Source organism: Jatropha curcas, chromosome 6 (assembly GCF_041381405.1).
Source record: "Jatropha curcas cultivar XTBG-Jc1 chromosome 6, XTBG_Jcur_1.0, whole genome shotgun sequence".
Lineage (NCBI taxonomy): Eukaryota > Viridiplantae > Streptophyta > Magnoliopsida > Malpighiales > Euphorbiaceae > Jatropha > Jatropha curcas.
In genome coordinates, this window is record NC_143156.1 from 3,982,589 (window position 1) to 4,104,484 (window position 121,896).

Consider the following 121,896-nt stretch of genomic DNA (forward strand, 5'->3'; position numbering starts at 1 on the left):
GGAGGAGCAAAAATAGGCAGCAACTTTGAAATAAACAAATAATGGTAAACAATTCTCTTTTATTCCTAGGAGTTATCGCGACCTCTTATTAACAGTTACTCCTTTCATATCCTTAAATTTGTATATAGATTTGAGTTATTATTGTCCAAAAATTAGGATTTATTATTGCCTATAACTTGGAATTTTATTCTCACATTTAGTTTTGAGTTATTGTTGCCCTATTATGGTAATTTTGTCTAGAGTCTTTTGTTATTTGGATAGTTATGCAGAAAAAAAAATATATCTCTTCTATAATAGAAAGAAGAAATTTGAAAATAATCGGATCAGACTTGTAGAAAGAAAATAGAGTCGAACAGTTGACCCTGAATAGCTAACAAGTGGAGCAAACAATCATCTATGGCATAAATATTATGCTCTGTCAATTCGATCAGATACTTCAAATTAAGATTGTGTTTTTTAATTCTTTGTATTAGACTTCTTATATAAAAATATAGAAATATATTAATCTGTATCATATATCTGTATACAGTTCTCACTTAATAAAATTTCTAATTTTATTTCTTCTCAAACAAAAAAAATGAGTACAAATAATGGTAAACACCCGCAACTTAAGAAATACTTATCCCGTCCCATAATTTTATTCAATTTTCATTTTTAATCCATCTCAAATTATTGTCTAGTTTTATTTTTTTAAAAGCGAATAATATTTGAAGTTTATTATTTTGATTTTGTTTAATATGACTATTTATAAATAAATATAATAATTAAACTACTACATTATTATTAAATTAAATCTTGATGTAAATCATGTCAAAAAAAAAAATTTTGATGTAAATAAAATTAACACATCAACCTTATTTTTTAAGAAAAATCTATTTAATCCAATACTTCAATACAATTTGATTAATTTTCAAGAATAATTTAATATAGATCATTTAATTTTAATATTGACAGAAGAATATATTAACAAGAAACAAAGTAAAAGAAAGGTGATATTCATGACTCTCGAGTCTTGACCGTTCTGTCAATGGAATTGGCATGAAATACACGACAATCAATTATGTAAAGGAATTAGGCAATGGACCTACTTTCTTTGCCCTTGCACTGTAATTAGCTGTGAAATAGAGAAGAAGAGAAGAAGAAAAAAAGAGGTACTAAAGAGATTAAAGTAGTTACAACAATATGGGACCTCTACGCAGCACTACAAAGGAAAGTCTAGGAAGGAATTTTTATTGGCCCTGAATTGAATAAGTAGGGGTGTTCACGGTTTGAGTTCCAAAAAATCTCGAACCGAATCGAATGCTGATAGTTTTGGTTACGGTTTAAAATTAATCGGTTTCGGTTTTCGATTTCGGTTCTTTAACGATTTCAAAATCGATGATTTCGGCCGGTTCTCCGATTAATTTTTCTACAAATCAAATAATTATAAAATCAAAAATTAGGAAACATTTTTTTATTGAAAATTCAAAATTCAAAATTTAAATATTTGTGAAATAATTTTTAAAAAAACTTAAAGAAAAATAAAAAGGCTTAATTTATTTTTTTTTTTAAAAAGGCTTGAACTTAATTTATTTTTTTTAAATAAAAGGGGTATTTATAGTAAATCCAAAAAATCAAATTTTCACAAATACTCTTAAAACTAGCCGTGTTATGATTGTTAGGAGGGTTAATTTGAAAATTTCACAAAAATATTTGAAAAAAAACAAGTTATTAGATCCAGATAGAAAACCGCCGGTACCATTCGGTTTCGGCCAGTTCAGGATTCCTCAAAAATTGGTACCAAAATCGGACTACAGATCCTTGGTTCCGGTTCTAATTTCAAAAACCATGAAATGGCCGGCCTTGTGAATAAGTAGAAATCCGGTCTTTCATTTAATACATAAAATTTTAACTTTTATGATATTATATTTATATTTCTTGACAATTCAGATTTTGGTTTAGTTGTCTCGGATTATAGGGCTATTCTAAGTTCTAGGGGGTGATATTAAGCTCATGTGGATACGTGTAGGCAAGCAAATGTGGGAGACCACTTATTGGCTAGAATTTCCATTCATAGCGGTGGCTTTCAAGTTTATGATAGTATCCGAACGTTTTGTTTGATTATAATTCTTCTGATTATAATTCTTCGAGGTAATACAAGCCTAATATTTTTCATGCCTCAAAAAAATTAAAAATATAAAAATATAATTTGTGTGTTTGATATGAAAAAATGAAGAATTTCCTTTTTGAAAAAGAAAAAAAATTAATTTGATTGTATGATTTGAATATAACTAAATCGGATTCTAAAAAAATGTAAACCATCTAAAGCTTTACCCAAAGCTTATTCTAAGAATAAAAGCAAATTGAATATTTATTTTTTGAATTTATTCCAAACATGAGACTTTTATTTACAAATGCATTTTATTTTAAAATTATTTATAAACAAATGCATCTAAAGCTTTACCACAAAGCTTATTCTAAGAATAAAAGCAAAATGAATATTTATTTTTTGAATTTATTCCAAACGTGAGACATTTATTTACAAATGCATTTTATTTAAAATTATTTATAAACGAATTTCACATTTGAGTTCATTTATACCAAATAGAGCGTAAGCTCCTTCAAAATTTTATCCATGTGAAAATTAGATCAAATATATAAACTCACCTCAATAATCTTTAGGGAAATCTCATAAACACTATACATATATATATATATCTTATGCAACTTCAATTGGTGTGGGTTTTTGTTCGACAAGTTAATGTTCCTCTTTTTTCTTTATTTTTTTAATAAGAAATAAAAATAAATTTTAAAAATTTGATGATTATAAAATTGATAAATAAGGTTTAAATAGGTTAGCTACATCTTCATTATGTTGCATTCGATCACAAATTTGAAAGTTCTAGCCAATGGGCATTTTTTTTTTCCAAAACTTCATAACAATTGAAATAAAAAACCAAAAATCATAATAAATTTATCAAAATTTTTCTTAAAAAATGCATTTTAATTAAGTACCGTGAATTTTTTCTATAGTCAAAAAAATAATTATTTGCTAATTTACTATATTAATTAATTCATATAAAAATATTTGAAAAATTATACTTTGATTATAAAATACAAAAATACATATTGATACATAAATTATCATATTTTGATTTAAGTTAAATCAATTTTGAAATTGAAATTTCAAGGTGTTACCATGTAAGTATATATATATTTAATTTAATGAAATAGTATTTATTATAATTGTTTCTTATGAGTTAATTACTATTTTAATATTTTATGATTTAAACATCTCTTATAATTCCATAACTATATATACCTTTGCTTCACATAATTCCAAATCTATAACAATGCCAATTGGAATGAATATAACCATAATATGTGTAATAAAATCAAAAAATTAATAAGTATAATCAAATTAAATATAATAATTAATTTAATTTAATATAATATAATAATTTAAATAAGTGCAAATTATTTGCAACAGTAGTTCTATTAAACACTAATATACTTAATTGAATTAGTTAGCATTTTTTTTTTCATGTTTTCAGTTTGATTAGTTAGAAAGTTTTTGTGATTATAATTAGATTAAATAAAAAAATAAATTTTTTCGATTAAAAAATATTCGAAATTTTCATGTATTATAATAAATATATTATAATATTATATGAATTGAAGAGAAATTATTAATTTGTCAAAAAAATAATAAATAAAGCATATATGAATAATATAGTTGAAATTAAGATATTTATATACCTAATACTTCTCTAATTTAATTAAACAAAAATCCATAACATAAATAATTTTAAAATTTTTTTTAATTAAATTCGTACTTCCATTTTATTTGTAGTTTAATAGTTAATACATATTATTTTTTTATAAGTATAAATCATAGTTAAGAATAGACAAGTTCTTTGAGGTACAAACTATATAATTCTTTAAAGTATAAATCATGATATTATCTAAAGTACATTTAATTTTTAATGTTACAACTTTTTCTTTTGTAATATCCTTGTTTATAAGTCAATTGAAACACTAATTGAGCATTTAGTCAGTAATCAATTCTTTAATAAATGGTTAGTGGAACTAAAAGTGATATGCATTGGAACTAATTAAAGGATCAACACATAACTTAAATTTGAAATTTAATTATAAAAATTCTTCCCACATGATAAAGGATAATTACGTCTTTACATTATAACATTTAATCAATTGAAAACTAAAAATAAATAAATATAAATAGTAAGATTCAAATATAATATGAACTCTTAACGCCATTAATTACTCTTAAATACTATTTAGGGTGATGTTGATATCATTATCTTCTTTAATATATTAATAGAAAAATAAAAATCATATTTAAGTAATTTCAAAAACATCAATATTTTATCGGGATACAACTTATCCGCCAATTATTATTGTAAAAAAAAAAAAAATAAATTCTTAAATCTATTATAAACTATATGATTTTTTGTGGGAGATTTTGCAGCAGGTATTGTTAGTCTTAGTCATCATTAACAAAATTCTTATTAATTTTATTTTTATAATAAAAAAGTTCTTAATCTGAAATAAATAAAAAAAAAAAAGAAAACAATGGAAGAAATAAAAATTTGGAACTTCATAGATAAAGCATGATAAGTTTATTATTAACTTCATAATGGTTTATTCTTTTAATACGCATATTCATTCCCAAACTTTGCAATTTTAATCAAAATTTATGGTCACCTATTTAGGGATTACCACAGTTCGGGTTCAAACCGAAATAGAACCGATCAAAACCGGCACTAATCGTGGTCAATGATTATGGTTCAAAAACCATAACTGAAATCGTGAACTTAAATTTCGATTCTGATTCTTCATTTTTTAAAATAAAAACCGGCGGTTTTGCTTTAAAATCGGCCCCCAATTTGAAATTGTGAAAAACATGTTATTAAAAAAAACTCCCAACTTATTTTTTTTGTATTATTATAGTTTTTTAAAGTAATTTTTAAGAATTTTATTAAATTGATTTAGTTTTTTTCAACGGTAATATTTATTATTATTCATTCAAGCTATAAATCTTTAAAAAATATTTTAAAAAGTTTAAAATATATTATTTAATTTCGAAATCAAAAAAATCGAAACCGGCAGTTCTAAAACCATCTTAGAAACCATCTAAAAGCGGTTCGATTATGATTTCACCTTTTTTATAATTAGAACCGACAATTTTAAAACTGAAACTGGCGGTTCTGGAACCATAGTCATGCCTATACCTATTATTTACTTAAATTTGCTTATTTTTACACTAATAATAGCTTTTAAGATCATTGGCTTTTATTTACAAAATATGATTTTATTTTTATTTGGCATAATTTTTAGAAACAGTAATTTTTAAAATTTTAACCTATTCAATAGATATTTAATTAATTTAATTTTACAAATTAAAGTACTCAATAAAATGATTTTGCAAGTTGAAAATTTTAATGATGTAATTATAAGTTATGAAGTGTTTGATTAGTCGGTTTAAGGTACTACAAGATTAAGATAATAAAGTTAAGAGATGAATTTATGTATTCAACTATATAAATATATAGCATTATTAAATTGTAAGTAGGGGTGAACATTCGATTAACCAAACTAAATAGTTTGGTTTCAGTCTATCCGAATATATTTTTATGGTAACTGAATCCGAAAATCGATTTGGTTTAGTTTGGATTAGGTTATTTCAAATCAAATTAACTATTTTAGGCTTGAAAATAAATTTGATTAATTATATATGGTAATCGAACCAAAACGGAAACCAAATGATTTTATGTTTCAAACCGATCAATAATCGAATTCTAAAATAATTATTTTGATTCTTGATTATAAATCGAGAACTACTCAGCCCTAATAGTAAAAACGTTTGATTGAGCTAATTCATACCACGAATAGCTTATTCATATTTAATAACCGATATGTATTTGTACTTATATTATATTTATACTTATTAACCTCATAAAAATATTTCTAAAATATTTAATAGTAAAATGAATTTTTTTTCAGATTCATTTTTTTCGTCATCATTTTGGTTATAGTTATGTGAAAAATAATAATTCTTTACTAAATATGATTTTAAAAATTTAATTAATCACTATGTATTTATATAATGCATTGAAATAAAAAATAATATATTTGCCATAAAAAATTATATATATATTCAAAATATCTAAAATCAATTATGACTTTCATGATCATTTTTACTTTTTAACAATACTTGCTATCAAAATTTTATCAGCCATCAATATTAATTAACTAATTGCTATCTGCCAACCGCTATCAGCTATCAACTGATATAAATAATCAAATTAAAAAGATTTAAATAGCAAATATTGCATGAACTTAAGCTGAATTTTCTTGTTATGTACTATAAAAAGATACGTATATTTTAAAATTTCTTAATTTCTATTTAATCAAATATTAGTAAAAAAAAAATTGATAAAATGAATATGCAATCAAAAATAGATTAGCTAGCTTCATTTTCCAAACAAAATGTTCATCTATGTAAAATTATTAATAACTAATCTCCGGTTTAAGACCTAAAATAAGAAATCTGTCTCGTTATATTTTTTTATATTCATTATCAACTGATATGAACAATTAAATAAGACAAATTTAAATAGTAAATATTGCATTGACCTAAGTTGAATTTTCTTATTATGTACCATAAAAAGTTACGAATATTTTAAAGTTTCTTAATTTATATTTAATTAATTATTAGTCAAAATAAACAGATAAAATGAATATGCAATCGAAAACGGGCTAGCTATCTTCATTTTCCAAACCAAATCTTCATATATGCAAAAATTAATTACTAATCTCCAGTTTAAAATGCAAAATAGTAATTTTATCTCATTATGTGTTTTATTTTTATATTCATTATGAACAGATATGAAAAATTAAATCAAACATATTTAACTGGCAAATATTACATTGACCTAAGCTAGATTTTCTTCTTATGTACCATATAAAAAGACACGTATGTTCTAAAGTTATTTACTTTCTATTTAATCAATTATTAATCAAAATAAACTAATAAAATGAATAAGCAATCAAAAATCGGCAAGTTAGTTTCACTTTCCAAATTAAATCTTCATATATGTAAAACTATTAATTACTAAATTAAACCAATCGTATTTAACTGGTAAATATTGCATTGACCTAAGCTGGATTTTCTTCTTATGTACAATATAAAAAGATAGATACATATTTTTTAAAGTTTTTACTTTCTATTTAATCAATTATTAATCAAAATAAACTAATAAAATGAATAAGCAATCGAAAATCCGCAAGTTAGTTTCACTTTCCAAATCAAATCTTCATATGTGTAAAATTATTAATTACTAATATGCAATTTAAGACCTAAAATAGTAATTTTGTCTTATTATTTGTTTTATTTTCATATTCAATATCAACTTATATGAACAAATAAACCAAACTGATTTAAATGGTAAATATTGCATTGACCTAAATTGGATTTTCTTCTTATGTACCCTAAAAAAATACGTATATTTTAAAGTTTTTTACTTCTATTTAATCAATTATTAATCAAAATAAACTGATAAATGAATAAGCAATCGAAAATGGGCAAGTTAGCTTCAATTTCCAAACCAAATCTTCATATATGTAAAATTATTAATTACTAATATCCAGTTTAAGACTTAAAATAGTAATTCGGTCTTATTATTTGTTTTATTTTTATATTCCATATCAACTAATATGAACAATTAAACCAAATAGATTTAAATGGTAAATATTGCATTGACTTAAGCTGGATTTTCTTATGTACCATAAAAAAATACATATGTATTAAAGTTTTTTTCTTTCTATTTAATTAATTATTAATTAAAATAAACTGATAAAATGAATAAGCAATCAAAAATGGGCAAGTTAGCTTCAGTTCCAAACCAAATCTTCATATATATATATATATATATATATATATATATTAATTACTAATCCAGTTTAAGACCTAAAATAGTGATTCTGTCTCGTTATTTGTTTTATTTTATATTCATTATCAATGGACATAAATAATTAAACCAAACAGATTTAAATGGTAAATATTGCATTGATCTAAGCTGGATTTTCTTCTCATGTACCATAAATGAATACGATTTGTTTTAAAATTTTTTTACTTTCTATTTAATTAATTATTAATAAAAATAAACTGATAAAATGAATAAGCAATCGAAATGGGCAAGTTAAGTTCAAGTTCCAAATCAAATCTTCATATATGTAAAATTATTTATTACTAATATCCAGTTAATGACCTAAAATAATAATTCTGTCTCGTTATTTATTTTATTTTTATATTCATTATTAACTGATATGAACAATTAAACCAAACAAATTTAAATGGTAAACTTTGCATTGACCTAAGTTGAATTTTCTTCTTATGTACCATAAAAAAAATACGTATGTTTTAAAGTTTTTAACTATCCATTTAATCAATTTTTAATCAAAATAAAATGAAAAAATGAATAAGCAATCGAAAATGGGGCAAGGTAGCTTCAATTTCCAAATCAAATCTTTATATATGTAAAATTATTAATTACTAATCTCCAGTTTAAGACTTAAAATAGTAATTCTATCTTGTTATTTATTTTATATTTATATTCATTATCAACTGATATGAACAATTAAACTAAACAAATTTAAATTGTAAATATTGCATTGGCCTAAGCTGAATTTTCTTCTTTTGTACCATAAAAGAATACGTATGTTTTAAAGTTTTTTACTTATGTTTAATCATTTATTAATAAAAATAAACTGATAAAATGAATAAGCAATCGAAAAATGGGCAAGTTAGTTTCAATTTCCAAACCAAATCTTCATATATGTAAAATTATTAATTACTAATATCAAATTTAAAACCGAAAATAGTAATTTTTTCACATTATTTATTTTATTTTTATATTCATTATCAGCTGATATGAACAATTAAACCAAATAAATTTAAATGGCAATATGCATTGACCTAAACTGGATTTTCTTCTTTATTTACCATAAAAAAAGATGCGTACATTTTAAAGTTTTTTACTTTCTATTTAATCAATTATTAATAAAAATAAACTGATAAAATGAATAAACAATTGAAAATGGGCAAGTTAGCTTTAGTTTCCAAACCAAATCTTCATATATGTAAAATTATTAATTACTAATTTCCCGCTTAATATCTAAAATAGTAATTCTGTCTCGTTTATTGTATTATTTCTATATTCATTATCAACGGATATGAGCAATTAAAACAAATAGATTTAAATGATAAATATCGCATTGACCTAAGCTGGATTTTTTTGTTATGTACCATAAAAAAATACATATTTTTAAAAGTTTTTTACTTTCTATTTAATCAATTATTAGTCAATAAACTGAATAAAATGTTGCAATCGAAATTGGGCTATCTTGGCGTTGAAAACTATATCTTCATATATGTAAAATTATTAATTACTAATCTCTAATTTAAGACCTAAAATAGTAATTTTGTCTCATTATTTTTTATTTTTAAATAAAAAATATATTGATTTAGTTGGAAATTACTAATTTATAATATCTATCTATAATTTATAACATTTATAAATGTGGGATTGAAAAGAGAATAATATTTGCTGAAATTATTGTTGAGATATCCAAAATTATCCTTAATTATGAATAATTAAAAAATTTTAATAAAAATAATAAAGAGTTTTGAATTTTTATTTTCTATAATATTCACAGTTTGATTGAATGTATTTTTAAAAATTAATTTTTAAGTGGATATATAAAGATAATTAAGACTTTGAAAATTTTTAAAATTTTTCTTTTAAAATTTGTTTTTGAATAATTGTATATATACGTTTTTTATTTTTATTGGATATATTCTTTTAAAAACTTAAAATTTTTCAAAAATATATAAAATGAAGCATTTGAAATTTCAAAAATTTTTATTTTTTTAATTTATTCTTTTATTTATTATATATATAGATATATAATTACTATTAATTATTATTTTTATTAGTTATTTCTTGGATTTGTTTATATTCAACTGTATTAATTTATTTTGTTACTTCGCAATGTATTCATCATTTTTTAAACTTCCTTTATTATACGGTATTAAACAGAATACATATAAAATATATTTAAATAATGACATAATTAAGTTGCAATAACATTAATTTATATAATTTAATAACATAATAACTAAATAAAAAAAATGCAAGTATGAGCATCTAAAGGATTGCTTTAGAAAATACAATTAAATCATTATATGTAGATTAAAAAAAATTAAGAGTATACTATTAAATAATAATATAATATTTTTTTTGAGAGAGAAAGAATAAGATAATAACACAACTTCAAAAACTATTAAAGAGAAAGTTTTGACAAACATATATATATATATATATATATATATGAAATGAGAAATTTTGTATGGATGCACAAGTAATTACCTTTCATTAGAATTAAAATATTTAAATGTTGGTCTTTATATCTAAAATATATAATAACTTGCTGCCTATAAAATCGGTAATTTTTTATTTATATATTATTTAATTATACTTGTTATTGTAATAAAAAATTTATTTTTCCAATTTAAAAATATCAATGCGAGAAGTTCGACAATAATAAAAATATCTTTTCATAAATAATTAAAATAAAAATTTATTAAATTTAAAAGTTATTAGGTTAATATTACCTTTTAAAATGAAATAAAAAAATATATTTGATCATAATATATTGTGCTGTTGATCATAATATAGTTGTTCTAGAAAAAAAACCACTAAATACAAATTCCATAATTTAATTTTTATACACTCTTATATTTTTAGTTATAATATATCCATAACTCAACTTTTTTACTAGAATTACTTTAAAATTTATATAAATTCTAATTATTTAATTTGAGCTTTATTTATGATCTATGAAAAACAACTCAAAACATAATTTTTTGAATTTATCTATTGTAAACTTGACTCTATATAAAAATAAGTTTATCATCTATTAGATTTCAAAACAATAATATAATTAATGTACAAATCATAATACTTGCATTATCCAAATATAAATTTAAAATATAATAATTGATAATCGAATTTATAAACACTCATCCTAATTTTAATTCAAATTTAATATTTGAGCTCTTTTAAAATTTTATTATAAAATTCATAAAATTATAATGAATTGCTTTAAAAATATAACTTCAAAACTTAGTTTCATACCAAAATTAATTATAAATTATATAACCAAACCTATAATTAAGATCATTTAAATTTTTATAAAGAAAATATATTAAGATATTATTTATTGTGCTTAAAATAATTTAAAGCATCCTATTCTCATGCAATCTATAGAAATACCTCATATTAATTTAGTGATATGCAAAAAATTTATTTGAATTTGTTTAGCTATGAATGGTATCAAGAATTTGTTTGAATTTTATAAATAATTTTTGGGTTTACTATGAATGATATGTTAAAGACTTCTTTTCTTAGTATTGGTAATTAATTTTTATTTTACTATTTATACAAAAAATCTTACTCCCTCCGGTTCATTTTATCTGTTCATTTGGAAATTTGAGAGTATTAATTATTTTTTTAAAATTTTATCTAAATTTATTAGGTGGTTTGTGCAAAATTAAATGGGGAGCTTTTAATTTTAAGAATGACAATTCAGATATTCTACTATATATAATTAGAAAATCAATATGTTTCAATTATTTTCTTAATCCTTGTGAAAAAGATCAAATGTTACTATAAAGCGGAATGAAAGAAGTAATATTTTTAATCTAATTTTCAATATTTTAAACAAACAATAGAAAATAAGTTATGAAAAATACTTTTCGAAAATAAGTTATTTTTTGGAAATAAATGGAGCTTTAGATTTTTTTCTTTGCGGTATTTTAGGAGCATTAGCATTTGAAAAAAAAAACTTAGCCGTCTCCCTCACTCTCTCTTTTTTCGTGTTCTTTTAGATTTCATTTTTTGAACCACCGGTGACCAAAGTTCTTTTAGATTTTATTTTCTGAACCACCGGCGGTGGTTTCTTTTCGTTCCTATCTATCGTGTTTCCTTATTTTATTTAGTTTTCTTTTTAATAATTCTCAACTATATGAGCGTTAGGAAGAAAACTTGGATTTAGTTTCTCCGATATGTAATAGTTGATGGATCTTGAGTATTTTTGGTACCCTCTTGTTGGGTTATTTATTTTTCTCCTTCCATGGGGTGTTCTTTGTTATCGAGGAGTTTTCATGTCAATCTTTTATTTCTCTGACAGTTTAAAACATAAGATGGATTGTTAGTTGCTTGTGGTTGGAGACTTGAGATCTTTAAGTCCAGGTAACTTTATTTTACCAATAGAGTACGGTAACGCGATCTGTTCTTCCATTAAAATTTGGTATATTAAATTCTTATGGGAGTGTCATTTATAATAAATTTTCGAAAAACAATGTTTGGGACAATATTATAAAAAGTTTCTTTTATCGTTCTATTTTAAAATGAATAAGTTTTTATTTGAAAAATTAATCTTTTCTGCCAAAATCAAGATCATCTCCAAACATGCTTCTTATAGTAAATTTGCTATACAAAGACATAATATGCTTCTTATAGTAAACTTATAGAAATTTATTAACATACCTTATTCTTTGATTTATAATTGTCTAAGTACAATTGATTTTTCTAAATTTGATTAGATGTTTATTTGTTATTTTCATAAAAAAGTTAATATCTTAAGTTAGTACATTAATTTTTTTATATTTAATTGCAATATTTTTCTATTGTGAAAAATTTAATATTTTTCAATGAAGTTACAAATTAAAAAGGTCGAAGATGAGATTAAAATTTGGGTATAAATTAGACAGAAGTGTCAATTATTATAATTCGTAATAATTTTATCTTTATTTTTTTAATTGAGTTGAATAGGTGATAAGCTCGTAGAAGTATTCTCTTAATTCCACATTACAAAAATATTATTTTTTTTAATAACCATTTTAAATATTACCGGCAATGGCTACTAAAATTTTATGAAAAAACTAATATATTTAATAGCTCTTAACTATTAGCCGATTAAAATTTGAAAAGCTCCAAAATTTTTAAAATTTAGCTGATTAAATTAACAATATACTAAAAATTTCACCAAACATTTCAATTATAATTATTGAGTGTAAATTAATTATTAGTTGCATGAGTAATTTTAATCCCAATACTCACCGTTTCTCTTGAAATCATTAGGGTTTATTTGGCAAGATATAAGGAAATATTAATTATCTCATAAAGAATTATTTTTTAATTAATTACAATTATTTTTTTCTAAAATAGAAATTGTTTGATCATTCCTTTAATTATTTAGAGAATTGTCAAAAGAGTAATTTAATTATTTTAGCTAAAAAAATTCAAAAAAAAAAAAAAAAAAGATAAGAAAAGAAAAGTAGTTGAAATGAAATGGAAAACCTAACTCAAAAAGAGGACGCAGTACCTAGCTACATCTTACCGCATAGGATAAAAACTCCTCCGTTAGTCAGTATATATTTGATTACCCGCACAAAACTTAGCGGAGAAGTGCAAAGCATCGCCATTATTAGCCAATTGACACTGTGACAGTGACACAAACAGAGAAAATCGAGGCGAATTTCTAGAAACAGAGCGATCAGTCTCTCTTACAACACAACACAACACAGATATCGATCATCGCATGGTTTTATGGCTTTTCCTTTCTGCTGCTTCTTCTTCTTCTTCTAGAGTTCCCAATTTCTCTGTTTCACTTCACTTTATGCCATGATTCCTTACTCTCAGAATAACCACCCTTTCACGCGCCACCGCCAATTCCGCCCTCCACCTCACTCTCCACACCTTTTCCACCTCCGTCCCCACTACGACCACCAACATAACCACCAGCAAAACCAAAAACGAAACCGTCTATTTGGTGTTAAGCTTTTACCCAACCGCCCCTGCCAACAACAAGAACAACGACAACATAACAATGGTGGCCGTACACTTTCAATTGAGACTTTAGTTGCAGAATGTAATCCTAAGCCTTGCAGGTTTAACACCAGTTCATCTGGTAAGCCAATTGCCAGCCTTTTTTTTCAACAGCAGGCTGACGCTTTGGATGCCTATGTTTCCTTTTGGGAGCGACGGCTTGCGGGGGACCACTTTTTTAATCCGGAAGTCGATTTTAAAGTCGGCGAAGATGTGCGTGAGAGACTGAAAAGGGTGTTCAAGTTTTATGCGGAGAAGAAGGTTTTAGAAGGTGAGACAGTGAAGAAATTGGAGGGGAAAGTAAATGAATTGTCCGTTGCAATTGATGAGTTTTCAGGCTTGCTTAGAAAGCCAAAGAGTCTTCGTACTTATGTTGAGATTGAAGCAAGGAAGCAGCATTTGCATGATGAGAGGGATGGGATTGTGAATAGAATTGAGGAGTTTAAGGGTGCAGTGAAGTGTATTTTGGATTATCTCGACGGTAAGGAGGTTGAGGAGTTGGCGGTTTTGGGGTTTAAAAATTGGAAGGGTTTTAATTGGAATAAAATTCATTTTTTCTTATTGAGAGAATGTAGGCGGCTTGAAAATGGGCTGCCCATATATGGTTTTAGAAGGGAGATTTTGCAGCAAATGCATTTGCAGCAGGTATTATTGGCCTTAATTAACTGTGTTAGGTTTAGATTAATTTTCAAGACATGTTATTGCACATTGTGTTTGATTTTGGATTTTTAAATTTACTTTGTGAATATGCTTCTGTTCGTTTAGTGGTCGAATATGATTGTGGTGGTCTGTAGTTTCCACCAGCCTCATGCTGCTGCTTATTTCGTAATTGAAAATATTGGGATAGTTTATTCTGTTTTGCTGGCAAATATATTTATTAGTATCCAATTTTTTTACTGGAATTTTATTATGGGCCATTGGTTTTTGTATCTCCGGGAAAGAATGAGATACCGAGCATTGGTAATTGAAATAATCCAGTAGCCTAACAATGAAAAGTTACAAAATTTTGGAATTTAGAGCTTTCTATCTGTAGTTTCCTTGGTTGGTATACTTCTGTTGGAACTGCATTTCAATTTACCAGTCTATATTTAGAATCTTTTTAGAAATATTTTTTAATCTACCTATATGGTTGTCTATTTTGTTTGACAAAAATGTATCATCCTACCACTAATAAATTCTAGTTATAACTTCAGCTTCCCACTCAACATATAAGAATACTTTTGCTTGTCAATAGGATTTTTGTCATTTTTTCCTTTTCTCACAGGTAATGATCTTGGTTGGAGAGACAGGTTCAGGGAAGAGTACGCAGTTGGTACAGTTTCTTGCTGATTCAGGGGTCGCTGCCAGTGGTTCAATTTTATGTACTCAGCCTCGCAAACTTGCTGCAATTTCCTTGGCAAAAAGGGTTTGTGAAGAGAGTATTGGATGTTATGACGATAATTCAATCATCTGTTATCCAACATATTCATCCACTCAGTATTTTAATTCCAAGGTAATATATATGACAGATCACTGTCTATTGCAGCACCTTATGGAAGATAAGACTTTGTCTGGAGTTTCATGCATCATTGTAGATGAGGCTCATGAAAGAAGCTTGAATACTGATCTTTTGTTGGCCTTGGTTAAAGAATTGCTTATTGGAAGGCCTGACCTGAGGCTTATTATAATGTCTGCAACAGTTGATTCTGGGAAATTATCAGAATACTTCTTTGGTTGTGGAATATTTCATGTATTAGGCAGAAGTTTTCCTGTTGAAATCAAATATGTTCCTGGTTCCTCTGGAGGATCTTCTGGTCCCAATAATATTTCTCCATATGTTTCTGATGTCATCAGGATGGCCGTCGAGATCCATCGGGTAGAGAAAGAGGGGGCAATTCTTGCATTTTTGACTTCTCAGCTGGAGGTAGAATGGGCTTGTGAAAAGTTTCAGTCTCCCTCGGCCATCACATTGGCATTACATGGAAAGCTTTCCCATGAAGAGCAATGTCGTGTTTTCCAGAATTATCCTGGGAAGAGAAAAGTTATTTTTGCTACAAATTTGGCAGAAACATCCTTGACCATTCCAGGGGTCAAGTATGTGGTTGATTCTGGAAAGGTTAAAGAAAGCAGGTTTGAACCTACCTCTGGTATGAATCTCCTAAGAGTTTCCAAGATTAGCCAGAGTTCTGCTAATCAACGAGCTGGTCGTGCTGGTCGAACAGAACCTGGCAAGTGTTACCGGCTTTACTCAGAATTTGATTATCAGGAAATGGCTGTTCATCAGGAACCTGAAATTTGTAAAGTTCATCTTGGCATTGCAGTTTTGAGAATTCTTGCTTTGGGTATTAAGAATGTGCTAGAATTTGATTTTATTGATGCTCCCAGTTCTAAGGCAGTTGACTTGGCCCTCAAGAACCTTGTGCAGTTAGGTGCTGTTGCCTGCAGAAATGATGCTTTTGAATTAACTTTATATGGGCATAACTTGGTTAAGTTGGGTATTGAACCCCGACTCGGGAAGATTATTCTTGAAAGCTGCCATTATGGTTTGCGAAAAGAGGGAGTTGTGCTTGCTGCTGTTATGGCAAATGCAAGTAGCATATTTTGTAGAATTGGTACTAATGATGACAAACAGAAATCTGATTGCTTTAAGGTGCAATTCTGCCACTGTGATGGAGATCTCTTCACGTTGCTTACTGTCTACAAGGAATGGGAGAGTGTACCTCCAGATAATAGAAATAAATGGTGTTGGAACAATAGCATCAATGCCAAAACCATGCGCAGATGCAAAGAGACAGTGCTGGAGTTGGAGAACTGTTTGGAAAATGAACTTAACATCATCATTCCAACTTACTGGATATGGAGTCCTGATGTTTTCACAGAACATGATAAAAATATGAAGAAGATCATACTTTCCTCACTAGCTGATAACATAGCCATGTACTCTGGATATGATCGTCTTGGTTATGTGGTTGTTTCAAGTGGAGAATACATTCAACTGCATCCTTCAAGTTCATTACAGGTGTATAGTCAAAAGCCGGACTGGGTTGTCTTTGCTGAACTCTTATCTATCTCCAGTCAATATCTGGTCTGTGCTACTGCTGTTGACTTTGATAGCTTGTCTGCCTTTAGTCCTCCTCTATTTGACCTCTCAAAGGTACAGAGTAGAAAAGTGCAGTTGAAGTTGATCAAAGGATTTGGAAGTGCTGTTTTAAAAAGGTTCTGTGGGAAGACAAATAATAGCTTGCTTTCTCTTATTTCTCGTATACGAACAGATTTCATGGATGAGCGGATAAGTGTTGATATCAATGTGGATGATAATGAGATTCTTTTATACGCATCTGCACATGACATGGAAAAGGTTTATGGCCTTGTTAATGATGCATTAAAATATGAAGTAAAATGGATAAGTGATGAATGCCTTGAGAAATGCTTGTACCATGGGGGGCGGGCTGGTGTGTCTCCTCCAGTTGCGCTTTTTGGGGCTGGTGCAGAAATTAGGCATCTGGAATTGGAAAGTAGATATTTGAGTGTAGATGTATTCCTTTCGAATGCAAATGGGCTAGATGATAAAGATTTATTAAAATTCTTTGAGAAATCTGTGCATGGGGTATGTAGTTTTCACAGATATGCTGGCAGTGGACAGGTTGGTGATGAAATGGAGAAGTGGGGTAGGGTGACATTTCTTACTCCTGAAGCAGCTAGAAAAGCTTTAGAGTTCAATGACTTTGAGTTATCTGGCTCTTTACTTAAGTTGTCCCCTGCTAGGTCATCTGTTGGAGGTAGTAATAAACTGTCATCATTTGCTGCTTTAAAAGCCAAAGTCACTTGGCCAAGAAGGAACAGCAGAGGGCATGCGGTTGTTCGATGTGAAAGGAATGATGCTAAGTTTGTTGTTCAGGATTGCTTTAATCTGTTGATTGGAGGCAGGTTAGTTTTTTGTGAGCTCAGCACAAAGGACATAAACTGTGTTATCATTAGAGGATTGGATAGAGATACTTCTGAACAAGAAATTCTTGAAGTTCTGCAAATGTCCACAAAAAGGAGAATTTTGGATGTATTTCTGATACGAGGAGATGCTGTAGATAATCCTCCTCTTAGTGCTTGTGAGGAAGCACTTCTCAAGGAAATTGCTCCATTTATGCCTAACCAGGGCCCTTTGAGCAATTACTGTCATGTTCAGGTCTTCCCACCTCAGCCAAAGGATACTTACATGAAGGCTTACATCACCTTTGATGGAAGATTACATTTGGAGGCAGCAAAAGCTTTGCAACATATCCAAGGGAAGGTACTTGCTGGTTGTTTTTCATGGCAGAAATTGCGGTGCCAGCAGGTTTTCCATAGCTCTGTATCATGTCCTGCTTCTGTTTATGCATTCATTGAGAGGCAGCTTAACTCTTTACTCAAAAGGTTTAAGAATCGACCTGGTAATTCCTTTCTCATTGTGCATTTTCAAGTTACATTATCTCTAAATACATCATGTTATTTTTTTTTTTTTCTATTCATGCAAGTTGCAGGCTGACATTAATTCTGCCATGATTTTCTATTTTTTTAGTTTATGATTTGTCTAGACTGAATAAGGTGTTCTTTTTTTTTTTTTTTTTTGAGACTATCTGTCAGTACATTGTTTAACTGGTGCATACTAGCCTTGATGAGGAAGTTGAAAGCATAATAGAACTAGGCAAGTTTTAGGGCAATATGAGCAACTGTGTGACTGTTCTTTGGATGATGTTATGCACCTTGGCTCTACTCCTAGTCCTACAAAGCTGGGTCATTGTGCATTGTCTGACCATTGTTTTAAGATAATTTTTGTTTAACCTGCTTGGTTTTTGTTGAAATGTGTCAGTGGCACCAATTAGCTTCTGCACCATGTTATGGAGGAAAGTTTTGTTTATGCCTGTTTATGATTCAACTAGGACTTAGGCAAGTTAGCATTCTCCCTTCTGTTCTAAGCTTTATTGCTCTCTTTAAGTTTGGCACCATCATTGGTTGGGTGATAATTTAATGGTTGTAGTTGCTATTCATATTTTATTGTTTGGCCTTGAGGTTTAGCAGTATTGAAGTAATTGTAGTACTTAATGCTGCATCCTGAATTACTTAATAATTGGCTTGCCTTAGTGAAAGCAGGCTTTAGAAGGTGTTGGATTCAACTGCCTTCGGTCCCTTGGGACACATTTCTCTAGCCTACTTGTTGATAATATTAGTTTGATCATGATAGAGAAACTGATTAATTCAGATTCCTGTTGGAATACATGCAAGCAACCCAATTTCTACTGCCTGAAGAACTGTAGATGCACAGAAACATCCAGCCATGGTTTTTTTCTGTGTGTTTGTTTCCTTGTGTAAAATGCTGTCTCCTTGTGTAAAATTATATTTAAAATGCCATTTTGCTGTGTTGGTTTCTGCATTTCCGCATTTCTCTTTCCTTGTTACATAGCTTGGAACTATTGGGCATATAATTGAAAAGGCATACCTTAGAACCTATAATTTTGACCGTGGATGCTCTGGAAGATTTTACTTTGCAATGAAAGGTTTAAACGTCATTTTGAGCTCTCAAAATGACTGATTATATGCCTCAAGTGTCCTTCATACTTAACGTCATTAATGGTGTGGAGGCCTTTTGCATCAGTTTCATTACAGAAATTGCATAATTAAATTTGTTTTGGACTTTAGGTTGTGTCCTTCATACTGCATTTACGTATTGTTAGGTCTCAAGTTCAGCTCCTTAATCCTACTGCATTTGCATATTGTTAGTTTAACTACAAGAGTGCGGATCGCAGTCGCAATTTCGATATGTGGCAGACCGAAGTAGGAAGGATAAGAACGTACATCAGTGTAGATTAGGCATACGAGTATGAAAGATTGATGGATGGTGAATGTATTACGCTTGTGGGTGCTTTGGATTTAAGGTTAGGGATTTGGAAAAGTGAGGAACTGGAGTGAGGTGTTTAATGGTTTTGGATTGGATGATCTGCACATGTTTTCTTTTGTTAGCTGGTGGATATATGTATGCAATCTCTATTTGTGTTTCACTTCCCTTTGTGTACACCCAGTGTAGGAAGGTGCTTCAGCTCCTAAAGCACCTCTGCTAGAGTGCGCATTTGAAGGAAGAAAATGTGGTGTGGATTAATGTTGCTTGTATCTTTTTTTAGATTTTAGCACAACTTAGATTTGATTTAAGAATGACATTTTTTTAATTTATTTTTGTTATCTAATAAATAGCCTTAGATTAGTACTAGAATGATTGAGTGCTGACAAACTTTGGTTTCCAGGTGTTTGTTGCAGTTTAGAGAGGAATGAAAATGGTTCCTATAGAGTGAAGATATCTGCTAATGCAACAAAGACGGTGGCAGAGTTGAGGAGGCCACTGGAGCAGCTAATGAATGGAAAGACAGTAACTCATGGCAGCCTTACCCCATCAGTTTTGCAGCTTCTCTTCTCTAGAGAAGGCAAATTTCTCATGAAATCGTTGCAGCAAGAAATGGGAACTTATATTCTCTTTGATAGGCACAACCTCAGTGTTCGGATATTTGGTCCAGAGAACCGACTTGCTCTTGCGGAACAGAAATTGGTAAAATCCCTTTTAGCCCTCAATGATAACAAGCAAATAGATATCCGTCTTCGAGGTAGAGCTATGCCTCATGACCTTATGAAAAAGGTGGTTGAGAAGTTTGGTCCTGATTTGTGTGGGCTTAAAGCACAGTTCCCTGATACTGCATTTATGCTTAACACAAGGCACCATGTCATCTCTTTTTTTGGCAAAGAGGATCTGAGGCTGAGAGTGGAAGCTACAATTAACGATTTTGCTCGATCCCTTAGTGTTGGTGGAGCTTCCAAGCAGCCAGTTGATGGGCCTACTTCCTGCCCTATTTGCTTGTGCGAAATTGAGGACTGTTACCAGCTTGAGGGTTGTGGGCATAAATTCTGTCGGACATGCTTGGTTGATCAGTTAGAGTCAGCAATGAGAGGACATGATGGTTTCCCAATACGCTGTGCCCAAGAAGGTTGTAGGTTGCACATTTTGCTCACTGATTTGAAGTCTCTTCTGCCATGTGAAAAGTTAGAGGACCTCTTCAAGGCTTCTTTGGGGGCATTTGTTGCTTCTAGCGGTGGCACTTACAGGTTTTGCCCTTCTCCGGACTGTCCATCAGTTTATCGAGTATCAACCACAGGGATGGTTGGCGCTCCTTTTGCGTGTGGAGCATGCTATGCAGAGACATGTACAAAGTGTCACTTGGAGTATCACCCATACGTGTCATGTGAAAGATACAAAGAATTCAAGGAGGATCCTGATCTGTCCTTGGTAGATTGGCGCAAGGGAAAGGAGCATGTCAAGAGCTGTCCGGAATGTGGATCCATAATTGAGAAGGTTGATGGCTGCAACCACATTGAGTGCAGATGTGGCAAGCATATTTGCTGGGTCTGTTCAGAATCTTTTAACAGCAGTGATGATTGCTACGGGCACTTGAGGTCGATACATCTTGCTATCATATGACCAAGCTAACTATAAAATGGTAACTTTCTTGTACATATCCTGTGCATACATAATATATATATATATATTATACAATTAGCGTATGTCATCTAGGAGGTTCTGTATATTAGTAATCCTTCCATTTGGTGTTATTAGGGTCATCTTGCCTCCTGCTGGACAATTACCCATTTGATTTTGAAACAATAGAATCGTTGTTTGCTTTAGTTAAGAGCTCTTCGATTTAATGTTTGAGAATCAAAATCTACCAAGTGAAGCATATTAATTCTGGTCCACTTTCTTCTGTTTTCTTGATGGAGATCACTGAACTATTAACAGCTGGAATTTCCAGCCAGTTTAGGTTCGGTGGCTGGATCATTCGGTGCTAAATATGCTCTCTTTTTCTTCCTGTTCATTTTAACTTAACGTTATCTGATAATACTCGTTGCAGACCAGTTGCTTGATAATTGTGCAGATCGTTTCATGCATAAACAAAAATTGACAGATTCATATTACTTGGCAGAGGAAAAAAAGAAAAAAAAGAAAAAAAGCTATTCATTTTATTTCTTACTACATGTACATGGACTCGTAAAATTTCACTAATTTTTTGGGATAAGCTTTTCAATTACAGGTTCAACCACTGTTTCCAAGTCTTCAAAGTCATGCTTCAACTTATCAACCTACATAATGCATAAAGAAGACAGCCAGAAAGAAACTTAATTATTAAATCAGTGTTAGAAGTCAAATGATGCTTCATTAGTTTATGGTAGTGTTTTTGTGATAAAGGGATGAGAAGGAATCCTAATCTACCTTACGAATGAAATCTTTTGTTAGCTCAGCATCATGAGCTGTTGCTTTTGAAACCTTCTCTATCACCAAAGCAGTTTTCTTTAGTTTCCCATTTTCAGGGAATTTTTCTGCCATGTCAGCGGATATGTTCTCTGCCACTGTTGCCACCTTTTCCACTACTGTTGCTACACTTTCAACTTCTTCTGCAACAATTTCTGCCTCTCCTGTTCTTATCCAAAACATTTTAGGTTGATGTCCACATAATAAAAAAAATGTGTCTTAATATATGTTAAAACACATAAATGTGTGTGGGTAATTCCACATTAATTAACTATAAAGAAGCAATATAAAAGGCTTATATTGAAGAATTAAATCCAACCAAAACGGTTTAGGTTATTTTGTGTTAAAAGTGAACTTAACTAACTATAATCTCAATTACTTGTTTCTAATTACAATATGATATTAGAATTTTGTATGAGAATTCAGTGAAAATTTAAGATGGAACACCTTCCTAATTATGAAGAATTTATTTCGTGTCAGATATTTTTACCCCTCAAATATTATGAATTATGTTTTTTTTTTTCCCTAAATAAGTTCCATATTTAACAAATATTGACATAAAAGTCCACATTTACCTTCTATCCTCTTTAATTTCTCCCATTTTGGCTTCAAAAGTGGTAGGAAGAAAGATAATACAGAGCCTAAAACCCATTTCATCCTGCAAGCATAGTAATTTGCTGTGAGTAATAATAACTTTTTATTGCTAAAATTCATTTGAAAACTTCAAATCTTGAATTTAAATTTATTCCCAAATTCAGAGATAGGCTATTATTATTATTATTATTATTATTATTTTTGGTTACAAGAGATACAATATTATTAAATTTAAGCTTACAAGTAAAAAAAAAAAAAAAAATAAAAAGTGTATATGATTTAATACCAACTACCGATGTTAATCCTTGGAGGATTCGGGGGTGATACCGGTGGTCTAACCATGTCAATGTCATCCTTCAACTTCGACCTAAACAAGAAGAAGAAAATATCAAAAAAACAAAAATTCCTTTAAAGCTAAAGAAATCAACTTTTAGATTTATGAAGTTGTAAGTTTAGACCTGAAGTCTAATTAAATAAAACGAGAAGGGAATATATGTATAATTACATATTGGTATCAAGGTTTTTCCACGTTCCTCCACTGGCATTGATCATTTGCAACCCTTGATGCATCGAATACCCATCTCCAATCTTTTTAGCTACAATAGAATTGGAATGATGTCCAAGACAGACATTGTAGCTGGAGAAAGCTCTGTACTTATAAATTAGTTGAAGAAAATTTCTTAAACTGCAAGAACCCCAAGAACTACCTCTACCAGACATTTTTAATTGAATAATATATAAATCTTCAACTTATGAAAGAATCCTTGTGGATATATACCTAAGTTGGCGCTAATGGAAGATGAAACTTGAGGAAATATGACAATATATTGCGTTGTGAAAGACCTAATTGCAAGCCAAATGGCTAAAAGTGCAAAAGGGAAGTAGAAAACGAATACGCCAAGTGACTGATAGCATGTGGTTTTTGCTTATTTTGTTACTTGAAGCCATGGCTTACACCTGCAAAAACTGAAAGAAAACAAGAAAATGATTAGGCTAAGTACGTGCCTTTCATGTTCCTTGCAAGTCATGTCTTCTTTCTCTTTCAAGTTTCAAGCTTCAAGACTTCTAAGGAAATTTAATTATTATTTTTTCATTTGTTAATTAGGATGATTAGTAATTACAATCTCGTAATTTTGGAGACACTCTGAGTACCATTAATCATAATTCCTAAAAAATAAGTAAAATTTTTAGAATTTTTTATTGAAAGTTTAAATTGATAAACAAAATTACAAAAACCAGTATAATTGAAAACAACCAAACTCGTATATAAACTTCAATAATAAATGATGATTAATTTTTTATAATTATGAAATAAATTAGTTATATAATTTTTTATTTTTAAATAACTGATCAATAAAATTAATTTTGGAGATTATTTAAAATTTTTTTGGAAAACTCATGGAACGGAGGGGTTCAAGGCCACCTTTGATCGTCATTAATTCAACGTCCTATATATATATATATATATATATATATATATATAGGAATTAGAAAATTCAGTCTTATAAATTTTTATATTACTTTATTATTATTGGATATAATATTTATTTCCACAACAATTTGGCATTAGGAATCAAATATTGGAAAAGGAGGCATGAAAATAACATGGTGGAATAAATCATATAGAAATAAAAGATATGATTCACCTCAACCCAATTCATAAGAAATGTTTAAAAAATAAAATAAAAAAAGTAAAAAAAAAAAAAAACACAATATCATAATACGAATCATTTGACCAATTAAAAAAAATGCAATTCAAGTTCACTTGAACTCCACTTGCAACTTATTCACAACTAAGTTCTAACTTTTGTTTTTTAAATTAAACAAGCATTGAATGTTTCTCAAGTCAACTTTTTTTCTTTTTTTTGTTTGGTTCTAATTGATTAAGCAAATCCCATTGATAATCACTATCACCAACAAATTTGATAATGGGTTAGAGCAATTTCTCAAACTAGCAAGATTCATGAAATCTTCTGTTTAGAAAAAGAGAGGTTAATCTTCCAAATAAAAATTGGTACATTTTTAAGTAAAACGATAAAAGAAATTTTTTGCAGTATTATCTTGAATATTGTTTTTTAAAAAACTTGTTACAACGTTTAATATATCAAACTTTAATGAAGAAACATAACGCACTATCAGACTCTATTTGTAAAAGAAATTTACTTGAATTTGAAAATCTGAAGTCTTCAACCACAAGCAACCATCAATGATCTTGTATTTCAAACCGCAAGAGAAATAAAAAATCCATATAAAAACTTTTCAATAACGAGGAACTACCCTATTGAAAAAGAGAAATTAACAACCCTACTAAAAGAGTATCAAAAACACTCTAGATCTTTCAATTATTATAGATTTGATAGATTAAATTCAAATTTTATTTCAAACAATCTTAGTTTGGAAATTATTAAAAAGAAAACTAAATAAAATAAAGAAAAACAATAAACGATCCCATAGATATGATGAATTTGCTCCATCCTTACTTAGATATGGTTCTATATATTCTAATATTTTCTAATAACATTGATTGATCTAATAATTCAGTATGTCCAATCAGAAATTTACCCATATTCGATATGATACGAATAAGTTAAATAAGAAAGAACGAATAAACTAATATAAATATCGTATTTTTGAAAAGAAATCTACTAAAATTGATTTGGGGTACAAAATTTTTTGTGCAAATATAATTAATTTTTTATTGTAGTAGAATTTTCTCTCATCCCTTGCCCGTAAGTACAAATTTTATAGTTCATAATTTAGATATTACGATTGTGGATGCATCAATTTGAATACATATATGTTTGGTATTTCAATTAGAGATATTCTTGAGTCAAATTAATGAATACCAATTCATAATAGGAATGGGAGAGACATAGATAGTGGGGATAGGAATCACCCAATATTCTATTAGGTATTTTGACTTCTAGGTGAGCTAATGGAAGGCCTTTGAGTTAGCTGGCACTATCTTCTACTATAGCCATACAAAGAGGATAAGATTCCCCACCTCCAAACTCACTTTCTCTCATCCAATAACATTCTATACCTCAAGCAAATGAAATATTTAGATTCTCCATTGCTATATTGAAAATAGATGTGCAAATTGATTTTTATCTTGAAGCTTACAAAAGAAAAAAAAAAAGACTTTTTTTTCTTTTTAATTTAAATATGAAAATAAATCATATTAGCATCTTATAGCTGAAAACATAAGTTTGTAATGTAAGATATTTTGAGTTTATAATGTTGTAATTAAAGTTCGATTTTTATTAATTAGATTATTATACTTTTTTTTTATTAAGAATAAAAAGTCTAAAATAAAAATAAAAGATATGCATTTTTTTTTTTTTTTTGTTATGACTTTCAGTAATGTCATAGATATCACTATCAACCACAATTACTACGAAGCTTCGCAGAAAGGGCCAATTTCCATTTTCACATATATAAATATCTATCTGTAATTTACACAATTAACTAATTTCTTAATAATGCAATTTACAAAATTGTGTGACTTAATTTCTCTAATCTCATCTCGGAAGTTTGTCAGTACTTGATCTGTCTTTATCCATCGCTACCTGTACGACTAACTACTTATCTTCGTTAGTATTGAGATTACTCGTAACTGGGATGACAATTTTTCCGTTGAATATTCGTATGAACCTGATTTTAATTGGATAGGTAAATTCAATCTATTTAAAGACAAGATGGACACAAATAGGGTGTCAAAATGGATTTGTGAGATGGTAACACGATTTGTGTAATACAAAAATTTAAACCGATCATGATTGAGTCTAAATGAGTTTGTGTCATAAACGAGTGATCCGTATGTCATACGAGTTTAAATATGTCGTACCACGGGTTGACTCGCTTGATCCGTCTAACCCGTATATATAGACATACACAGTAGGTTATACGAGTTATATATGTTGTATTTGTTGGATTTTTTAATTCGTATACAATCCATTTAATTAAACCAGTTTAACATATTTATGATCTTTTAATTAAATATGTTATGCATGTCGTGTTCATGTTCACTTGTTTAATTTTCATATCGTATTTGTATTTAAATATTTGACATGATTATTATATGAATCATGTTCATATTGATCCTAATCATATTGTGTATTAGACAGATTATGTGCAATTGGACATGCCCACTCATTTTAACACGTCTATGTGTAAAATTTTAAAATAAAACCCGATCCGCCTCCAATTCATCCCATTAATTTTTTACTTAAATTAAGCTCAAATTTTTTATTTTTCTTTAATTGTTTGAATAACATCTAATCCATCGCAATATAGAGCGAACAGTAAGACATATATATATTTAATCTCATAGCGCAAAATAAATTACAAAACCTACCATCAGAGCATCGTCAATGCTAAAGTGGATTGTGTGTGATTTGTAATATAAAATAGAAGATGTGAATGGTCATATAGTTGAAGGTATATTTATAGATGTTGAATGTTTAAAATCTTTCTCCAATGTACTAATTTTGAATCATCTTCTATCATTTTTTTTTTCTTTTGTTTTTTAGGCCCACAATTCAATATGCAACTAATCATTAAAGAGTAATAAATCTTCACATTATCTGATAGACTTATAGGAATAAGTGCAGTAAACAATGTCTATTTATTTTTTTGACATCTTGTAACATCCCTTCCCGGTCCACCCGTAAACCCGAATAAACCGAGCCGAGACGCTACAAACTGGTTGACTGAATGAACTGACATGCTGAAATCATAATGTATAATGAATCTAATATCATGCTGAGATTGCTTATAGTAATAATGTACTGAATATTTACAAGACATGATACTAGTTACAAAATGGATTGGGCCCAACTGTGTGCCCTGTACATGCCATAAAAGAATAACAAAATGAGTTTCTACCCTGAAGACCGAGTCTTCTACAGATGAACGGCAGCAGTTGTAAACGGACCCTCTACGGACAGTCTCAAAACCTGCGAGTTAAACAGGTAACTCGCTGAGCAAATAAAGCTCAGTGGATATCTCAACATAAAACAACAATAAGCACACATATAAGCAAAAAGCATTATGTAAGCACATATAATCACACATAACATGCGGCTTTCATTTTACCTTAATGATCTTTCTTACTGTTTATTTTACTGTATGATTCATGCAATAGCAAGTTAAAATATCTGTATGGCTCCATAAGGTTATAGTGAAACCGAAGTGATAAGATAAACTGTATGAATACTGTATGCTTGGCTGCTATGGCCTGTATAATCATATCCACTCAACGGCCTGTAGCCGGAGTTCCAAACTGTATGGGGCGCAGATCTGCTATTCTATGTCGCGACATAGCCTTATCTACATGGTTTCTACCCAACCTCAATGGAGCTTCATATTAGCATATCAACAATGTAACACAATAGCACATAAATGGTTTTACAACTTCATAGTTCATCATATTGATTTGAGGTCACATCATATAAATACTTACATGTTGTTTTAATCCATGTTCTTATGTTGTATTTTTGTTTTACAATGATTGGATGCATGCATGATGAGCAAAGGAAGTTAATTGCATAGGAAATGAAGACAAAAAGAATGTCAAAGCATCAGTCGCGAGCGCGACATGCCAAGTCGCGAGCGCGAGAATGTCAAATGAGAGTCAGAGAGTTTCTGGCTCAAAGTCGCGACCGCGCAACCTTAGTCGCGAGCGCGAGACCAAGTCGCGAGCGCGTCTTCAACCCTCGCGAGCGCGAGATGTACCATTTGAGAGTCAGAGAGGTTTCTGGCTCAAGTCGCGACCGCGCAACACAAGTCGCGAGCGCGAGATGAAGTCGCGAGCGTGCTTGTGGAGTTCGCGAGCGCGAAATGCGCAAACTGAGAGTCAGAGAGCTTCTGGCCAAAGTCGCGACCGCGCATGTGGAATTCGCGAGCGCGACACGCTGCCCAGCCTGCGCGGCGCGCGCGACGTGATTCCAGACTGTACAGTCTGTATTCTTTTGGCCATAACTCTCAATATACAACTCCAAATTGAATGATTCAAAAGCCCACGTAAAGATAACACATAGAGGAACAAATAACTCTTCTATGACACTTCCTAATTCCCTCATTAAATAGGGTCAAAATCAAGATGAAGTCCTCCCCTGTTTTCAACATAAACTCAATACCTCCCCTGTTTTCTCACCACTACCATTCTCCAACATAAAGCAATATATTGTCTCAATAGCAACACACCACACAAATTCTCATGCAAAGACAATAATAAAAATCAAGAGATATCAAACCTTTACTCCAAAAACGCGTGAGCTCTGTTCTAGCTTCTCTTCTCTACACTCTTTGAACTTCCTTCACTTATAATAAAAATTCTTATCACTTATCTACGATATAACTCAATTAGAGGTTGAATAGCATAAAGCTTCAAGAAATTCTACTTACTTGGAGAACTAGAGGTTGCCTTAATGCTTAACTACCATGAAAATGGATGGAGAAGGGAAAGAGATGAAGAGAAAGATGAAGGAGATAAAGAGGAAGATGAAGATGAAGAAAACGTTGAAGATGAAGGTGAAGAAAATGAAGAACGCAAGGTCAAATGGAAGGCTCGTATACTTCCCAACCATCTCTTTAATTGTATGATGCAATTACCAAATAAGACCTACATTTCTACATGTTACCTTTTAATACCTCAACTTAATATTCTAGGGCAAGTAAATCCACTTATAAACCCATTCTACCCCAACCGGGTTTGGTTCAACTCGACTCAACTCAACTCTATGCAAAGACTCGACTATGCAAAGACTCGACTCGGTAGGATGTCACAATTCTCCCCTCCTAAATAAAAACTTCGTCCCGAAGTTTACCTGTTGTGAACAATTGCGGATACTGTTGTCGCATGATGTCTTCAGATTCCCAAGTTGCTTCTTCTGTCTTATGATTCCTCCAAAGAACTTTTACCAATGCTATTCTCTTGTTCCGTAATTCTTTAATTTCTCTGGCTAGGATCTGAACAGGTTCTTCTTCATAAGTGAGATCCGGCTGAATGTCAATCTCTTCTGCTGATAACACATGTGATGGGTCTGATCTGTATCTCCTTAACATGGATACATGAAAAACATTATGGATTCGATCTAAGGTTGAAGGTAACGCTAGGCGATAGGCTAATGGTCCGACACGGTCAACAATCTCGTATGGACCAATGAACCTAGGGCTAAGCTTACCCTTTCGTCCAAACCTTAGGATCTTCTTCCATGGTGAAACTTTCAGAAAGACTTTATCACCGACCGAGTACTCAATATCCTTTCTCTTTAAATCAGCATAGGACTTTTGTCGATCACTTGCTTCTTTCAGCCGTTTCTTGATAATGTCCACTTTCTCTTCTGTTTCTCTAACCAAATCTGGGCCCAAAATCTTCTTCTCACTAAGTTCTGTCCAACACACAGGTGTCCTGCATTGTCTACCATACAATGCTTCATATGGTGCCATTTTAATGCTCGATTGATAGCTGTTGTTGTAGGCAAATTCCATGAGAGGTACATATCTGTCCCAACTGCCTTCAAATTCTATGACACATGCTCTCATCATGTCTTCCAGGATCTGTATGACTCTCTCTGATTGGCCATCTGTTTGAGGATGAAATGCAGTGCTGAAATGCAATTTCGTTCCTAATGCTTCCTGCAGTTTACCCCAAAACTTCGATGTAAACCTTGGATCACGATCAGATATAATGGATGATGGAACTCCATGTAGTCGAACTATTTCTCTAACATAAATTTCTGCTAACTTGTCTAGAGAATAGTCCATCCTAACTGGTAAAAAGTGTGCAGATTTAGTTAATATGTCCACAATCACCCATACTGCATCATGCTTCCGCTGCGTCTGAGGTAATCCAGTAACAAAATCCATCGTGATCTGATCCCATTTCCATGTTGGCACTGTTATTGGATGAAGTAACCCAGATGGCAGTTGCTGTTCTGCTTTTACTTGTTGACATGTTAAACATCTTGTTACAACATGTACAATATCGTTCTTCATGCCCGGCCACCAATAGCCTTTCTTCAAATCTTGATACATCTTGGTACTACCGGGATGCATTGTATATGGACTGTTATGAGCTTCATGCAGAATCCTTTGTCTAAGCTCTCCTGTCTGCGGTACAACAACTCTGTCTTCATAGAATAAGACTCCACTGTTATCCAATCTGAATTTCCCACCATGATCTTCCTGTACTTGTTTCACCCATAGTGCTGTTTGTGCATCTTTCTTCTGTGCTTCTGCAGCTTCCTGAACCCAAGATGGCTGTATTTGCATCTGTGCTAGAATTACTCCCTGCTGTTGCAACTCCATGCGAATTCTCATTGCTTTCAAAGCAAACAATGATTTCCGGCTAAGGGCATCAGCTACCACATTAGCTTTGCCCGGATGGTAATTAATGACATAATCATAATTAGCCAGAATCTGCATCCACTTTCGTTGTCTTGAATTCAAATCTTTCTGTGTTGGTAAATACTTTAAACTTTGATGATCTGTGTAAATGTGACATTTTTCACCATACAGATAATGCCGCCATACTTTGAATGCTAGAACAATAGCTGCCAGTTCTAAATCATGGGTTGAATAATTCAATTCATGTGGCTTTAACTGTCTGGAGACATAAGCTACCACCTTCCTGTCTTGCATAAGTACACATCCTAACCAAATATGAGAAGCATCACTGTAAATCTCAAAGTCTTTACCTGACACTGGCTGGATCAACACTGGTGCTTCTGTCAACTTTTTCTTCAAAGTGTCAAAACTCTGCTGACATCTATCATCCCATTGGAATACAACTGCTTTCTTCAATAATTTTGTTAAAGGTGATGAAATGATAGAGAATCCCTTTACGAACCTTCTGTAATAACCGGCTAAACCCAGAAAACTGCGAACTTCTGTAACATTTCTAGGTGGTCTCCAATTAACAATAGCTTCAATCTTCTTAGGATCCACTCTGATACCCTCAGATGATACCACATGTCCTAAGAAAGAAACTTCTTCCAGCCAAAACTCACACTTACTGAGCTTGGCATACAGCTGTTTATCCCTCAATGTCTGAAGTACGATCCGCAAATGTTTATCATGTTCAACCCTGTCTCTGGAGTAGACCAAAATGTCATCTATGAACACCACCACAAACTGATCTAAATATGAATGAAACACGCGGTTCATGAGGTCCATGAAAACCGCTGGTGCATTTGTGAGACCGAATGGCATGACTAAAAATTCATAGTGACCATATCGGGTCCTGAATGCAGTCTTAGCGATATCTTCTTCCTTTATCCGCACCTGATGGTATCCCGACCTGAGGTCGATTTTAGAAAACATACCTGCACCCTTTAATTGATCAAACAAATCATCAATGCGAGGCAATGGATACTTATTCTTGATTGTCAGTTTGTTCAGTTGTCTGTAGTCTATGCACAATCTGAATGATCCATCTTTCTTCTTTACAAATAATACCGGTGCTCCCCAAGGTGATACACTGGGTCTGATAAAGCCTTTGTCTACTAACTCCTGCAGCTGAATCTTCAACTCTTTTAACTCTGCTGGTGCCATTCTGTAAGGTGCAATGGATACTGGTGCTGCTCCAGGATAGACATCTATGGTAAATTCTACTTCTCTCCTTGGTGGTAACCCTGGTAACTCTTCTGGAAATACATCTGGATAATCACACACTGTTGGTATGTCTTGCACTTTTGACTGTTCTTGCTCTGCGTGTAATGCACATACCAAGTATGCTTCACAACCCTTCTGAATTAATCTCTTTGCTGTCATGGCTGATATCACATTACCCAGAAAATCTCGCCGCTTCCCGACTACTATTATCTCTTCCCCTGCTGTAGTATATAATGTCACCCTTTTCTTTGCACAATCAACTATAGCCTGATGTCTGGATAGCCAATCCATACCCAGAATGACATCAAATTCTCTAAATGGCAACTCCATAAGATCTCCTGGAAACTCTTTTCCATGTATAACAATTGGGCATCCTTCGATCACTGTATGGGTTTTTACTACATCACCTAGTGGATTAGTAACTACCATACCCTGACTCACATATGCAACTTCTAACCCTTTAACCCAAGGTTTAGGTACACTAATGTATGAATGAGATGATCCAGGATCAATTAAAGCATAAACTGTATGATCACATAGAGAAAACTCACCAACTATTACATCTGGAGCTTCCTCATCTTCCCTAGTTCGCATAGCATAGACCCTGGCTAGACCTCTTGTATCAGGTCTGTCCACAGTCTCTGATTGCTGTCTCTGCCCTCCGGAGTTCTCACCTCTCCCTCTGCCTGCTATGAACTGTGTAGCCCTCTTAGGACAGTCTTTCTTCTGATGGTCTGATGCTCCGCATAACCAACATTTGCCAGTCACTAACCAACAATCTCCACCATGTCGTCTGCCACAATGCGCACAAGGTGGAAAAGTATAACCGGCTGTCTCTGCGCCTCTACTGGTGCCTCTACCAGTTCCTCTGCCTGAACCTCGACTACCACCGGCGGAACTAGCCACAACTGATACCGCTGGCATGTTAGCACCCCTAGCTGCGCCTTGGCTAAAGGAAGGTCTAGAACCAGCTGAACTACTAGCACCTCTGAATCTCTTGCTCTCTGACTGATATATACTGGGTGCACTCTGAGTCTGGTCTCTCCGCTGCTGAGACCGCTGGCGTCTAGTACGCTGGCTGGCTTGAATGCGCTCTATCTCCTGAGCTGCCTCTACCAAAGCTGAGAACTCTCTGAATCTGGAAGCTACCACTCCCATCTGAATCTCATCATTAAGGCCTTCCTGAAACTTTTTACACCTTTCGGCTTCTGTAGCCACTATCCCCTTACCATACCTGCTAAGCCGGGTAAATTCTCTTTCATATTCTGAAACGGACATTCTGTTCTGTCTCAGGTATAAAAATTCTTTCCTTCTCGCATCAAGATAAGCCTCTGTGATGAACTTTTTCTTGAATTCATCCAAGAAAAATTGCCAAGTATGCTGCTCTGGTGATACTCGCTGCTGAACAGTAGTCCACCATGTGTAGGCTTCATCTATGAGCAATGATGTAGCACAAATCAACTTATCCTCTAGTGAACACTATAATTGTTCCAGGACTCTCGATGTCCCATCTAGCCAATACTCAGCTATTTCCGGACTATCATCCTTGTTAGCGCTGAATTCCTTTGCACCATACTTTCTGAGCTTCTCTAGTGGGGGCTTTCTTTCCCTTTCTACTACTATTGGTGCTTGAGGTATCACTCCTGCAATCTGTCGAAAAGTATCTGCAAGTTGTTTTAATAATGCCTCTTGACCTGGTGCTGCTGGAGCCTCACCCTCCACTGCTCTGGAGGCGTGTGACTCACTCTCACCCTCTTGTGACATCCTCCTAAAAGAACAACAACTGCTTAGTTCATCAGGGTAGTCATGGCATGTACACTATACTGACTTATGAATGCAAGCCCAGGGAAACTGAACCTAGGGCTCTGATACCAAAATTTGTAACATCCCTTCCCGGTCCACCCGTAAACCCGAATAAATCGAGCCGAGACGCTACAAACTGGTTGACTGAATGAACTGACATGCTGAAATCATAATGTATAATGAATCTAATATCATGCTGAGATTGCTTATAGTAATAATGTACTGAATATTTACAAGACATGATACTAGTTACAAAATGGATTGGGCCCAACTGTGTGCCCTGTACATGCCATAAAAGAATAACAAAATGAGTTTCTACCCTGAAGACCGAGTCTTCTACAGATGAACGGCAGCAGTTGTAAACGGACCCTCTACGGACAGTCTCAAAACCTGCGAGTTAAACAGGTAACTCGCTGAGCAAATAAAGCTCAGTGGATATCTCAACATAAAACAACAATAAGCACACATATAAGCAAAAAGCATTATGTAAGCACATATAATCACACATAACATGCGGCTTTCATTTTACCTTAATGATCTTTCTTACTGTTTATTTTACTGTATGATTCATGCAATAGCAAGTTAAAATATCTGTATGGCTCCATAAGGTTATAGTGAAACCGAAGTGATAAGATAAACTGTATGAAACTGTATGAATACTGTATGCTTGGCTGCTATGGCCTGTATAATCATATCCACTCAACGGCCTGTAGCCGGAGTTCCAAACTGTATGGGGCGCAGATCTACTATTCTATGTCGCGACATAGCCTTATCTACATGGTTTCTACCCAACCTCAATGGAGCTTCATATTAGCATATCAACAATGTAACACAATAGCACATAAATGGTTTTACAACTTCATAGTTCATCATATTGATTTGAGGTCACATCATATAAATACTTACATGTTGTTTTAATCCATGTTCTTATGTTGTATTTTTGTTTTACAATGATTGGATGCATGCATGATGAGCAAAGGAAGTTAATTGCATAGGAAATGAAGACAAAAAGAATGTCAAAGCATCAGTCGCGAGCGCGACATGCCAAGTCGCGAGCGCGAGAATGTCAAATGAGAGTCAGAGAGTTTCTGGCTCAAAGTCGCGACCGCGCAACCTTAGTCGCGAGCGCGAGACCAAGTCGCGAGCGCGAGATGTACCATTTGAGAGTCAGAGAGGTTTCTGGCTCAAGTCGCGACCGCGCAACACAAGTCGCGAGCGCGAGATGAAGTCGCGAGCGTGCTTGTGGAGTTCGCGAGCGCGAAATGCGCAAACTGAGAGTCAGAGAGCTTCTGGCCAAAGTCGCGACCGCGCATGTGGAATTCGCGAGCGCGACACGCTGCCCAGCCTGCGCGGCGCGCGCGACGTGATTCCAGACTGTACAGTCTGTATTCTTTTGGCCATAACTCTCAATATACAACTCCAAATTGAATGATTCAAAAGCCCACGTAAAGATAACACATAGAGGAACAAATAACTCTTCTATGACACTTCCTAATTCCCTCATTAAATAGGGTCAAAATCAAGATGAAGTCCTCCCCTGTTTTCAACATAAACTCAATACCTCCCCTGTTTTCTCACCACTACCATTCTCCAACATAAAGCAATATATTGTCTCAATAGCAACACACCACACAAATTCTCATGCAAAGACAATAATAAAAATCAAGAGATATCAAACCTTTACTCCAAAAACGCGTGAGCTCTGTTCTAGCTTCTCTTCTCTACACTCTTTGAACTTCCTTCACCTATAATAAAAATTCTTATCACTTATCTACGATATAACTCAATTAGAGGTTGAATAGCATAAAGCTTCAAGAAATTCTACTTACTTGGAGAACTAGAGGTTGCCTTAATGCTTAACTACCATGAAAATGGATGGAGAAGGGAAAGAGATGAAGAGAAAGATGAAGGAGATAAAGAGGAAGATGAAGATGAGGAAAACGTTGAAGATGAAGGTGAAGAAAATGAAGAACGCAAGGTCAAATGGAAGGCTCGTATACTTCCCAACCATCTCTTTAATTGTATGATGCAATTACCAAATAAGACCTACATTTCTACATGTTACCTTTTAATACCTCAACTTAATATTCTAGGGCAAGTAAATCCACTTATAAACCCATTCTACCCCAATCGGGTTTGGTTCAACTCGACTCAACTCAACTCTATGCAAAGACTCGACTATGCAAAGACTCGACTCGGTAGGATGTCACACATCTCATCTTGATATACCAAATAGACATTAACATTCAAGAGTATTTTTTTTTTTTCAAAAAAAATCTTTCCATTTTTATGATCTGGCAATTAACTAAGACTAATGCACATTACATTGAAGATGCTCTCATATCTGACCCGTTACTATCCTAGTAGATGTGAAATTAAAGTTATTAAGAAACATTATTTTAAATTCTCTCTATCACACTATTCTCGAACGGGCATTGCACGTTGTTTATATTCGTTGATTTTTACATGTTACAAATAAATATAATTTAATATATATTTTTTCTATTAAGTTTTTCTATAAATATTTTATATTACTAAAAATCTAATAGCCATTACAAAATGAAAAAAAAAAAATTTTATGAAATAATAAAATAAAAAATAACAACTTTTCTCAAAGTAATGATTATCTTGGCTTATTACGTTTTGAATTTATATTATAATTATCATATTTTATACATAAATAGCTATTGTAATAATTAATATATTGATAATTGTTTTAGAGCATTGTTTATAATTTTAGTATTTTTCTTTATTTTTTCTTTTTACTAAAATTTATGAGCATATAATTAAATTTATAGTTATTTTTTCAGGAAAATAAATTGCTTTCAACTTGTTAATATTCTTAAAGATATTATATTCTTACTCTATTTTACACAAGCCTTATTTTGTATCCATCAACTAATATTACCATATTATATTATATTACAATATAATAGTATTACCATATTATATTATATTATATTATTATATAACATGTGTTTATTACCATATTTAATATATACCTTACATAGTATATAATATAATTTTTTTAATTTATCAAATATAATTTAAATTGAAATGGAAAATTAATATGATTAATCAAAATTAAATTATTTTTATTTTTCAACCAATCAAATTAAAATCGTTAATGATATTTTTATCGATCTATAAATTTAATAAGATATTTTGTGGCAATCACAATATTTACCACCTATCCTACACTTATGTGCCTACTGCATAATGAAAACTATAAGAGGTTAAAATTAAAGTCCTATTTTACAGGTGATAAATTTACAAATATTATTTCTAATATTTTTTCAATTAAGCATTACTTTTGTTAACATTTGTGTTATAACACTTCACAATGATGACTCCAGGCATTTTTAAAAGAAAATATACATTTTTTTTTAAAGAAAAGAAAAGGAAAATATACATTTATATACATATATTATGTTGTGAAATTGTTTATAAAATATAGTGTGATGAATTTTTGTGGATGGGCTGGGCTTTGAGCCCATGCTAAAGCCCATTAATAAGCCGCCATGGGAATGGAATCCACAAAGCAACAAAGTCAAACAAAAATAGCGTGCAGCGATATAGCACCAGGAAAGTATCAAACAAAAACCATACCATCTTACTCCAAATATGTCCATTTTTCAATTCTAAGCAACTACATTGAAAGTTACCTACCCTTCTCTCTCTCTCTCTCTCTTTCTCACTGCACCTACCAAAACCTGCAACTCCTTTGACTTGTCTTTCTCTTCTCTTTTGCTCGATGCTTCTCTTTTTTTTCTCAATAAAGATCGAAGCAATTCTTTCTCTAATTCTCCATGGATTTTCGATTCAGAAAGTTATTATCTGAAGAGAATGAAACCTGTTCAAAGTTCTGTGTGTCATCAGATGAAGTATCCTATTATTACTGTCAGGGAAGTTGTTGGGATTATTGTAAGGGAAATTGTGTATTTAAACCCTCTCCTCCTCCAATCATTACAATTCACCATCAAAAATCCATCAAATTCTTGATTACAGGTATTGTTTTAGCCTCTGTTTTTCTTCTTGTTGCTTTTTATGCTTTTTATGTCAAATTTTACTCAAGAAGGAGAAGAACAGAGGAAAGAGAGGAGCAAAGAAATGAAATCCATGAAGAGTTTCTTGATGAAGATCATGGTCCTATAATTGACCATCCAATTTGGTATATAAACACTGTTGGGTTACAGCCTTCAGTTATTAATTCAATTTCTGTTTGCAAGTATAAAAGAACTGATGGGCTTGTTGAAGGAACAGGGTGCTCTGTTTGCTTAAATGAATTTCAAGAAGACGAGACTCTTAGGCTATTACCCAAGTGTAGTCATGCTTTTCATATTCCTTGTATTGATACATGGCTTAGATCACATACCAATTGCCCAAATTGTCGGGCTCCGATTGTTATAAATCCCAATTCAGATAGAGCTGCATCTTCAGAGACCAATGTTGAGGGTACGAGCAATGGAGAAGAAACCCGTACCAGAGTTCCAGGGACTGGTAGAGAATCTGATGAAATTGAAGACGTTGATGGTGAATTGAGGAGTAGAACAGATCAAGATGAAGAAGAGGAAGAAGTAAATGGTGAAAATAGAAGAAACAGAGTAGAAGATTTGAATGGAGAGAAAGATGGGTTGCAACCAATTAGAAGATCAGTTTCTTTAGATTCTTTATCAGCTTTCAAGATTAGTCAAGGTCTTGCTATTGTTGATCAAATACAATCTGATCGAAATTCAAGAACAGAGCATGTAAAACAGAGTGAATCCAGTATGGGAATTGTTTCAAAAAGATTTAGCGGCAATCAAAGCTTATCAAGGTTCATGGCTAGTTCTTCTATTGCAAGATCTTTGCAAATTGGGCCAAGTTCATTGAAGAGATCAATTTCTTGTGGTGGAAAACTGTTCTTGTCAAGATATACCAGGAATAGCAGCTCTGTTCTTCCTTTATGATAAGCCTGCAATCTTCATTTTGGTGGCCTTTTTCAGGTGAGAAATTTGTAAATTGAGATGTTTTGAAATTTCTCTATAAGCTGAGAGTTTTCAAAACACATTATAAATACAAAAACAAAGGAATGCTTTATCAATAAAGATATGAAGTATGATCTACTGATCCGAAGCCGGATAAAGATGTATTTTGATACAATACTATATAATTGTGAGTAACAATTTCTGTTCTTACATGTGTTTATGATTTCACATTATATTCATAGTTCAAACAATTTTTGTTGCTTTTTTTACTAATCCCTCTCAGTATTTTGAAGTGTAAAATTTACTTTCTTCTATAGATATAAGGATCAATACTCGATTACTCACAGAAAAGCAAAAAGTTGAACCAGATAAACGCATAGCTTTTCTCCTAACCTATTCTTTGTAAACTAGTTCAGTTGGCATAAAAAGCTAGAAATAATGAGGAGTTTGATCGTTTTCATACAACTCTCCTTTGGGAGACGATCCAATTACCGTGGTTCATTTCAATTGTTAATATCATAATCAATAATTAATTAATCACTATTTCCTTTACTAAGGACCTGTTTGGATCAGCAGTTGTCGTTCGCTATTGACTATTAGAGATTAGTAGTAGCTAGTTGCTGGGCGTAACTAAATATATCAGTTTTCTTTCAAACATAACTTTGATACATTGACAGCTGAAATGCTTCTTCAACCCCAAAAAATCCGGAATCAGCTGCTGAAAGCTCAAACTCCGAATGCTAGTTACAACCGCTCATCCAAAGAGGCTCCTCAACAGAGAAGAACATAAGAAAGAAAGAATTTGTGAGGTCTATATCATTAATACCCAGCAGAATATAAATTTCTCGTATTGTATCTGCTCTGGAACTATATAATGGAGCTAGCAATGGATATATATATAACATATGACAAAAGCAGTACTAGAGCACTAGCTTTAGTTTCGAAGCACATAAATATATAAAAGAACCTTTCTATTCACATCTAGTCAGGTGATACTTTAGGAGAGCGCTTCAATAGCAGTGAGGAGGGAAATTTTTGCATCGACAATCAATGTGTCATTCACTAGATATCTCTTTGATACATCATAAATATCTTTAAGTGGTATAAATTGTAAGAATCCCCAGCCAGAGCTGCCGCTGATAAACCAAGCACTTCCTGGCATGATAAACTTATATATTAGAAGTTTTCTTTTTGGAACTAAACTATGTATAGAGAGAAATTAATATGTGCTAGAACAGAATATAAGCCAGTTCACCTATACGTTCGTAATGAGTTTCCAGCACCTGATCTTTTACTATCAGCGTATATTCTGAGTACACTCTTTGTCGAGGAAGAGCATTGTCAACGGTAAGCAAATGTAGGAATAATGACAGAAATTTACCCTTTGCCCTTGAATCTCCTTTTGGATATAACTCCAATATCCTGAAATCACTACACCAATTCATTATTGAATATTAAACAATCATCTGCTAAAGCAGTACAACAAGAAATCCAGAATCCTGGGCTGGTCTGTGAAGTACAAGCCACTTATGTTGTGCAACGGTAAATTCCTGTGAGAACTGTTGTCCCTCTGGGAATGTTGAGAACTTCTGAATCTTCCATGTATAGGTACCATTTGCTGGTTCTCTTATAATAGAAAATTTCTCCCCTTTACCTTCGTATTTGATAACATGAACTTCGGCTCCAAATGCACAACAATCATTAACAAGATACCCATTAGAAGGATCACTGAACATCTCGAGCGAGATTAGCTGATCAAAACCATTTTCAGTTTTTAAAGAATGGAAACGTCTTGCTCTATCATCTGCATTAACACGGATAAAAAAGGGAGTGGCTCTTGTCAAAGGAGCATATATGGAATCTTCTAAGAAACTTCTAAATGAGCATTTGATGGCTATTAATCAAAATATAAGTTCCAGGGAAAGAAACCTTGAATGCTCAAGTACTTGTCTTGAATCTGATCATAAATCAATAATTTGAGAATCACATCAACCTGGGATCCAACAGGAATTGCATTTGCCCCTGCAATCGCTATGTAGAGAGAAATGTAGGAACTTCCCACTTTTTTCGCATTACCGCAGGGATACAATACTAGTTTCCTATATATTGCAAAAGATGGTGATTACTGAAAGACCAAATTAATGATTCGAGCCTTGAAAAATACAGTTTGAGCATTGATGGAAATTAATTACTTACCATTTGTAACCCCCTGATTCGAACTCACTAGATTCATACTTGTTAAGTCCTGTCCTCTTGAGTATCTCACAAAATTTTGAGAAAGAATCAATCTTTAACGTTTAGTGAGCAGGTGGTTCATCCCTTCTTGATCTTTTAATTCCTGTGTCAACAAATGAACAAACAGAATACTGAAGTCTAAATTTTCTTCTTGCTAAAATTGCAGTAATACATAAACCCACATATAAATATACAAACTTGAGAGAGAAAAGGGGTTTGTTTAAAAACTATAACACAAGATTTCAAGTCGGAATGATTTCATCTGCGGTAATGCAGGAAGCTAAAAAATCAATCTTTTTTTTTTTTTTTTTTTTTTAATTTCTTACATGAAAATTTTAAAGCAGCAGCAGCAAGTAAGATCTTTTACCAGGTGATTTTCATTTTTAAATGAATAACTCTGATTTAGAGAGCGAGAGCGCTTCATAATCGCCACTGACTGGGCTCTCAATATTCGTGGCATATGGTGTCTCTAATCTATATGTGATTATTGAAAATTCCCACAACTTGATGTGGTAGATGGAAATTCAGGGCTTTATTGTTCTTTAAATTCTTGATTTGATGCATATTGATCCCTTCCGGTGCTTCTAATACCATTGTATTTTGCGTTGGATTTTGTTCCCGAAGAGATAGGTGCATCCTTTAAATTAGGTTCTCTTACTCTGGATTTTCTTTGTTTTGTTTTACAAGTTACAACTTACTACTCAGATATTGCTAAACTGAGAGTCTGAGACATTGCCATTGTTTTAAATAAGTAAGGGAAAACCGAACTAGCGAACCAAATGGATTTGATTCAGTTCGGTTTAATATTTTACATTATCGGTTCTATTTTAGTTTTAATAGAGAAAATTGAAATTTTATTCATTTGGTCTGGTTTTTATTAAATCCAAAACAATAAATCTAAATCTATCTTAAAATAGTTAATATTTAATGCAGTTCCAACCCAATTTGATTCTATACATGATATATTTCAATTTCATTTTACATCTACAGTAATTTCAGGCCATTTGGTTAACTTTTGTTCGATTTGATTAAACCAAACTGATTGAATGCTTACCCCCTAATTAACATTCCTAAAATTACGGTTCATAGCAAAATTAATTTTGGGAATCAAAACTCAACTTCTTATAACAAACAAGTTGATGAATTACCAATCATAAGTTTAAGAGGTTAAGTGCAAAATAAAGGTATAATTTGACAACATAAATAACAAAAAATGCGGAAACCGCTTGAATTAAGTAAAAATGTTAAGTCTTTACAACTTTGACTAAATTTCATATTTTCTATCGGTACCATTTTTTTTTTTTTTTCATTTTTCTCATATTTAATAATAAAATTTTTTAATTACAAAACTTTTATTATTCTAATTTTTTTTTTATGTTCGAGTTAAAGATTTTAATATTTTTTAATTAATTTTTAACATTGCAACCAAACAATAGAAAATAAGTCATCTAAAAAATATTTTTCAAGGAGTACTAGACATAATCTAATTCCTATTTTGATTTGATAAGTATGTCCAAGGAACTGAGTTTGATTTCATCATTTTAGGGTCTGTTCAGCAAAATTAGCTGTTCTGATAGCTATTAGCTAGTTTAGCAGCGTTTAGATGTTGGATGTTAGAGTCACTTTTCATGAAAAGTTAAAAGTTAAACATTACGTGAGTTAACCATTCATAAAACGTTATTTTAACCTTTAAAAACTAGTTCAAATGCTATGTTACCGAACACTATAAAAAAATAGCATTTAGCGTTTTGACTGATAAAAAAACTAAAAGCTACTCAAAAAATTGTCGCGGAACATAACCTTAGTTTTATTTCGATTCCCAAAAGTTTTATGCACCGCAGCCCAAAAAGATTAACTGTTCTTAATTTGAAAAAAAAATGCTTTTAATATATATATTTTAATTTGAGAATTAAAAACTGTGGCCATGGAACTTTCAATTTGGGTTTTTTGCATTGTGCTTGGAGATCACCAAATTGGGTAGAATCTCAGTTGGATTAAAAAGCATAGCCCTAGAACAGTAACTATGGGTAATTTCCATATTCAACCGAAAAATATTGACAATTAGTTATTTTATTTTAAAATTTAATACAATATTATTTTATATGATTTATTTTGACCATAGAATGCAATTACTTATCGAATTGGGGTGTTCAACATAATAAAAAATAAGTAGGGTGCAATTGCAAATAAAAGCCTAAGTTAAATGTGCAAAAAATCCTTTGACGGGCTAGAGAAATAAACCTTAAACTAATTAAGATATATGTGAGAAACAAAAATAAAATAATAATATCCAAAATACATTTAAAAATGCCAGTAACATTAAAATAACTAAAATATTTATAGTTCGGTACAATGATAAATTCCAACAACCTTTATATAAATCATATTTAATTAATCTATTATTTGTAGTTTCAGGAGATCAGAGCTTCAGCAACAGAGACTTTGGTAATTTTTGCTTCAACAACCAAAGTATCATTCATTAGAAATCCTGTTGAAAGATTATGGAGATCACTCAACCGCATGAAACTTGCAAAACCCGATAAACTTTTCGACTGATTGAACCAGTTCTGAACTGCAAAAAAAGAAAAAAAAAGAAATCTTTATCAAAATAGAGAATTATCAAAGAAAGAGTTGCTCAAATTTAAAATTTCACTTAATTAATTATCACCTGTACGTTCATGATGGTTCCCATAGAACCGTTCTCTTGCCAATAGCTTACATTCTACATATACTTGCTTTTGAGGTGATCCAATACTGCCGGGATCTAGTTGTAGATATACCGACAGACTTCTGTACCTTTCAGTTAAATTTCCTTTCGGATAGAGAGATAGCTTCCTGAGTTCATTTCAATGTGTATGTATATTAAAATTCCATAATCAACAAACAGTTGCTAATTAACGTTGCAGATAGAAAATTTTGAAGGACTAAGCACATACCATTTATACCCTGCTACAGTAAACACTCCGGAGATATGTTCTTTAGGTTCTAATGTTGAGAAATTGTTAATATACCAAGTATAAGTACCGTTTTCAGGTTCTTCTATAATCTTAAATTTCTCCCCTTTACTCGCAGCAAATTTAAGAACATGAACCGCAACCCCAAAGACACAGCAATCATCAACAAGATATCCTTTAGACGAGTCATTGAAAGTTGAGAGAGGGAGTAATTGGTCAAAACCATGTTCAGTTTTTAAAGAATGGTAACGCTTTACTTCACCATCTGCATACATATGCATGGCATATTCATTATATAAAGAGCTCAGTGGTTGAATATCTGCCTAGTGGCCATCGCTAAAAGATAGAAAATGAACTATATATATATAAAATATAAATTAACATATATACCTTCAATACTCAGGTACTGGTCTCGAATATGATCATAAACAGACAATTTGAGGGTGACATCAACCTGAGTCCCCTTAAGAACTGCATCTGTTTCAACCATTGCCAAGTAGAGAGAGATGTGACCATCACCATTTTTTTTCGTATTTCCATATGGATACATCAATAATTTCCTGTCACATTTAATCGATTCATTAGGTTCTGTGTTGAATGTTGACTTAGTAGCTATGGTGAAGGCCGTTGGAAGATTAGATAATTATTTGTTATTCTGTTGCTATTTTTAAGGAATAATTTAATATGCTTATCATATCAGATATGCATAATAAGTTTGCTTATTTTTCTGAAGTTTTCTGTTTTTAGAGTCTATAAATACTTCTGTAATAGTGTTTCAATATAATAAAAAAAAAGCCTTCACATGTTTATAAATTTTGTTGTTTAAGATCCTTTTTGAATTACTCTTAGTTTCTGAGACACATATCTAACATTGTGGTATCAGAGCCAATATCTTATAGGACCTGTGAAATTGAGTGAACCAAAATCAAACCCAAACACCAACCCGTGAGATGGAGGGAGAGTCTAGTTATGGTTCAATTACTCCTCCAATATTTGATGGAGTTAAATACAAAGTCTGGGCTATTAGGATGGAAACTCATCTCAAAGCTTATGATCTGTGGGAGGCTGTGGAAGAAGATTATGAAGTTCCACCACTTGGAGATAACCCAACAATGATTCAGATCAAAAGTCACAAAGAGAAGGTGACAAGAAAAGCTAAAGCCATGAATTGTTTGTTTTCTGCTGTTTCACCCTCGATTCTCAGCAGAATTATGCAAAAGAAATCTGCCGCAGAAATTTGGAAATATCTTGAAAAGGAGTATAAAGGAAATGAAAAGTTAGATAATATGCAAGTCATGAATTTATTTCGTGATTTTGAAACACAAAGGATGAAAGAATCAGAAACTGCAAAAGAGTATGCCGATAGACTTCTCGATATTGCAAATAAGGTGAGACTTTTTGGCAAAGAATTTTCTGATGAACGAATTATTCAAAAAATTCTAGTCACATTACCTGAAAAATATGAAGCAACGATCTCATCTTTGGAAAATTCTAAAGATCTGTCAAGTATTACCTTGGCAGAACTCTTAAATCCTTTACAGGCTCTAGAGCAAAGAAGGCTTATGAGGAATGAAGTTTCTGTAGAAGGTGCTTATCAAGCAAGTTCACGAATTAAAGAAGGGAAACTGACACAGAGGACAAGAAATGCCAAAAATTATCCACCATGTCCGCATTGTAAGAAAACAAATCATCCTCAACAAAGGTGTTGGTGGAGACCAGATATTAAATGCCATAAATGTGGTCAGTTGGGACACATCGAAAGAGTATGCAAAGGACAGCAGCAAGAAGAGGTTGAGGCTAAGGCTGTTGTTGATGAAAACCAGGAGGAGCACTTATTTGTGGCGTCATGTGTTGCTACAGACAACTCTGAAGGATGGCTTATAGACAGCGGCTGCACGAACCACATGACCTATGATCGGGAATTATTTAAAGAGCTTGACACAACCGTCATCACCAAAGTCAGAATTGGAAATGGTGAACGTATTGCTGCAAGAGGCAAAGGAACTGTGTCAATAGATAGCCTATCAGGTCAGAAACTTATTTCTGAAGTTTTATTTGTTCCTGATATTGATCGAAACTTGTTAAGTGTTGGGCAGCTGCTAGAAAAAGATTATGAAGTGCTCTTTAGAAAAAAAGGTTGTATAATCATCGATCCTGAAGGAAAAGAGGTGTTTAGAATCAAGATGAAAGGCAAAAGTTTTGTTCTTGACATACTGGAACAAGAACAAACTTTTGTTGCACAAAGAGACAGCAACACCATGCTTTGGCATAAACGATTAGGGCACTTTCATCATAATGCAGTGCTATTTATGAAGAAAAATCAAATGGTGAAAGGCTTACCAGACCTGGAGAAAGATTTGCCGATGTGTGCAGCCTGTCAATATGGAAAGCAGACCAGATTGCCTTTTCCAAAAAGAACAGAATGGAGAGCAACTCATAAGCTAGAACTTGTACATACAGATGTTGGAGGCCCGCTGAAAGTATCATCCTTGAATGGTAGTAAGTATTATATTATATTCATTGATGATTGTACAAGATTCTGTTGGATATATTTTCTTAAATCCAAAACTGAGGTTGCTGGTATTTTTTGGGAGTTCAAAACATGGGTTGAAAATCAAAGTGGATGTGAGTTACATGTCATACGATCTGATAATGGCACGGAATACACATCTGATAAATTCAACAGATTTTGTAAAGACGCAGGAATTGAACACCAATTGACGGCACCATACACTCCACAGCAGAATGGAGTAAGTGAAAGAAAGAATAGAGTGATAATGGAGATGACAAGATGTCTGCTACATGAAATGGATTTGCCGAAGAAATTCTGGGCAGAGGCTGCGAGTACTGCAGTTTTTTTACTCAATAGGCTTTCTACTAAAGCTTTGAAGAATAAAACTCCTTTCGAGGCTTGGTTTGGTTATCAACCATTTCTGTTAAACTTAAAAATATTTGGATGCCTGTGTTTTTCTTATGTGCCTCAGGTGAAAAGGGATAAGCTTGATAGAAAGGCTGAAGCAGGAATCTTTGTAGGCTATAGCAACACGTCAAAAGCTTACAGAGTTTATCTACCTCAAGTGGATAAAGTCATAACCAGCAGAGATGTGAGGTTTCTGGAAGATGAAAAATGGAGTTGGAATGATGCTAAAAATAACAAAATTCCAAAAACAGTTAAAGAAAATGGTGATGCCTTAGAATTTTTTGATGATGCCTTTGATGATGAACCAGTAAGGGGCACAAGATCACTTGAAGACATTTATCACAGATGCAATGTGGCTATCATGGAACCAGAAAAATTTGCAGATGCTGTTTTAGATGAGAAATGGGTTTTAGCAATGGAGGAGGAGCTGAGAATGATTGAGAAAAATGATACATGGGAGCTTGTGGATAGACCAACACACAAGAAGGCCATTGGAGTAAAATGGGTTTATCGGACAAAGCTGAATTCTGATGGATCTATTAATAAACATAAAGCAAGACTAGTGGTCAAAGGTTATGCTCAAATGTTCGGAGTTGATTTTTCTGAAACTTTTGCTCCTGTGGCTCGTCTTGATACAATCAGAATGCTATTAGCTATAGTTGCACAAAAGGGATGGAAGGTTCATCAACTTGATGTAAAGTCGGCTTTTTTAAACGGTTACTTGGAAGAAGAAATTTTTATAGAGCAGCCCGAAGGTTTTCTGGTTAAAGGAGATGAAGATAAAGTATATCGTTTGAAAAAAGCCTTATATGGTTTGAAGCAAGCCCCTAGGGCTTGGTACAGCCGAATTGATTCTCATCTTCTAAGCTTAGGCTTTGAGAAAAGCTTGAGTGAATTCACTCTCTATGTTAAGAAAATAGAAACAGATATACTCATAATATCTTTGTATGTTGATGATCTATTAATAACAGGTAGCAATGGAAGAATGATAAATCAATTCAAGGCAGAGATGATGGAGGTGTTTGAAATGACAGACCTTGGAGAAATGTCTTTTTTTCTTGGAATTGAAGTGCATCAAAAAGAAAATGAAGTTTTTATTTGTCAACAAAAATATGCCAAGGAGATTCTAAAAAAATTCAAGATGGAGAATTGCAAGTCAACCACAACTCCAATGAATCTGAAGGAGAAATTTTGCAAAGAAGATGGAGCCAAAAAGGTAGATGAGGTGCTGTACAGGAGTTTAATAGGTTGCCTAATGTATCTAACTGCAACCCGACCTGATATCATGCATGCTGTAAGTTTGCTGTCAAGATACATGCATTGTGCTAGTGAGATTCATTTTCAAGCAGCAAAACGTATAATTAGATATATTAAAGGCACAATAAACCATGGTATTAAGTTCAGTCAAGTTCAGAATTTTAATTTTCATGGTTTTTCCGATAGTGATTGGGCCGGTTGCTTAGATGATATGAAGAGCACTTCCGGTTACTGTTTCAGTTTTAGTTCTGGTGTATTTTCCTGGTGTTCCAAAAAGCAAGATGTGATAGCTCAATCCACAGCTGAAGCAGAATATGTTGCAGCCACTTTAGCAGTTAATCAAGCTTTGTGGATAAGGAAATTGTTAGCTGACTTGTCTATGGAAGAAAAAGGAAGTACAGAGGTTTATGTCGACAACCAGGCTGCAATCTCAATTGCAAATAATCCAGTATTTCATGGAAAAACTAAGCACTTCAAGATTAAATTGTATTTCCTTAGGGAAGTTCAAAAGAATGGTGAAATAAGTTTGGTGCACTGCAATTCAGAATTTCAGAATGCTGATATTTTGACCAAATCTCTCTCTAAGGCTAGATTTGAATATTTAAGAGAAAGACTTGGAGTTTGCTGCTCCTAAGCCAAGGAGGAGTTTTGTTGAATGTTGACTTAGTAGCTATGGTGAAGGCCGTTGGAAGATTAGATAATTATTTGTTATTCTGTTGCTATTTTTAAGGAATAATTTAATATGCTTATCATATCAGATATGCATAATAAGTTTGCTTATTTTTCTGAAGTTTTCTGTTTTTAGAGTCTATAAATACTTCTGTAATAGTGTTTCAATATAATAAAAAAAAAAAGCCTTCACATGTTTATAAATTTTGTTGTTTAAGATCCTTTTTGAATTACTCTTAGTTTCTGAGACACATATCTAACATTCTGATAGAAAATTCAATTTTCAGCTTCATAGGACATGTAGATGACCTGACGGAAGGAGGATTTAGATAAAGGGGATGAAAATATAGTGTTAAATTTGTTATAATATTTTTGGGATTCAGACTGCTCATATGATTGCTCAAGCAGCTGTTTTTGTGCTTGATTTCGAATGGGGTACGCCCTCTTCCTTTTCTGCATGAGGGTCCTATCTTTTGATTCCAATAATATGAGCTGAGCTAGCTTACCTTTTCAAAAAATAAAAAACCCTCATATCAAATATACTGAAAATAAAATTTTGAAACTTGAATGAGGACGGAGGCCCCTGCCAGCCCTTCCTTGTGTCCGCGGGCTAATGAGGCAAAAACTCATAATTCCGAAGAATTATTTTTGTTAAATAGTGCTTGACATATACGTTAAAAAGAGAAAGAAAGGATTAACATTAACATATATATATACCATTTGTAACCGCCAACGTCAAAAACTCCAGACTCATACTTATCAACTCCAGTCTTTTTCAGAGCTTCGGACAATTGGGAGAATGACTCAATCTTCAATGTATAGTGAGCAGGTGACGCTTCTGTTGAGATTTTTGGGAAAGAAAAATGGAAATACACAAAATGATTAATAATATTTTGTACTTCATTGAATTAACAAAAGAATATGCCTATTTATAGGCTTTCAAGTGAATCAAATAAGACCTAAAAATATTCATAAAAATCATTAATCCTAATAACAAAAATATCAAATTCTATGCAGAAAATCTGCACTAAATAAAATTGAAATCTCAAAATATTTTTAATAATATCATTTTGAATTAATCCTAACAGCTTCTGTATTTGATCTTGAAATTTTCCCTTAAACAGACAAAACAAATTAAACATATATATATATAAAATACATAAATTAACATGTAATGTACTTGTCCTAAAACATTGCAAGAGTGATGCTATTATAGCAAGATCATCTACCAACTACGGGATTCTGAGTTTTACCTTCTTTTGCCATGTGGAATACAAAATTTCAAAGAGGAAAGCTCTCCTTTTGGAATGCTTCTTGGCAACTTAGTAAAACTTATGACAAAATTTCCTACTTTTATAAGAAAAATGGAGGAGGAATATTAGAAGGATGGACGTGTAAACCAAGTATTCTAAGCTCTGATTTGAGAGATTCACAAATTATTTCTGACCGTTGTAGCAAGAAAGGATAGAAAGGAAGAAGTTATATGTATATATTAGAGAAAAAGATTGCTATTTTGACGAGTACGAAAGTGGGTTTGATTTCAGCAACTAGTTATCAAATTAGGGTATTTTAACAAAAAAAAAAAAAAAAAGAAGATAGGGTGCAATTACAAAAAGTCTCAGTTTGTAGGTAAAAAGAAATCCATTAACAGGCTAAGAGAAATAAAAACTATTAAGCTAACATTCAGATAAATGTTCATCAACTTAATTAGAACACATTTTGATTAATATTTAATAAAAAGATTCTAATCTGATATTTCTATTGTCAATTGTCAATAATATGGCAATGAAAATATTACAATTCAATTAGTATTAGTAAAAATGAATATATATAGATCATAAAATAAAGACTTTAATTATTCAAATTATTAATTAATACCTATAATAATTTTAAAATGCCAGTAAATTGAAATTAACCAAAAGATAGTTCAATACGGTGATAAATTCCAATTTCCTATCAATAAATCCTATTTAATTAATCTATTATTAATAGTTTCAGGAGAGAGCTTCAGTAACAGAGATGCTGGTAATTTTTGCTTCAACAATCAAAGAATCATTCACTACAATCAAAGAATCAAAGATTACCATGTAATGTAAGTGCAGTAAGATGCTTTACCAACTACCTTTGCCTTCTTAGAAGGCTCTGGATTCTGGGTTCTGTCTTCCATCTGTCGTCTGCAACCCAGAAACTTCACTATTAATGCCTGTATTTGCAATTATTGGATTGATTTAAGCGGATTATGACTGTTCATCAACAGAACAGTCTAGGTATCTGTTAATTTTATTCTTACATCGGCAACATATACTACACATCTTTATAAGAAAACAATGGAAATGTCAAATATAAAAAATAAAAGTTTGAGAGCTTAAACAAGAAAATGGGAACACTCTTATTATAACAAAACTCTTTTTATAATTCAAAATAGATGGCATTTATTTATTTGTTTGTTTATTTATTGGTGACATTTGGCACCATGCTACCATTTATTTTTTATTTTCAATTATGGGAATTGGAAAAAAAATATCTATTCCATTTTATACCTGTCTCAATGAAATGTTGTAATTTACTTTTTTCTTATCTAATAATATTCTATTTTATTCATGTGATAGTGACTACCAATTAGCCAAAATGTTACAAAACAAAAGTACAATACCTACTGAAATCTTTTTTTTTTTTTTTTTTTTTTTTTTTTTTTTTTTTTTTTTTTTTTTTTTCACTTCCAACTCTTTCTCCATGGATGAACCAGCTTCACTCCATGCATCTCCTACTCAAATACCCAAAATTATATATATATATATATATATATATATATATAACATATGACAAAAGCAGTACTAGAGCACTAGCTATAGTTTCGAAGCACATAAATATATAAAAGAACCTTTCTATTCACATCTAGTCGGGTGATACTTTAGGAGAGCGCTTCAATAGCAGTGAGGAGGGAAATTTTTGCATCAACAATCACTGTGTCATTCACTAGATATCTCTTTGATACATCATAAATATATTTAAGTGGTATAAATTGTAAGAATCCCCAGCCAGAGCTGCCGCTGATAAACCAAGCACTTCCTCGCACGATAAACTTAAATATTAGAAATTTTCTTTTTGAAACTAAACTATGTATAGAGAGAAATTAATATGTGCTAGAACAGAATATAAGCCAGTTCACCTATACGTTCGTAATGAGTTTCCAGCACCTGATCTTTTACTATCAGCTTATATTCTGAGTACACTCTTTGTCGAGGAAGAGCATTGTCAACGGTAAGCAAATGTAGGAATAATGACAGAAATTTACCCTTTGCCCTTGAATCTCCTTTTGGATATAACTCCAATATCCTGAAAATCATTACACCAATTCATTATTGAATATTAAACAATCATCTGCTAAAGCACTACAACAAGAAATCCAGAATCCTGGGCTGGTCTGTGAAGTACAAACCACTTATGTTGTGCAACAGTAAATTCCTGTGAGAACTGTTGTCTCTCTGGTAATGTTGAGAACTACTGAATCTTCCATGTATAGGTACCATTTGCTGGTTCTCTTATAACAGAAAATTTCTCCCCTTTACCTTCTTATTTGATAACATGAACTTCTGCTCCAAATGCACAACAATCATTAACAAGATACCCATTAGAAGGATCACTGAACATCTCGAGTGAGATTAGCTGATCAAAACCATTTTCAGTTTTTAAAGAATGGAAACGTCTTGCTCTATCATCTGCATTAACACGGATGAAAAAGGGAGTGGCTCTTGTCAAAGGAGCATATATGGAATCTTCTAAGAAACTTCTAAATGAGCATTTGATGACTATTAATCAAAATATAAGTTCGAGGGAAAGAAACCTTGAATGCTCAAGTACTTGTCTTGAATCTGATCATAAATAAATAATTTGAGAATCACATCAACCTGGGATCCAACAGGAATTGCATTTGCCCCTGCAATCGCTATGTAGAGAGAAATGTAGGAACTTCCCACTTTTTTCGCATTACCGCAAGGATACAATACTAGTTTCCTATATATTGCAAAAGATGGTGATTACTGAAAGACCAAATTAATGATTCGAGCCTTGAAAAATACAGTTTGAGCATTGACGGAAATTAATTACTTAACATTTGTAACCCCCTGATTCGAACTCATTAGATTCATACTTGTTAAGTACTGTCCTCTTGAGTATCTCACAAAATTTTGAGAAAGAATCGATCTTTAACGTGTAGTGAGCAGGTGGTTCATTCCTTCTTGATCTTTTAATTCCTGTGTCAACAAATGAACAAAGAGAATACTGAAGTCTAAATTTTTTTCTAGCTAAAATTGCAGTAATACATAAACCCACATATAAATATACAAACTTGAGAGAGAAAAGGGGTTTGTTTAAAAACTATAACACAAGATTTCAAGTCGGAATGATTTCATCTGCCGTAATGCATGAAGCTAAAAACTCCATCTTTTTTTTTTTTTTTTTTTTTTTTTAAATTTCTTACAAGAAAATTTTAAAGCAGCAGCAGCAGCAAGTAAGATCTTTTACCAGGTGATTCTTCATTTTTAAATGAATAACTCTGATTTAGAGAGCGAGAGCGCTTCATAATCGCCACTGACTGGGCTCTCAATATTCGCGGCATAAGGCGTCTCTAATCTATATATGATTATTGAAAATTCCCACAACTTGATGTGGTAGATGGAAATTCAAGGCTTTATTGTTCTTTAAATTCTTGATTTGATGCATATTGATCCCTTCCGGTGCTTCTTATACCATTGTGTTGTGCGTTGGATTTTGTTCCCGAAGAGATAGGTGCATCCTTTAAATTAGGTTCTCTTACTCTGGATTTTCTTTGTTTTGTTTTACAAGTTACAACTTACTACTCAGATATTGCTAAACTGAGAGTCTGAGACATTGCCATTTTTAAAAATAAGTAAGGGAAAAACGAACTAGCGAACCAAATGGATTTGATTCAGTTCGGTTTAATATTTTACATTATCGGTTCTATTTTGGTTTTAATAGAGAAAATTGAAATTTTATCCATTTGGTCTGGTTTTTATTAAATCCAAAACAATAAATCTAAATCTATCTTAAAATAGTTAGTAATTTTAGTCCATTTGGTTAACTTTGGTTCGATTTGATTAAACCAAACTGATTGAATGCTTACCCCCCAATTAACATTCCTAAAATTACGGTTCATAGCAACATTAATTTTGGGAATCAAAACTAAACTTCTTATAACAAACAAGTTGATGAATTACCAATCATAGTTTAAGAGGTTAAGTGCAAAATAAAGTTAGAATAAAGGTATAATTTGACAACATAAATAACATTAAAAATGCGGAAAACCGCTTGAATTAAGTAAAAATGTCTGAGTCTTTTCAACTTTGACTAAATTTCATATTTTCTATCAGTACCCTTTTTTTTTTTTTTTTTTTTTTTTTTGCATTTTTCTCATATTTAATAATAAAATTTAATACAATATTATTTATATTATTTATTTTGACCATAGAATGCAATTAATTGCAATTACTTATCGAATTGGGGTGTTCAACGTAATAAAAAATAAGTAGGGTGCAACTGCAAATAAAAGCCTAGTTTAAATGTGCAAAAAATCCTTTGACAGGCTAGAGAAATAAACCTTAAACTAATTAAGATATATGTGAGAAACAAAAATAAAATAATAATATCCAAAATACATTTAAAAATGCCAGTAACATTAAAATAATTGAAATACATATAGTTCAGTACACTGATAAATTCCAACAACCTTTATATAAATCATATTTAATTAATCTATTATTTGTAGTTTCAGGAGATCTGAGCTTCAGCAACAGAGACTTTGGTAATTTTTGCTTCAACAACCAAAGTATCATTCACTAGAAATCCTGTTGAACGATTATTGAGATCACTCAACAGCATGAAACTTGCAAAACCCCATAAACTTTTCGACTCACTGAACCATTTCTGAACTGCAAAAAAAGAAAAAATGAAATCTTTATCAACATAGAGAATTATCAAAGAAAGAGTTACTCAAATTTAAAATTTCGCTTAATTAATTATCACCTGTACGTTCATGATGTTTCCCATACCACCGATCTCTTGCCAATAGCTTACATTCTACATATACTTGCTTTTGAGGTGATCCAATACTGCCGGGATCTAGTTTTAGATATAGCGACAGACTTCTGCCCCATTCAGTTAACACTCCTTTCGGATAGAGAGATAGATTCCTGAGTTCATTTCAATGTGTATGTATCTTAAAATCCCATAATCAACAAACAGTTGCTAATTATCGTTGCAGATAGAAAATTTTGAAGGACTAAGCACATACCAGTTATACCCTGCTACAGTAAACACTCTGGAGATATTTTCTTTAGGTTCTAATTTTGAGAAGTTGTAAATGTACCAAGTGTAAGTACCGTTTTCAGGTTCTTCTATAATCTTAAATTTCTCCCTTTTACTCGCAGCAAATTTAAGAACATGAACCGCAACCCCAAAGACACAGCAATCATCAACAAGATATCCATTAGACGAGTCATTGAAAGTTGCGAGAGGGAGTAATTGGTCAAAACCATGTTCAGTTTTTAAGGAATGGTAACGCTTTACTTTACCATCTGCATAGATATGCATGGCATATTCATTAGATAAAGAGCTCAGAGGTTGAATATCTGCCTAGTGGCCATCGCTAAAGGATAGAAAACGAACTATATATAAAATATAAATTAACATATATACCTTCAATACTCAGGTACTGTTCTCGAATGTGATCATAAACAGACAATTTAAGGGTGACATCAACCTGAGTCCCCTTAAGAACTGCATCTGTTTCAACCATTGCCAAGTAGAGAGAGATGTGACCATCACCATTTTTTTTCGTATTTCCATATGGATACATCAATAATTTCCTGTCACATTTAATCGGTTCATTAGGTTCTGATAGAAAATTCAACTTTCAGCTTCATAGGACATGTAGATGACCTGACGGATGGAGGATTTAGATAAAGGGGATGAAAATATAGTCTTAAATTTGTTATAATATTTTTGGGATTCAGACTGCTCATACGATTGCTCAAGCATCTGTTTTTGTGCTTGATTTCGAATGGGGTACGCCCTCTTCCTTTTCTGCATGAGGGTCCTATCTTTTGATTCCAATAATATGAGCTGAACTAGCTTACCTTTTCAAAAAATAAAAAACCCTCATATCAAATATACTGAAAATAAAATTTTGAAAATTGAATGAGGACGGAGGCTCCTGCCAGCCCTTCCTTGTGTCCGCGGGGTAATGAGGCAAAAACTCATAATTCCGAAGAATTATTTTTGTTAAATAGTACTTGACATATACGTTAAAAAGAGAAAGAAAGGATTAACATTAACATATATATATATATATATACCATTTGTAACCGCCAACGTCAAAAACTCCAGACTCATACTTATCAACTCCAGTCTTTTTCAGAGCTTCAGACAATTGGGAGAATGACTCAATCTTCAATGTATAGTGAGCAGGTGACGCTTCTGTATATGATCTTGAAATTTTCCCTTAAACAGACAAAACAAATTAAACTTATATATATAATACGTAAATTAACATGTAATGTACTTGTCCTTAAACATTGCAAGAGTGATGCTATTATAGCAAGATCCTCTACCAACTACGGGATTCTGAGTTTTACCTTCTTTTGCCATGTGGAATACAAAATTTCAAAGAGGAAAGCTCTCCTTTTGGAATGCTTCTTGGCAACTTAGTAAAACTTATGAAAAAATTTCCTACTTTTATAAGAATAATGGAGGAGGAATATTAGAAGGATGGACGCGTAAACCAAGTATTCTAAGCTCTGATTTGAGAGATTCACAAATTATTTCTAACCGTTGTAGCAAGGATAGAAAGGAAGAAGTTATATGTATATATTAGAGAAAAAGATTGCTATTTTGACAAGTACGAAAGTGGGTTTGATTTCAGCATTTCACCGTTTTAGCTCTGATATATATTTTTTATGGAGAGCAAGAAATTGTGGCCATGAAACTTTAAATTTATGCTTATATGCATTGTGCCTGGAGATGACCAAATTGAATAGAATCTCAATTGGAATTGTTGGTAATTGTCAATTGGAAAAACAAATTATTTTATTTTAAAATGTTATTATATATGATCTAATTTTGACCATAGGATACAAGTGCAACTAGTTATCAAATTAGGGTATTTTAACATAAAAAAAAAAAAAAAGGTAGGGTACAATTACAAAAAGCCTCAGTTTGTAGGTAAAAAGAAATCCATTAACAGGCTAAGTGAAATAAAAACTATTAAGCTAACATTCAGATAAATGTTCATCAGCTTAATTAGAACACATTTTGATTAGTATTTAATAAAAAAGATTCTAATCTGATATTTCTATTGTCAATAATATGGCAATGAAAACATTACAATTCAATTCGTATTAGTAAAAATGAATATATATAGATCATAAAATAAAGACTTTAATTATGCAAAATATTAATTAATACCTATAATAATTTAAAAATGCCAGTAAATTGAAATTAACCAAAAGATAGTTCAATACGGTGATAAATTCCAATTTCCTATCAATAAATCCTATTTAATTAATCTATTATTAATAGTTTCAGGAGAGAGCTTCAGTAACAGAGATGCTGGTAATTTTTGCTTCAACAATCAAAGAATCATTCACTACAATCAAAGAATCAAAGGTTAACATGTAATGTAAGTGCAGTAAGATGCTTTACCAACTACTATTGCCTTCTTAGAAGGCTCTGGATTCTGAGTTCTGTCTTCCATCTGTCGTCTGCAACCCAGAAACTTCATTATTAATGCCTTCCAATATTATACCTTTAATGTACTTTGATGTAATTAATATTTGCAATCATTTGGATAGATATAAGCGAATTATGACTGTTCATCAAGAGAACAGTCTAGGTATCTGTTAATTTTATTCTTACATTGGCAACATATACTACACATCTTTATAAGAAGAAAATGGAAATCTCAAATATAAAAAATAAAAGTTTGAGAGCTTAAACATGAAAATGGGAACACTCTTATTATAACTAAACTCTTTTATAATTCAAAATAGATGACATTTATTTATTTGTTTGTTTATTTATTGGTGACATTTTGCACCATGCTACCATTTATTTTTTGTTTTCAATTATGGGAATTGGAAAAAAAATATCTATTCCATTTTATACCTGTCTCAATGAAATGTTGTAATTTACTTTTTTCTTATATAATAATATTCTATTTTATTCATGTGATAGTGACTACCAATTAGCCAAAATGTCACAAAACAAAAGTACCATACCTACTGAAATCTTCGTTTTTTTTTTTTTTTTTTTTTTTTTTTTTTTTTTTTTTTTTTTTTTTTTTTTTTTTTTTTTTTGCGTATCCAGACAGCTAGCTCTTCCTTATCCAGACAGATAGCTAAGGTCCTAAGGCTGTCTTCCATAAAATCTCTAAACTCCAAATTAATCATTCACTTCCAATTCTCTCTCCATGGATGAACCAGCTTCACTCCATGCATCTCCTACTCAAATACCCAAAATTATAAGCATTAAAACAATTGCTGAATCACCTGGTCTTACCTCTATCCCCATCACATACACCTTCACTCCTAATCCCCATGATCAAGTAGTTTCAGAGACAGACGAGTCACTCCCTGTTATAGATTACTCTCTTCTTACTTCAGGCACTCCTGATCAACGGTCCAAAATCATTGATCACCTTGGTAAAGCCTGCCAGGACTGGGGATTCTTCATGGTATGATCATTTGCAACTTGTTACAATTAATTCTTTATGTCATTCACATTTATATAAAACTTTGATCAATATGATATTCAGGTGATCAATCATGGAGTGCCAGAGAGCTTAATGGGATCACTGATAGATACGTGTAGAGGATTCTTTGATCTTCCTGAGGAGGAGAAAGAAGAGTACAGAGGGAAACATGTTTTGGACCCAATAAGATGTGGCACTAGCTTTAATGCTTCCACAGAGAAGGTTTTCTTTTGGAAGGATTTTCTCAAGATTCTTTCACATCCTGTGTTTCACTCTCCAAGTAAACCTGCTGGGTTCAGGTAATTAAACAGCTTTACCTGAAATTTTACTGCTGTAGTAAAAAGATAACACAATTCTGAATTGTATCGCAAAATTTCACCTATAGTCTGTGAATTCTTGGAACGTTTTTGTAACAACAAAAGAATCTCATTCTCTTTGTCAATTAGAATTTTGGATAAACCAGTAGTTGAAAGGCCAAAAACATGTTATTTCTTGTGTTTGACATTGCTAATGCAGAGAGACTTCATTAGAGTACTCAAAAAAGGCAAGAGAAGTAGCAAGAGAGTTGCTAAAAGGAATATCAGAGAACTTGGGATTGGAAGCTAATTATATAGAAAAGGCATTGAACTTGGAAACAGGTCTACAAGTAATGGCAGCAAATTTTTATCCACCCTGTCCACAGCCAGAACTTGCAATGGGCATGCCTCCTCATTCTGATCATGGCCTCTTAACCTTTCTAATACATAATGGAATTAGTGGCCTTCAAGTACAACACAAAGGGAAGTGGGTCAACATTAATGGCACCCCTAATTCCATTCTTGTTAACGTTGGAGACCATCTCGAGGTATATTACCCATTCTTGTAATACCCTTTAATTCGTTTTTCTTCTATCTTAACCAGAACTTGAAACGTTAAATCCTTTTTCTTTTTTAATCTTCTTGCAGATAGTGAGTAATGGAAAGTACAAGAGTGTTCTGCACAGAGCAGTTGTGAACAACAAAGTAACAAGAATATCCATAGCAACAGTACAAGGACCATCACTTGATTCAGTGGTTAGTCCAGCACCAGAATTGCTAGACAGTGAAAGGAATGCGCCGAACTATTTTGGCATCAAATATAAAGAATACCTGGAACTTCAGCAAAGCAGCAATCTTGATGGGAAATGCAACTTGGATCGAGTTCGAATTCGAGCAGTGTAAATAATTAATATACTTTCAGATGATCTCTATGTGCAACAAATTACTCAATTTATAACATGTTGGTGGATTGAGAGTTTAAATTCCACCTATATTATGCTGTTGGTAGCATATCTACATACGTTTTATAGCTATTTACATTCTACAATAAGGTGCAGAGTAAATCCTTCCCCACATGCATGACCGGGCTATAAATAAGTCAAACTGCAAGTGAGCTCTTCAATAAAAACTCGTTCAATAAGATTAACGAGTCCAGTTTCTGCATGTTTATTGAGGTCATTTAATAAATAAGCTGAGCCGCAATCAAGCTCAGGCCTCTGGAGGGGCAATTTTTTTTTTTTTAAACTATAAATTGTAAAGAGTACCAAAATTTTAAATAATTTTACTTATGATTTAGGTGGACATGCACTTTTCCATCTCTACATTTTTTTTAAAGATTACATCTCTACATTTGTTTAAATCACTGTCCTCTTAACTACCATGCGACTTGTAATTTAGCAGAAAACAATAACATTATTAACATAAGTTATGCGATTGTCATCAAACGCCGTCATTTGGAGGAGAGGCCAGGTACTACTCTGAAACGACTTGCCTTTCATTACTATAATTACGCTTTTAACAAAATATGATCCTCACTGACCTCCAAAACTGGGATTAAAGGTTTCCCTCTGATGTAGATTTAGAACACTCATAGACATCTGGTTCTTAACATGATGTCCAGATGGAAGTTATTGGTGTTTCACATATCATGTTTCTAGAGCTAACAAATTTTTCGGGCATTGAACAACTGTCCAACCTACGCGCAATTATCTATTATATTATTAAGCCTGTGGGCATATCATGCTATTTCTATTGTCAATTATCAATAATATGGCAATGAAAATATTACAATTCAATTAGTATTAGTCAAAATGAATATATATATATAGATCATAAAATAAAGACTTTAATTATGCAAAATATTAATTAATAGCTATAATAATTTTAAAATGCCAGTAAATTGAAATTAACCAAAAGATAGTTCAATACGGTGATAAGTTCCAATTTCCTATCAATAAATCCTATTTAATTAATCTATTATTAATAGTTTCAGGAGAGAGCTTCAGTGACAGAGATGCTGGTAATTTTTGCTTCAACAATCAAAGAATCATTCACTGCAAATCCCTTCAAAGGATCATGGAGATAACTCAACGGCGTGAAACTTCGAAAACCCCAATTAATTCCCAAGTATTTAAAAAACTTGTAAACTGCCAAAAAAAAAAAAAAAAATCAAATCTTTATCAAAATAGAGATTATCAAAGAAAGAACTGTACAAATAAAAATTTCCCTAATTAATTATATCACCTGTACGTTCATGATGATTCTTATTGACTTGAGCTTTTACCAGTAGCTTATATTCTACATATACTTGTTGAGGTAATCCAGAACTGCAGGCATCTAGTTCTAGAAATAGAGACAGACTTCTATCCTTCTCATTCAGCTCTCCCTTGGGATAGAGCAATATTTTCCTGTGTTCATTTCAGTGTGTAGATATATACACACACACACACAAATGCACATCAAAATCCCATAATCAACAACAATCAATTGCTAATTAATTCATACAATTGTTGGAACGACTATAACGACGTACCATATATACCCTCAACAGTAAACACTGGAGAATGTGACCTTTCGGTTCTAATGTTGAGAACTTGTCAATCTTCCAAGTGTAAGTACTATTTTAAGGTTCTGCTATAATCTTAATTTTCTCGCCTTTACTCCCAGCAAATTTAAGAACATGAACCTCAACTCCGAGTACACAGCAATCGTCAACAAGATAACCATTAGACGGATCTTCGAAAGTTGTGAGAGGGAGTAATTGGTCAAAACCATGCTCAGTTTTCAAATAATGGTAATTCTTTACTTTCCCTTCTGCACATACACGGCATTTTGTTTTATAAATAGCTCAGCTGTTGAATATTTGCCTCGTCGCCACCACTAATAATTAGAAAAAGAGCTCAGAAGAATAATATAAAGTAAAATATGTACCTTCAATAGTCAAGTACTCATCTCGAATATGATCATAAACAAAGAATTTGAGGGTGACATCAACCTGATTCCCCTTAAGAGCTGCTTCCGTTTCTACCATTGCCAAGTAGAGAGAGATGTGACCATAACCATTTTTTGTCGTATCTCCATTCGGATACTTCATTAATTTCCTGTTACGTTTAATTAGTTAATTAGGTACTAATTGAAATGTAGAACTTTACTACCCAAATGGACCAGAAGCAAAGCACATAATTTGGAAGAATTATTTTTGCTAAATAGTAATGGCATATATATATATATATATATATATATATATATATATAAACCAGAAAAAGAAAAAGAAAGGATTAACATAAAATATGTATATATATAAATACCATTTGTAACCGCCAAGTTCAAAAACTCCAGATTCATGCTTGTCAAATTTAGCCTTCTTCATAATTTCAGGCAACTCATAGAAAGACTCAATCTTCAATGCATAGTGAGCAGGTGGTGCTTCTCTGTTTGATCTTGAAATTTTCCCTTAAAACAAACAAAAGAAGACTAACATGACATACATAGATTAACATGTAATGTAAGTGCAGTAAGATGCTTTGCCAACTACTTTTGCCTTCTTATAAGGCTCTGGATTCTGAGTTCTGTCTTCCATCTGTCGTCTGCAACCCAGAAAGTTGACTACTAAATAAAAAAATATACTTAACAATGATTCTAATGGTAATCTCTCCAAAAATAAATCAAACATAACACCACAAAACAACTCACAACTTCAAAGAAGAGAGCAACTTTCTTTTATTATGACGATATGTTTATATATAATTGGATCCATCATCGACTCTAGATTTTCTGATTAATTATCATGAAAAACCCTTTGGCGTCCCATGCATGCTTTTCGATACAGAAGTAATTAAAATGAGCGCAAACTATCTCTTAGAAAACTGAAATAAATTAGAATTACCAATGAGACAATATTTTCTTTTTTTTTTTTTTTTTTTTTTTTTTTTCCATTAGACATACGCATCTTTATAAGACAAAAATGGAAGTCTCAAATATAAAAAGTAAAAGTTTGAGAGCTTAAACATGAAAATGGGAACACTCTTATTTTAACTAAACTCTTTTTATAATTCAAAATAGATGGCATTTATTTGATTGTTTGTTTATTTATTTATTGGTGACATTTTGCACCGTACTACCATTTATTTTTTATTTTCAATTATGGGAATTGGAAAAAAAAAAGAATTTGTTCCATACTTCCATTTTATACCTGTCTCAATCAAATGTTGTAATTTACTTTTTTCTTATATAATAATATTCTATTTTATTCATGTGATAGTGACTACCAATTACCCAAAATGTTACAAAACAAAAGTACCATACCTACTGAAATCATTTTTTTTATCATATCCAGACAACTAAAGCTAGCTCTTTCTTATCCAGACAGATAGCTAAGGTCCAAAGGCTGTCTTCCATAAAATCTCTAAACTCCAAATTAATCATTCACTTCCAATTCTCTCTCCATGGATGAACCAGCTTCACTCCATGCATCTCCTACTCAAACACCCAAAATTATAAGCATTAAAACAATTGCTGAATTACCTGGTCTTACCTCTATCCCCATCACATACACCTTCACTCCTAATCCCCATGATCAAGTAGTTTCAGAGACAGACGAGTCACTCCCTGTTATAGATTACTCTCTTCTTACTTCAGGTACTCCTGATCAACGTTCCAAAATCAATGATCACCTTGGTAAAGCCTGCCAGGAATGGGGATTCTTCATGGTATGATCATATGCAACTTGTTACAATTAATTCTTTATGTCATTCACATTTATATAAAACTTTGATCAATATGATATTCAGGTGATCAATCATGGAGTGCCAGAGAGCTTAATGAGATCAATGATAGATAAGTGTAGAGGATTCTTTGATCTTCCTGAGGAGGAGAAAGAAGAGTACAGAGGGAAACATGTTTTGGACCCAATAAGATGTGGCACTAGCTTTAATGCTTCCGTAGAGAAGGTTTTCTTTTGGAAGGATTTTCTCAAGATTCTTTCACATACTGTGTTTCATTCTCCAAGTAAACCTGCTGGGTTCAGGTAATTAAACAGCTTTACCTGAAATTTTACTGCTGTAATAAAAAGATAACACAATTCTGAATTGTATGGCGAAGTTCACCTATAGTCTGTATTCTTGGAATGTTTTTGAAACAACAAAAGAATCTCATTCGCTTTGTCAATTAGAATTTTGGATAAACCAGTAGTTGAAAGGCCAAAAACATGTCGTTTCTTGTGTTTGACATTGCTAATGCAGAGAGACTTCATTAGCGTACTCGAAAAAGGCGAGAGAAGTAGCAAGAGAGTTGCTAAAAGGAATATCAGAGAGCTTGGGATTAGAAGCTAATTATATAGAAAAGGCATTGAACTTGGAAAAAGGTCTACAACTAATCGCAGCGAGTTTTTATCCGCCCTGTCCACAGCCAGAACTTGCAATGGGCATGCCTTCTCATTCTGATCAAGGCCTCTTAACCTTTCTAATACATAATGGAATTAGTGGCCTTCAAGTACAACACAGAGAAGTGGGTCAACATTAATGGCACCCCTAACTCCATTCTTGTTAACGTTGGAGACCATCTCGAGGTATATTACCCATTCTTGTAATACCCTTTAATTCGTTTTTCTTGTATCTTAACCAGAACTTGAAACGTTGAATCCTTTTCTTTTTTAATCTTCTTGCAGATAGTGAGTAATGGAAAGTACAAGAGTGTTCTGCACAGAGCAGTTGTGAACAATAAAGCAACAAGAATATCCATAGCAACAGTACAAGGACCATCACTTGATTCAGTGGTAAGTCCAGCACCAGAATTGCTAGACAGTGAAAGCAATGCGCCGAACTACTTCGGCATCAAATATAAAGAATACCTGGAACTTCATCAAAGCAGCAATCTTGATGGGAAATGCAACTTGGATCGAGTTCGAATTTGAGCAGTGTAAATAATTAATATACTTTCAGATGACCTCTATGTACAACAAATTACTCACTTTATGACATGTTGGTGGATTGAGAGTTTAAATTCCACCTATATTATGCTGTTGGTAGCATATCTACATACGTGTTATAGATATTTACATTCTACAATAAGGTGCAGAGTAAATCCTTCCCCACATGCATGACCGGGCTATAAATAAGTCAAACTGCAAGTGAGCTCTTCAATAAAAACTCGTTCAATAAGATTAACGAGTCCAGTTTCTGCATGTTTACTGAGGTCATTTAATAAATAAGCTGAGCCGCAATCAAGCTCAAGCCTCTACATTGTTTATTGATTACATCTCTACATTTGTTTAAATCACTGTCCTCTTAACTACCATGCGACTTGTAATTTAGCAGAAAACAACAACATTATTAACATAAGTTGTGCGATTGTCATCAAGTTTACACGCCGTCTGGAGGAGAGGTCAGGTACTACTCTGAAACGACTTGCCTTTCATTACTATAATTACGCTTTTAACAAAATATAATCCTCGCTGACCTCCAAAACTGGGATTAAAAGTTTCCCTCTGATGTAGATTTAGAGAACTAAAAGACGTCTGATTCTGAAGATGATGTCGAGACGGAAATTATTGGTGTTTCACATATCATGTTTCTAGAGCTAACAAATTTTTCGGGCATTGAACAACTGTCCAACCTACGCGCAATTATCTATTATATTATTAAGCCTGTGTGATCATGTTGTAATGGGAAGAAAGATTAGTTCATTATGTTGTTGTGGTAACTGGGCAAGAATCTCTGCTTATTTGGTCACGAACTGAAGGCAAAGTAGGTTTTTTGCGAGATGGAAATGGGGTCATTCAGTGATGCGTATGATATGTTTGTTAAAATGCCTACTGGAACATGAAATTTTGTTCTGCAAATTTGGAAAAAATTTTGATGGTTACAAACATCATACTTGTTCAATTTGGTGGTTGCAAAAAGCGATGGCTTAATGAATGAAATTGCAATGAGGTTTCATTCGTATTTTCTGGTGAAATATTTTGGTTATGACATTTGGAGCAAACGGTCTAAAGGGGTACATTTTAAGTTGCTGGAAAGCGTGGAGTCCTTTACTATATGACAAAGATCAGGAAAGAAACCAATTTTATTTAAAGTGGAAATTACAAGGAAGAGAATTAGCAGTTTGGGAAGAGGTATAGGAACCATACTTAAAATAAATAAAAAAAATTTAATAAATCAAAGCTTACTTGTAGAAACATCATACGTGTAGAAGTCAATTCATGAGTTTCCAATGCATCTTACTCCTGCTAAAGCACATTGGATGACTTAGCTCAATTCAGCTGTGCATTTGACTATTGTTAGTTTTTTTTTGGAAGTTTCCTACTTTTATTTCATATAATCTTATTTCTGATTCAGAATATGCAGATTATTTTCCTTTCATATCACATGGTAATGCATCTTTCCAAATTGAAATATTGCATGATTTTCTAATCAAATGGTAAAGAAAAAATAGATTTTAGATTTTGGGTCTGCTGAAGCATATGTTGAAACTTCAACTCATTATAATATACATTAGTACAGATCAAATGATAGTGAATTCTATATCTTATAAAATTTTCCATTTGGAATCTCAAGTTTTATCCAATTTGCTCTCGCTGCATTTACTATAAATATAGCTTTGACTGCACATATATTAGTTTTTAAATAAACATCACATCTGTAATTTGCCTTTTGTTGTTAGTTTCAAACTAGGAAATTTCATTACGAGTTCCAGTTCCCTGGTCAACTCCTGTAGTATAAATAATCACATTATAAATTTTTTATCCAAACCGCCAACATTTTTTTTCCTATATAATGGACCATTCTTTCCTTAAGAATCCAAACCTCTCACTCTCAGCTCTCTCTCTCTCTCTCTCTCTCTCTCTCTCTCTCTCCATGGCTGGAACTGCTTCACTGGTTCCCTCACAAGAATCTTCTGCTAAACCACCCAAGATAACGAGCATCAAAGTACTAGCGGAGTCACCTGGCCTCACCACCATCCCAGCCAGTTACACCTTCACCCTCGATCCCCATGAACAAGTAACTTCTGATGCAGAAGAGCCAATTCCCATCATTGATTACTCTCTCCTTATTTCAAATAATCCCGATCAACGATCCAAAATCATTCATGAACTTGGCAAAGCCTGTCAGGACTGGGGTTTCTTCATGGTATAATTGTTTTTAGTAATCATTCATTTTTCTTTAGTTTAATTTTTTTTCTCGCGTTTGCATGAACTATTTGGAACTTTAATGCAAGGTTGTCAATCATGGAGTTCCAGAGAGAGTAATGGAATCAATAATAGATGCATGTGATGGATTTTTCAATCTGCCAGAGGAGGAGAAGCAGGAGTATGAAGGGAAGCATGTGTTGGACCCTATAAGGTGTGGCACCAGCTTTAATACTGCCGTGGAGAAGGTCTTTTCTTGGAGAGATTTTCTTAAGGTCTTTGTGCATCCTGTTTTTCACTCCCCAAGCAAACCTGCAGGGTTTAGGTAAATATTGAAAATTTCTTCTCTTCTTAATAGCCTTGCCAGACAGGAGAAGTACATATTAGAATTGCTTTTTACAAACAGGAGGAACTTGAAATTTATTTAAGCTGGAGATAAATAATTCTTTGTAACATCATTCAGGACTAACATGTGGATGAAGTAGTGGCGATGAAATTGTCTCATGGGCTTTGAATTGAGTTGGAACCTCATCAAAGCCTAACTAAGGAATTTTTTTTTTTTTTTAAAAATGCAGATGAAACCTAACCATAAATTTTTTAATATTTTTGTTGTTGGATGATGTATACCTTATTGTAAAATTGTGATGGCCTCCTTCTAATCTTATTTGTTTATTTACATGCATGTATAACTTTTCTGATCAATGATTGATATCCACTTGGAATGTGGTTTACGAGTTAAAGTGGCTATTTCTCAACTCTACCAAGTTTCAACAGCTTTACTTTCCCTAGTCTTATAAAAAAAATGTAAAATTTAAACTTTTAGAGCACTAGAATAACTACTTCTACTTTATAGAGGGCCAATTCTAATTCTTTAGTTATTGGCTTGTTGCTTTAACTTTATTGATGTAGTGAGAGTTTATCTGAGTACTCCAAAAGAACAAGGGAAGTAGCTAGAGAATTACTTAAAGGAATATCAGAGAGCCTAGGATTGGAGGCTGATTATATAGACAAAGCATTGAATTTGGAGCAAGGTCATCAGGTCAATGTAGCGAACTTCTATCCACCTTGTGCACAGCCGGAACTTGCAATGGGCTTGCCTTCTCATTCAGATCATGGCCTCTTGACCCTACTTATTGAAAATGGAGTTAGTGGCCTTCAGGTGCAACACAAAGGAAAGTGGGTCAACTTAAATTCCTTCCCCAGTTCCTTTCTGGTTAACACTGGTGATCATCTTCAGGTACATTTGGAGCCTTACATTCTAAATTTCCTATCCCTTATCTTAGAGTTGAACTATTACTCTTGTTTGACATAACATAAATGAATTTGTAGTATAAGATTAAATTTTAAGTGATAAAGTTTCGTTCACATATATTGACTTCCACAGAATTGAATATCTGGAAGTGAAATGAACATTTTTCTTTCGAGTGAAACATAAAAACATGAAATTGATTCATTTTCTTATGCTCGTTGCTGTTTGTTTAAACATCTTGTTATTTGGTATAGATTTTGAGTAATGGAAAGTACAAGAGCGTTCTACATAGAGCAATTGTGAACAACAAAACTACAAGGATATCCATAGCCATGCAACATGGACCATCACTAGAGTCTGTCGTTAGTCCAGCACCGGAGTTATTAGACCGTGAAAATGCTGAACCAGCATATATTGGCATCAAATACAAGGAATATCTGGAACTTCAACAAAGCAACAAGCTAGATGGAAGGTCTTGCTTAGATCGAATACGAATTTGAGCAGTTTTAATTACAATTTCTATATGTCTAGTCACTAAAACATTGAAACCTCATGGTGTTAAGACAAAAGGCATCGCATTTGGTGATCCATTAGTTAAGCATCTGCCTATAATATTGACATCTTTGTTTTTTTTTTTTTTTTTTTTTTTTTGACATGGACATCTTTGTTATATTGCCTATATGTAATGTTCTATATAATAAAACACAATCATGTTGCATGTTTCAATGGGCAGAATTCTTCTACCGGCAGAGAATTACCTCGTCAAGTTGCACTAAATTGTCAAAATTATCTCAAGATTACTTTTTGACAATTCTGATGCAAGATTTTTCAACCAAATTGTCGATGCACATAACATTATTTGTGGTATGGATATAAGTTGAATGTGTTCCTCAATAACTTTTGATGGTCAAAATGTTACACGCTATTTTTTTATAATATTCGATAATATAGTGTATGAACTAGCTTAAATATTAAAATAATATTTTATAAAAAGTTAACTTTTAGCGTTTTTATTCAGACAGCTAATAGTTACCAAAACAGCTAATTTAATTTTATTTAACGGATGCAATAACTCATTTCTACTGTGTTAAAATATCCCCTTAAAAATGTGTTTTTGTCTTGCTTGGTTGATAGCCAGTCTGAGGTACACGGGACTGAGGGTTCGGGGTTCAATATCAACTACGGCCATTTAATAAAAATGAATCTATCATTTGCGGTCTAATGGGTTTAAGAATTCGGAGTTGTATTTGTAGCTCACTAGTTTGTGCTCCCAAGTTCCTATAATAGGCACAGTTAATAAACTCGAACAGGACCAGCAGTTTGACCCAGAAAATCGAGGAACAGGATGCTTTTGAACCATTCAACAAAGTGAATCAAAATGAACCGGTTGGATTATGGTTGAACCAGTCGATACAGACTGATTTGATTAGATAGTTCAGTTCCTTGATAATTATAATTTTAAATTATAATTAATATTTATTAATATTTTTATAACACGCTGATTTAATTATTAACTGCTAGTTAAACTAGTGACCCATCGTTATCCTCCCAAATTAATATTATGGTAATAGGTGTAATTTGAATTCTATAACAAATATTTTTACAACTCTTTGGGAAAAAAAAAAACGGCAAATATCAAAACCACTTAATTACATGTAAGATCACGTTTTGGTTTCAAAATGGAATCAAATTAAATTGAATCGGTCAAAATCGATACCGAATCTTGATCAATAGTTTTTGGTTCCAGGGCATCGCTAAAATTGTACAGTGAAGATTAGATTTCAGTTTTGAAAATTAGAACCATTAATTTTGATTTAAAACCGGTAGTTTCAATTTAAAACCATAAAAAATACACTTTTAAAGAAACTTTCAATTTATTTTTTTTTATTTTATTATAATTTTTTAATTTTTGATTAAACTAATTTCAATTTTTCAATGATAATACTTAGTATTATTATTATTTATTTAAGCAATACGTCTGAAAAATAATTTTAAAAAATTTAAAATAAATTAATTAATTTCAATTAAAATCAAAGTAAAAATGAAATCAGTGGTTGCAAAAATATTTTAAAAACCGTTAAAAAGTAATTCAATTTCAATTTCATCCTTTTTATAACACGAAAAATAAGTGGTTTTAAAACTAAAATCGGGGTCGCGGTCATACCTACTTAAGTATCACATTGAAGGGACAGCATAGCTTCACCAAGGCCATCATGGGCTTTATGACCCATGGCTTAACTCAACTCTACCGTTGACAAGAACACAGCAAAGAAAGAAAAATAAAAGAATTCCATAGCCCAACCATGATAACTACTCACTACTGAAGCTATACTGTCCACGTTACAGTGCCACAAAGAGTCGCCCTCCTCTAAACACAATACGCGTCTCAGGACAACCTTCAGGATCTTCGGTTATAGCTGCTTCTTCCTATTTTCAATATTCCATACATATTCAAGGAACTGACTTTTGGGTCTTATTTTTTACGCCATATCTTGTTTTAGATAAAAGTCACCTGCTTTCTGCTTTGAAGGAATTTGGTATTTTGTCCACATTTTTCAATTATGATATGACTGATGCTATTCCTTTCTATAGCCTAATAGCCACCACATAATTTTGTGGGATTGTCATGTATCATTTCAAGGTTTGAAAAATTTCTAGCAAAGCAACATTCCTTCATTCCTTCCTCTCTCTCTTGGAAATGGGTTTTTAGTTTTTAGGTTGTTCTTATCTCTTGGGTTGTTCTTTGATTTTGTTGTTGTGGCTGCTAATTGAGGATATCTTGCTCTCTACATATTGAATTATAATCCCTAGAGAGGTAATTCTACAATTATTTAATTGTACAATCGCTTGCCATTATTGTTTATTAATTATTGTGCTTTTGGGGTTGTTATCCAGTGTTGGAGTGTCTGTCCATTAGTGTATGAGGTTAGTGTACCAAGAAATTGTTTATTCTTATAACAGTTGACTATTAGTTTTAGATTTTAGATTTCTTAACTCTCTTGTCACTCTATCTGTTAGCAATAGTAATCAATAAATAGTAAATTTGGATGTGTAAATGAAGTTTTATTTGTCTGAAATCCAAAGAGGGATTGCATTCAGTTATAATCTTATGTGATGATTACATTAAGATTTGAGATGGCTGCATGAGCTCTATAGATTTTAAATTTATTATTATTATTATTATTATTATATTAAGATTTGAGATGAGTCTATTATCTAATGGCATTCAAGTTTCGAAGTCTATTCTGCTTTTAGGAATTTGTTTAATAATTAGTTGCTTTGGGTTTTGACAAGGAAGACCAAATTCGTCTCTTGTTTTTAAGGTAATCAATACCTATATGGAAAAATTCTGATGTGAAAGAATTTATTGTGCTAAAAAATCAATCCTCCACTGGGAATTAAGGCCTTTTCCATTTATATTGAAATGAAATAAAACAGATGTTTAAGCATACAAGTTGGACATACAAAGCCCAAAACCTTTGGCATTTTAATGGACTATGTTTTAGTCTTTGATGTGCTTTTATTGAAAATTATATGCATGACGTGGTAGACTGAGTTAACCAAACAATTTCTCCTTGTTTATAAAAGAGGTTTCTTTATCTATTTTATATCCTGCAAAGTGTTTTGATGTATTAATGCTCCTCATTTGATTTATATGTTTAAATAGGTAGAATTTTTTGCAATATCAATATCAGAAGAAGGATCGGTTCTCTCAATTTTGTTTCCTGCAAGTGAGCAGATTCTAGGCCATGGAGACTGACATTAGTAATAACCAAGTATTTGGTGAAGAGAAGAAGATGAGTAAATCCCTGAAGAAACTTCTGCTCATAGTGAATGGTGCAATGTTGGCTATAGGCAATTGTGGAGGCCCACTAATACAGCGTCTCTACTTCTTGGAAGGCGGTAAGGCAGTCTGGATATCAAGCTTTCTTCAAACTGCTGGTTGGCCATTGGTCTTATTTCCCCTCATTGTTTCATACATGTATCGTCGAAGCAACAAGGGGTCAAGGACGAAGCTTATCTATATAAGCCCTCGCCTCTTTCTAGCTTGTGCTGTTATAGGTCTTCTTACTGGTTTGGATGATTTTCTTGCTGCATATGGCGTCTCTCTACTTCCTGTCTCTACTTCCGCCCTTATAATCGCCACCCAATTGGGCTTTACTGCTGGATTTGCTTATATTTTGGTCAAGCAAAAGTTCACACCTTTTACTATTAATGCAATTTTTTTGCTGTCAATTGGAGCTGTTGTTTTAGTTATTCATGCTAGTTCGGACCGCCCTGATCATGAAACCACTGAAAAATACTTGTTGGGATTTTTTATGACACTTGGAGCTTCAGCGCTATACGGGTTTGTGCTACCGTTGATCGAGCTGACATATAAGAAAGCAAAGCAGACGATCACCTATACTCTAGTTATGGAGATGCAGATTGTTATATCTTTCTTTGCTACAGGATTCTGCGCTATTGGGATGCTTCTGCATAAGGATTTTGAGGTATCCTCTCTCTTTCTTTCTCTCACACACTGCGCACATGTATACACATCAAATGCTTGCTTAATTTAGCATATTAAAATGTCCAATAATAATCATAGATCCTGTTATTGGCATGTCGATGCAGGCAATTCCAAGAGAGGCAAGTGAGTTTGAGCTTGGCAGAGTAAAATATTATGTGGTGAATGTGTTTACTGCAGTCTTTTGGCAATTATTCTTCATGGGAGCAGTTGGTGTCGTTTTCTGCGGTTCCTCATTGCTTTCTGGTATTATAATTGCTACTCTGCTTCCTGTGACAGAAAGTTTAGGTGTGATGTTCTATCACGAGAAATTCCATTTTGAAAAGGGAATTTCTCTTGTTTTGTCTCTCTGGGGATTCATTTCTTACTTTTATGGTGAACTCCAACAAAACAAGAAAAAGAGTCGGACTTCAGAATTTGAAATGCCTTAAATATGTATTGGAAACAAGGAACAAGTAATTGTATATATTTGTTAACAGTGCAAGACTGAGAAAATTATTGTTATTGCTGTGAGTTACTTTGAAGGTCTGCTAGTTCAACTTAAGTTTTAATCTGCATGGAATTTAGAAGCTGGTGCACAATAAGTATTTCTTCTTTGCATTTTTATCTGATAACTTGATTATGTGAAATATTGCCTGTACTTTATTGTCAATGATCCTTGATTGTTTGCTGCTTAATGCATTACTTTTACTTATATTGGACTGTATAAGTATTATGAGATAGTAAACTACAGATTTTACCTTCAGTAAATTAAGGGTTAAAGAAAATACATTAGGCCTAATAAGCTATACAGTTCTTGCCACCAAACCATCATTATTATTATGGCCACCACACAAAGTGCTATAGGAAAACTATGACCACTCCCAACCCAAGTCATCTTCAACTTGCGAAAGTATGGTTCAGTTCTTGCAATAGAATTTGCAAGCCGAGAAAAGTGTCTATCCTGTATGAATTTCTCCAAAGAGAAAACTTCCCAACTACCATTATTCCAATATGTAAAGAAATAGACTTCTGGTATACGAGCAACCTTTGTATAATCTCCAAGATTTCTGTCAGGATGTAGAGTCATTATTAGTTCTATTGGCATGTTCACAAATTCGAGTACCTGTAGCTTCATAAGATGCTCAATTCCTGATGGAAGTGTCCGCAAAACTTGACAGCTTTGCACAATTAGCTTTTCAAGACAGGGCAGTGCTCCTTGTCTAATAATTATCTCATTCAGTCTATCTAATTTGTTTAGACTCAAGAACTTCATCTTCTTAAACCCATTAGCCTCAAAAACCAACGCTTCTCCATCATAAACCTGTATGAACTCAACATGTAAAAGATTGGGCAAATGTTGTAGAGATAGAAGAGGATTGGTGTTCAAACGACTCCATTTTAGTACCACCTTTTTCAGACTATCTAGTGAAGTAATCCATTCTGGTAGGCTCTCCAATCGTCCTGTTAAGTAAAGTCTTTGAAGAAATTGAGGAGGAGAAGATAACGAATCCAAATCAATAACTTCATTTTCAGTCACTGAAGCAACAGATAATGCGCGAAGATTTGTTAGCTTTTCAATGGAAGAACACAAATCCTTTCCATCTTCTTTCCTTAAGTTTACAATGCCTAACCTTCTCAGTTGATCCAATGTTCCAAGTTCTTTGATGAGATCACTGTCTTGATCATTTGCCTCTAAATAACAAAGCTTTTGTAGTGACTTTAGACTTCTTAGGTAACAATTAGTTGGTAGTTTGAAACCAATTGTATAGTTTGTTTGCAGTTGATCATCAAACTTGGTTTCGAAGCGATACACGAGCAAGTGCCGAAGCTTTTGGAGCTTCAAAACTGTAATAGGCAATTCTGTGACTCGAGAATTCTTCAGATCCAGGGTTTCAAGGTTTTGTAACCTGCCTATGGAGCTTGGGATGGAATTCACCTTAGTATTTCTCAAACTTAGATATTTTAGAAGTAAGAGATTAGTAACTTGGTTTGGAAATTCCTCCATTGGTGTGCCTCCAAGATCTAACACATTAAGCATTCTTAAATGGGTACAAGAAAAATTAAGCAAAGGAGATTCTTCGGGTAAAGAACTAAGCCCCCAAAACAAAAGCAATGAACATAGCCGAGAAGTAAAATGACTTGATTCTATCCTTGCCATAGGGTTGTGTATGGAAAGACGTCGAGCCTTTTCAGGCCACATTATGCTTTCTTGTTTAACTATTGCTGTGAAATCTTGATCTTTTGCTTTAGAAATGATAATCTCACGCAAAAACCCTTGGATACGGCATCTTTTAATCCTTCCATCGCTCGTCGTCTCTACAACTCGGATTAAGCTTCTCCGTATAAGCTCATCAAGGTAGCCTTCTGCAACTTCCTCTAATGTCTTTCCTTCTGTTTCTATTACAAATCCTTCAGCTATCCACAATCGAATTAATCTCATATGCTCAATTGGATATCCTTCAGGAAAAATGCTGAAGTAGAGCAAACAAGATTTGAGATAGTAAGGCAAATAATTGTAACTGAGAGAAAGTATTTTTCTCATACTTGCCAAACTGTCATTGCCTAGTATTTCAGCACCAAGGCTTCGATAAACCATATCCCATTCATCTCTAGTTTTGTCTCTCTTTGCTAGAACCCCACTAATCGCAACAATTGCTAGTGGCAACCCTTCACATCTACCAACAATTTGTTGTGAAACATTCTCCAAATCTTGAGGACAAGAATCGTTTCCAAATGTCTTCTTGCAAAACAAACTCCAAGATTCTTCAGGAGATAATGAACTCAAATTGTAGACTTTATCTGGAGATTCCATGCAACAATTGTAAGCAATTGCATTGTCCTGTGTTGTAAGCAATATCCTGCTACCTTGATTATTGTTTGGAAATGCAAATTTAAAAGCATCCCAAGCATCATGGCTCCAAACATCATCTAACACAATAAGGTATCTTCTTTGTTCAAGGAATTCATTTATTAATATCCTTAGCTCTTGAGCTGTCATGCCATCAACACCAGAAGGACTTGGCTTCCTCAAAAAGAGGAAGAGTTGTCGAACAATTTCTTTAAGGAGACGTCTGGTACTAAAATGTTGAGTAAGAGTGATCCATACACAAAATTTGAAATGTTTTTTCACTCTTGCATCACCGAATACTCGTTTCGCCAAAGTGGTTTTTCCCAAACCTTCCATTCCAACAACTGAAACTACTTCACGACCAGATTTGCTTGCAACGAGCCATCCAATAAGCTTCCCTTTATGTTCTTTGATGCCTAAGAGATTAAAATCTTCTAGTGGAACTGGAAGCGCATCTTGTTGTATGGAACTGCTAGCCGCTGCTCTAGCATTTGATGGCCTTGATGATGTTGTATAACCAGCCATGCTGAAACCTTGACGGGTCTCATTAATCTCTCTTACTCTCTTTTTTATGTCTTGCATTGTTGAGGCAATTTGATAACGAGCTTTTAATGAGAAAATGAAGTGATAAGATTTATTTACACAAGCACATAAGCCATGTCCATGATTATGTGCGAGGTATAAATTGAAATTATCAAGAACATCTTCCATGTCATAAGCGATATCTCTTACTTTCTTGACCCATACTTTGAATATGTCGCCATTGTTTTCTTCCTCCATTATTGCTTCTGCATCTTTCAAGAAAGCTAATGAGAATTCCAAGCCATCTTTGATGAACTTGGCATCTCCATGAACCCCACATAATAGGTTCTTTTGTTCTGCCGTAAAATTTGAAAGCTTATTGAGAAGAAAAGCTACTGCACCTTCCACCATTAATTGGTTGTGTTAACCGATCAAAGGCGATTGAGAGAGGTGCTTGATGATGTGATGATTCTGACTTGTGGTTAGTCTAACTATAAATAGATGTACTCTTTCTGATATCTCTATAAGTGCAATATAGAATTTTTTTCAAATGTTTTTTCTTATGAAACAACTTGCCTAGTTTTGTGCATCGGCCACTCATACATCAATCCATTTAAAAATAAATTTTAATTGCAACAATGAAGTTTTAACCTTTCATAAATTAATATAAGTAAGTCTTATATATGGTAGTCTTATATAATTGGAGTTATGCTCCCACGTTAGTATCCAGCTCAGAAAATATGGTAGAGCACTAAGTCAACGATTATATTGTGGAATCATTCGACGTGTTAGACAACAACGTTATATATATAAAATCAACTTGTTGATGGTTATCTAGAAATTTTCAAATAATATTTGACCCTGACCAGAATTAAGAAATGCACGTCATCATCACCAATACTATTTTTGATTTGTTTATGTGAGCCCATTGGCTAAAGAGGAATTTCCGTGATTAAATCAAACCAAAAAAATTGCTGAATTAACTCTTTTGACTTTTGACTTTTATGATCATGATGGAGGAAGAATAAGCACCACTAACTACTTACGATTCGATATGACTTGACTTTCACTTGTTATAAACTAATTATATGACATACCGTTGTGGCTGGGTTGGCAATTCAGATTGAATATATGGAAAGAGCTCTCGGATTCGCTCTCCACTAAACACACTTGCAGAAAATGTCAAGACTTACTTATATAATGTATGAAAGGTTAAAACTTCATTTTACAAGTTCAGTTTGATTACCTTTAAATTTTTTTCTTCTATTGAGAAGAAATCTGCATTTCTTTCTATATAACTATTCAAATAATAAACGACACTAGATAAAATCACCATAATGATTATAACAATAACTCTAAACTAGATTTAAGAACGAAATCCCAAGAGATGGGCAATAATATAGGGTTTTCAGTTTAGTACATATGCTTTAGGCTCTACAAAAGTCAATACTTGATTTGGAAATTGACAAGTCATGCCCTAATATTTGTTAGTAATAGAGCTATTAATAATAGACAACCATGAAAATCCAAACACATCAAGGTACTCCTTAGAAATAATAAAATTGGGATTTAGAGATTTAGAATAGAAAGATTTAGGGTTTAAATTTTTAGAATTTTAGGGTTTCATTAGAGTTCAAGATATATCATTTAGAATTTAAAGTCTATATATAATAAAATTTTATTATTTTTAATTGTATCCCATCTATCCAAGTGTCACCATATTAAGGTATCCCCTTTTTTTTTTATGAAACAAAAAGGAATTAAAGAAATTACATACATGTAGTAAAAAATGGTTATGCTTGCTTAGCTAGGTTTGGAGAGGCGTATGCTAACAAGCTAAACATTGAACTGAATATAAAATTTAAGATATTCAACTCTTAAATAGTGTTTAATTACTTTGTCAATGATAATAAACAACTCTTTTTTTTTTTTTTTTTTTTTTTTGAGAATAATAAAGAAGAATGACTATATATTGAAAAAACTTCCAGATCAAACTACATAACCCATGTCAAATAAACATGTTTTCTTCTAATCCTCCTCCATGTCTCAGCACATAAATTACCTGAAGCCATAGTAATAATGGCAGAAGGTTTGGTGAACTTTCTACTTAAGAAGCTAACCCAAGACAAGGAGAACCTATCGCCTAGCGTTCAAGAAGATGCTGATTTTATTGCGGATGAGCTTGAGTTCATGAAGGCTTTCATTAGAGTTACAGATGCAATAAGTGATCAGGAGAATGACGATTTCCTTCAGTTATGGCTCAAGAAAGTAAGAGATGTCGTTTATGACATGGAAGATGCTCTTGATGATTTTAAGGTGAATCTTGTACATGGTGATCTTCATGTGCATAGTTTCTTCTATTCTTTCCTTCATAAAATAGCCTGCTGCATCAGTGGTACACAAGTTCACCACCAAATGGTTGCGTCAAGAATGCAAGAAATTAAATCCAGAGTAATAGATATCTCACAGGAACACCGGAGATACTTCATCAAGAACAGCATAATAGAGAAAGGCTTGAGTTTCCATAATGCAAAACATGAACCAGCCCTGGTACTAGAAGAAGCTGAAGCTGGTCTAGTAGGAATTGATTGGGCCAAAGAATGCCTTATCGAATGGCTCATCACAGGCAAATCTGATCGTCAAGTAGTTTCAGTAGTTGGAGTAGGAGGTCTGGGGAAGAGCACCTTGGCGAAAACTGTCTATGAAGATGCTCAAGTCAAAAGGCACTTCAAATTTCGTGCTTGGATCAGAGCCTCCCAATCCTTCAAGATAGAGGACCTTCTAAAGAACTTGATCAAACAACTATTCCATGTTGGTAAAATATCAAAACCTGTGGAGGTGGGCAAGGATAAAATCAAGCTAACAACACTAATCAATCAATTCCTTCGGCAAAAGAGGTACCTTATTGTCTTGGACAATGTGTGCGATACTTATTCCTTCGATGCTTTTGCTGGTGCATTGCCAAACAACAACTCTGGCAGCCGAATATTGCTTACAACACGCAATGTTATTGCTAGCACGAATTCTTCTGATAAAGTCTACAATTTGACTCCGCTGTCTCAGAAAGACTCATGGAGTTTGTTTTGCAAGAAAATATTTCATTACAATTCTTGCCCTCCACAACTGAAGAACTTGTCAGAAAAACTCCTGGGTCGATGTGAAGGATTGCCTCTTGCTATTGTGACAATAAGTGGAATTCTAGCAACAAAGGACAAGAGCAGGATAGACGAATGGGAGATGATTCACCGTAGCCTTGGTGACAGATTACTAGATAGTGATAAAATGACGAATATGAGAAAAATTCTCTTACTCAGTTATAGCAATTTGCCTTACTATCTTAAGTCTTGCTTCTTGTATTTCAGCGTCTTTCCTGAGGGTTACCCAATTAACTGTACAAGGCTTATTCGGTTGTGGATAGCAGAAGGATTCGTGAATGAACAAGGAGGGAGGACCCTGGAAGAAATTGCAGAATCCTATCTGAATGAGCTCATTAACAGAAACTTGGTTCAAGTTGTAGAAACAACCATGGATGGTCGTCTCAAGAGATGCCTTATTCACGACCTTCTTCGCGAGATTATCTTATCAAAGGCTGGAGATCAAGAATTCATAACTACAGTCAAGACACAAAATAATAACAACTTGTCTGAAAAAGTCCGTCGTATATCCATTTATAATACCACGCCAAGCATACACCAAATCTCATCCCACCTTCGCTCTCTGCTAATGTTTTGGGGAGTAGATTCTTTATCTGTCTCTCCACTATTTAATTTGTCTTTTAATCGACTGAAGTTGCTTACTGTGTTAGATTTGGAAGGTGCACCTTTGAAGGAATTCCCAAATGAAATTGTTAACCTCATGCTTTTGAAGTATCTTAGTTTGAAGAAAACAAAGGTGAATTCCATTCCAAGATCTATTTGCAAGCTGCAGAACTTGGAAACCTTGAATCTGAAACATGCTTATGTAGATGAATTGCCAGCTGAGATTCTGAAACTCCAAAAACTTCATCACTTATTGGTGTATCGTTATGAAATTTCCTTGGACGATGAGATTCGCACAAAATATGGTTTCAAGGCACCAGCTCAAATAGGCAACCTACAGTCCTTACAAAGGCTTTGCTTCTTAGAGGTCAATCAAGATGGCCATCTCACGCTAGAGCTGGGAAAACTGAGCCAGCTAAGGAGATTGGGGATTGTAAAATTAAGGAAAGAAGACGGGAAAGCTCTAAGTTCTTCCATTGAAAGAATGAAAAACCTTCAAGCTTTGTCTATTACTTCAATGAATGAAAGCGAGATCATCGATCTGGAGTTCTTATGTTCTCCTCCTCATAATCTTCAACGACTGTACTTGGCAGGACGGTTAGAGAAACTACCAGAATGGGTTTGTTCACTTCATAGCCTCGTCAAGATAGTACTGAAATGGGGTCAATTAAGCGAGGATCCACTACTTTCTCTTCAACATTTACCTAACCTTGTACATCTTGAACTAGTGCAAGCTTATTATGGGAAGGAGTTCTACTTTCAGCAGAAGGGGTTTCCAAGACTTAAGCTTTTGGGTCTAAATAAGCTACAGAAGCTTGAGAAAATATACATTGAGAAGGAAGCAATGCCGTCTCTCGAAAAGCTAATCTTCCAGAGCTGCCATTCATTGCTGACAGTACCATTAGGCATTCAACACTTGATTCATCTCAATGTTCTGCAATTTATCAACATGCCTATAGAATTGATCATGGAAATGGATCATGGAGATAATTGGAAAGTAGAGCATGTACCAGAGGTTCATTTTTCCTACTTCAATAATGGTAATTGGGATACCTTCTCTTTGAATGGTTCCAGGAGGGATAAAAATTCTGCAGACCTTCTCCACAAAATTATTAATATATAGCATTATAGATGCAAGTAATTTCTGGTGTTTGACACTAACTGTAACATAAATAAATATGTGCTCCCAAGTCTGTGTTCCTTCTGCTTTTATTCTCTTCTTTCCTTGTCTATATCTTGTAATTACTAGTGATTCACTAGCGCTGTGTGAGTGACAACAATTGTAATTAAACTACATATCTAATTGTAAAATTATTTGTTTGTTATAGTGGTTTTATATTCTCTGTTTTTTTTTTTTTTTTTTTAATCTATACACCATATACGAAGATACTAAGAAATTCTTATAATTTATCTGTGCATCACATAAGAAAATAATGAAAAATTCTCTACTACTTTTTTATACGTGAATCAAAGAAGATAATACTGAATTTTCAAATTTGAACAAAGTCAAGTAACAGGAATGAGAAGCAATAGAAAGAAAAAAAGGCACCTCCAAAATCATCAAGCATGGCTCCACCTCTAGGGAGTAATTCTCTGTTGCTGGAACTCTGCATCAACTTTCTTCAGAAACTGATCCCAACCACTCCCAGGGCTAGTATCCAGATAATCCTGTGGAACCGCTGTTTTCAGACCTGGCCGAATTCCACATTGGCTCTCCACAATTCTGAATTCCACGGCGTCTACTTCTCTCAGGTTCTGCTCTAAATGCTCCCAAGTAAAAAGCAATGGAAGCGTAAATGCACCCCAGGGATTAAAATCCATAATTTTAACACGCTCATCCTTCGTCACATAGACATCAAATGTATAATTCTCTGATTCAAAATTTAGCCTCACATTATCAATAAAAAATCTCTCAATCAGCAGTTGAAGATTATCTTTTTCCTCAAGGAGAACAGGATAAAATGTGGTCACTTCACGTTGTGAGATTCCAACCAGGCGATGACCCCAAACAAAGCAACGAAATTCCATCTCAGGCAACAAAGATGAATACCACTTGCGGAGTGCAAGGAAGAAACTAGGGGGTCTTGACAAGGTTTTGTCACTGCATGAATCATAGGCATGGCACAAATCATGAACCAACGAGTCAGATGACCGCAGCAAAAGTGCAATCTCAGCGAATGAAGCGCAGCGGAGAGTTCCAGATGTGCTAATCCAAGCAGAGTCTTTTGGAGAACTCCAGTTCAGCTTAGGAAATACTGCACCTCCAAGGGTTTCAATGGATTCCTTAATCTTCAATTCAAGTTCTGGGAAAGAAGGGGGTGGTGGAGGTTCCTCTGCTTCATCTCCAGACCCTTCAGAAACCTGATAATCCTCTTCATCTATAGGATTATGAATTCTATTGGGTAAGGCATCTTCATTAGAGACAGAAACGGGGAGGATAAAAGGACCTGAATCATCAAGAAGGTACTCAACAAAAGATTCTGGAAGCTCATGAGTTATAGTTTTGATGGATACAGATTTGAATTTTGGGTACCATTCCTGAATCTGGCATCGATTCACTTCTTCTTCCTTCATTGCTAAGATGTAAGTCAATAGAGAACCTCCTAATAACCTCCTATTTATGCAACAAGTGGCCTTAGCCGTCACCTCTTTGCTAGTTTCCACAGAAAAAGATGTACACGATTAGTAATAATTACATATCAAACATCCAACTTAACTATTTCCCATTCAGCAATATTATCGATAAAACAGTTCATTTGGGGTTTTGATCTGTTACAGAAATTATTGTCTCAACAAACTTATCCATTATCATCATGGTATCACTTGCTTTTTTTCTCCATTTACCAAGAATAAGCTTATATTATATATAATTGAGAAATGATTTGATAAGGATTCAAAGCAGTTTGTTCAAATGCGCATAACAAAGCAAGAAAGATGGGAAAATAGACACCAATGATTAACTAAATTGCTATGTGAAGAAACCTTAGAAACTAACAAATAGAGGTTCTTAATTTTTCAACAAGCATGCACTACCACGCCACTGCTAGATAAAGTATAGATAATAGCCTTAGCAGTCAACAGATTTTACACTTAATCAAAGATTTATACCTGGCCACTCAGAACACTACAATAATAGATTCAACACATATAAAATAAGAAGATAATAACTCCAAAAAAATATTCCCAACTAATAGAAAGAACTGTTGAAAAGTTGACAGGACCATGGAGCATCAAACCTCAAGAAGTAATTCTGGAGGTTCAAGCGTTCAAATCCAAATAAACCTTACAACTTTCTTATATTTAGTTAATGAGGGATGCAGTACCCACGTTATATATCCAACAAGAACACAACATCACTTAGAAAAATGAAAGTTAAAAGAGAATTCAACAGTAATAGCAAGACCAGAGAGTTGTAGTTCAAAGTTGTTACTTCCATTCGGTTGGAAACGTCATTCACAACACAAGGAAATTTGAAAATATAATAGTCCCAGCAAACACTTGCTCCACTATAACCCACTCCGCTGGTCCAAACGACAACAATAAAACGTGCAACAAAAGAGACACCATTTCCTTGTGAGGAAAAAAAAAATTAATACAAGAGTAAAATAAAAAATAAAATAAAACCTTCAGTATCGAAGTTGTGCAGAAGAAATCTAACAAAATCTGAAAGGACGCGTCGCAGTTTAATCACCCACAGTAGACAGGAAAAAACTCATCTTGATTTAAAAAGTATAATTGAAAAAAACTAACAAAATTTTTGACATAACAGTAGCATAGCAAATTAATTCAGCATGACCTAGAGATTACCCATATCACAGAATTATGTATAAAAAAAAGCATAAAGAGCCATCATTCTCCAACAAAGGAACAGAGCTTGCAACTCAAGAATAAATACAAGTTTCCAGTAATAAGGATCTTGCAGACATATATAATAAAGAATATATATAATAAAATTAGGGAAAAGGGAGAGAATGATTGCTTTAATACTCCAAGTAAAGAAATCAAGAAGCTTTTCAGTGACCTTTCGACAATTTTTGTTCAATTATCTAATCACAGCAAAACAAAATTCAAGTTCACGAAATTTCCAATTCTTACACAAACAAGGGTAAAAATTGTCGAATTGAAGCCTTACGTCTTGGACGCGAGGTGTTCTTGTTCGTCCTTTTAGTGTTTCTGCAGCGGGGAGAGAGAGAGAGAGAGAGAGAGAGAGAGAGTGTAGAAACAGTTTTCACCTTGTAGCTATCGAATTATATCAGTGAGTGCATCACTTTAGGGCTAACGAGCTTTCTTTTCTGGACTAACTTCAACTTTTAGATGTTACAGGTATAAATTTTATTCCATAAATAACCTGTCGTTTATTTATTTAGAAAGGAATGGCTTGTCGTTTTTAAGCAGATTACTGTGTTAAGTCTAGTCAGTTGCGTAGCTGTTAAAGCCTCCTCCCCCTCCGACCTAAATCCACCAACAATAACAATGGCCATCACCGCTCGCTCCGCCATCCGTATAACGCACCGATTATTCTCTTCCACTTCCAACATTAGCCATCACAACAGCCACAAAAACAACCATACATTCTTGGAACCTAACTACTTTATTGGCAGTTGGGAAGCGCCAAAGAATCCAAAAGAGGCAGAGAAGAAACTCGCTAGACTGCGAATAAAGTACGCGAAGCAAGTGAAGGAAGTGCGCAAATGGTACATAAAGGAAATGGAGTTGATGCGAGTCGAGAAACAGAGAAAAGACGAGGCTAAAAAAGAAGCAATTAGGGTTGCAAATGAGGAGCGCAAGAAATTAAAAGCTGAAGCTGCTAAAGTTAGAGCTGAGGAGCGAAAGATTGCTGATGAGGAGTTCCGTCGAATGCTAGTATGTTTATTTTCTCTTTTTCTCTTTAGTTAATTCTAGATTTTTTGTAAAGATTATATTTTCCAAGAATCCAAATAGAACCAGGAAAGGTCAGAAATTTTTTGTTTCTGATCTTCTGTGTGGTTGAGGAGATTGCCAAGTTAGAGACTCCAAGTATAATTTAGATGCTGGTTTGGATTTTTTCCAATTTCTAGGTACCCTTAAGGATCCTTGTACAGGCAATTGAATAATATGCTAGAATTGCTAAAGTAAGTTAAGAGTTAACTTCATAAACATTAAAAATTGTTTGGGACAATTCCATTTTCTTGAAAAGATTCATTTGTAAAAAATTTCATATTTTTATGAATTTGAGTAGAATTTAATTAGTATAGCCAATTCTACAGAATTGAAAATGTTGAATTCAAAATGAATTTTCGATGGTGTCAAACATAAAGCTCTGGATTTTTGAATGAATTCCATAAGGATTTAGGGAATTTATTTATACCAAACAAGCTCAGTCAACAAAATGCCCAATGGAAAAGAAAAGGAAGAAAATCGAAATGCATGTCGAATCATTTTTCTTTTAGGATGGAATGTTGGTGGCTAAGCGGATAGGATACTTACAGGACTCACCATGCATTTCTGGCTAGTTTAATAACCAGAACTTGTGACCATTAGTAGTTAGGTTGCACAATAGCTCATTATGGGGGCTATTTATGAAGTAGTTAAGGCTCTGTGTTTAGTACCTCGAAAGGTAATAAGATTTTGGCTTCATGCCTAATGTCACCTAAAATGGACTGCTTCAAAGTTAAATGTATCTGGTAGGTTCTAAGAAAAGAAAAGAAAAATTCTTCTGAGCCAAAGCTCAACTCATCTTGGAGAAACATTTGGATGGTGAGATATTTCTCCAAGGTCATGTTTTTTCAATTTGCTTGTTCATCTTGAAGAAACATTTGGATGATGAGATATTTCTCTAAGTTCATGTTTCTCCAATTTGCTCGTCGGGAGAAAAAAAGAACTCATCTGCGATTGTAATCTAAAATGCAAGAATAATTTTTAATTAACATACAATTTCATATATGATATATTCTCCTTAAGAATTGCTACCCGGTTTTGTTGTTATAGTGGGATTTGTTTTTTAGCAAACTTCGTCTCTCTCTCTCTCTCTCTCTCCGCTTGCTTTCATGTTGTTATGCTTTTGTTCAATAGGCATATGACATTTTCTGTATACCAAGGCTCATGCTTGTCCATATCCTTCATTTAATATTGAAAGCTGTCTTTATTCATATATCTGATTTGTTTTGAGCTATACCAACACAGTTGAAAGAAAGAGGTGAGAAGCTTGATAATTGGAGGATGAAAGAAACAGCAAGGGAAGAGAAGAAGAAAGAGAAGAACAAGATCTTGCATCAACGAAGTTCACTGTTTGTTGATGAAAGTGAATTGGAGAGCAGGATACTAAAAGCTATTCAAGATGTCTCGACACTTTGAGTCCCTTAAAGTTTCAGATTTTGAAGCTTTTGTTGACAAACCGAAATTGGAAACTTGAATCATCTCCAAAAACAACTAGGGCTTGATCTATACTAAAAAAAAAATTTGGATTACATAAGCAATTTTGTGGCTACTGGAATAAATGATGTTTTTGTCTTTATATCAAGTATCTACTATCCAGTTGAATGCACTGTAGAGTACACGTATTTGCGAGCTTTATGCAGATTCATAACAAGTATTAGGTAGTCTCATTTTCTCTTGTTATGAGAAGTAACATGGAATCTGGTTATATACTTAGCTTGAAGTGAATGAGATATGATCCAAGGATCCCAGGTAGGATGGCCACGGTTCCTGAATCGACAGTTTCGGTTTTAAATAATGTGGAACTGGAATCGAATTTAATTATGGTTCCGGTTTTGGTTCCTTAATGGTTTCAAAAATGGCGGTTCTAAACGGTTTTTCGGGCGCTTTGTATAATTTTAAAATCAAAATCTAACTTACATAAATATCATTAACATAACTGGATATTATATAGCCATTTATAGTTGTTGAAAAAGGTAATTTAGAGATTTTGATAAAAATTTTTGAAAAAATAAAAAAAAAATGTGTTAGAACCTGTTGGAAAGTCGATTCTAATCAATTGTCAAAAGTTTCGGTTTTGGCCGGTTGAGAGTTCACGGTTTTAAAAAACTAAGAATCAAAATTGGAATGCAACCTTCATATTACGGTTTCGTTTCTAACCAATTTCGATTCCGCATGGTTTTGTCTCTAGTTTTGAACTAACGATTCTAATTTTAAAAACCGGAATTTGGCCGTCCCTAATCCAAGGCACGGTGACAAGGAACAAGGGGAGCCCACTCCTCCAAAAATCTAGAAATTTTTTTAAATTCACCTTGTAAAGCAGTGCAAAAAATTTTTTTTTCTTCAATTTGACCTTTTAAAATTTGAAAATTTTTCTTTGACCCCCTAAAATTTAAGAGTATGGTTCTACTCCTGCAATGATTGGTTTATTTTGTAAAATAACTCGCACAGTCTTTTAGAAAATAACTTAAGATCGGTTTGATGTAAAATAACTTAATGATTCTTTCAGAATTTATACTTAAAAAAATATATAAATGCATAAGCCAGGCTGATTAGTAATTTAGTATAGTTAGCAATGATTAAACAGTAAAATTAGACTAATTGGCATTGATTAAGCAGTAAAATTAGACTAACTTAATAGGTCAATCCCTGGGACAAATAGTAATTAACTCATTCACAAATGTAATTGTCTAGGTTAATTTTTGCAAATATATTCACGCGGGGGACTTTGGGTTTGGGGGACTTTGAAACGAAAGAGACGCGGTCGTCAAACGACCATTCATCTCGTCGTGGAGGACGTCACTTCGACGTCTATTGCATATATAATTAAAAACGACGAGTCGCAAGTTTTCCTAACATTTCCAGATCTCTCTGCCGTTTTCTAAATTGAATCCACTTGAATTGATTAAATCATTTGTTCCAGCCTAAGAGGGGAAAAGCAATCCAGTCATGGCGTCCCGATCGCTACTCTTCACTCTCCAACGGTAATCTTTATTCTAAATTTCCATTTGTTTCTCGAGAAAATCTCTATATTGCAAAATTAATTTCAAATTATCTAATTTTCTGCTGTCCTTAAAAAAAAATAAAAATAAATAAAAGAAGAAGGAAATGCAGAATCAACAGCGAAATTGGGTCTCTTTATACCCTAAAGAAAGAGAATTTCGTTCGTTTTGTCTCTTCTGATGCACTGAGAAATGATGTGGCTTTAGAGGAATCGAATTACAAGGATAATAAAGAAGATGACTTGAGAAGTAGAATATTTAGGTTGAGACTTCCAAAACGAAGCGCCACTAACATTATACAGAAATGGGTCAATGAAGGAAACACTGTCGCTCTCTCTGAGCTTAGAAGCATATCTAAAGAGCTTAGCAAGTCTCAGCGTTTCAAGCATGCTTTAGAGGTTACTTTCTATATTTACCTTGTTTGGTTTCATAAAATCTTTACTCTAGAAATTAGTTAAGTATTGCAATATAATAGAAGATGTATGTACATATAAAAGAAAGAGAAGATTAAAAAAATAGTGAATAGTTGTGTGTAACTAGATGTGGCTATCTGGTGTTCAGCAGTGGTGAAGTATGAGTGGTTACTGGTTAGTGGAGGACTGGGTTTAGTTGGGGTGATGAATGCAAGTTGTTGCATCAAAATTGATGTCAACCCAAGTGTGATGGGATTTTACATGATAGATATTTGTTTATGGATCAAATATTTGTATTTCTTTCAAACTTTGTTTACACCATGACTGTACTTACCCTTTGTTTCTGCAATCAATTGTTGTTGTTTGCTTTTGAGATTTCATGTTTAATTGTGTTGTTTGATGGTGTTGCTTTCTATTTAAATGCCATGTTGGTGTAAAGACAGCCATGAATCATGCTTACATCTTTTCATGCTCATTTGTATATGCCAGACGGTTTATAAGAAGGAAAATTTTTTTTTTTTTCCCATAACATTGGTGAAAAGAAGTTTACAATGATCTAATTTATAAGATAGTGACTGAGAGAATCAATGAGGACATCTTAGAAGAAATTGGGATTGTTGGAGTGGAGAGAGGGCTAAACTTTGATGTTTAACTGAATGAAGAAATAAATGATGAGGGAAGAGGTTCAAATGATATTTTTTTGGGATACTGGAAGGTGGATTAGAGCTTAATAGATCATAGATATATTTTTTCACTTAATCTTGTTTTGTGCTGTAGGAAGCTGTAAGCCATTTTCTTTTGTTTTCTGCATTCACAATTCTTTGAGACACTTATGAGTCAACAATCAACCCTGATGGCTGTACTATAAAACTGTCACTGTTAAGACTCATGATTCTGAGCAACAATTCATTTTCTGGAGCATTTGATTATGCTCCATATGGTTACTGAGAGACTTAGGAAATAAAATTCTGGAATCCCAAGAGTTTAACCTTTCATAACTACTAATTATTCTTCGCTTTCTTTAATTATTGGTGGATTTGAACAGAGCATTACATGAGAAACAAACTTTTGTCCTGCTAGTTATGAAAATATTCAACTTTCGAGAAGTCTGTTCATAGTAAATGACATTCAATTTTGTTTTACAACTGATATGAATTTGCAGATATCAGAGTGGATGGTTACACATGAAGAGAATGCATTATCTGACTCTGACTATGCTAACCGTATTGACTTGATGACAAAAGTTTTTGGTATTGATGCTGCGGAGCGCTACTTTGAAGGTCTACCAATCACTTCAAAAACTAGTGAAACCTATACTGCACTCCTTCATTCTTATGCTAGGTCAAAACTGCTAGATAAGGCTGAAGAGCTTTATGAGAGAATAAAGAGATCAAGCCTGTCCTTCACTGCTCTCACATACAATGAGATGATGACTCTGTATATGTCAGTTGGGCAGATGGAGAAAGTCTCGTTAGTTGTTGCAGAACTGAAACGCCAGAAGGTTGCCCCTGACATCTTCACTTACAATCTTTGGATAAGTTCATGTGCTGCAACTCTAAATGTTGATCAAGTTACGAGGATATTGGATGAAATGAGCCGCAGTTCTGATTGTAATGATGATTGGCTTAGATACATTGACATTGCCAATATATATGTTAAAGCAGGTCATCTTGTGAATGCAGAGTCCAGTGCTGTTGTTGCAGCAGAGAAGGGTATTACACAAAGAGAATGGATAACATATGACTTTCTTATTATCCTTTATGCAGGTTTACGCAACAAAGATAAAGTTGATCAAATATGGAAATCTTTAAGAATGACGAAACAGAGAATGATAAACAGAAACTTCATTTGCATTCTTTCTTCATATCTGATGCTCGGACATTTGAAAGAAGCGGGAGAAGTTCTTGATCAATGGAAACAATCAACTACTACAGAATTTGATATCTCAGCATGTGGTAGGCTTTTGGATGTATTCTTGGGTGCTGGATTAACTGAAGTTGGCAACAACTTCCATATGCTTCTGATTGAAAGGAATTGTGATCCCACCAATTTAACAAAGTAAGTGCTTTGTATCAGTTTATCGTTTGCTTTGGGGAGCAAATAACTTCACTAATAGGTGTTTTGTCATTCGGGACAAAGAATAAACACTATTGCAATTTTTCCTTGTTTGTGTGCACAATCAACACTGGAACTGTTGCTTTTCCAGATGATGAAACTTAGTTATCATGACTTCTTACTCTAACCTCTTTTATTTAGACCTGTAAAATTCAAATTTATATTTCTTTTCCATGATTCTTGTGCAATTCGTCAGTCCATCAAACTTAAGTTGTCAGTATCACCAGAATGACTGGATTGCACTGGATGAAAAGATAACTTATATGCAATTCTGGCGCTGAAAAATGAGAATAACTGCAGTAATTATTGCAGCTTGTTTCTGCTTACTTATTGATAGCTGAGGTAGGTAATTGGTAAAATACTTTATTGAGATAGAGATGCTCTTGTTGCTCTATTTTTATATTTAGCTAACTGATACAGCAAACTTCTTGCTGGTGGAAACTGTGGCCTGGAAATGGCAGCAAATACTAAATATGCATTTCAAAATGTGTTAGATGGGTTTACTTAATAACAATTAGATGATATAGCAATTTTCTGTTGGTGATTACAACTGCACATCCAGTTTGGTTTGTTTCTTTGTCACTTGTGAGCCAGGAAATATGGTTACAAGTTAATGTGAACCAAAATTTAATGCTAACCAAAAGTACAAATTTGCAAAGAACAAATAAGTGATTAAGAAGGGAAGTCCTTAAGTATATTATTATCTGCAAATTCTACCAAAATGAATCTTGAGGACACTTTGTTATAAGTTTGATATATTATACGTTTTGTTCTAAATTCAAACCAGAACAATGATGAAACACAAACTTTTTTTTTAAACGGTAAAATAAATTTGAAAAAGACAGAGCAATATATTGTTTTATGCTCATTTTCAAATCTTGTAGATCAGTTGCGCGTTTCATGCCTTTCAATTAATAAAGAACTCATTTGATCGTGTCATTTGGAATAAAGAAAATGACAGCTCACGTTTTTGAAGCTTGGAATTGATTTGCAGGTGAGATTCACTTTGCATTTTAATGTTACAGTGTCTTTGAAATTAAAATGGTATATATATATATATATATATATATATATATATATATATATATATATATATATATCAAGAATTTTTTCCCTAGAAAGTTGACATGTAGTATATCCACTTGGCATTTTAATTTGACATATGGCATATTCCTCCAATTAGACTTTCATTTGGCATGGTTTGATTTGATTATTTAATCTATTAATGTGGCTTGGTTTGGATTTATTTTGGATTAGTGTTTTTGGTTTGGTTTGATTTGATTATTCAATGTAGCAATATATTGGTTTAGTTTGGATTTATTTTGAGTTAATGTTTTTGATTTGGTTTAATTTGATTATTTAATATATTAATGTATTGGTTTGGTTTAGATTTATTTTGAATTAGTATTTTTGGTTTGATTTGATTTAGTTATTCAATGTATTAATGGCTTAAGTAATTATTATTAATTATTAATTTTTGAAAAATGATAAAGTTTAATACCAATGAATTATTCAATTAACGTATTGCTTTGTAATAAATGTTTACTCTTAAATTTGTAAAGTATCAAACGTTTCCTCTGACAACCGTTGATGTATCTTTATCTGTCACGACCCGTCTCCGTGGGCCGGACCGGCACTAGGGCCCAGGTAAGCTTAAGGCCCCCGAGGCCCGTAGTAAGCCTAAACTACTCTACCTATACATGCCACAACAATTAATAATAACAGTAAGTCCATGCCACTAGGGTTTAAATATAATTATTATACAATCCGGCCCAAAATTTAAATATCTCAATTGATGTTTAGTTTGGGCCTAATCACGATAAATCATATTCGTAATATGGGTATACTAATACGCCTGCGTTTGATATATAACAAGTCACTGCAAAAGAACGCATACGGCAAGCCTAATTAAAATACACAATCCTATAACTGCGGAGGTCAATAATAATCTGATAATAGGACAATTAATACATCCAAATTTAAATAACAGAAATATAAAGTTTACATTTATAACTCTGCGGAGAAGATTGCAGAGCTTCTGTTGGATCGGCAACTTCCTAATACCTGAGAAGTTTGAAGAGAAGGGAGTGAGTTTTGCAACTCAGTGAATAATAATAAATAATACACACCACATACAGTCACACGAAATGCGCCCTAACATACTAAATGATCACACAAAAATCAATTATATGGCATAACATCAGCACCCACAAACCATATCACCTTCAAGAAATCACATCACGTGGAAATTAGTCAGTGGAGTCACCGAACCCCCGATGAGCCGTCCTCCCACATGGCTCATCCTCTCACATGTGCACCAGGGAGCCGATCCCCCATACTGGCCAACCGGTCTAATCCTCACTTGACCAGCCCTCTCGTTGTTTTTACATCCTCACTTTTCTTTTTCATACCAACAGGAGGCAACTCGGTGGTCTCCATCCAATCTAGATCATCAAGCGCTCACAACAGGAGGCCACCCTGCGGGCTGCGATCAAATCTAGACTGTCCGGTGCGCAACAACGAGAAGCCAACCCGTGGTTAACGGTAACGGTAACGGTAGGTGCACACGGAGGCGCCGATCTCCCATTTACCCGGCTAACGGTAATCATATTGGATCCATATAACGGTACGGTCTCACAGTCCCATGGTGACCCACTTCATCCCAATTCCACACAAACAAATCACAATATATATGCACAGCACAATTATTCAAGCAATTCTTTCAACGTAAAACACCAAGTACAGCCAAATATATAATTATGCAGCATAAAATAAATATAAGTTTTAATATAAAAATATATATTTATATATATTTATATATATAAGGTTTGTAAAAATAAAATGCTATGTAATGCATGTTGATATGCATTATTTATTATTACTCACAGTGATGGAAAGTGGAGTTCTAGCTTTGATCCTGTCCTGGAGGAGCACTAGATGGACCCGGGCGATCTAAGCAAAATAAGAATGACGCAAAATTAATTCTATTAGACAAAATAATTCTTGACCACTCTAAAAATTTTATTTTATGTCTAAATTTTTATTTCTCTATCTAACTATATTTTACTTATTTTCTACCGAAATTTCGGCAGCATCTCCCCTGAAAATTGGACTATCCACCTGTTGAAATACCAACAATTTATCCAATATTTTCAAAACACGCAGCCCATCCGTCGGGCAATCAATCCAGTAAATTAATCCCGTTCTCCACATTTTCTATATCAACATTAATTCATAAAATTTTTTAATTAACCAAGTAATTTTAATTAATCAACACTTACATTATAACTCAAATAACTACTCACAATTGCTAAATCAAATTAACTAAATTAATTACCTATAAATAATAAAATTAATCAACTACAATAACAACACTAATTTAAGTAACTAAAATTATTAAACTTAATCTAACTAAAATGACTAAGTTTAATTAACTATCATTAATAAAATTAAATTAATTAACTAAAATTACTAAGTTAAATTATACCCAAATTACTAAAATAAATTTTGAGAATTAGCAAGAATTGCTCTATACCCCAAGTATAATTCTTTTTGTTGAATTTCGCTAGATCAGAAATGTTCACGCGTGCTAGATCGGAGCTACGCGCATCAGGACTGCGAGCAAGTGGCGCAATCTACTGGACAGCAAGGATGGTGGCACGACGGTGCGGTGGTGCGACGTGGTGGCGCCGCGCTCGCTTGACCGGAAGCAGAAGGGGCTGTGGTGGCGCGATGAACTCGAGGAGCTGTGGCACTGCGATCTGGCCGAGAATGAAGCGCTGCTGCAGGCGGAGCCGCTGGCTGTGGCGCGCGGAGGAGCGGCGAGGCGGTGCTGCGCGCGATGGAGGCGGTGCGACTGGCTGTGGATCGCGCCTCTGCTGTTGCTGGCTAAGGTCGACGCAGGCGCAGTCACAGCAAGAAAGAAGAAGAGAGGAAGAAGAAAGAAAGAAAGAAAGAAGAAGAAGAAGAAGAAGAGGAAGGGGGAGGCGTTGCTGTGATGGTGAGGAGTAGAGAGGTGCAGCGCTGGAAAAAAAGAGAAAGGGTATTTTCTAGATGGTTTGGGTCGAACCGGTTTGATTCGGTTCGATTCGACCCAAATCTTCGATTTTTAATTATTTTCGGCTTTTCCAATCGGTTTTCGGTTCGGTTTCTCACGGTGTTCGCATTAAAATATTGAAATAAATTTCCAGGCTGTCGGTTTATTAAATTTAATTGAAAAATCTTTGAAAATAAAAATTCGAGTTGTTTCATTATCGGTTTCATTTCCATTTATTTATTTTTTTAAAATGGTGTTGTAATGCATTTTTTTTAATTTTAAATTATTTACCTTCAAAAAACACTTTAATTTTTTTAGAAATACTATACATAAGTTGTATTATTATATTCTTCTGTATTATTAGCAAATGTGTATTTTAAAAATGTTATTCGTTTTTTCTAAAGTTCAGAATTTTCTACATTTTAACTATTTCCATTAACGGAGTTAATAGTTCTTATTCAAATTTTTTTTGTTTCCTTTTTTAAAGATTATTAAATATGTTTTTGTAATGTAAACTATCAAATCAATATATGTATAGCGTAGAATTTTCATTGGTGTTGTCAAATATGATTCTAAATTAATGACATGTGTATGATTTAATTGTATATTTTTATATTTATTTAAAAATAAATTAATTTATAATTGAATTAAACCGTTTTAAATGTAATTGATTAATATATCATTAAAGAATTAATAGTGTGTTAATTAACAATTTATATAACTTTTAATGATATAAATAAATTACATAATTTATAAATTTTAATAATATGCGCTGTTATTATTTTATATCAAAAAAATTAAAAAGTTTTGTATTAATTTAAATTATGTTAAATATAATTGATTAATTATAGTATTAATAATATGATAAGTTGAAGATTTATATAATGTTTGATTATTTAAAATAAATTATTTATTCATGGATTTGAATGAAATAATGAGTTAATTATTTTTTACATTAATTTTAAAATAAATCAAATTAATGAATTTTGCTATCTTTCATTTTACTTTTTTTTTATTTATTTCTATAAATTTTAATATTTTTAATTCATATTGAATTTGAATGTAACTAATTTAATAAAATTTAACTCACATAATTTTAAATAGATTTTTAAGATTTTTAAACATATTACACGTGAGTTTATTTTCTGTATTTATTTCAAAGAAGTTCTAAGAAAAATATTTTAGTTCTTGTACAACATTCAAAGTTGAAGAGTATTTTTACACTCGCATCCGTAGTATAACTCTGTGGTAAATGAATATATAACCTGGCAATAAATTCAATTTGAAATCTTTTCTCACCCGTTACTTAAAAAAAAAAAAAAAAAGAAAAAAGAGTATTTATATACTCTAAAGTGATTAATGAAAATAGAATAAATTTGACTTTCACTAGATTAAAAAAAAACTAATTAGAATAAAATATTTTAATGAAATTAACATTTACATCGTTCTATTATCAATAAATAGTTTTGGTGTCCCTAAATTATTATTCCGCAGGATAATTTCAACGCTAAAAGAGATGGGTAAGGACCAAAATAACTTTATTGTTCTGTTTTCTCTTATGCCTCTTCAGATTTTAACAATATTGCTTCCAATGGAAGCTTTATCTGTTTTTCATGATATGGACAAAAGTTATTTTTCCATGTTTGATGCGAGCAAGAAATTGCTTAGAGAAACCATTGGAAATTTTTATTGCCATTGGTCGTGAGGTGCCTGTCTTTTTGGTGCAGAGTTGATTTTGAGACATTGGTCATTCTCGTTCACTGCGTGTAAAAAAAAATTATATATTATTGAAGAAAGTTCGACTCAGTTCATTCACTTGCGAAGGTACAGATAAGTTGGAACCTAAACATGTGCTGCTCAAATTTGTTGGCAAGAGAAAAACAACAAACGAAAATATTATGGGTAGTGCCTGCCAGAAGTTGAAGTAGAAAAATATAAATCGTGCCTCTGAGCCTTTATGGGTTGCTCTTGTATATGTCTCTCTGAAAATTTTACTTCCATTGAACGGGTATAAATCGAATATGAGGAATAGAAAAGAACATAGATTTGCATCGTTTGATAGTTATTTTGCAAATCATCAAAACTAGCCTACGCCCACCGTCTGTTCGATGAAACTCCTCAGTTAGACATAGTTGAAAGAACAACGTTGATTTTTGTATTTTTTGCCGCTGGTAGTCTACAACTTGCGAGAGAAATATTTGGTGGAACTCTGTTAATTATGCCTCACAGTATTTTCTATAAGACTATAATGCCATGATCAACTAGAAAGAGAAGCTAATTCTTAATATATGGAACATAATGATGTTGCTACGTTTGTGAGAGAAGCTTCAAAAAATTATGGTGCTTATCATATGGGTCACTTGCTTATAGAATATGTTGCAGCTAGGGGCATTCCATATCAAGATCCATTTGTCAAATTTCTAGATTTGGAGAGACTGAAAGACAATGGGGGCAAGATAGGAGGAGCCCTGAAATTTACAGTAAGGGTAACATAGGGTTTTAATTATATTCTCTCTCCTTCCCTTACACTTTTATTTAAAATTTAATTTTAAAATTGGATTAAAATAGATGGAAGGACCCAATTACATGATGAAATAATAATTTAGGGACGTTAAAGCTATTTGTTTTTTTTTTTTTTTTGACATTAAAATATTGCTCATATATTATTAAGAGAAGAAACGAGTAATACAACCGGGAATAATATCTCAAGTTTGAAAATAAGTCCCACGAGGAATTGATTTAGTCAAAACATGAGCTATATCATTAGCTTGTCTTCTAATCTAAGTCAAGGTGCTATTAGACAATTGGACTAAGAGTAATTTACATTCAGAAAATGACAACTCCAAACTCAAACAAATCTTGGACAGAGCTCCTCATAGCATGGTAAACTTGGAGGCAATCGGTCTCAACTTGAATATGCAAACGAGAGTAGTCCGATAGCAACTAGGACAATATATTTCTAGCGCTTAAGCTTCAGCTACTGCTGGAGAAGAACAACCCTACAATGATGACGCTGCTGCTGATACAAATCCGCCATGACAATTTGAAATTACGACACCAAAAGCTCCATGGCCAACAGAAGGGAGAAGAGCTGCATCAAAATTTATTTTAAAAGTGCCTGCAGGTGGCGGAAGCCATTGATTACCCGCAGAAACACCTATATCTGAACGAGACGACTTCAATTGAGCTTTCTTCCAAGAAGCTAGCATACTTCTAGCTTGAGTAACCACATGATAAGGTCTTTCTTCTACTTGGTTCTCTTTCAGCTCATTACGGCTCAACCAAACACTCCATAGTCCCATAATATAACTCTCAAAAAACTCATTCTTCCACACCTTGTGTAAAATGTTCCAACATCTGTAAGAAATTTGGAAAAATTCCAATATTAAGCTGAACACCAAAAAATTGCCAACAGAAACTTGCTCTTGGACACGCAACAAGAGCAAAGAGTAACATTTCAGCAGCACCACAGTAATCATATCTTGTATCAAGCTCCAATCCCCTTCTTTTTAAAGTTGCTTTAACTGGCAGAATGTCTCTACAACACCTCCAGAGGAAATGCCTCACTTTCGACGGAACTTTCAGTGACCGAAGAGCTTTCCAAAAACCCGACTGCCAAGCATCTTCACGTTCCACATATCTAGATTTCACAGAATATATCCCCGAGTCTTTCCAATGCCATATAAGGATGTCGTCCTGAACATTTGTAGCTAAAGGAATAGAAGTAATAGGCTAAAGCTATTTGTTGATAATATAAAGACATAAGTGTTAATTTGACTATAATTTAGGGATGACAAAGTATTTTACTCAACTAATTAATATGGCTGAATTATATCTTTTATTTAATATTTTCTCAAAATATCCTTTTGAAATATTAAATCCTGATTGGGAAGATGGATGTATATTAAATAGGAGTATGTAAAGAAATTAGATAATAAATGATGTTTTAAAAAATGAAATAGAACTACATTTTGAGACAAATGAAAAAGGAAAGTAAACCTATATATACAAGACGGAAGGAATATAAATTTTTATATTTTCATTTTTTGTAAACTAGAAAGCAAATATGCACCACCACAACACACGAATTTGAAATTAATAATAATTCTCTATTTAAAATTAAGGATAAAGTTTCTTTGTAATTATTTAATTATTTTTTAATAAAAAATAAAATATATTTAAGTGTCTGAATCATTTCTTAATTGATTTAATATGTTTACTTTTATGAAATTATTATAATATATTAAACTTTTTTTACATATTGATTATCAGGTTTTTTTTATTTTTCACCAAAAAAACGAGCATTTTTAACCTGAAAGATGAGCATGTTCCCTCAGGAAATAAGTTTTTAAAATGAAAATTAAGATAGTCACAATAATTGATAAAAAAATAAAAAGAATAAAAGCATTAATTATGATATAATTTTTACCTTTTAAAAAAAATAATTTTGGAGCTTGGATGTATTTTCTTTTAATAAATTATGAAAAAGATCATACAGTTTGCATAAATGGAACATAAAAATATTGGTAACAGGTGGCGGGTAAGTGAACCTCCACCTCCATCTGATTGCGTTGTGGGTCCCAATTGATCGCTAGCACAAAGTAGTTAATTAGGAAACTCGCAAGAGATACCAAATTACCAATGGTTGGTTTGTTGGTTTTCAGTCTTTCACGTGTAGTTTGTGCTTTTTCCCTGCATCAAGATCACTCAAAAATACTTAAAGAATGCTCCTTTCCCTTTCCATCAGACCTTCCTTTAATCCTCCTTAAACAGTTGCCATTACCCTTCTATCAATTACTCATTTTTCTTCTCTATGAAGGTATGTTACTGATTCTTTCTTACATTCTCTTTATTTTTGTGTTTTCTGTGATGGGTTTGCTTTCTAGCCGCTGTTTGGTTCCTGAGAAAATAATAAGTAAAAGATAAACTGGGCTAGTTTTTCTTTTTTTTCCCTTTTTTTTTTTTAATTTTTTGGTTTTGTTTTAGAAATTGGGAAACTGGGTTTTATTGTTATGAAACTGTTTTTCTTTTTCCTGTGCTGTTGAGTGGGATAAACAGCTATGTCATATCCCTATTAACTATAAACTGATAGTTGATGCTTGAGATTTTTCTTTTCTTTACAATCAAGTAGATCTTTTTGATCTTTTTGCCCCTTTTACGAGTGGATTATTTTTGTTTGGTTTTGCTAAGGTGAGGATTAGTTGTCTCAGGTTACAATGAAAGTAACGAGTCATGTTGATTTTTCTGATCCGTTGATTTATTTATTTGTTGTCAATTTTTAGCAACCAAATGGGCATTCTTGAATTCTTTTTTCTTCAATTTTTTCTTTTGGTGTTAATGATTTGCATTAATGGGTATTTTTATGTGTACAGATTTTGTTTGTAAATAGAAAGCAATCAATGTCTAAAGTCTTTGAATTATCTGTGAACATGGTTCGAAAGAAGAAGAAAGGCTCCTGAAGACTGAAGTGCGAAAGTCTAATACTAACTTGCTCGTATTACTTCTGATTTCAAACTACTATTAAGGTTTTGCTGGTTGAGTAAAGTAAAAGATTGTCCTCATCAATTTCCTTTTGCTGGAGTTGCGGAACATATGCAAGGATCCAATCTTGTGATGGAGTGATTATTGCTTTGATTTCACTTGAAGAGACTTTTTTAGTTCATCATTTTTTTTGGTTTGTGCTTTTTGGGAGTGAGTGATATTACAAGTTTAGAAATGCAGTGTCCTGTTCGTGGTACATCTTTCTGGGGCATCTGAGAACTACTTCACCTTGGGTATTTGATGGAGTCCTTAAGAAGGAAGAGAAAGGACCTAGAAATTTTGCCATCATTTGCAAAGTCCTCGACTGCTTTATCAACTTTTATTTGGCCTTACTTGTCACTAGGAGATTATTCAAGGCTGAAAAAGAAGTGTAAGGAAGATGAAGGTAAGGAAGTTGGTTCTTGTAGGAGTGTAGTTAAAGGAATTGTCACTGCCCCACATTGTAGAAGCTTCTCTTTGGATACACCATGTAGGGGTCTGAAGAGGAAAATTGGGTGTATTGATGTGGCGACACAAATGGGTCGAAAGAAAAAGATCGAGGACCATTATGATTTGGGTGCAATGATCGGGAAAGGGAAGTTTGGATCTGTGGTGTTGTGTCGAAGTAAAGTGACTGGAGAAGAGTTTGCATGCAAAATGTTGCGCAAGGGGGAGGACCTTGTTCATCGAGAGGTGGAGATAATGCAGCACCTTTCTGGTCATTCAGGCCTTGTGACATTGAAGGCAGTATATGAGGATTCGGAATATTTTTATCTTCTGATGGAGCTCTGCTCTGGGGGACGGCTGCTTGATCAGATGGCTAGGGAAGGACAATGTTCAGAGCGTCGTGCTGCTCATATATTAAGGGAGTTGGTTTTGATTATCAAATATTGCCATGATATGGGTGTTGTTCATCGGGACATAAAGCCTGAGAATATCCTCCTTGCAACATCTGGGCAAATCAAACTTGCCGACTTTGGGCTGGCTGTAAGAATTTCAAATGGTAATGCTGTTTTTCTTATTATTTTGTTGAATTGCTATATTTATCTGCGTGCCTTTTCAAGCTTTTGGCAAATAACTACTGCTGGACTCTTTGTAAAATGTACTGAAATAAGGTTTAGAAAGTCATTAAATGATTTCCAGAAGCAACTCCATATATAGTTCAGTTCTCCAAGTAATCATTTAATGGTATGAACTACATAATGCATCTTATTTTAAATGGATTATCAGGGACTCTTACCAAATAAATTTTTATTTTAAAAGAATGCAGAAACCAAAAGAAATTTTCTCTAGAACTAAAATTGACTGATTATGTGCATGCTTGTTTTGTATGCTAAACTTTTGTTAATTTGAGCAATCACTTCTGTTATGGTGTATTTTTGGTTTTGAACGACTTAACAATGCCTTTGCATGAATTTCCTCAAGTTTATTGCTACAACTTCATGTCTTACATGATAAGGCTCAGGTGGTAGATGTAAATATCTTTGGCAACAATGTTTGAAAGTTGGAACTGCTTTGATGCCTAATGTATAGCTTTTTCTTAAGCTTTCAACCATTACTGCTGCAACATCTTTTACACGTTGATCAGATAGTCCCCTAGAGTGCCAGCCAAGCAGCTTCAAGGTGGGATTAAATTGGACCAACTTTGAGAGGTGCAATAAATCTATCCTACAGCAGCAACTGGTTGCGTCAGTGCTTGAGGGTCCTTAAATTTATTTGCAACTCAGGTTGCATTTTCAGTTTCTTTGGGACTTTGGGTCTTGCTTTATTTTGTTGCCTGGAACTTGATGGACTGCCTCAATCTCCCTTTGTAGTTGTATTCTTAAATGAATAGTTAGTGATTGTTGGTGCATCTAAATGACTCATTTGTCATTGGATCTCCATCCATGGTAGAAAGAGAAACAAGGGATGAATTCTGTCTTTGATTGAAACAAAAAACTCAATGTGTGCATAACAAATATTTATGTGTGTTATAACAACATTATTGCATGGAAATACTTCTGCAAAAATTGCCTTCAGCACATTTTACCTTGCTGGAAATGCCTTTTAAAACTAAACCTCTTACATTTGAATAAATTTATATCCATGGCTTTGAATGCTTTCGGCGCATGAATTGATTTATGTGTTCTTTGGTTCTTTGGGTGATTCATGATTTAATTGTTATTCCTTATAATTAGCATGCCAAGTTGCCTAATGTGAATTGGCAGTTAATATTGACTATATATGTATATAATTATAGCATTTTCTGTTACTCTGCATGCATTGCATTGACGCCACTAGTGGGCGGTCGGATAACTCAGAAATATTAATCTCAAACTAGTTGAGTCTGTTATATGGACCTTTTCCCCCTATTTGGTCCTACTTGAAGCCATCTCCTTGCCATAATATTAAGAAATCAAATTCTTTCTCACAAGTTATAAATTCAATTGAAGTCAATTTAAGCTCATCATTTTTCATTTTTTATCTGTTTTATATTTGAATGCCATTACTTTTTCCCACTGGCCCATTTTAAATTTCTGCACTTCTCATGGCTGATATGTTTTTGCTGGGTTTCCTTCTATTCGATGTTTTCAACCTAGTTATACATTTTCTTTGTTATTGCGAGTCCATCTTGATATTTTCAGTTCGTCCATAAAGTCTGATTAGTTTTATTGTAGTCCCAAAGAATATGCCCTTGCCCTTGAGCTTGACTGGTACTTTTTACATAATGCATTCAATGTAGTAGCATTACTTCTCTTTCATTCATTAACTTGTAACTCTGTAGTCATCTTCCTCTCCAATCTTTCCTTTTGTGTGTGTGAAATATCTTTTTTTTCCCTTTATTTTACTCTTTGTTTTGTGCTTACAAGTAGTTTTCAATTCTTATACATTCTTCTCTTCCTCTGATATTGATCTCTTTCCCACTACCAGGTTTATCTTCTTGGTGCTTGATTATGTGTAGTTTGCTGGAAAGATAGATAAATTATGTTTTCTTTGCAGGTCAGAGTCTGACAGGTGTTGTTGGAAGTCCTGCTTATGTTGCTCCTGAAGTCTTACTTGGTGAGTATTCAGAAAAAGTTGATATTTGGAGCGCCGGTGTCCTCCTTCATGCTCTGTTGGTGGGGATTCTTCCATTTCAAGGTGACTCGGCGAATGCAATATTTGAGGCGATTAAGAATGTCAACCTGGATTTTGAGAGTGGATTATGGGAGATGGTCTCTAAACCTGCTAGGGATCTAATTGCTCGTATGCTAACAAGGGATGTTTCAGCTAGATTAACTGCTGATGAAATTTTAAGTAAGATTCTGTCTTTCATTTGCCCTTGATTAACAGACTTATCATAGGAAGGATCCCAGAGGCTTCTTACTGAAAATATTTAGACTGAGATTTGGACAAAAGAATACGATTGATCATTTAATCATGAGCCTATATGCTCAATTTTCATATAAAAATTATGCATTGGTTTACATGCACAATATATATATACATATACTCAGCTTTAAGATAATCTTGCAAGCTGAGTGGAATTGAAAAACTGGGCTGCAGTTTACATGGTTGGTTATATTGCTGTTGTACAAATGTAAGTTTATGAGAAGAGAGGAACTGTAGTCTCTTTAATGTCTTAAAGTCCGTTTATCAGTTCTGTTAAAACTATAACTTTTTGAGAGGCCTCTTTTCCTATAATTCTGGTAGATATTTAGTCTTAGGTTCTTTCGTCAAAGATGTAGCTTTAGTACTCTATTCCTTTTCTGGCTTTTCTTGCGATACTATTTATCAAAAAAGATGTTAAGCATTTTAGACCATGCTGGATTACTTTAAATTTTTAAACAAAAAGATCTAAATAAACTTGCAAAAGGTAATCTCTTTTTTGCCCTGTTAAACCAGCTACTCAAAAATCCAAGGTGAAGCCCAATGGTGTTAAATATCTGGTAGTATTTGTGCGCTTCCAGTCATTTGATATGTACACATGCATCCTACTCGAGTGGCTAATCCAGTCCGTGTCTACGTCATTTTGATTCCTGGATATTTTTAGAAGTATCACACTGAGGCTAACTTCCAATGGTTTGGGATGCAGGCCATATGCTTTTCGTATTGAACTAATAGCCAGAAGGAGCAATTCTTGTGACATTAAAGATAACAAAATATTGATATTCTGCTTCGATTTTTCTTCTTTTCAAGACAAAAAAAAAAAAAAAAAAAAAGAATTCTAGTTCTACCAATTATGAAGTTTTATTATTTTGGTTACTGTGTATAATCATGTGTATTTTTGCAGGGCATCCATGGATCTTGTTCTATACAGAACCAACTTTGAATGTATTTACCACGAAACCTAAGTTTGGAAACCGTGTAAGATTGACTTCTCCACAACTGACTGACATAGATGCGGTGGAGTCCGAGAGATATGATATAACAGCCAGAAGTTTTCTCAGTGATGACTCTAGCCTAATTTTATCATTGGGTGGTTCAACAAAGAGGTCAGATGAGCAAGACTGCGAACCGGTCGATATACTTGCAGTGGCAATATCACATGTGAGAATATCGGAACCAAAGAAAAGCAGGCTGTGTGGTCCTGCACTCCCTATCAGACAAGAATGTTCCTCTAACATTAAGGTTAACAATCTTTGTACAGCATTCTGATCCTGCTTGTAAAATGCTGACTCAGCTATTGCCACATATTAGCAAATAATTGGAACTGAAGATAACTCATTCTGGCTGGAGGGATATTAAAACAGTGAAGACGAAGTTCTGTAACAATAAGATGACATTTGTAGGTGAATGATGAGGTAACTCATTTATTTGTTTAATCTGGTTTGAGAACCTTGTGATATTTAACTCTGTGAGTGTGTGTGTGTGTTCTGATCTATTTTCTATGCTTAGCCTGACCTGGCATATGCTGAAAACATTGCTTGTAAATTGAAATCTTGCTGTAAATAGAATTTGGGTTGTTATCTTTTACCCCTTCTTTTGGTATAGCAGAAATTATTAATAGGGAACGGATTGTCATGAACGCCTGATCTTGTACATAACCAGACAGACACTTGATTATGACCCATTGGCTATATTCTACTTTTGTTTCAGTTCAATGTTATTATTTTGAACTGGCAAAGGGAGGAATGGAAGATTTCTGCAAGTTGGTGTTATTCTACATGGCTTGGCATCTCCAATTATAATTGGAAAAAAAAAAAAAAAAACAGTAAGAAAAAGAAAACGCCTTTAGATCTATTTCCTGATTTTAAGTAGACCTACTAGACCTCAAGCAGTGATGGATCTCAAAGGTATATATAAAAGTTCTAAAATAAAGGTAAAAGAATTCTTTCCCAAGTAACTTAAAGTTTGAGTTTGTATTTTCTTCGGATCTTCATTTTGTGATCTACCTATTCTACGCAAGGCGTTTTTATTTTTATTTTTTTTACTTCAAATTTTCAATTTAGAAGTCAACAAAACATTAGAAAAAGCATGGTGGCAAACAAATTTGTAATAGAAAAATTCTAATAACTTTGAATTAATAAAAACATAAATAAGTAACAGATAGCTTCAATAAGCAGCGTATCATGTTATGCTATTAATTTTCTATGAACTTGTCAATCAGACGTGATTTGATTGGTCTTCTTACGAGATTCTATCTCTCGTAGGTTCAAATCCTTTTTACCACAGAGATTATTATCGTCAATTTGGTGAATGTTATTTAAAGGCGAGAGTTACTGAGCCTTATTAACTTTTTAACTTTTGTAGGCTCAAAATCAAATAAAGCCACAATACTAAATGAAATTAGCCATTTAGTTACCTCTTCTCTTTTTAATCCACCTTTTAACCTTTCAATTCAATGTTGCGATAAACATTTCTAGTAGGTGAGTTAGTGACTCGCACATTTAATAAGCCTTTTTTCTCAGTTAAAAAAAAAACATTATTTTAGTTTTTGTACACGTTACATCAAGAGTTTCAAACTGTAAGTCACATGATTTGCTCATCTAATTCTTTTCCCCTTTTTGTTTTTTTCTTTTTCCTTTTGATATCATCTTCTTAATTACCTTTTGACATTTGGATTTGTTCTCAAGCCTCATAACCAAAATTTCTTTGGTTTCTTTCCTCCTCCTTCTTCTTTCTCTTGGACTTTGTGAGAGCAAGAGAATTTATATGCATGTGATTTTGGGATCTGATCAGTAATTAATTATTGCTTCTCCGCCTTAATTTCCTACCATATTTAGAGATAAGAGCTAGAGAAAAACCTCCATAATAAACATCTATGGCCAAACCACCACCTAAAAAAGATAAACATCATAGAAAACACTCTACAATGTCACCATTTTGCCTTTCCATATTTCTCTTAACCATTTTTGTAGCTCTCTTCACTCTGTTTCAAATCCAATCTCTTCATACTACTACTTCACCATCTTTTTCACCTCTTATTCATCGATGGCAAAAGCTCACAACTTGCAACCAAGAAATCAAATCTTTGTCAGAAAAGCTTAAAGAAAGTGTCACATTTCTTCCACTCAAAGACTTGAGATATCAAGACAAAGCGCTTCAAGGCCATACATGGTTTATGAGCTCAATGTATGATACTCAAGAAGAAGGTGGAGTACAATATCAACAATTCCCTTCAAACTCATCAAATTTCAGGATACTTTGTTTAAAAGGCAACGATACCCACGATGGTTCTTGGAATTCTTATGCTCTAGCTTGGCCTGAAACCCTACCTTCTAATGCTACTTTAATGAAAGGCTTAACTTTTGTGTCATATAATCATTATAATTATGACAATATTTGGCATGGGTTATCTGCTATAGTACCTTTTGTTGCTTGGCATATAAGAAATGGGTGTGAAAACCCTAATAGATGGGTTTTGTATCATTGGGGAGAGCTTAGGTTTCAAATGGGTGCATGGTTAAGAAATTTAACAGGAGCTACATTTGGAGGTGAAGAACCAAATGTTGAAAGGTTTGAATGGGCTAATAAAAATGACCCTATCTGCTTTGAAAAGGCAGTGGTTATGAGGCACAACGAAGGTGGCATGTCAAGGGAGAGAAGAATTGAGACTTATGATTTGCTGAGATGTAAGGCTAGGGTTTCCTGTAATGTGAGCTTGTTGCAGAGAGTTAATGAAAAGGGTTTGCCTTTGATTGGTATGACTTTGTTTATGAGAACTGGTCCAAGATCTTTCAAGAATGAGTCTGCTGTGATTGGAATTTTTGAAAAGGAATGTGCAAAGGTTGAAGGTTGCAAATTGATGGTGGCATATTCCAATAATCTTACTTTCTGTGAGCAGGTTAGTTTGATTCTTCTTTCTAGTTTGATTCAATTTAACTAAAAATAATTAAAACAATACCATATTATTTATGGTTTTTTTTTTTTTTTTTATATTGAAAATTTTCAAAGGAAAACATGCTATTAAAATTTGAAATCCTAAACTTTTATATTACAAGTATTTACGATACTTGTGCCTAAAAGAAGAAGAAAGTATTGGCATTGTATCTAAACATTCTTCCTGATGCTATTAATTCTTCTTCCATTTTCAATCTAATAAGTTACAAAAACTCCATGCTTCATCTGTCAACCTCATCGAAAGAAAGAAACGTAAAAATTTAAAAGAAAAAAAAAAAAAAAAAGAAAAAGGTTTCTTTATCAAGTGTCATTCAACAGTTTTAGGGTGTTAAAATGTTCTTTGAAGAAAGCTAATATTGAGTGGTGCTCAAGACATGCATACAAAAAGGTAGCATCACATGGGAAAACACATCTAAACTCTAAAGCCACTCCTCATTTTCTGAAGAGGTTGAGTGTAATTTAAATTTTGGCTAACCTCATGCTATGAAAAGAAAAATATTACAATATAATACATTTTACATCTCTCTCTTCATGATATTAAAAAGTTATTGAATTTGAATTAATTTGTGAAACAAAAGGGTAATTGAGTCAAATCAAGAATCATTTTATTTATAATTAGTTTTGTTAATTATTTTCTTAATCGCTGTGTGAAAATATCAGGTAAAGCTGATGGGCATGACAGATATTCTAGTATCTCCACATGGAGCACAATTAACCAACATGTTCCTAATGGACAGAAATAGCAGTGTCATGGAATTTTTCCCCAAAGGATGGCTAAAACTTGCTGGTGTAGGTCAATTCGTTTACCATTGGATTGCTAGCTGGTCTGGTATGAGACATCAAGGCGCATGGCGAGACCCTACCGGCGATCACTGCCCCTTCGGGGAAGATGATCGCCGGTGTATGTCATTTTACAAAGGTGGTAAAATTGGATTCAATGAAACATATTTCTCTGAGTGGGCTAGAAATGTTCTTACTGAAGTGAAAACAAGAAAGTTGGAGGAAGTGAAAAATAATAGTGCTGCTTCAACTTCTAGTTGTGCTTGTGGTTAAATTAATTATTATGTCAATTATAGTTTTGCATTTTTATTTTCAATTTTGCATGGGAAATTGAACACTTATGGGCAATGCATACCAATTCCATTTTTGCTTGTGAACTCTATAAAACCTATAGTAATATATTTTTTCCCAATTTTGGGCTGGGTTTGGGCCTATGTGTGTTTGACACACAAGACAGGGATGGGCCTACATTAGACTATCGTCAACACTGCAGTCCAATAATAATGGAGAGACAGAATACTGTTTGAAGAACAGAAGAAGGGATTGAGGTTGTCAAACTCTCTCTCTAGCTTATATCCATTAAAAACTAAAAAATCGAATTAAAAAAAAAGATCTAGTTCGATTTTTTGGTTTAGCTATTTGGATTACTCGGTTTTGTTCGGTTTATGAATTTTGGTAATTTTAGTAATGTTTTGTTTGGTTATAGAGAATAGTCGAATGTGTCCAAAAATAAAATAGAACCAACTTTAACAATCCTATTTGATTCAATCAATTTTATACGTAGTTTCAGTTTTTTTTTTTTTTTTTTTTTCAGTTTAATAAAATATATAATTCAACTTTATCAATTCGGTTTGATTTAAAACCGAACCCACGGGTTGTACACCTATATATATATATATATATATATATAGCGAAAGGAGAGAGAGAAGCAAACCCATCATCAAGATCTTTTTCCTTCTAATAGATTAAAAAAAAATAGAAAGAAAATTGATTGGGGTCCAAAAAACATTCTCACCAATAAGACCAACCAATGCTAGAGTGGACCCTCACAGAAACAACAGACCTGACTAGAACAAAGTAACATCTGGATTTTAAAAAAAAAAATGTTGAACTCAAAAAAATTAATGAAGTGGGTCCAATTCAATTGCACGGTTGGATTGATCTAGTAATAATATAATGGTAGAATTATTACTTAATCCTTAAATTTAATCTAAATTATTACTTAGTCCCTCCATTTTAGTAAATACTTTATATTATTGATAGTTAATCTATTTAATTCATTCAATTGAATCTACTAATTACTATTTTCTTGATCAAAATTTCAATAGAACAATTTATAAAAAGAAATCTATAATAAAAGCATAAAAAACATGTAATGTCCATGACCTCCAAAAACATTTCAAGTGAAGGATCTATTATTGATTAGGGCTTTTGGTTGAAAATGAAGTAGTAAATGGAAGGGAAAGAGATGGGGGAGAAGACACATCACCTAACGGATTAGGCATGCAAATGGGTAAAGGGGTTGAACGTAGAAAATGTGTACCAAACCCCAACGACCAATGGGGACATACATGTGGGTACAGAATGGATGGCAACGAGGCTCGTTTCCCACCTCCACTACCATCTCCACAAAACCTAGTTGTCATTTTATTTTATCATCTTAGATCATGTGATATACAAAAAATGTTCTGATTAGAATTAATGTCTATGGTTAGACATTTACAAGTTTACAACACTCAAATATCTTCCTATTTGAATGCATACTCCAATCAGCAAACACATGACTTGCCTACCAACATCAAACCTATCTGATATATTTCATATTTTGTCAACTTCCACAGAATGTCAGACTTCTCATGATTGGAAACAAGAAATATGACTAAGTTGCATTACAATTGTAAATGGGTTAAGTCGCTAGTTCATAAGTGTAACATCCCTTCCCGGTCCACCCGTAACCCGAATGAACCGAACCGAGACGCTACAAACTGGTTGACTTTATGATCTGACATGCTGAAATCATAATGTATATTGAATATAATATCATGCTGATGCTGTTTACATTAATAATGTACTTAATATTTACAAAACATGATATTAGTGTCAAATGAAATGGGCCCAACTGTGTGTCCTGTACATGCCATAAAAAGGGTAGACAAAAAAATACATATCCAAATGAGTAGCTACCCTGAATACTGAGTCTTCTACAGATGAACTGCAGCAGTTGCAGGCTGACTCTCTACGGTCCAATCTCAAAACCTGCGAGTTAAACAGGTAACTCGCTGAGCAATAAAGCTCAGTGGATATCTCAACACATAAAGAAACAGTTAAGCACATACATAGATAAAATGAGCATGTAAATGCATATGGATAACTAAACATATAAGCACATATAGCATGATCCTTTCCTTATACCTTGATTATCTTTCGTACTGGGTGATAAGACTGTATGATTCATGAAATGTTATGTCAAGATATTTGTATGGCTCCATAAGGTTATAGTGAAACCGAAGTGATAAGAAAAACTGTATGAAACTGGATGAATACTGTATGCTTGGCTGCTATGGCCCATATATAATCATATCCACTCAATGGCCTGTAGCTGGAGTACCAAACTGTATGGGGTGCAGATCTGCTATCCTATGTCGCGACATAGCCTTATCTACATGGTTTCTACCTAACCTCAATGGAGCATAATGTTGGTATGTCAATGATATAACACAACATCATATTCATCGTTCATAACTTCATAAATCATAATGTTTATTTGATTTCACATCATTTGTATGCTTGCATGTTGTTTTGATACATGATTTAATGTTGTATTTTTGTTGTAAAATGATTGGAATCATACAAGTTGAGCAAAGGAATCCAATTGCATAGAAAATAAAGTCCAAAAGTGCATGAAAACACAAGTCGCGAGCGCGCCTTGCAAAGTCGCGAGCGCGTAATGCACACCTGAAGGTCAGTGAGTTTCCAGGTGAAAGTCGCGAGCGCGCATTGCAAAGTCGCGAGCGCGAGATGCAAAAATCAGAGTCAGTGTGTGATCGGGCACAAGTCGCGAGCGCGCAAATGAAAGTCGCGGTCGCGTACAGTGCAAAATGAGAGATAGTGAATTCCCAGGCCAAATTCGCGAGTGCGCACTTGAAAGTCGCGATCGCGTACAGCACCAAATGAGAGTCAGAGAGTTTCAGGTGAAAGTCGCGAGCGCGCAAATGAAAATCGCGGTCGCGTACAGTGCAAAATGAGAGTCAGTGAGTTTCAGGCACAAGTCGCGACCTCTTTAGGCAATTCGCGCGTGCGTCGCGTTTTCCAGCCTGCACAGTCTGTACTCTTTTGGTCATATCTCTCAATATACAACTTCGATTTGGATGATTCAATGGATAAAAAAATTTAAATGGATAAAAAGTTTTTTTGCTTATACTCATTGGATAAATTTAAAGAGTTTTTCATACCAAAATTTATTTAATAAATGAATTGAGCTTGAGCTAAAAGTCGAGTTTAAAAATGGATATATATACACAAGCGTACGTATGCTATAAATTATAAATAAGCGTAGGATGAATTGGAGTTCGAGTATACTTTTAACAAACTGAATACGTGATTAATAAAATTTAACTTGGAATAGATTCAAATCCAAAGATTTTTCTAACTTAAAAAAAAAAAGTTTTAAAAAACAGCTAAACACAAAAATAAAAGTAATGAAAATAAAATATTTTTGCAATTAGACTTGTTTATATGCTATCAGTCGATATGTGATCTACATATCAATACAATTATAGATTATCAAAGGAAGTTAATTATTTGTCAAACGTATAAAGTTAATTGCACTATTTGACATAAGAGTATATATTTGTTTTTATTTATAATTATATTTTCTTATAATAGAATTATACTTTCATAGCCAAGAAAAATAATATTTCAAATTTCCCATCTAATTAGAAAACCCTAAACAATTATACATTATTAGACATTTATTTCATCTCTCTCCTGCCATGAAAACTTCAAATCTCACAGCATAGACTCTTCAATTTTCACTTTCAACCATTGCTATGTAAATACATTTAGTCTTATTAAGTAAGAAGATGATGATCATGGCAAATCATTTACAAAGCACTTTAAAGATCCAAGTTTTGAAACTTTAATTTAACAAAATTGAGATTAATAATTTATCTTACAAAAAGTTTTAGACCTTCACCATCTATTAGGAGTCATGAAATTTGGTGAGAATGCAAAAAAGATTTATGTTGTGTCAAGTTGATTTCTTTTTGTCCATATAATCATAAAGTGACATTCAGTTGAATGCTTAATCTAGGATTATAATTGCTTCATTCTTCTCTACCCCTTTATTCTTTCTTTTTCAAGTCAAAATGGTAATGATGCATCTTCAAAGGAAAATGATCCTCAAAAAAAAAAAAAAAAAAAAAAAAAAAAAAAAAAAGAAAAAGAAAAAGAAAAATCATCAGGGTCCTACAGGTAAATAAATAAAATGAAAGTTAAGATTATGGTTGTTAGCCACTAATAAAGGCCTTCAATATACTAATGAAAGTGATCATTATATATAACATAAATATAAAAATAAAGAAGTAGTATTTCATGAAAATAAGCTGATTACTCTTTATATAATAATATTATTTATCTCAAAGTACAAATTTTCAAAAAAAAAAAAAAAAAAAAATTTGGACATACACATAATGCTAAAAGAGCATTCAATGAATTTTCAAATTACTTAAGTAAATAGTGATAAGAACGACATGCGGTTTCCTAACTTGTCAACGACAAGATTTTATATTACATATGTGACTATATTTCATGACATTTTTTCATATGATCAGTATTTTTCTTGACCCATTTAAGTGCTATCTGAATGACTCTAAGCTTCTGTACTTTTCCTTTGAGGATGAAAGTACAGCTCTATGCATGATCATCACTCAATTATTGGCTTGTTGGTGTCAATTCTATGTTTCTCCATTGTGCATTATAGATCAACATTATTAATTGGTTTTGTACTGAACAAATTTTTTTTTTTTTTTGATAGTTAATAAGATAGTATATTATAATAAATCATGAGAAATAAGATCTTCAATACATTGGGGAGTCGAGTCCCATAGATGGAAACAAGGGTGAAAACATGCCACACGAGCAAGAGCATGTACAGGCATGTTGACTTGCCTCCTAATCCAAACCAATTCACAAGATGGTATTTGAGAAAGCAGTTGTTTAATCTCTTCTAGCACTGGTGCCCAATCTGAATAAGATTCAAAACCAGCTGTTACAACTTGAACCAGTTGCAAGCAATCGATTTCCACTAAAACCCTACCATGAGATCTCGTGAGCAACCAAGACAATACTTCCCTAAGACCGATGGCCTCTGCGATGTGAGGTTTCAACACCCCTGCAAAATGACCCGTGCAAGCTGCTACGAATTGCCCAGCTTCATTTCGGATTAGGCCAGCATACGATGAACGACCCTCCGCCGTATGGACAGCAGCATCAATGTTACACTTTACAACCCCAGTCGGTGGAGGAGCCCATGTCAAAACTGAAGCCGACGGTACATAGGAGTTGCTTCGATCGATCTGCGCATTCTGCCATTCTCTAAGAAAGCCGGTGGCTGCCATGACAATGTTGTAAGGATCAACATTAGTTTGTTGCCAAACTCGTCGATTTCTGTCAAACCAGATAAAATAACACAACACACTGAAGAGCAAGCAATGCTGATCACTACGCCGATCAATTAACCCCAACAACGTATCATTAAAGTCAGTGATTGATCGATCCAATGGAATCCCTGCTAAAGTCCAACACAGTCGAGCTTTCTCACAAAGGAATAGCATGTGCATTGTTGTCTCAATTTCACCGCAGAAAGGGCAATGGTCATCCTCTATAATTCGCCTGCCAAAGAGTGTAGCTTTCGTTGGTAGGATATTACGACACGTCCGCCACAGCCAGTGCTTAACCTTCGGTGGGGAAGCTAATTGCCATAATTTAGCCCAGATTGGCGAAGTTATGTTTGCTTCAGGCTCCACAAAGTTAGGTAGGACAAATTTGTAACCTGATTTAACGAGGTACTTCCCTGAACTTGAGAAATTCCATATTAGTTTATCTGCCTGGGTAACCCGAGTAAAGGGGATAGATAGAACCTGTGACACGTCCTCGGGAAGGAACAGTCCAGTAATTAAATCCACATTCCAACCATTAGACATCCTTAGATTTCCAACTGACATATTCTCAGAACCAGGAACAACTGGGCTATGTGAGTAAAAATCATTATCATTTGGTAACCACGGGTCATGCCAAATGCTAACGCTTGAACCGTTACCAATTCTCCATCTATACCCTCTTTTTAGAAGTGACTTAACTGAGACCATGCTCCTCCATATGAGACTGGGATTATGCCCTAAAGGCGCATCCAAAACATTCCCCCCTGGAAAATATTTTGCTCTGAGAATGGAACATAGAAGAGTATTCGGCTCAGTGATAAGTCGCCAGGGCTGTTTACCAACTAGGGCAATGTTAAAAGAATATAGATGTCTGAAGCCAAGACCGCCCATAGTCTTTTCAACGCACAGTCGATCCCAACATAACCAAGGAATTCCTTTACCATTCGAGCCCTGTGTACCCCACCAAAAGGAATTCATAATTCTTTGCAATTCCTTTACCATCCGTTACCAATTCACAACTGAACAAATTTTTTGACCGAAAAAGAAAAAAACAAAGAAAGAAAAAGAATCACTACATTGAGTTTGCTCCAATAGAGAAATTGAGAATAATTAGAACAAAAACAAAGAGCTTTAAACTTTTCAATCCAAATATTGAACTAGACATGATAATTATTTTTATCATATATTTAGTTCGAGCTATTGAAAGAGCTACTCGATAGAAAATTAGAAAATCACAAGTGAGGGATGTTTCTTACAGTTGATCTCTCAAAATTTTCATCAGAACGTTTGAGATTCCAATTTTGAGCACCACAGTATTAGTGTGTGAAAAACAATTTATCCTGCATAGGTTGATCTCAAGAGTCGATGATAACGAATGTTTGTTTTCCTTTTGTCTTATCATATACCAAACAAAACGTTAACTATACATATCTCAGAGAAATACATATTTGATGCGCTACGTGGACAAATTAACCACTCAAAAGTCATTGGACCTGAAAATGACCCACCAAAGCACATGAGTGGAATTTGGTCATGCATGTGCATGGCTTGTAGGGTAGGTCCTGTCTCCCTTTTTAGGGTAATAGAAATTGAAGATTTATGATAACTTTATTTCCGTTAATTGATGTTCAAAAAGAATTTTCTGAACAAACTTTTCTTTAATTAAAATTTTCAGTTTTTTAATCAAAAATTGGAGGATTAGGATTTGCGTATTTACTGTTTTTGCTCCTTCATAGTTAACATAAATCTTCCTCTAATTACAGATAATAAGTTTAATTCCCCCTAATTATAGGCATTAAGTTCAGTTTAACTGTTTGGAAGTAATTACTAACTAGGAGATTGCAAGTTATTATCTCCTTATATGTAAAACCTAATATCAAAAGTTAAATCTCAATGTAAGTACAAACCCTTATTCATCAATATAAGAAGCCATTGAGAATGAAATGAAGAAAATAAATGCATGTAACTAATTAACAGTATTAACCCCAACAGGCTTTAAAGTGACTAAAGTTGAGCCCTGAAAAAATGTTACCTTGCAGCTGATAAGGAATGGAGATCATATCTTAGCCACAAACTTCTTAAGAGGGTCCCATCTCCCTTGTCTCTATCACTGTCTGGTAGGAGGCTTGTTTTATTGCTGTTTGCTAAATGACATCTCTCTTCCTCATTCAGATCCTACAAAATAATGATATTAATAAAAACAGCCTCTTTTACACCCAAAAGAATAACAAACAAGAATAAATGTAAGCATTATATATATAATTCAGGAACCTGTTAGCAAATGCCTAAATCAACAACAGAAGTATATCTGGAAAGTGTATTCAAGATAAAAGCAGCATTAATTATGAGCCTCTATATATGTATGTATATAGATTAAATAAGAGGTGGAAAGGAGAAAGATGTGCATGAGAGAAAGGTAGGGTCATGAACATGCAGAAAGACCGAGTCAAGTCTGAGCACCTGATACAATATTCAAAGCATGTATCTCCAAACAGTGAAAAGCCCTGCACTTCAGTGGGGAAGAAAAGTTAAGTAGCACCACCACCAGCCTTGCAGGAAAGGGCAATAATTTCTTGCATTTTTCCAGCTATAAGTCAAACAAATGGTGGTGATGGACATGCATATCATTTGTTACTGTACAATAAAAACATACATCTCTTTAAAGACAAAATGATGGACCCACCAATTTGAACATAGTATCATTGAATTTTGATCTTGCAATTGTAAGTTACTAGACAAACTCTTTATACAAGGGAACCTTCGCACTAGGCTTTATAAAATCCATCAATTGGCATGTGAATTATACGTTTACCATTAAAAATTAGTGAAGAATTATGCTAATGTAATAACCAGAGAGAAAAAAGAAAGTGAAAATTTGAATTTACCTGTCTGAGTTATCATAATGTCATATCATACAACTAAAAGAAAAATAAGCATCTTAATGTCAAATTTTTTTCTAATTGTTGCAATAATATGTTTGGCCCTACAAATAGACATAATCAAATAGTTAACATGTTAATTGATACTGATGCATGGACCAATGCCAAATCATTAAAGTTACACTTATCAAACTGCATTTATTTCCTCACATAAGGTCTATTATCATTCACAAAAGTAAAATCAAAGTCCAAAGACTCTTCACAGTAAAAAATTTGATTTTTTTTTTGCCAAGAATTTATTAGAAAATTGCATAGAAAAAGTGAAGAGTGATTTCTTGTTACAAGAATATTGAGGAGCCAAGAAACACTCAAGTGTATTTGAAAATTGAAAAGCCTGCATAAAGTTTGAAGCTCACCAATGTAATTCTTCCTAGTAGACCTAAAAGGGCTAAGCCATATGAAAGCTAGAAACTTAGCTGAGGCACTTTCAAGGGAAGAGCCAAAAACGCATTAAAAGTGAATGGTCCATACATACCCTACATCTACAATACTCAGTGGCAATTTCGTAATTACAGATTTTAACCCATCACAACAGCTTTAGCTAACCTCTTGCTAGCTAGGTAGAACTCGCTTCTCAATTCTCTCTCTTCCTTTTCCACAGAGGAATGTTTCTTTGGGATTGCAATTATTCTGAAGGCTAAACATTGAGAGACTAAAGAAAAAAAAAAAAAAAAAAAAACAGCAAAGACAAAAAAAATAACATCGAGAAGGAAGACAAGAAAGATTAGAAGCTGAATATATATATCCTAGTCTTTTTATGCAGAGAGAACTTACAAAAACTATCCAAAAAAAAGTCCAAAGCTAAAAGAAATTAAATGTAAACAGACTCAAAATGATCCAAAAACAGTGCTGAATTCTATGCCCATTACTTCACAGCCTGTAATGTAAGAGGCCTTCAAAATCCACAGGAAGCCGACAGTTGAAGATAATTCCAAGCAATCCATGTGGGATTTCTTCCCTTTTTCTGGCTTAACTCTGTGCCACTTGTTTTTCCCTGTTTCCCTACTAATTTTCTCTGCTTCAACTCCAATTTTCAGGCACTCTTCTTCCTGAGAAAAAATCCTGCCCAAGTTTTTCTTGGATTTTAGTTTACTATCATGTGGGACTCAGAGAGTGAATCTATTGGCGCTCGTGATTATGGTAATGGAGTTCTTAGCTCAGCCAAGTATGGCGTCAAGACTGATGGATTTGAGCTCAGAGGCCAGTCATGGTATGGTTGTTAAATGGAACTCAAAACTTTTTATGCAACATTAAACAATCAAGATTGTTCAAGCTCTGGTTTCTTTATTTTTTTCCTTTATCTGTATTATGTGGATTATATTGGCTTATTTTGCATATACAAAGAAGTACAAACTCTTCTTTTTTACTTTTTATTATCTGTTTCTTTCCGTTAATAGTTCAGCACTTCAGCTTCTAATTATTCTTGTGCAGGTATGTTGCAACTGATATTCCTAGTGATTTTCTAATTCAAATTGGAGATGTCAATTTCAACTTGCACAAGGTAAGCTTTTCTTCTTTTTTTTTTTCCCCCTTTTAAAGCTTGAATTTCACTTCTTTAAAGCTTCTATATTTCAAAATTAAATAACAAGAAAATAGAAGTTCTTGACATGTATTTACTTACCCTTCTTCACTATTTCTGCTCTTGTCAAAGTATCCACTACTTTCTCGGAGTGGAAAGATGAATAGACTAATATATGAATCACGGGATCCAGACCTGAACAAGATTGCATTAGATGATCTTCCAGGAGGACCTGAGGCGTTTGAGCTTGCAGCAAAGTTCTGCTATGGCATACCAGTTGATCTAACAGCAGGCAATATCTCTGGCCTTAGGTGTGCTGCAGAGTACCTAGAAATGACAGAAGACTTGGAAGAAGGCAATCTTATATTCAAAACTGAAGCTTTTTTAAGTTACGTGGTGTTATCATCATGGAGGGATTCAATATTGGTGCTGAAAAGCTGTGAAAAGCTCTCGCCTTGGGCAGAGAATCTTCAGATTGTTCGAAGATGTAGCGAGTCCATTGCTTGGAAGGCTTGTGCCAATCCAAAAGGTATAAGGTGGACATACACTGGAAAACCACCTAAAGTTTCAAGTCCAAAATGGAATGATATGAAAGATTCAAGTCCTAGTAGAAATCAGTCAGTTCCTCCTGATTGGTGGTTTGAAGATGTTTCAATCCTTAGAATAGATCACTTTGTTAGGGTCATTACTGCTATTAAGGTAAAGGGTATGCGGTTTGAGTTGATTGGAGCTGCAATTATGCAGTATGCAGCCAAATGGCTTCCTGGTTTGATTAAAGATGGGGCAGGGCCTGTTGATGAAGGAAGCAATAGTAGTAATAGCAGTAGCAGTAGTTGGAAAGGTGGACTCCATATGATTGTTGCAGGAACTAAAGATGACATTCCATCAGTTCAGGCAAAAGATCAGCGTTTGATCATTGAGAGTCTTATCAGCATAATTCCACAGCAGAAAGATAGTGTCTCTTGCAGCTTTCTCCTTCGCCTTTTGAGAATGGCAAACATGTTGAAAGTGGCACCTGCATTGGTTACTGAATTGGAGAAACGTGTAGGCATGCAGTTTGAACAAGCAACATTAGCAGACCTTCTAATTCCTTCTTACGACAAGAGCGAGACTTTGTATGATGTAGACCTTGTTCAAAGGCTTCTAGAGCATTTCCTGGTTCAGGAACAAACAGAAAATTCAAGTCCAAGTAGACAACCATTTTCTGACCAAAGGGTTACTAATCCAAATGCCAAAATGAGAGTCGCAAGGCTTGTTGACAGTTATCTCACAGAGGTTTCCAGAGATAGAAACCTCTCACTGACAAAGTTTCAGGTACTTGCAGAAGCTTTGCCAGAATCTGCAAGAACCTGCGATGATGGGCTTTATCGAGCAATTGATTCTTATCTAAAGGTAATCCCTCTTTTTCACTTTTCTTTAAGATTTTTATCATGAATACTGAATAGTAAGAAGCCTATTGCATTTTTTAGTCTTACATGCAAGTATAGAACATCTCGTAAAACTTGAAACAGAGATTTATTTCCAAAAAGCAGCTTATCATGATTGATTAATTGAAGCAAAAAATTGAAAAAGAAAATAATCCACCCCTACTATATATGTGTAATAATTATGTATAAATAAATGTAAAGATTCTAACTGTATTCCTAAATTCTACTGCTAGCGTTGCAGAAACTAAATGAAGTTATGTCTGTGCAGCAATTGATGAGTGAATATGTCAATCATAAATGTAAACAGACTATACCCAGTTAAATATAGGAAAATCATAAATGTGAGACTAGTCAAAAGAAAATGACAAAAAATAGCATGGCCCCTGCAACATCCATCCCCACAGAGAAACATTTCTTTCCATCAGTATCATAAATTGACTTGTCAAGATAATGAGATCAGCAACAATGTGAAAACTATAAGCATTGTGTGATAAGGAATGTATACATGTAAGAGTTTTTTTATGAAGTCGTTTTAGGGGAAGTTGATGAATCATTATAGAAGAAGCTCAAGCGTTTTGGGGGATTTCAGGTTAACAACTTATAGGATCAACTTTCCAGATGAAATGTGTGATTTTTCCTTTTTTTCAGAATTCTTATTCAAATCACATTTCAACAGGCCCATCCAACACTCTCTGAGCATGAAAGGAAGCGTCTTTGTCGTGTGATGGACTGCCAAAAACTCTCGATTGATGCGTGTATGCATGCTGCTCAAAATGAGAGACTACCACTTAGGGTCGTGGTGCAAGTACTTTTTTCTGAACAGGTAAAAATAAGCAATGCATTGGCCAGTAGCTCCCTGAAAGAAGCTGGTGAAGCACAGTACCAGCCCATGATACCAAATCGAAAAACACTACTTGAAGGGACACCGCAGTCATTTCAAGAAGGGTGGACAGCTGCCAAGAAGGACATAAACACACTCAAGTTTGAACTCGATAGTGTTAAGACTAAATACATTGAACTCCAAAACGACATGGAGAATTTGCAGAGACAGTTTGACAAGTTGACAAATAAGAAACAGGCATCAGCATGGACCAGTGGATGGAAGAAGCTGAGCAAATTTACAAAGATGACAACTATAGAAAACCATGATGTTGGACCTCAGATTCCAGCAGTTACTGCAGAACAGACTAGAAAGACTCCTAGAAGGTGGAGAAATTCAATTTCCTGAAAGATAAAAAGTACAACGGAAGAGGTCGGCAACAAAGGAATAGATTTTACAATTTGATCCTATGTTCGTGCAATAATTTTCTTCCTGTGTTTCTTTGGAAGTCAGGTTCTCTTTTTTCATTTTTAATTCCTATTCTTTTCATTTTCCTTTCCTTTCCTTTTTTCACAAAATTTTTAGCCTTCACCACAGAAATCTAGCAGAAGAACAATTTGTCACCAAAATCTGGTCAAGTCATCGGTGTTTTTGTCAATTCTTATTTTAAGAGTAATTTGTTTCTCACATGCTGAAATATAAAGTTGCACTTGATTATCTCTCTTCCCTACTTCCCTACCTTGTGAGAAATTCACAAAAACAAACAAATGATGTGAGCAGCACAACCATTGGCATATATGACCTCATAAATGACACGGAAACACATGCATTCACCAAAAAGAACAAGTATCTTGTATTCATCCTTAATCCCTTCAAATTTATTTCATTATATTGACTATAATACATACTTAAAGAGGTAACTGAAAAGGTAACAGCAGAACAATTGAACTCTGTACACTAACATGCGAAGAATGAGCTTGATTTGGGGGCAACTCACGGCAATTATAAAGAGACAATTTCACAAGAGCCTCAATTCGAAGGAGGTGCCCCAAGGGAAACAGGATTAATTTACCCTGATATAATTTCCGGAATTCTGTTTACAAAATTGAACCGGCAGAATAGTTA

At 33.3% G+C, this 121,896-nt stretch overlaps 17 protein-coding genes, 1 long non-coding RNA gene, 1 other non-coding gene and 2 pseudogenes across 23 annotated transcripts; 12 read left to right on the forward strand and 9 right to left on the reverse strand.

Annotated features, from left to right (window-relative positions):
• The first annotated feature begins 13,522 nt into the window (after positions 1-13,522).
• Positions 13,523-21,629, forward strand: LOC149495306 (ATP-dependent RNA helicase DEAH11, chloroplastic-like). The gene is made up of 3 exons (XM_089722552.1): positions 13,523-14,600; positions 15,220-18,358; positions 20,204-21,629. Exons 1-3 carry the CDS (start codon positions 13,752-13,754, stop codon positions 21,424-21,426), a joined length of 5,211 nt encoding a protein of 1,736 aa, XP_089578678.1. The 5' UTR covers positions 13,523-13,751; the 3' UTR covers positions 21,427-21,629.
• On the reverse strand, positions 20,102-23,791 carry LOC149495307 (uncharacterized). 2 transcript variants are annotated; one of them, XM_089722554.1, is made up of 6 exons: positions 23,351-23,791; positions 23,132-23,212; positions 22,827-22,909; positions 22,213-22,415; positions 21,974-22,082; positions 20,102-21,861 (listed from the first exon to the last, which is right to left on the reverse strand). In XM_089722554.1, exons 1-5 carry the CDS (start codon positions 23,563-23,565, stop codon positions 22,002-22,004), a joined length of 663 nt encoding a protein of 220 aa, XP_089578680.1. In that variant the 5' UTR covers positions 23,566-23,791; the 3' UTR covers positions 20,102-21,861; positions 21,974-22,001. The 2 variants fall into 2 exon arrangements, with proteins under 2 accessions (XP_089578680.1, XP_089578679.1); XM_089722553.1 differs by lacking the exon at positions 20,102-21,861 and having other exon boundaries at positions 21,945-22,082.
• Positions 23,792-37,874: 14,083 nt separating this feature from the next.
• Positions 37,875-39,445, forward strand: LOC105631606 (uncharacterized). The gene has a single exon (XM_012213779.4). It carries the CDS (start codon positions 38,076-38,078, stop codon positions 39,213-39,215), a length of 1,140 nt encoding a protein of 379 aa, XP_012069169.1. The 5' UTR covers positions 37,875-38,075; the 3' UTR covers positions 39,216-39,445.
• Positions 39,446-40,146: 701 nt separating this feature from the next.
• Positions 40,147-40,984, reverse strand: LOC105631726 (MATH domain and coiled-coil domain-containing protein At3g58410-like). The gene is made up of 3 exons (XM_089723517.1): positions 40,758-40,984; positions 40,489-40,655; positions 40,147-40,388 (listed from the first exon to the last, which is right to left on the reverse strand). The coding sequence occupies exons 1-3, from the start codon at positions 40,967-40,969 to the stop codon at positions 40,231-40,233; spliced, it is 537 nt and encodes a 178-aa protein (XP_089579643.1). The 5' UTR covers positions 40,970-40,984; the 3' UTR covers positions 40,147-40,230.
• A 2,780-nt stretch (positions 40,985-43,764) lies between these two features.
• On the reverse strand, positions 43,765-50,584 carry LOC105631607 (uncharacterized). The gene is made up of 6 exons (XM_089722209.1): positions 50,522-50,584; positions 49,986-50,106; positions 44,813-44,982; positions 44,405-44,687; positions 44,137-44,303; positions 43,765-44,040 (listed from the first exon to the last, which is right to left on the reverse strand). The coding sequence occupies exons 1-6, from the start codon at positions 50,532-50,534 to the stop codon at positions 43,880-43,882; spliced, it is 915 nt and encodes a 304-aa protein (XP_089578335.1). The 5' UTR covers positions 50,535-50,584; the 3' UTR covers positions 43,765-43,879.
• A 1,595-nt stretch (positions 50,585-52,179) lies between these two features.
• Positions 52,180-53,886, reverse strand: LOC119370695 (protein RESTRICTED TEV MOVEMENT 3-like; annotated as a pseudogene).
• A 1,054-nt stretch (positions 53,887-54,940) lies between these two features.
• LOC105631610 (uncharacterized) lies at positions 54,941-62,910 on the reverse strand. Its single transcript, XR_016321269.1, has 10 exons — positions 62,859-62,910; positions 62,639-62,783; positions 62,262-62,431; positions 61,864-62,144; positions 61,575-61,716; positions 56,642-56,786; positions 55,983-56,152; positions 55,579-55,861; positions 55,311-55,477; positions 54,941-55,216 (listed from the first exon to the last, which is right to left on the reverse strand). It is a non-coding gene; the product is annotated as an uncharacterized LOC105631610 (transcript).
• On the forward strand, positions 58,681-60,327 carry LOC105631609 (2-oxoglutarate-dependent dioxygenase 19). The gene is made up of 4 exons (XM_012213781.4): positions 58,681-59,016; positions 59,098-59,333; positions 59,551-59,878; positions 59,979-60,327. The coding sequence occupies exons 1-4, from the start codon at positions 58,753-58,755 to the stop codon at positions 60,231-60,233; spliced, it is 1,083 nt and encodes a 360-aa protein (XP_012069171.3). The 5' UTR covers positions 58,681-58,752; the 3' UTR covers positions 60,234-60,327.
• Positions 62,911-63,681: 771 nt separating the features above from the next.
• LOC105631611 (2-oxoglutarate-dependent dioxygenase 19-like) lies at positions 63,682-65,344 on the forward strand (annotated as a pseudogene). Its single transcript, XR_016321309.1, has 4 exons — positions 63,682-64,039; positions 64,121-64,356; positions 64,571-64,896; positions 64,996-65,344. The product of XR_016321309.1 is annotated as a 2-oxoglutarate-dependent dioxygenase 19-like (transcript).
• A 1,640-nt stretch (positions 65,345-66,984) lies between these two features.
• LOC105631612 (2-oxoglutarate-dependent dioxygenase 19) lies at positions 66,985-69,432 on the forward strand. Its single transcript, XM_012213784.4, has 4 exons — positions 66,985-67,456; positions 67,545-67,780; positions 68,365-68,692; positions 68,959-69,432. The coding sequence occupies exons 1-4, from the start codon at positions 67,103-67,105 to the stop codon at positions 69,202-69,204; spliced, it is 1,164 nt and encodes a 387-aa protein (XP_012069174.4). The 5' UTR covers positions 66,985-67,102; the 3' UTR covers positions 69,205-69,432.
• Positions 69,433-70,955: 1,523 nt separating this feature from the next.
• On the forward strand, positions 70,956-73,843 carry LOC105631613 (purine permease 3). The gene is made up of 3 exons (XM_012213785.4): positions 70,956-71,519; positions 72,372-73,197; positions 73,322-73,843. The coding sequence occupies exons 2-3, from the start codon at positions 72,454-72,456 to the stop codon at positions 73,643-73,645; spliced, it is 1,068 nt and encodes a 355-aa protein (XP_012069175.1). The 5' UTR covers positions 70,956-71,519; positions 72,372-72,453; the 3' UTR covers positions 73,646-73,843.
• Positions 73,729-76,977, reverse strand: LOC105631730 (disease resistance protein RPM1). The gene has a single exon (XM_012213899.4). It carries the CDS (start codon positions 76,975-76,977, stop codon positions 73,972-73,974), a length of 3,006 nt encoding a protein of 1,001 aa, XP_012069289.1. The 3' UTR covers positions 73,729-73,971.
• Positions 76,978-78,645: 1,668 nt separating this feature from the next.
• LOC149495308 (disease resistance protein RPM1-like) lies at positions 78,646-81,485 on the forward strand. Its single transcript, XM_089722693.1, has one exon. It carries the CDS (start codon positions 78,646-78,648, stop codon positions 81,445-81,447), a length of 2,802 nt encoding a protein of 933 aa, XP_089578819.1. The 3' UTR covers positions 81,448-81,485.
• A 270-nt stretch (positions 81,486-81,755) lies between these two features.
• Positions 81,756-84,613, reverse strand: EDA35 (temperature sensing protein-like protein). 2 transcript variants are annotated; one of them, XM_089722694.1, is made up of 2 exons: positions 84,457-84,613; positions 81,756-82,977 (listed from the first exon to the last, which is right to left on the reverse strand). In XM_089722694.1, the coding sequence occupies exon 2, from the start codon at positions 82,896-82,898 to the stop codon at positions 81,903-81,905; it is 996 nt and encodes a 331-aa protein (XP_089578820.1). In that variant the 5' UTR covers positions 82,899-82,977; positions 84,457-84,613; the 3' UTR covers positions 81,756-81,902. The 2 variants fall into 2 exon arrangements, with proteins under 2 accessions (XP_089578820.1, XP_089578821.1); XM_089722695.1 differs by having other exon boundaries at positions 84,420-84,577.
• A 36-nt stretch (positions 84,614-84,649) lies between these two features.
• On the forward strand, positions 84,650-86,908 carry LOC149495310 (uncharacterized). Its single transcript, XM_089722696.1, has 2 exons — positions 84,650-85,187; positions 86,487-86,908. Exons 1-2 carry the CDS (start codon positions 84,798-84,800, stop codon positions 86,655-86,657), a joined length of 561 nt encoding a protein of 186 aa, XP_089578822.1. The 5' UTR covers positions 84,650-84,797; the 3' UTR covers positions 86,658-86,908.
• A 1,155-nt stretch (positions 86,909-88,063) lies between these two features.
• On the forward strand, positions 88,064-90,942 carry LOC149495311 (Tetratricopeptide repeat (TPR)-like superfamily protein). Of its 2 annotated transcripts, none has more exons than XM_089723540.1 (3): positions 88,064-88,222; positions 88,338-88,638; positions 89,816-90,942. In XM_089723540.1, exons 1-3 carry the CDS (start codon positions 88,188-88,190, stop codon positions 90,713-90,715), a joined length of 1,236 nt encoding a protein of 411 aa, XP_089579666.1. In that variant the 5' UTR covers positions 88,064-88,187; the 3' UTR covers positions 90,716-90,942. The 2 variants fall into 2 exon arrangements, with proteins under 2 accessions (XP_089579666.1, XP_089579667.1); XM_089723541.1 differs by having other exon boundaries at positions 88,067-88,222; positions 88,341-88,638.
• Positions 90,943-92,507: 1,565 nt separating this feature from the next.
• On the reverse strand, positions 92,508-94,775 carry LOC149495312 (uncharacterized). Its single transcript, XR_016321135.1, has 3 exons — positions 94,304-94,775; positions 93,655-93,720; positions 92,508-92,832 (listed from the first exon to the last, which is right to left on the reverse strand). It is a non-coding gene; the product is annotated as an uncharacterized LOC149495312 (long non-coding RNA).
• Positions 94,776-97,803: 3,028 nt separating this feature from the next.
• On the reverse strand, positions 97,804-99,131 carry LOC105631731 (uncharacterized). Its single transcript, XM_037640024.2, has 3 exons — positions 99,117-99,131; positions 98,259-98,500; positions 97,804-98,161 (listed from the first exon to the last, which is right to left on the reverse strand). The coding sequence occupies exons 1-3, from the start codon at positions 99,129-99,131 to the stop codon at positions 97,804-97,806; spliced, it is 615 nt and encodes a 204-aa protein (XP_037495952.2).
• A 310-nt stretch (positions 99,132-99,441) lies between these two features.
• Positions 99,442-105,136, forward strand: LOC105631620 (serine/threonine-protein kinase PEPKR2). The gene is made up of 4 exons (XM_020678288.2): positions 99,442-99,623; positions 100,177-101,327; positions 103,304-103,600; positions 104,577-105,136. Exons 2-4 carry the CDS (start codon positions 100,586-100,588, stop codon positions 104,939-104,941), a joined length of 1,404 nt encoding a protein of 467 aa, XP_020533947.1. The 5' UTR covers positions 99,442-99,623; positions 100,177-100,585; the 3' UTR covers positions 104,942-105,136.
• A 1,392-nt stretch (positions 105,137-106,528) lies between these two features.
• LOC105631732 (uncharacterized) lies at positions 106,529-108,776 on the forward strand. Its single transcript, XM_012213901.4, has 2 exons — positions 106,529-107,570; positions 108,287-108,776. Exons 1-2 carry the CDS (start codon positions 106,548-106,550, stop codon positions 108,677-108,679), a joined length of 1,416 nt encoding a protein of 471 aa, XP_012069291.1. The 5' UTR covers positions 106,529-106,547; the 3' UTR covers positions 108,680-108,776.
• Positions 108,777-117,606: 8,830 nt separating this feature from the next.
• NPH3 (Phototropic-responsive NPH3 family protein) lies at positions 117,607-121,488 on the forward strand. The gene is made up of 5 exons (XM_012213794.4): positions 117,607-117,949; positions 118,043-118,215; positions 118,437-118,506; positions 118,657-119,916; positions 120,628-121,488. Exons 2-5 carry the CDS (start codon positions 118,103-118,105, stop codon positions 121,177-121,179), a joined length of 1,995 nt encoding a protein of 664 aa, XP_012069184.1. The 5' UTR covers positions 117,607-117,949; positions 118,043-118,102; the 3' UTR covers positions 121,180-121,488.
• The last annotated feature ends 408 nt before the right edge of the window (positions 121,489-121,896 follow it).

Bases quoted from the DNA above. Each gene is read 5' to 3' on its own strand.
- LOC105631606 (XM_012213779.4), top strand. From the start codon at position 38,076: ATGGATTTTCGATTCAGAAAGTTATTATCTGAAGAGAATGAAACCTGT.
- LOC105631726 (XM_089723517.1), bottom strand. From the start codon at position 40,969: ATGTTCAGTGATCCTTCTAATGGGTATCTTGTTAATGATTGTTGTGCA. The intron at 40,656-40,757 runs GCTTGTACTTCA...TAGTGATTTCAG, and splicing joins ACCGTTGCACAACATAAGTG to GATATTGGAGTTATATCCAA. The intron at 40,389-40,488 runs GTGAACTGGCTT...TTATCATGCCAG, and splicing joins AACTCATTACGAACGTATAG to GAAGTGCTTGGTTTATCAGC.
- LOC105631731 (XM_037640024.2), bottom strand. The intron at 98,162-98,258 runs GTTACTCTTTGC...AATTTCTTACAG, and splicing joins TACTGTGGTGCTGCTGAAAT to ATGTTGGAACATTTTACACA.
- LOC105631732 (XM_012213901.4), top strand. From the start codon at position 106,548: ATGGCCAAACCACCACCTAAAAAAGATAAACATCATAGAAAACACTCT. The intron at 107,571-108,286 runs GTTAGTTTGATT...TGAAAATATCAG, and splicing joins ATCTTACTTTCTGTGAGCAG to GTAAAGCTGATGGGCATGAC.
- LOC149495311 (XM_089723540.1), top strand. From the start codon at position 88,188: ATGGCGTCCCGATCGCTACTCTTCACTCTCCAACG. The intron at 88,223-88,337 runs GTAATCTTTATT...AATAAATAAAAG, and splicing joins CTACTCTTCACTCTCCAACG to AAGAAGGAAATGCAGAATCA. The intron at 88,639-89,815 runs GTTACTTTCTAT...ATGAATTTGCAG, and splicing joins GTTTCAAGCATGCTTTAGAG to ATATCAGAGTGGATGGTTAC.
- LOC105631612 (XM_012213784.4), top strand. From the start codon at position 67,103: ATGGACCATTCTTTCCTTAAGAATCCAAACCTCTCACTCTCAGCTCTC. The intron at 67,457-67,544 runs GTATAATTGTTT...CTTTAATGCAAG, and splicing joins AGGACTGGGGTTTCTTCATG to GTTGTCAATCATGGAGTTCC. The intron at 68,693-68,958 runs GTACATTTGGAG...TATTTGGTATAG, and splicing joins ACACTGGTGATCATCTTCAG to ATTTTGAGTAATGGAAAGTA.
- LOC149495306 (XM_089722552.1), top strand. From the start codon at position 13,752: ATGATTCCTTACTCTCAGAATAACCACCCTTTCACGCGCCACCGCCAA. The intron at 14,601-15,219 runs GTATTATTGGCC...CTTTTCTCACAG, and splicing joins AGCAAATGCATTTGCAGCAG to GTAATGATCTTGGTTGGAGA. The intron at 18,359-20,203 runs GTAATTCCTTTC...TTTGGTTTCCAG, and splicing joins AAGGTTTAAGAATCGACCTG to GTGTTTGTTGCAGTTTAGAG.
- LOC105631620 (XM_020678288.2), top strand. From the start codon at position 100,586: ATGGAGTCCTTAAGAAGGAAGAGAAAGGACCTAGAAATTTTGCCATCA. The intron at 101,328-103,303 runs GTAATGCTGTTT...TTTTCTTTGCAG, and splicing joins GGCTGTAAGAATTTCAAATG to GTCAGAGTCTGACAGGTGTT. The intron at 103,601-104,576 runs GTAAGATTCTGT...GTATTTTTGCAG, and splicing joins AACTGCTGATGAAATTTTAA to GGCATCCATGGATCTTGTTC.
- NPH3 (XM_012213794.4), top strand. From the start codon at position 118,103: ATGTGGGACTCAGAGAGTGAATCTATTGGCGCTCGTGATTATGGTAAT. The intron at 118,507-118,656 runs GTAAGCTTTTCT...CTCTTGTCAAAG, and splicing joins TCAATTTCAACTTGCACAAG to TATCCACTACTTTCTCGGAG. The intron at 119,917-120,627 runs GTAATCCCTCTT...ACATTTCAACAG, and splicing joins CAATTGATTCTTATCTAAAG to GCCCATCCAACACTCTCTGA.
- EDA35 (XM_089722694.1), bottom strand. From the start codon at position 82,898: ATGAAGGAAGAAGAAGTGAATCGATGCCAGATTCAGGAATGGTACCCA.
- LOC149495307 (XM_089722554.1), bottom strand. From the start codon at position 23,565: ATGTCTGGTAGAGGTAGTTCTTGGGGTTCTTGCAGTTTAAGAAATTTT. The intron at 23,213-23,350 runs GTAATTATACAT...CTTCTTGTTTAG, and splicing joins AAAAACCTTGATACCAATAT to GTCGAAGTTGAAGGATGACA. The intron at 22,416-22,826 runs GTAAATGTGGAC...GGATAAGAACAG, and splicing joins GAAATTAAAGAGGATAGAAG to GAGAGGCAGAAATTGTTGCA.
- LOC149495310 (XM_089722696.1), top strand. From the start codon at position 84,798: ATGGCCATCACCGCTCGCTCCGCCATCCGTATAACGCACCGATTATTC. The intron at 85,188-86,486 runs GTATGTTTATTT...ATACCAACACAG, and splicing joins AGGAGTTCCGTCGAATGCTA to TTGAAAGAAAGAGGTGAGAA.
- LOC105631607 (XM_089722209.1), bottom strand. The intron at 44,983-49,985 runs GTATATATATAT...TAAATGTGACAG, and splicing joins GACGTTGGCGGTTACAAATG to GAAATTATTGATGTATCCAT. The intron at 44,688-44,812 runs GTATATATGTTA...ATATGTATGCAG, and splicing joins CCAGTACCTGAGTATTGAAG to ATGGTGAAGTAAAGCGTTAC.
- LOC105631609 (XM_012213781.4), top strand. From the start codon at position 58,753: ATGGATGAACCAGCTTCACTCCATGCATCTCCTACTCAAATACCCAAA. The intron at 59,334-59,550 runs GTAATTAAACAG...TTGCTAATGCAG, and splicing joins AGTAAACCTGCTGGGTTCAG to AGAGACTTCATTAGAGTACT. The intron at 59,879-59,978 runs GTATATTACCCA...ATCTTCTTGCAG, and splicing joins ACGTTGGAGACCATCTCGAG to ATAGTGAGTAATGGAAAGTA.
- LOC105631730 (XM_012213899.4), bottom strand. From the start codon at position 76,977: ATGGTGGAAGGTGCAGTAGCTTTTCTTCTCAATAAGCTTTCAAATTTT.
- LOC105631613 (XM_012213785.4), top strand. From the start codon at position 72,454: ATGGAGACTGACATTAGTAATAACCAAGTATTTGGTGAAGAGAAGAAG. The intron at 73,198-73,321 runs GTATCCTCTCTC...ATGTCGATGCAG, and splicing joins TTCTGCATAAGGATTTTGAG to GCAATTCCAAGAGAGGCAAG.
- LOC149495308 (XM_089722693.1), top strand. From the start codon at position 78,646: ATGGCAGAAGGTTTGGTGAACTTTCTACTTAAGAAGCTAACCCAAGAC.